The sequence below is a fragment of the Panthera pardus genome, unplaced genomic scaffold (assembly GCF_024362965.1).
Source record: "Panthera pardus isolate Hobbes unplaced genomic scaffold, ASM2436296v1 HiC_scaffold_2, whole genome shotgun sequence".
Classification (NCBI taxonomy): Eukaryota; Metazoa; Chordata; class Mammalia; order Carnivora; family Felidae; genus Panthera; species Panthera pardus.
In genome coordinates, this window is record NW_026526765.1 from 51229438 (window position 1) to 51364277 (window position 134840).

Here is a 134840-nt window from a genome sequence, read left to right on the forward strand (position 1 = left end):
ACTCTCACAGGGGCCACAGGGCAGGTGTGTCAGACGGTGGGTAGGAGTAGGTGTGGCACTTCCAGGAAAGGGCCGTGGACCTAGGCTCCAAGGCTGGCAGACAAAGGAGGGACACACCAGGGCTTAGCCAGGAAGGTGTTTTGGCATTGCCATGGCTCTGCTGTTAATTGGCCGTGGAGGCATCCTTCTGGGCCTGTTTACCTAGTGGCACAAAGGGGGACCAGAAGGACCAATGAGGGCTGAGGAGAAATCAGAGAGTATGAGATGGCCAAGGGGCCATGGGAGGGGCAAGAGGGACTAGAAGGGGCTGGGATGTCCTGGTTTGCACAGTGATGCCCTGGAAAAACTGCGAGGGGCTTTGGCTGGCTGGGAAATGTGGTCAGAAGGGTCATTCTGACCTCCTGGTGGGTGCCTGGAGCCCAGCCCAGGATTCTGAGGCAGCATTTGGGTCATCTCTGCCTGATTTTGCGTCTGTCTAGGGCATGGGAGTGGAGGACTGGGGTCGGCTTGCCTCCTGGCTAGATAATCCCTAACCCAGAGCACAGAACGGACCCTTTTCCATTCTCCTCTCCCCTTGGCAGTGTTCCTCACCTTGACTTCTTACCCCATATTTTTCTGTATGACAATTCACTTATTTTTGCTACAATAGAAACTTTACATCACTTCTATATATGGAAAGCCAACATCATTTGTCGTGAACAGATGAAAACTATCAAAAAAGCCAAAGCTGAACAACAGTGAGATCCTGTTGCCAGCCCAAAGCCCTGAACCTATGGCCTCCCTCTGTGAAGAGAGATATGTAGCAGACACAACAGCATCAAGTGGGCAATGTTTTCCTTGACTAATCAGAATTACTGCAAGGCTACTAAAAAGAGAACATACTCACTATGAGAGCCGATTATCTAAATTATCTAGAATGTGCAAGTCCCAGATATGGGGCATTAGAAATAAGGTTTGCTCAAAGCCTTACACAGGGTCCGGCACACAGCAGGTGCTTCATAAGTGTCACCTGACACGTGGCCCTTCCAGTTCGTGTAATGTACAACCTTTCACTGTCATGGGCCATCCTCAGTCTAGACAGATGGCATGGCCCAGCTTACTGGCAGCTCCCTCCTGCCTCCTCCCACATTCTGCCCTGAAACTTGTTTATCTTCCCAAGAACAGCATTCAGCCTCCCCCACCCCCCACCAAGCCAGGACCCCTTGCATTCCATCGTTTTGCCAAGACTTATTGCTAATTAAGTGAACTAGGTAAGCATTAAATTAAACTAGCAGTGTTGCTGTTTCCCCTCCAGACTGAATAATTACTCATAATGAGCTTGGATAATAAGTCTCTAAATAACAGACAGTTAGCCATAATTAGGCTGAAAATTGAGAGATTGAGAGAAAGCGAGAGGAGGAGGAAGGGAGATGAGAGAGGATAGAAGAGAAAAGAAGAGAGGGGGCAGGGGGAGAGGGAGGCAGGGAGAGGGAGGAGGAGGAGGAGGGAGAGGAGAGAGAGTGAGTTTGTCTTTAGATTGGTAACTGATTCAAGGACAAATTCAAATTCTTAGCAGGAGAGAAATTCTTAAGCCAGTGTCATTATAGATTCACAGACTTGGAATAGCAGGACCTCAGAGCCCAACTAGTTTAAGCTCTGTATTTCACAGATAGGGAAACAGAGACTCAGAGAGGGGAAGCCATTTGCCCAAGGTCACACAGCAGAGAGTGAGTCTCTGAGGAGAATGTGGGGTTGGGCGTTGCCAGCTGATGGAGGCTATGGCTTCTCAGGCCAGCTTTGGAGGGTAAACGGAGTGAGGTGTGCTGGAGCAAAGCATCCATTTTGCTGGCATCTCAGCAAGGAGGCTTCCTCAGCCAGTAGAAGGGACATTGGTTAAGAGCTTTAGCGCTGGAGACACGTTGCCAGGGTTTGAATCTCTCCTCTACCACTTAGAAGCTGTGTCACCTTGGGCTAAGTTCATCCATTCCTCTGAATCTGTTTCCTCACCTGAAAATGGGGATAATAATGTACTTAGCTCATACAGCTGACATGCTACAAGCATTTGCTACAAGCAAATATTAGCTGCTGCCACCGTGACCACCTTCACCTCCATCATCACCACTGTCATTCTCAACCAGTGTGATGAAAGGGCTAGCTGCCTCCTTCACTAACTCAAGGCACGTGGGCAAGCTGCTGGATTTATGTGTCTTATCTTGTCCATGTGTAAAATAGGCCCCTAAGACCTCCCCTTCCTTCACAGGGGAGTTGCAAGGATAAAGTGTAAAAACCCATGTTCATTGGCTTCCAGAAAGAGAAGCCTCTATCATTTTCCTGCACTGGTTGAGATGCTATAGTTTGAGATGCTGTTTGAGGCCCCTCCACAGGCCTCAGTTCTGCTGCCCTTTACCCCAGGCATGACTTTCATCCTGACCCTTGGGAGTCATTTCTTTCACTCTGCCAGGGCAATTGTCTCCCTCCACCAAACTCATCTGGTGGAACAGGAACTTTCAAAAGCATCTTTAAATTTGTATTTATTTCTGAGAGAGAGAGCCAGTGAGTGAGCGGGGAAGGAACACAGAGAGAGAGAGACACAGAATCCGAAGCAGGCTCCAGGCTCTGAACTGTCAACACACAGCCTGATGCGGGGCTCGAACTCACAAACCGTGAGATCATGACTTGAGCTGAAGTCGGACGCTTAACCGATTCAGCCACCTAGGCGCCCCTCGAGAGAAGTTTTTAAGACCACCACTAGGTGGCGCTCCACCACCCAGCTGCTGCCCTGAGATCACCAAAGTGTGAGTGTATGTTGCCGGTTGGGGCAAGGGGTGGGCAGTGAGATCCTGAGTGATTGGGCTTTTGTGGCCGTGTGTATGTGTCATCTAGGGGTGACATGGCGTTGGAGGTCACATGGGCTCCTCAAGCATTTCTAAATGTGAAACCCATTTCTACCACTCACCCATATTGAGACCTTGAGCCTTCCTCAGCCCCAGTATCGTCATCTGGAAAATGGTGATAATAATATTAGCTCTGGGTGATGCTGTGAGGACAAAAAAAGAATAGGGGGAGTAAGAGAGCATGAGTAAAGTGTCAAGTACAGGCCTTGGAACATAGTAAGTGTTCACCAAACAGCTATTAAGGGACTCTCTTGGTGGTTCTACTGGGAGAATGGGCACACACAGGGTCAGAGCACTTACAGCGGGGAGAAGCGTGCAAACCTGGCTGTGCATGAGCATCTCCTGAGGGTCCTGGTGAGAGGATAGCGCAGGCTGCACCCCAGACCTGGAGAACCGTCACTGTGAAGTGCTCCCCAGCCAGGCATAACTTTGGAGACTGACTACTCCAGTCCCAATCCTCCTTTTGCAGAAGGCATGACCTCCTGTGTATCCTGTCCCTTGTATCCCGGGCAAGGGCAGCAGCCTGAAACACTGGTCAGAACTGGCCCAGTTCTTCCTTAGAAGTTAGAGCTTGGTTGGAAGAAGTGAAGCTCAGAGACTCACCTGCATCCCCAAAGAAGGGAGAGGCCGACTTATTCACATTCTTTCTCACAGAACTCACTGTTGAATAACGATACCATATATTCCATGTTTTGTTATCATAAATCTGAAGTGTAGTCCAAGCTGATACCCTTCCCACCTTATAAATGAGGAGACAGAAGTCAGAGTGGAGAGGTGGCTTTTTCCAAGGTCATCTAGCTAAGAGCAGACAAACTCAGACCTCCTGGCCTAATGTTCTGGTCTATATACCAGAAGTAGCATGCTTCCAGCCCAAGAACTACTCTAACTTACGATGTGTTTTATTGGTCTTCTGTTGTGTTAATAATTTTTTTAATTTAATTTTTAAATTAAATGAAAAGTTAATAGGTTTCCTAGAGGTTCCTGAAGGTTCCGCAATGTGGAGCTTACACCCTTGAAAGGCAATAATTGACCAGAACGGAGTAGGAGCCATATCCTCTAGGGAGACACTGGTTTCAACACAGTACTGACCACATCACACCCTCTCAATCACCCAGCTGGATTCACTATGTTACCTGCCTGGTCCTGGCAGGCATCTGGACTTGAGACTCCTGCAAAATGCTATGGCCTTTCTGCTGAAATTCAAGTCACAAAAGTCTTCCCTGAGGAACAAAAAATGAGGTGAATGAGGGCTGTTAGATTCTTTCCTAGGCACTTAGGGCCAGGGATTGCCAGAGCCAGCCCAGAGACAGGTTAGGTTCCTCCCCGGGGGATGCTCTGGGAAAGCCCCAAGCCTGCTCCCACCTTCACAGATGGGGTTCAGGGAACTCCTCCCAAATCAGAGCCTGCTGGGGACAGACAGATGGAGCCATAAATCACATTACTCATGGTAGATGTGCAAGAAGCTGTTTCTATATCTCTGTTTGGTGGTGAGCACACTCTGAGAAGGCCTGCCACCCAGTACATCAGGAGCATGGACGCCTGGCAACTCTTATGAATCCATATCCATTATTCTGTCATGTCTTCCCCACCAGGTGAGTGAGATGGCCCGCTGGGACAGTCATGCTACCTTTCACTCATCCAAAACCCTTGACTGAGGTACTACAAGGCAGCAGGGCAGATTCAGACTGCCTGGGTTTGAATTGTGTCTCCTTCCTTCCCCACTGCTGTCCTCAGCAAATAACCTGTGTCCCCATCCTCTGATCTGTAAAATATAGCCAATAACAGTTCCTACCTTGTAGGGTTACTAAGATGGTTACCAAAAATATGAGCAAACGCCTTAGTATAGCACTTTATACATACATAGTAAATGCTCAATAAATGTCAGCTGCTATGATTACCACCACCACTACCAGGTGATAATATTCTTTATATTCTACTGGGGGGAAAGTAGCTTAGGGCACAGCCATCAAACCAAGTTCACAAACTAAAAAGATCATTTCAAATGGCTTGAACAGCTATGGAGAAAAGGAAGAGTAATGAGTGACTAGGGTTGTTACAGAGACCTCTTTGGGAGATGACACAGGAGTTGAGGTTTCTTAACCTTGTACTGTTGTTGTTTGGGACTCGACAGTTCTTAATGTGGAGGCTTTCCTGGGCTGTGGGATGTTGAGCAGCATCCCTGCCCTCTATCCACTGGCCCCCAGCCACCACAGTGGGGACAACCAAATATGTCTCCAGGCATTGCCAAATGTCCTCTAGGGGGCAAAAGTGAGCTCTGCTGAGAATCACTGATCTAAAGGATTAAGGGAGAAGAGTATTCACATGACAGAACAGATGGCTTTGGAGAGATGGACTCTAAACCCAGAGGGCAGTGGAACCTTGACTCCAACCCTAATCCAGGCACTGGTGATGTTAAACCTGAAGGGAAGCCGGTTCTCCTAGGAAAATGGATCTGCATGTCCAAATCTTTCACACAGAAATACTGCATAAAACACAGACAACTAAATATGGAACAAAGTCTAGGTCTGGAACTCAGATGGTGCAGAAATTCAGCCGGGGATGCGGTTTCCTTACTCTCTTTTGGGCCCACAATCCAGGGTCTGCACATTCAGTCCTTTATTGGAACTTCAAAGAAAACCTGCATCTGAATCCCTGGGAAGCCAGCTAAAAACGCAGATTCTCAGGCCCCACTCCTCTTGGAGACTTCAGGTCATTCTGCAGCTTGCTCACGTTTGAAAATCTCTGGACTGAACTAGATGTCAGCCCTGGCAGGGTCTTTAAAGCCACCTCTATGCTTTTCTTTTTGTTTGTTTTTATTTTGAGAGCGAGATAGTACAAGTGGGGGAGGGGGAGAGAGAGAGAGAGAGAGAGAGAGAGAAAAGAGAATCCTAGGCAGGCTCCTCACTGTCAGCGCAAAGCCCAGTGTGGGGCTTGAACTCACGAACCGTGAGATCATGATCTGAGTCGAAATCAAGAGTCAGATGCTCAACCGACTGAGCCACCCAGGCACCTCAATCATCTCTGTGTTTTTCAAGCTTTCCGAACTACTGCCCAGCATGGGAACTTAGGAAATCTAACACAGAACACCCATGTGTGGGAGAGGTACAAGCGGATCCCTCTGGTTGAAGAAAGGCAGGGGCCCAGGGCCTCTGTGGCTCAGTTTCCCTCTAGTGCTCGAAAACCACCCATCAACTCAACCATCTCTATGGTAACAGGTGGAGAACCTGAAGCCTAAAGACAGAGGCACAGTAAAGTGGGTATTCTTGGTAAACCCAGAATTTGCCTTATTGTCGAGTCCCCGACACCTAGACTAGCTTCCTGCCTTGCCTGACTTGATCATGGCAGATGGAGAGTACTGCCCCCCGCCCAGCCCTGCCTGCCCACACACACGGTTCCCAAACACCTCCTGGGGCTGGACGTCAGCTTCATGCCCTGGGCAGCTCTCCCCACACCTCCCCTTCCTAACTAAAGGCATCCGTGCTTAGTGAGAACCACTCAGCTTCACACGGACACCAGATCTCCAGGATGGCTCTCCTGCAGGAACCTGGGTGGGTAGAGGGCAGGGCTCTCTTCCTGTCAGAAAAGAGTCTGACACTCTCCATAATTGCAGATATATAGTCCATCCATTCTATGATACACATATTTTTACGTGTTAACGTTCCTGAAATAAGAGTACACTATTTAATCAGCAGTATCTTAAACACTATGTCATGGCTTAGTTGGTGAGTTTTTCTTGAATTCTCTCACTGGTGCATAAAATAATGGTACATCTTAAAGTAGACCTTGTGTTTGGCTTTGACATGCTTTATGTTGCTTAATCCTCATGAGAACCCTGTGAGGCAAGTGTTCTCACCCCCATTTTAACAGGTGAGAAGACTAAGGCTCAGAACAGTTGAGTCAACTCCCTCCGGACAGCTAGTAAGTGGTTGTGGTGAATTTTACGTGGTAGCTTGGCTAGGCTATGGTGTGTGGCAGTTCAGACACTAATCTAGATGTTGCTGGGAAGGCATTTTGTAGATGTGATTAACATTTAACAATCAGCAGGCCTTAAGTAAAGGAGACTCCTCTCCACGTGGGTGGGCCTCATCCAGCCAGGTGAAGGCTGTTAAGAGCAAAAAACAGGTTTCCTGGAGAAGGAATTCTGCTTCAGAGACTGTAACAGAAATCCTGAGTTTCTGGCTTGCCCTACAGATTTTGGACTCAACTGAAACATCCACTCTTACCCGAATTTCCAGCCTGCTGGCCTGCCCTACAAATTCCTAACTTGTCAGCCCCCACTGTGTGAGCCAATTCCTTAAAATAAATCTCTCTGGGGTGCCTGGGTAGCTCAGTCGGATATACATCCAAATCTTGATTTCGGCTCAGGTCATGATCTCGCAGTTTGAGGGTTTGAACCCCGTGTTGAGCTCTGTGCTGACAGTATGGAGCCTGCTTGGGACTCTTTCTCGTTTGCTCTCTCTCTGCCATTTCCCGGCTCATGCACGCACGTGCCCGTTCTCTCTCAAAAATAAATAAACATTAAAACATAGCAAATAAATAAATCTCTCAGATATGATGGGCTGTTTCTCTGGGGAACCCTGACTACTAGCGGTAGGGCAGGGGTGTTAAGCTCTACTCCGGGTGTCCCCAGAGAGGCCCAGCTCCACCGGAGCCAGTCTTGTAGAGCCCACCCCCCCACAGCCTCTCGGCGGGAGCGGAGACACCGACAGGGCTGGCTGAGAGTCGAAGGCCAGGAAAAGAACGGAGACCAGGAGCAGGTGATCTGTTTATTGCAAGACGCCTTCTTCTGCGTGCTGGGCTGGTTGTGAGGCTCTACTGGGGGGTCCTTCACAAGCCCCAGTCCCAGGCCAGACAGACACAACAACTTGGAATCCAAACCAGTCTCACATAAATAGAAGGAGGTTGGCAAAGGAAAAAGAGAAAAGCAACAAACAAACGCGTAGTCTTCCCACACTCATGTGACACAGCAGCACCGGTGCCTTATTCGCGTTACCTCTTCTTATTCTGCTTCCACACCGAAGCCTTCATCTGCTCTGAAAATCACCTTCGGATCCAATTCAGCAGCACATGGCCGCCTTCCTGATAGTCCCCGAGCCAGTCTCCTGCACCGACGGGCAAATAAGCCAAGAAAACCAAAATGGGTTCTTCTTAAAACAAACAAAAAAAATGTCTCCGTTGTTCTTTACACCTCCCAGTTCTGATGGGTGAACAGTGTATCCCCCCGACTCGGAACAAACCAAAAAAATACAACTAGCACAAGCCATGAGTCAGAATAAAAACATATTGCACATGGTTATGAGAGTCTTCCTGAGGGCCCTCTTGCTGTAGGTGCCCAAACACTGGCTTTCGATCCAACCAATTGCTTGCCTGTATTTATGATATACACCCCTGTCCATGCCCTGCTCCCTGACTCCAGCTGGCACGAAGCAAACATTCCACATTATTAGCCTTCCCTATTAGCCAAACTCACACACCGTAAGCACCTGGTGGAGTGGGGTTAGGGTCGTTGGTTGTAAACCTCTGTCTACCTTTCAACCACCTTCTCCTCTGGGTGGCTGTCAAAGTTCTACAGGTGAACACAGCATCCAAGATGTGGAATCTTCTTGAACTGAGAGCCTGGGGAGTTGCTCTCCCCAACCACCTGCTTGTTGTTACAAACTGGGTCCGAACCTACAGCCCTTGCATGGGACAGGCAGTGTGGCGATCAACATTTTTTCTCTCCTAAGGAATTTTCAAGTATCGTAAAATCCCTGATACACTATGTAAACAAGATATCTTACTGAACAGAAAGCTAGGTCACTTCAGGAAGCAGCAGCATGTGAGATATCTAAAAGGCCTAATAAGGTTTTAGGTCCGACAACAAAGGCAAGACAGCCGCCCGCCATGCCTCAGAAGGTCGACGCTTAGGCATACACACACACACAGCTCTTCTGTATGGAGGCAGGGAAAGAGCACCCAATGCGGCACCTGCTGGGGTCCTGAGGATACATCATGCAGTCCCCTTCTTTTTCAGTGTAGCTGCCACTGGCGAGAAGTAAAGAAGTCTTTGATGCTAAAAACCAAACATGCTCATGGACTGGCAGTCTGCATTCAGTTTCCAGTCTCCTGGCCTCTCACCAAGTCTTTCTCAATTCAGGGGCTCCCTCCTCCAGAGGGTGGTGGCCGAGCCATCCCCCTGCACCCCAGCTACATATGTGGAAGACGCTTTCCAGAGGAATGCTCTCGGGGGAGGTTGTCATGGACTGTTTTGCTGGGGGTCAGCTTTATTTAAAAAGAACATGAACCCTCTCTGTTCAAGGGTAACAATGAGGCTCTGTGGGGATGGCCTCCCCACTGCCTCACTCCGCTGAGCTCCCCTCACCTGTGTCCTCGTCCTCTGCCCAGGTGGGTCTCCAAGGGCTCCCTGTGTGGCCCAAAGGTGCCCTATCTGTCGAAACAGCCCGTGGGGAACGCGTGGCTTCCGCTGAAGTAGCTGCTTCCATAGGTGGCGGTGAGGCAGTGCCTGGGCTCAGCTGCAATGGCCATCTGCATGCTGAGGGGCGTGGGGAGGGACACAGGACACACGTCCAGGGGCTGGAGGGTGGGGTACAGGGCATGGAGGGAAGAGCTAGAGCCCCCTGAGAGCAGGCTCCCAGAGCGATGAGCCTGCAGCGAGTCCCGATAGGCCAAGCATAGGTCCTGCACGGGGGTCTGAAATGGCGCCAGGGCTGGTGTCGTCGGCTGGCTCAGGGTGGGGTAGGTGGGCGGCTGGAACAGCACCTGGGTGGTGGCAGGGGGTGTGCCAGGCACCATTGCCAAGGCCTGGCTCTTGACCGCAACAGCATCCTTGAAGACATTGTCATAAGCTCTGAAAGGAAAGGACCCGGGTAAGACTTGAGGTCCGAGGCCACAGCAGCAGACACCTGAGTGTGCCCCTCCCTCCCTTGCTAAGTGGGATTCGAGATCTGTGTGCTGTGAGCTCAGGGTGGTACCCAGCCCACACCCACTGCCTGTAGCACTGCCTCCCCTGTCCTCTGACTAAACTCAGGCCTCACACCTACACCCGGATCTGCCTCCTACAGAAAACCCCTTCTGACCCCAGACTCTAGCCTAGCTGTCCCCCAAAGCCTCTGTACTGCCCTATCTCGGCGATCAACCCCCCAGATGATAACTTCTGTATTACCACCTAGTCCTTGGTGTCGAGCACGAGCTCCAGGGGGAGGGGGCCCTCTGCTCTTGCTCATCACTGCATCCCCGGCATCTGGCACAGGGCCTGGCACTTAGATGAGCACCTCTGCCTTCAAGGCACCTGCAAACAGATCCCAAGCAAGCTGCCCCTGGGGTCTAAGTTTCACCTTCTGGAAAGGGAACCAACAGGTTTATTTCCATAAAAAAAAAAAAAAAGCTTCCCATAAAGCTTTTTGAAATAACAAATCTATTAGAGGCTCAGGTAAGACAGGAGCAAAGGGAGGCTGCAGATCTGAGAAGGGGATCATCCCAGAGCCACAACCATGGTGAAGAGGCAGGGCTGGTGGCCAAGAATCTGGGGGCACCTATCTGCACTCAGACCAGACCATATGCTCTGTTTCTGGGCACCTTCTACAAGCAAAGATTTTAAAACAAGGCCCAGAGAGCAGGGCAGACAGTTCACACAGGGATGAGACAAAGGCAGCTACTAGCACAGTTTCCCATATCAGGAGGCTGAGAGGCAGCTCTCCAGCGGCCTGGCCCCATGGTCAGTAGGGCCAGCATCCAGAAGATGCTGTCATATGCTGGGGGGAAGAGGGATGGGCAGCAGCCAGGCTGGGGTTCTCTGTCCTATCTCCTCCTTGTGGTCACCAGTGAACACCTGCACCTTCAATATCAGTTTCATGGTGTTGGGTCTGTGCTGTCTCTTTGTACCCTCTCTGATACACTGAACATGTCCTCACCAAGCTTCCCAGGGACCCTTGCGAGGAGGCCATGGCCTCTTATATAGCTGGCTAAGAGGTCAGCTTTGTGGCCACATCTGATCAAAGTAGCTGATTATAAGTCTCTCAGTGTTATCACCCATAAGACTGACTGGCACACGGGGATTCAGAGCAAACAGCCCAGACACTCAGAAGGGTGTGTCCATCACCTTCTCTTCTCCCCACCTCCTTGACCTTAAAATCACAAATTCAAAGCTACCCAAAATAGGAAGGACCAACTCTGCAAACCTCATTCTATCAGGAGTCACAATGGCCCACTTCCTGTGAGACACTAGCTCGGGGAACTGCCCTAACCCTCTGACTTTGAGAGATCGCCTGAGGTGGGTCTCCAGAGCAAGTGCCTCGATTATTTTGGAAACAAAGAAAGATCAGGGATGGAACTTACACCAGCAGGATTTCAATGCATGTGCTGAGATGTTCCAGAGAGTAATTTGAGATCCTCTGTAGGTCTCTGGTCCAGTAGGGGGAAAGCTGAAGGCAAATCCTGGAGGCCCCAACGCAGGCTGCGGCCACCACAGAAGGCTGGAATTTGTAGAAAATATGATCTGAAAGAGAATCACAGAAGTCGGCTTCATAGAACCTCACTCTGGAGTCCCAGTGGCCCTCCTTCCTGCCTTGTGCTTCCTGAGAACTGGCAGACAAGTAATTAGGTTCAAGGCTGTTCATTGCTGCATACACACACAAGATGAAAAATTAGAAAGAGTATGAAGTTCCATTCCTGAATCTTAAACACCTTGGCTCTCGGTCTGGGATTTCTGGTGTCAGCCTAGAGTAATGATTTTTCAAAATTTCGCCCTAACTTCTGGGGGGCTGCGAGGGGCTTGCTGATGGGCTACAAAGAGAACCACAAAACATGTGTCTCTTATTTGGCTGTTAGTGGCGAATGACACAGCATTTCAAAAGCTTCTGTTTTGGGGCATGACTACAGGCTACTTATTGATGGTAACAAAGCCTGGCTTACAGTGAGCACCCAATAAAAATTTGTTGAATGAATAAATGGTCACAAATATTTGATATACATAACTAAAACCAGCACCTGACTTAGTTTATGGAGGAATCTTCCCCCACCCTCAGCTTTTCTGACATATGATTGGCAAATAAAAAAACTATGCACATTTAAGGCGTACAACATGATCTTTTGGTATATGTATATGCTGTGAAATGAATCTTAATGTCCTACTAAGATATCTGGCAACCTGGCAAAGTCAGGCACTACTTATGTGCAAAGGCAAACTGTTCAAATTTCCACTCTTTGTGTGAATGACACTGGTTATTTGTGCATTATCATTCTGTCTTACATTGTTTATGATTTTTGATGACTTCCACATTTGCCTGTGAAAGTCTGAGTCAAGGCAGGTGGCATTACAGTTACAGGCACAGTTACAGAGTCAGACGCCTCAGATTCAAATCTTAGCAATGACCTTGGGTAAGTTACTTCACCTCTTGAGCATCAGTTGAGGAAACGGATTGGTAAAACAGGAATAACAGAAGTGATTTTCATGTGGAGTCATTGTGAAATTCAATGACATAATATACACAAAGCACTAAAATAAGGTGCCTGTCAATGGTACATGCTCAATTAATGCCTGATATTGTAATTGTTTATATTGGTTTTTTAAATTTTTTTTTTAATGTTTTTATTTTATTTTTGAGAGAGAGAGACACACGGTGAGAGCAGGGGAGGGGCAGAGATGGAGACAGAACCTGAAACAGGCTCCAGACTCTGAGCTGTCAGTGCAGAACCCGACATGGGGCTTGAACTCACAGACTGCAAGACCATGCCCTGAGCCAAAGTCAGGCGCCCAACCAAGTGAGCCACCCAGGTGCCCCTGTAACTGTTTACATTGTTACTTGGGACCATTTTGGTTTGTGGTGGGTTATTCGGTATTGTATCAACAGTATTTCTGACCTGGTATTTTACCTAGTACCTAGATATTAAGACAATGGGAAGACTGGGATTCACATGAGGTCCCCAAACAGGGTAACTTTATTGCTGAACTTTATTACTAAAACATACCCCCTCCCTCACCCTATCTGTACGACGACTGCTCTTCCAAAATGACCTACTTGCAAATCTGTCCCATTTGGATCACTTGGAATGTTCCAGGTTACTGTAAGAAAAACTACCAGGTGATCAGTAAGTTTGTAGGGTGCCGGCTGCCTGTATGTATATCAGCTGCTTTATTTCTCCTTTACATGGTGTTCACAGTACTTTGGGAGAATCCTAGCTCCTTCTCTGTGTATCCCCTGAGAAGTGGGAGTGATCTGGGTGGATGGGCCCCCGGTCAGCAAGGACTCCCTGGGTGGACACGCCTCTCAGATCCCGGCCTCTCTGTGGGTGGGGAAGGGGCTAACGGGTCCCGACGTCGGGCCGCACCTTGCAGGGTAACCTCTAGGAAGTAGTGGGCATACTCCTTGAGGCACTCTTTGGTCTTGCGGGGGCAGGTGGCGGGCCAGCTGTGGCAGTGCCGGTCCTTCTGGCTGACGGAGGCCGAGAGGTAGTAGTCCAGAAAGTGGGCGGGCGTGGGCAGGCAGAGGTTCCAGCTGAAGGCTTCCAGGAGCAGCAGCTCTGTGCTGAGCAGCTCCTTCTTGGTGAGGGTGAAGTTCTGGCCGTTCAGGACCCTCGTACTGTTTATCTGCTCCAGCTTGGGCACGTGGTCTTCCCTGTCCTCGAACTTACCTGCAGGAGAAGCAGATGTTACTGGAAGACAGCACTTGCCTGCACCCAGGAAGCAAAGGCCCACCTCACGGTGCCTGGACAGTGCTGACACAGAGCACAGAGAGCCAAAAGGCCCCACTGCCAAGCGACTAAAAGCACACATTTTGGATCTGCCAACCCTGCGCTTAAATCCCCAAGTCATCACGTCCAGCTGTGTGATTGTGCACAGGTGATTGTGCACAGAGGCCTTTCTATGCCTCAGTTCCCTCATCTATAAAATGGAACCTAAGGGTTTTGTCAGATACAACGAGAAAATGTACACCACATGTTCAGACCAGCACGTGGAACAAAGAAGGCACTCCACGGCAGTTAGAAACAGCAGTGAGGGCCTGGAGGATGAAGGAGCCCTCTCTCCACTCCTGCCTGGTCCTCACTAACACAATGTCAGGACTGGTCACGGGGTCAGACAGCCACAGTCAGAATGACCTTGCAAATTTGATCCTGTCCCCCCACATGTAGAAAAGCCCCTCAATGGCTCTCCACTGTCCTCAGTACTGGGTTCAAACCCTGTCAATAGCTTTTCAGCTTGGATTCCCTCAGAAACAGTTTGCTTAGGAGGTGAGCCTAGGAAAGACTGGTAAGTGGGAGAAGACAGGAAAGGGAGGAAAGCCAGAAAGGGAACATGATCTTGAAGTTATCCGTACCCCTGTGTTCACTGCAGCATTAATTACAATAGCCAAGACTGAGAAACAACCTGAGTATCCACTGATGGACAGAGAAAACGCAGTATTTATATACAATAGAATAATATTCAGCCATGCAAAGAAGGAAATCCTGCCATTTGCGACAACATGGATAAACCTTGAGGGCATTATGCTAAGTGAAATAAATCAGGCAGAGAAAGACAAATACTGCATGGTCTCACTTACATGCAGAATCTGAAAAAGCCAAACTCAAAGGTACAAAGAACTGACTGGTGACTACCAGAGGCAGGGATGGTGGAAACTTGTGAAGGGGGTCAAAAGGTACAAACTTCCAGCTATAAATTGGCCCTGGGGATGTAAGGTACAGTATGGTGACTAGTTAACAATGCTGTACTGTGTATTTGACAGCTGCTAAGAGAGATCTTAAAAGTTCTTATCATTAGAAAAACATTTGTAACTGTGTGAGATGATGGATGTCAACTAAACTTACATGCATACAATAGGTACATATATCAAATCATTTTTATACACTTGAAAACTAATATGACATTATGTGTCAATTATATCTTAATGCAACTGGGGTGGGGGTAACACTATGGACTTCTGAGGTGAGGCTTTAAAGAGGTCATGCAACTCCCACCTTCTTCCTCCCTTGGAGTGCCATGCTGAGACCATCATGTAAGGAAGCAAGCCTAGCCTGCTGGAGGTGGAGAGGCCACAAGAACAGAGGAACCCAGGTGATAGCCAGCGCCAACTCTCAGACATGAGAACGAGACCATCCAGGACCTTCTGGCCCAGCCCTTCCAGCGCTGTTTGAATGAGCATAGGTGAAACCAGCAGAGGAAAAAACCCCATGCAACCCACATTGCTGTTTTTTTTGTTTTGTTTTTTAGTGTTTATTTATTTATTTTTAAGAGAGAAAGAGGAGGGAGGAGCAGAGAGACAGAGGGTGAGAGAGAATCCCAAGCAGGCTTCGGGCTCTGAGCTGGAGCCCCTCCGACGTGGGGCTCGAACTCACAAACCAGGAGATCATGCCCTAAGCTGAAGGCTGGTTGCTTATCCGACTGGGCCACTCAGGCTTCCCACATATCACTGTTGTTTAAATCACCAAGTTTAGGGATGATTTGTTTGGCAGGAATAGATAACTGGGATATACTCCTATCCGTGGGCAGTGGCAAAAAGATGTGAAACCCCACAAACAGGCACGTCACACGGCTCAGAAGGTTCCTCTGAAGGAACAATGAGTAAATACCGGAAGATCCTGGAAATAAATGCCATGAAATAAAGCCACATGGAGTTAGATACAAACAAAAATTAAACACGAGTCTTGAGTTATCCTCAAGGGTCAAGGGAACTGAGGTATTTACAGAACAATCCCCAGCGGTCACCAGTGGTGGAGAGCTCCAGTGGCAGCTCCCACTGGGGAAAGCTCTGCAGGTGGGGCGGCTGCAGGCCCCCCAGCCTAAACCCACCTCTGCAGAAACCACGCACACCTGGCTGAGGCCTCTGTCACTGCACTCTCCGAAAGCCCCGTGCCCCCCTTCCTCATGAGCCTTCATCTACCCAGCCTGGATCACCCTTCCCCTTTCCCTGTTCACTCTGCCAACCTCTCCCCACCCTTCACCCTTGAAAGCCTTCCCCGACCACTGTCCTTGTTCTGGCCAAGCCCCACATCACATGGTGATCCCTGAGGCCTGGCTTTGGTGTGGTCGCCCGTAGCCTCTGAGCCCAGCCTAAGCAGGGGCAGAACACTGCTGAGTGAGTGTTGGAAGAGGCGGTGGGGTGGCCCAGCTGAGCTCAGAGAGCATGCAACAAAGGGTCCGCACACCTGTGCACAACTGTGAGTACCCTGTGACCCAGTTCTCACCACACTTTCATGCTTCTTAGGAGAGATGAGGAAGTAGCCGCTTTAGGCTGCCTTACAGCAGATACAACACATTTCTCAGGAAGGCTTCAAAAAATGTCACCAAGAGGGGCACCTGGGTAGCTCAGTCGGTTAAGTGTCTGACTTTGGCTCAGGTCACGATCTCACAGTTTGGGAGCTGGAGCCCCGTGTCAGGCTCTGTACTGACAGCTCAGAGCCTGGAGACGGCTTCAGAGTCTGTTTCTCCCTCTCTCCGCCCCTCCCCCACTCATGCTCTGTCTCTCTCTCTCAACAAACAAACAAAAAAAATGTCAAAAAAAGTGTCACCAAGAAACGAAACATTGGACTCTGGGAAGCCAGTGTCTCTATTTTCTCTGCAAGCTTTAAAAGAGTCCACTAAGTGGGCAAAGTTGGTGTGACGTGAGGCTCTGGTCTTTGATGGGCAGGAACTGAGCAAGTAGAAATATACAAAGCAGCAAAGAGTGGAGACTGATGGCTGACCGGCTCCTATGCAGCTTACAGCCACCCCAGAGCCTCGGCTGCCAGAGCCCTTATCCAGCAGGGCCTAAGCCTGGCATAGCACCGCCTCCACAGCTCACACCTTCCCTGGTCTTGCACACCTGGGCAACTCAGGCAGGACAGGCAAGATCAATGCTGTCCAAGGCGGGAGAGCCTCCTGTATGGCTGGAAATCCTGGGGTGCGGCTGGCTGACCAGGCCTCTCCAGCCCCCACACCCTCCCTAAATGCAGGACCTCTCCTCCGCCTGGGAGTGCTCATCCCTTCACTCACCTTCCTGTGTGTCCTTCAGCACTCAGTTCAGAGGCCACTGGCTGTCATTAAGGCACTTCTCATGCTCAGATTGCTTAATATCAAGTATTGATAAATGGCTAGCACCTGACCAATAGGTCATTAATGGGCCTAAGCCCATGAGGACAGGAACCGTGTCTGACCCATTTGCAGCTGTGCCCCCAGGTCCCAGCACGGTGCCTGACACAGAGTAGCTGCCCAATGAATATTCGTTCAAAGAATGAATGGTATTCTCTCTCGTTTTGTTTTGTTTTTTGAGCAGGGAGGGGGGGGCGAAGTGGAAAAGAGAGAGAGAGAGAGAGAGAGAGAGAGAGAGAGAGAGAATCTTTTTCTTTAAGTTTATTTATTTTGAGAGAGTGAGAGAGGGGCAGAGAGAGAGGGGGAGAGACAGAGTTGCAGGCAGGCTCGGTGCTGTCAGTGCAGAGCCCATTGTGGGGCTTGAACCCCACGAATCTGAGATCATGACCCAAGCCAAAACCAAGAGTAGGATGCTTAACTGACTGAGCCACCCAGGCGCCCTGTGAGGGGGGAAGAGAGGGAGGGAGGGAAGGCTCCACATTCAGCACAGAGCCCGAGGTGGGACTAGATCTCATGACAATGAGATCATGACCTGGGCTGAAATCAAGAGTCAGACTCTTAACCAATTGACCCACCTAGGTGCCCAGGTACTCTGTTGATAGTTGAATTTAGGGCCATTTAAATTGTTCTCAGATTATCTGTATTCCCTAATTTTTTCTCCCATGATCATCTATTCTTTGTACAACTTAAAAAGAAAAAATTTTCTTGCACAATTGTCCAGTTTTACCTGAACCTTATGCCGAACTAAGCCAACACTGTTAGCAGGCACTCAGTAGATTCAAGTAGATACAAGTGCTCTTTTCTTCCCCAGGGCAGAAGGTGGCAAGGTGAAGGTCACAGCCCGGCAAAAACATGCATCATACTCAGGGTGGCATTAACACTCTTCCACACCATTTCTGGCAGCCAGCAATCTATTCTAACTGGCAGATGTGCTCAGTGAGATTAGTTTCCTCCCTGCCCTCAGGGCTTTTCAAACCTTTCAGAGCTCTGCCTTTTTCCCAGCCACCAGGCCCAAGAGGATTAGCCTCAAATGGAAGGAGCTATGGATTACTGAAGAAATCTGAATTCACCTGCTCCCCAGGCTGGAGAAGCTTCTTGGGGACCCACCACACTGTGGGCCAGGGCCAGGCAGAGTGGGGTCTGAATCCTCAGAGTTGGCGCTGGACCTAAGAGCACCAAGCTCCACAGGCCGTTTGTTTCCTGTTTAGGAATATGCCCCCCATGGAGATGAAATGGCCACGCAGAATGGGAAGCGCTTCAGTAGTACCCAACACACACACATGGGCAGCCTTCGTGCTGGGTTGGGCACTGGATCCTCCCAGGCAGGTTGCGTTCAGATCCCCAGAAGCTCAGAGAACTTAGCTCCACACATCTAGGAGCGACCTTACAGTCCCTGCTCTTAATTGCTGGCCAGCAGACCCCAGCTTAGCAACTATTCCCAAGCACAATACATTTCACAGCCAGAAAAGATTTTATGAGTTTCCTGGTGTTGCACGTGCCTGGCAGACATTTCCTCCCCTCCTCCCATGACTGTGAGCAGGCCAGCCTTTTGTCCCCATTGCTGCAACCAAGCACCGCCACTCAGCTGCCTGCTCCTTATCGACAAGCTGCACTGACGACAGATGCCTGGAAGTCTTCAGGCAGGTCCCCTGGGAGGTGTGGGGGACAGAAGTCGGAATCTTTCCAAGTCACACCAGAGCCACAGATTCTCTTCAACTCCTTTAATGTACTTTTTGTTTGGAAATTTTTCAAATACACAGAAAAGATTAAATAATGAACACAGAGGACCCTTCAGCCAGATTCACCAACTGCTGACTTACAGCCACATTTATTCCGTGTGTGTGTGTGTGTGTGTGTGTGTGTGTGTGTGTGTATAAATACTGAGTTTGCTGGACTATTTCTTTTTAAAAAACATTTTTTTAATGTTTGTTTATTTGTGAAACAGAGAGAGACCGAGCATGAACGGGGGAGGGGCAGAGAGAGAGGGAGACACAGAATCTGAAGCAGGCTTCAGGCTCTGAGCTGTCAGCACAGAGCCCGATGCGGGACTCAAACTCACGGACTGTGAGATCATGACCTGAACTGAAGTCGGAAGCTCAACTGACTGAGCCACCCAGGCACCCCTTGCTGGACCATTTTTAATGAAGTTGCAGACGTGACAAGCCAGCCCTGGACAGTGTACAGCCCTGAAGTCATTTTCCTACATAATCATAATGCTATTACCAATTCTAAGAACATCAGGATTAATGCAGTAACATTCTTTTCTTTAAAAAAAAAATTATGATGTTTATTTTGAGAGAGAGAGAGGGAGAGAGACAGAGAGAGAGAGAGAGGGAGGGGCAGAGAGAGAGGGAGACACAGAATCCAAAGCAAGGCTCCAGGCTCTGAGCTGTCAGCACAGAGCCTGACGCGGGTCTCAAACCCATGAGTGTGAGATCATGACCTGAGTCAAAGTCGGATGCTCAACTGACTGAGCCACCCAGGCGCCCCACTTTCCTTTTTTTTAAAAAAAAATTTTTTTAATGTTTATTTAGTTTTGAGACAGAGAAAGACAGAACATGAATGGGGGAGGGTCAGAGAGAGAGGAAGACACAGACTCTGAAGCAGGCTCCAGGCTCTGAGCTGTCAGCACAGAGCCCGACGCGGGGCTCGAACTCATGGACCATGAGATCATGACCTGAGCCGAAGTCAGATGCTTAACCGACTGAGCCACCCAGGCACCCTCTTTTTTTTTTCTTTTTTTTTTTTTTTAAGTAAGCTCCACAGCCAGCATGGAGCTTGAACTCACGACCCTGAGCAATCAAGGGTTGCATGCTCCACTGACTGAGCCAGCCAGGTGCCCCGGCAATAACATTTTCTAATATTCAATCTACATTTGACTTCCCCTAAGGTGCCCAAAATGTCTTTTATTATAACCTTTGTTTTTTTTGGATCCAGGTTCAACAAAGCTCACACATGGTGTCCCCTTATATCTTTGAGTCCTATTCTTTGTTTTTCATGACACTGACTCTAGATAAACCCAGGCCAGTTTTCTTCTAAAATGTCCTATATTTTGGGAGCACCTGGCTGGCTCAGTTGGTAGGGCATGCAATTCTTGATCTCAGGGTCATGAGTTCAAGCCCCACATTGGGCCTAGAGACTACTTAAAAAAAAAGTCCCATATTCTGGACTGTTTCCTCATGATAAAACAGTTTGGGCAAGGAAACTACAGAGGTGATGTTTTGTCCTTCTTACCGGATCACATCAGGAGTTATATAACGTCAGTTTGTCCCGGCAATAGCGATGCTACGTTTGATCGCTTGGTTAAGGAGGTGACACCAGATCTCTCCATTTTAAAGGTACCATTTTCCTGTGAAATTAATAAGTAATCTGTGAGGTGACGCCTTCAGACTCTCTGAATATCCTGTTTCCCAACAACCTTTATTTTTTAAGTTTATTTATTTAGAGAGAGACAGAGACAGCGTAAGCAGGGGAGGGGCAGAGAGAGAGGGAGAAGAGAGAGAATCCCACGCAGACTCCACACTGTCAGCACAGAGCCCAATGGGGGCTCGAACCCACGAAACTGTGAGATCATGACCTCAGCCCAAACCGAGAGTCGGACGCTTAACCCACGAGCCACCCAGGCATCCCCCCACCAAACTTTAACTGAATGATTTGGCGTCCAGGAAGAATTCTTTCCTGAATAAGTAAGTAATTACACTGGGGTTGAAAAAGAATTTTTAACAATTCTATCATTCTATCTACATTTTTCTTTTTGGATGTTTACATTGTTCCAAATTTGACCAGTGGGAGCCCTATCATCATACTTATAAGATTAAAAAAAAATCCTAAAACTACTGAAGTGCTCAGCCTGCGTCTGCAGCCAGGCACAGGCACATGAACCCTTAGTGTAGGTGGCAGTGGTGAACCTGCAAATAATGCCCTACAAGACCCTTTGCACACCCGGCTGACCGAGTCCTCTTGCTACTCTGATGCACAGACAACCGGGAGAGCCCCAGCCATTCCTGGCATGTCACACAATTACTGGACTGACCACCACAAGTCCAGCCAAGTGGCCTGACTCAACCAAAGTGGCAAGACACTGTCAGTCCAGCAAGCCTCAGGAGGGACTCTCACAGACTGGCTTTTCTTTCCTTTTCTTTTTTTTAATAGCATTTTTGTTTGTTGTGGTAAAATGCACATAACATAAAATGCACCATTTTAACCATACAGTTCAGTGGCATTCAGTACATTCACATTGTTGTGCAACCAATCACTAGAACTCTTCTCATCTTGCAACACGGAAACTGTACACCCATGAAACCCAGTAACTCACTGTCCCTGTGCCCCCTCCTCTGGTAACCACCATTCTATTTTCTGTCTCTATGAACAGACTACTCTAAAGACTGGCTTTTCTTCTTATACCTATGGTCCTAGCATTCAAGCCTTCACCAGACCAAACAGGATTCCTGACTTTTCTGAATTAGGGCTGAGAGAAACAGTACCTTTAACTGCTTAAAAAAATGTTTTATTTTAGGGCCACCTGGGTGGCTCAGTTGGTTAAACGTCTGACTCTTGATTTCGGCTCAGGTCATGATCTCACGGTTTGAGAGTTTGAGTCCTGCATTGGGCTCCGTGCTGACCACACAGAACCTGCTTGGGATCCTCTGTCCCTCCCCCAATTCACACTCTTCCTCCCTCTCAAAAATAAATAAATAAACTTTAAAAAGGTTTTATTTTGGAAAAATTAAAATACCAAAAAAAAAAAGAGATGTTCTAACGAACCCCTAAGAATACATCACCCATCTCCAACAATCATCAACATTTATACTGCCTTCAGAAAAATTCCTAAACAAAACGGTGCAGAGTAGGATTCTATAAAAAGTCAGTGCCACCCTATCTGTGATGTCCAGGCCCAGGGCTGCTCACACACTACTATACAGTCTGCTTCACGTACTGCTTGCTGTGAACTCCCCCATAGACAGCCCTTCATGCCCAGCAAGACACCTCTTTACACACTCATCCGGGGTTACCTGCTGCCCATTCAGGAGCTACACTGAGGCTCAGGGATGAGGCCACAGTTTCCTGGCTAAAGAAAACCAGGTTTTAAAGCAAGAGCTGGATCCTCTTCTTCCCTAAAGAAATGCAACGCTTTTAAAAACAGGCAAAGCTACTGTTCCCCAAGAAGGGCCATTCCCCTATTTTAAAGTTTTCCCCTCTCTTTTCATCTGAGAAAGAGAAAAAATGTGAATAGGAACTGAGGCCCCATGGCTGCCCCACAACCCTCAGGAGCCCTCTGTCCTACTCTGTCAGGTGCTGATGGTAAAGGGAGGTGAGGGAGGCAGGTCAGGGGATAAAGGGCCACTCCACTGGCTTCCCAGCCTTGCCTGGCCCTCCGGGTAGGCCTGGTATCTTCGGAGGTGACTGTGGGAAGGACCAGGCAGTAGATAGAGATGGCTGGAGCCAAAGAGGAAACAGGAAGCTGTGGTGGAGAGCTTTCTCCCAGTACCCAGGGGAAGAAGTATGGGCCCATTTGTTCCCAGGCAGGACCAGGCTGAATGGAGACTTTTCTGATGCTAATTCTTTCTTCCTCAGATTCTCCTTCCTTGGGGGAGAGAAGTGGCTATCAGGAGAGACATATATTTAACGTGAGCTGAGAATATTTAATGAGGGCTGAGAATGTTGTGACCCAGGGGAGCCCAGATTCTGGGGGAGGTCCTGACTGGAAACAGGTTGAGAACGCCCTCTCCAATATCATGTGTGATTTCGGGCCATCACTTAGAAACCCATACCTCAAAGAGTAGTAGGGAGACTCAGGAGATAGCACAAGTAACGTGACTGGCACAGATCCTAGGACAAAGAAAGCACTCCATAAACAACAGCAGCTGCTGTTCTATGATTTATGGAACATGGTACTTATTCTTTGCACCCCAGACCCAGGATCTTCTTCTCAGGTCCTGTTAGGTAAGTACGGATGAACCAAAGTTGGTAGCTAGTGCTGCAAGACATTTTCTTACAGGCCCCGAAAAAGGGGTAGAAATAAGCTCAAGAAAAGGCTCCCCAACCCCAACTCAATGCCCCTGGCCAGGCTATGCTGGACTCTAGAGTGGCTCCAGCCTCCTTCCCCTGGACTGCGACCTTGAACTCCACCCTGGTGCTGCAGGTTCCAAGGTTCACATAGAGGGAAGCAAAGGGGACCACGGGGTCCACAGCCTTTCCCAGATGGGTCCTCTCCACAGGCGTGGGACTTTCCCAGGTCACCGAGCTAGTCAGCAAGAGACAGAACATGCATGAACCAGGACATGCATTCTGGGTGCACAGGGATTCTGCTGCCAGGTGCCACCACAGTCCAGCAGGCACCAAGAAACACAGGCAGCACCCAGGGAGGGGAGGCCTCCGTGTCATGGACTCAGCACATTCTGGTAACACGCCGGGAGGCTGGGAGCGTTTCCCACTTGGAATCAAGCTCAGAAGGATTGAGTGAGCTGCTCCAATCACCCAGCTGGTAGGGGACAAATCAGAATTGGAAATTCAGCAATCTGTTCCATGAGGTCAGGGGTCACGTGTGTCTTGCAGAACATCACAGAACCCCTTTACGTGGCACAGCATCTGGCACAAGGTGAATAAAGAACTGCTTTTTATTTTAAATGATGAATAAATGGCACCACAGTCCAGAGCATCTCAGAGTCATGAGGATCCCTACAATCCCACAGAGTCTCCATAACAAGTACATCTGTCTGGGTGCAGGGATTCCCACAGATGTGGGTGTGAGGCCAGTTGTGCCCGCTCCCCACCTCACAGTCCCGTTCTCCACACACACTCTTGTCTTCAACCTCCTTTATGCTTATGCTAGTTTAGCAGTTTAATCTCAGAGCCTTTCTGCTACAGATCAGTACAACCAACAGGACCTACTTTTTCCTCCCAATGAGAGGACTGAAGTTGAAGAGTGTATCTCTAACGGGACACTTTCTGTAATAAAGGACCACCCTCTTCCCATCCACCTAAACGAGCTTTTTCATTAAAAAATTCTTTGGCTTGGGGAGACTGGGTGTCTCAGGCATTTAAGTGCCTGACTCTTGATCTTGGCTTAGGTCATGATCTCACAGTTCGTGAGTTCAAGCCCTGCACTGGGCTCCGTGCTGACAGCGTGGAGCCTGCTTGGCATTCTCTCTCTCTCTCTCTCTCTCTCTCTCTCTCTCTCTCTTTCTCTCTCTCTCTCTCCCCCTGCCCCTCTCCTTCTCTCTCTCAAAATAAATAAATAAACAGATAAACTTCAAAAAATTCTTTGGCTTTTTGTATTTTACTGGAGGCCAGAAGGGGGGCTTCTTCCTTGTCTCCCTAGAGCACACTGCTCATACGTCCAGCAGGCAAATGTCTTCCTGAGGAACCATGGGAGACAGATTTTGAGTGATGTGACAGAGAAGCCAGGAAGCCACTCTGAGGACAGCACCCTCTGAAAGGCTGTTTTACTTTTTTTTTTTTTTTTTTTTTTTTTACAGAGGGCAGGGGGCACTCTGATGAACCACCCGTGGTTCTAGAGAGGCCCGGCAATGCACTGGCTGTGAGGGCTGGGCAAGCCGATGGGGCAAAGGTGGCTTGAAGGCTCAGCGTGTTGGAATGGTGCCCAGTGCTCCCCCCAAACAGTGGATCTTGCTCTTGTGAACTTCTGTTGACTCAGGGCCAACCGTGCAACTGCAGTCATAGGGACCATGACAGGTTAGTTTCTGGATAGAATCTGATACGGTGGAGACAAAAAGTCAGGGACAGAGTACAAAAACCCTGCAGCTAAAGGCAGTGCTTGGGCTCTTTGGGGGAGTGGGAAGCTGTGCAGACCTCTGGGAGTGCCCTTCCCACTCTGCCCTTACCCTGCTGCAGGGATCTGGAGATTAGGAAATGTCCTGGAGAAAAAGCCTCTGATCTTAGCCAAACCGGGCAAAGGGGCCAGCTGGGTAGACCTGGCGTGCAGGTGGACCTGGGATCTGCCCTGGGTGAGTTTCACCCTTCCTTAGGACACAAAGAAAGGTCCTTACAATGGCTTACAGCCCCAGGGAGACGGTGTGAGTGGAAGCAACGTCTACAGTCCCGGTCGCTGAAGAAGACTCCACAAACTCGTACTTCCTCTGTGCTGAGTACAGTGAAGCACAGATCAGATCCCCGTCCACAAGATGCCTTACGGTGCCTCCCTCCTCCCCAGGCCTGTCTCTTTTCTCCCCTAAAAGCAGGCTGTTCCATCCATGGCTGTATCTCCAGTCTCTGGCACAGAGTAGGGCTCAATAAAATGTTGAGGGAAACAAATGAATGAATGAAAGCACACGTCTGACTGGCTGAGTCAATTGCTCAGTCCAACTTTGGAAACAGAGACTAGAGGTGAGGCTGCGGGTGGTTGCTGTCTTCAAGAGGAAACTGTAAAAATGCCTCTCAGGTCAGGGTGGCATTTAGCCAGCTGGGTCACACACTGGCTTCCCTTCTGGCTGTGAGAACTTCCTTGTCTCAGGACAGAGCAACTGGTACAATGACTTCACACGGTGGCAGCAGATCCTGGGTTCCTTTGTGCTCCTCTCTACAAACAATTTCACTATCTAGGGGCACCTGGGTGGCTCAGTCTGTTGAGTGTCCGACTTTAGCTCAGGTCATCATCTCGTGGTTCGTGTCGGGCTCTGTGCTGACAGCTCAGAGCCCAGAGCCTGCTTTAGATTCTGTGTCTCCCTCTCTCAAAAATAAATAAACATTAAAAAAAAAAAAAGTATTAAAAAAAAAAAAGAAACGAAACAATTTCACTGTCTAAAAGCAGGGGCTGTGGGGTGGGGGCCCTTTGTCAGGTACATGGCTGGCAGCTGGGGCCAGGACTGAGCACGTGCTTCATGTGGAGGAACAGAGTTCTCTCCACGAATGGAGGTCACTGCTCTGCAGAATGCTCACTCCCAGCTCACCGGGGGTTGCTGTGGGCCAGGCCCGACGGGGCTGTGGCTGCACGAAGAGCAGACAGCACGCCTTTCTGGGCTGGAGTATCACTGGCATGGCGATCAGGGGTCCTGGCTGGACCTCTGCTGCAGCACAGAGGAGGAGGAGGAGGAGGAAAGGCAACTCTGGCCACTTCCCTCAAGGTTAGAAGGTGAGCTGCTTCCAGACCCGAGACATATCCCTGAGGACTGAGGTGTTCACCCAGGCTGGCTAACATGTGGCTCTGCAGGCTCAGGAAAGAGAGCCAGGAGTTTCCTAGCAACCTCGCTGCCTGCTAGCCGGTCTCCCAGCTGCAGAGGCAGAAGGAAGAAATCCAGCTGTAGGACAAAGGCCGCTGTTGTGTGGTGGCTGAGAGCAAGGACTCAGGGAGACGGCTACCTGGGTCCCCATCCACGTACCCTTGGGCAACTCACCTTAGTGGGCCTCAGCCCTCCTCTGTCAAGTGGAGAAAATAATACTGCCTATTTTATAAGACTGTTGTGAGGGCCAAATGAGGAAATCCATACAAAGAATCAGTGGTCTGGCATATAAACAACATACTAACCATTCCTTGATCACTGGGGCCAGGGTCTGCCCTCTACCCCCAAGTTTTGATTACAGAAAAAAAAAAAATGTGATTTTGCAAGTAATTTTTGTTTTATTCTTTGTATTTTTCTCTATTTTCTAATTTTCTACAAGGAACAAATATCACTCTCCCGCTTGGAAAAAAAAAAAACAGTTTAAAATTCTCAGAAGACACCATTGATGGGACCCTAGAAGTCAGAACTGGCAGAGTAACTTCCAGAGAAGGTTCCAGAACATGGGTCTGTCCTAATCCAAGACTATCTCAGTATGACTGTGCTTTACAAGTGCCCACAAATCACACTTTCCTAGAAGAGTTCCAGGAACCACAACATGTCAAGTGACAAAGAAGACACTTTTCCTGTCTAGACACTGAAATGCTTATAATTAAATCAAAGACTCAGGAGGCAGGGAGAGGCAACAGATACTCCTTTAAGACAATCTCAAAAATCCGGGCAGGGGCACCTGGGTGGTTTAGTCTGTTGGGTGTCCAGCTCTTGGTTTCGGCTTAGGTCATGATCTCACGGTTTGTGAGATCAAGTCCTGCATCAGGCTCTGCACTGACAGTGGGGCCTGCTTGGGATTCTCTCTCTGTCTCTGTCTCTCTCTCTGTCTCTCTGTCTCTCTTTCTCTCTCTCTCTCTTCCCCCACTCATGCTCTCTCTCCTCTCTTTTAAAATAAATAAATATTAAAAGTTTATTTATTTTTGAGAGAGAGACAGAGCGCAAGCGGGGGTTGGGGGGCAAAAAGAGAGAAAAAGACAGAATCTGAAGCAGGCTCCAGGCTCTGAGCTGTCGGCACAGAGCTGGACGCAGGGCACGAACCCACGAACCATGAGATCGTGACCTGAGCCAAAGTCGGACACTTAACCAACTGAGCCACCCAGGTGCCCCTAAAATAAATAAATAAACTTAAGAGAAGGGGAGGGGAGGGGAGGGGAGGGGAGAGGAGAGGAGAGGAGAGGAGAGGAGAGGAGAGGAGAGGAGAGGAGAGGAGAGAAAAAAGAAAAGATCCAGGCAAACACACCTAACATAAAAATAATCTCTAATCTCACCACCCAGGGGTATAACGGCTGGCCTGTTTCTTTGGGTCTGAAAGTGGTTTTAAAGCCAACCAAAGTTGCCCTGCCTGTAGTGTCACCACTCATGCTGACTAGGTGGTGGGTGCTCAGTGAAGGGCAGGCTGCTGTGACTCGAGGAGTGAAATGTCTCCACCACGGACAGCCTGAGTCTCTGAGGTGAGACAAGGAAGAGATACAATCTAGAAAAGTCTCCAGTGGCTCTCCCAGGGGGCAAGAGGACTAACGAATTAGGACTCTAAAGTTCTTCTTCTTCAGCATTAACAGAAGAATGCATATAACACAATCCTGACTGTAACAAGGGAGAAGGTACTGGTAAGACACAGTATTCACTACAGAGAGGGTTCAAGGTTAAAGTAAATAAAAAGAAAAGAAAGATAAATGCCTAGCTCTCAGCAGCCAGGCTGCAGATAAGTGTGAAGAGCAGACAGGGTGCTTGACGTCAATGTCTTGGGTCATCTTCCCGCTAAGATGTGGGCCAGGCTATTCTCCTGAAAGTAAGGACATTTAGATTTTCTTAGAAGGGTCACTGGCTCGTTCCTGGCATGTCTCCAGAGACCTGCTGGGTCTCTGGCTTGAAGGCTGCTTCTTTAGGAGATGCCTCCAGATCATAAGCAACATAAGGATGGGGATTAGATTTGTTTTGTGCCCCCAACTATCTCCCAGGCTCAGTGCATAGGAGGTAAAGGTGTGTGGAATGACTTATCTTCAGTGACAGGGACTATAGATATTCCTTCTGTTTGCCACTGCCTCCGTGGGTATATAGCTTCCGGTATACAGCAGAGGTCCAATAAATGTTTTGTTTTGTTTTGTTTTGTTTAAATGACTTACCTGTGTGGGGTCATGGGCTCCTGAACATTGCATCTTCAATTAACCCATGCATCTTAAGACTTCCCTCTTACTCTCCCCAGCCACAGAAAAACCCTACTTGGATCCCAGAACCCCAGGCCCTGGAAAAACAGGCCTGAGCACTAAACTTGCTAAGGCAAACTGTACAATTTCTGAGTTTCCGGCCCAGCCAGTTTCCTGACCAACATGTCACACAAAATCCTTCCCCTGAAAATAGCTCTAAGCCTGCCAGTCTGCAGAGATGGGAACAGGAAATGGAAAATCACCATGTCCTCACTCACAGCACTGCAACATCAGGGCCCCGAGTCCGGATGTATTTGGTGTGGCCCTCGGGTGACAGACCACTTTTTCCAGTCCAGCCCATGCTGTGGGGCCACCACCAAGATGCTACTGATTAGAAGAGGCACCATTGATGTTGCACAGCCTTTGGAGGAAATAATAAACGACTGTCAATATTAAGTGCACACATCAAATGTAAGACGAGTCTTCATTTTCTGAAATGGGAAACCATGGCAGGAAGGGAATGTAGGATTCCTCCTAGCCACTCCCCCGTGAATTACCTCCTGCATGGGGGCAGCCATATTTCCTTGCAGATTTGGGTTTAATCCTGTAAATGAATCTCCTGCTTTACTTTGTCTAAAGTACACCCGTGAAAAAGGCCACCTGGAAAAACGGCCCCCTTTGCATCCACTGCCCACGATTAGTACCCTAGGGGCATTTCGACTATTCCCAGCTTGGGGAGAGCTGGTGTGTTTAACTTCTCCCCCAGCAGGAAGGTACTGCCTTCCTTCATCCCCTCCACCAGGAGGGATTAAGACTGCTTTCAAGTCTGCAACAGGGAGACCCCATCCCACCGCCCCCCTGCCCTGCTCTCAAAGAAACTGCTTCTCAGAAGCAGCAGTTGCTAATCAAAGCAGGGGGAGGAAAGGGGAAGGATGCAGGGGTGACTGAGGGGGGAGTGAAGGTGCTTTACTGGGACAGAGATGGGCCACTCCTAGAATTTCCTGAGGCCCAGAGAGCACAAGCCCTTGGTAGGCAATGGTTTTCACTGGTACCTTCGCTAAGAGATGAGACTATTCATTTCTGGCTTGAGGAGTCTTTTTTTTTTTGGCTTGAGGAGTCTTAAAAGCAATTGGTCTGGGGAACTCATTTCTCATCTGGGCATCCTGGACAGGGCAAGGCAGCAGGAGGGATGCAAAGGTACTTCCTGCTAGGAGCACAGAAGGAAAGCCATAAGTAGACACTGGTGGGGGGTCGGCATGGGGGAGGGACACTGCTCCTCCACTGATGGTTTCTTGAGGTAGAGAAGTGTGGTTCCTAAGGCTCCCACAAATTAAGTTCAATTTAAGAAAAGGGATCTTGTCATTCACGAGGCAATTTAGTGCTTCCTATCAAAATCTTACATGCACACAACACACACACCTTTGTCCCAAGCATTTCCATCTCTGGGCATTTTTCTCACACTTCCTTGTACAAAGATACAGGGAAAAGGATAGTTGTCATACTGTTGACAGTAGTGAAAAAACCAGATGGCAATCTAAATGGCCACCGACAGTGGAGTAATCAAACAGACGTCAGTGTTTATGATATAGAGAACTCTGCAGTCAAGGAAGAGTAAGGTAAACCCAGACAGACTGACAGGAAAGATGTTCTTGACGTGCTACGAAGAAAGCACTCTTGGTATTAACAATTGTGTACATACACAATTGATTCTGGTTATTTGCAGAAGCTGTGTTCCATAAAGTCACTGGGAAAGGCGGAACTAGTGAACCCAGAACCAGGCTCCTAGGGAAGTACAGAGTTAGGTTCCTGTGAGCCACTGGTCATGTTTTCATCAATCGATCAACACAGAACCTGGTTCTGTGTATTTCTGTTCAATATACTGTTGATTCATTATCACCAAACCCACAGCCTGCAGCACTGTAACTCACGCCTGAACAAGCCTCATCTAGCACACAGGTTTTTTGTGAACGGCACATCATGGCCTTGCACTCAAGAATGCGAGACAGCACTTCAGCACTATGCTTCTTGGGGGCCGTATTAAGCAGTAAAACCACCAACAAGCAGAAAAATGAGAAAATGTGGCACTAAACACACTGAGAAAAGGACCCTTGTTTTTAAGCACGAGAGCTGAATCAAGAAGGCAGAGCGTTGTCTTTGTTCCTCAGCTGGGAACGTGCACACTGGGTGCCTCTGCACATGTCCACGAATGACCGCCAAAGTTCTGTGAGTATGGATTTTGAGATTACAAATAAATTTTAGTGAGGAGCACCTGGGTGGCTCAGTCGGTTAAGCACCTGACTCTCAACTTCGGCTCAGGTCATGATCTCACGGTTTGTGAGTCTGAGCCCCACAACACTCTGTGCTGAGAGTGCTTGGGATTCATTCTCTCTCTCTCTCTCTCTCTCTCTCTCTCTCTCTCTCTCTCTCTCTCCCTCCTTCCCTCCCTCCCTCCCTCCCTCCCTCCCTCCCTCCCCCTCTCCCTCTGCCCCTCCCCTGCTCTCTCTCTCTCAAAATAAATAAAAAAACCCACAAATTTTAGTCAATTCACAAGTATGGAATCTCTGAATTATGAGGAATTACAGTAGATCAATTTTGGAAAAAGACATAAAAAAACTACTCCCAGAAGGTATTTTTGGTGAGTGGGATAAGCAGCAGATTTTTTACTTTATTCTGTGAATCTCACTGTCCAAATGAGTATACTATTTCTAATTTTGGGGTCACCTGGGTGGCTCAGTTGGTTGAGCATCTGACTTCAGCTCAGGTCATGTTCTCACAGTTCATGAGTTTTGAGCCCTGAGTTAGGCTCTGTGCTGACAGCCTGGAGTCTGGAACCTGCTTTGGATTCTGTGTCTCCCTCTCTCTACCCCTCCCCTGCTCACACTGTGTGTGTGTGTGTGTGTGTGTGTGTGTGTGTGTGTGTGTGTCTCAAAAATATAGAAACATTTAAAAAAATTAAAACAAAATTTGCAGTGGGAAGGTGAGCCTTTCTGTAGGTACCTGCATCACAGCATGACAGATTCACTGTGAACTAAAGGATACTCTGCCCCCACATTTGATGCTTCCCTCTTCTGGGGAGGAGGAGGGCTGAAATGAAGGCTAGCAGAGGACTCAGCCTCACCTACAAAAGCCTGAAAGTCAGAACTTTACCCCAAGAAACAAACCTGTCACCCTTAACTTTTCCCACTTCACATACCAGAAGCAGTCAGTGAGGGGCAGGATGGGGCTCACGATCCAGAAGAGAAAGTACGATGGAATGGGGGAAAGGGAGGGAATCTTGCAATTCTGTTTACTGGGCAGTTTATATGGGTGTAATCTAGGATTCCTTTTACCACCTTGTCAATAAAAATAGATTTATTTTCCCAATTATGAAAACACATAAATATGTTTGGGTCTGGAAGTATACACACCAAACTGTGGCAAAAGGCCTATGGGTTTGGGGAAAACATTTTTTTTTTCTTTTTTCTTTTAGAGAGAGCGAGAGAGAGTGTGAGCACACACACACAAGGGGGACAGGGGCAGAGAGAGGGAGAGACAGAATCCTAAGCAGGCTCCATGTTTGGCATGGAGCTCGATGCAGGGCTCAATCCCACACCTCTGGGATCATGACCTGAGATGAAATCAAGAGTTGGACACTCAACTGATTAAGCCACCCAGACATCCCGGAAATGAATTTTTATACTACTGTATCTTTTGGATTTTTTAATAATAAAAATGTATCTCATACCTTTTTGATTGTAATAACAATGTCTCACATTTAAGGCCATGCTGCCCTACCAAAAAGGCCACCCTGGTCATGCCTCCTGCCTTTTTGGTTTTCTTCCCCACCCTCTCTCCTTCTCAGGTTGCTTCATGCCCTGGCCAAGCACTCAACACCCAGTCATCTCGGAGCAGCAGTAGCTAGGCAAAAGCAAAACTCTGGGTTTCCTTAAAAAGTTCAACACTGAAGAGCCAATTCTAATCAGCAATTCCACTCTTAGGTTTATGCCTAAAAGAACTGAAAATAGGTGTTCAAACAAAACTGGTACTGAATGTTCATAGCAGCACTAATAATAATAGCCAAAAGGTGGAAACAACCCAAATGTCCATCAACAGATAAATGGATAAACAAATTGTGGTATGCCCATACAACAGTGTTATTCAGCCATGATGAGGAATGAAGGACTGATGTGCGCTACAACTTGGATGAACCCTGAAAACATTAAGTGAAAGAAAGCAGACAAAAGGTCAAGTACTGTAGGATTCCTTTCACATGAAATGTCCAGAACAGGCAAATCCGTACAGATAGAACACAGATTAATGGCTGCCAGCGGCTGTGAGTGGGAAGGAATGGGAAGTGGCCACTTAATGGATACAAGTGTTCCTTTCAGGGGGGATGAAAATGTTCTGGAACTAGAGAGAGGCAACAGTTGCACAGCAGTGTTAATGGATGTACTAAACGCCATGAAACTGTATGGTTCACAATGGCTAAAATGGTAAATTTCATGTTGTGATATGAATTTTACCGCATTTAAAAAACAAACAAAACTCCTGAGCTGTGTGATCATAGGCAAGTTACTCAGCCTCTCTGAGCTTACGGAATGGGCAGATGACAGCACAACCACATAGGCTGGTTGGGAGGATTCCACGAGACATGGGTGTTAAGTGCTTGACACACGGCTGGGTGTGGAGAAAGGGGCTAGTAAGTAATAAAGCTGCGGCCACCAGGATGACAGTTACGGCAAGCCGACAAAGCCCATTCACCTGGAAGTTGTGGGGCCTCCATGCTGCCAAATTATCCTTTTAATTAAACAGCCATAACAACAACAAAAAGAGGGGCTGGGAAGCTGTAAAAGATGAAAGATTAAAGAAGACAGTGGCTCTACTCTATTTACAGGATACTTACATCTAGATTATATTTATGGTAGGATTCTATGCCGTGTAGGTTACGTGAACAGTTAACTCAATCATAGGAAGACCAAGTCCACCATGGAACAACCTATAAGCTCTTGCTTTTCCACCTCCTTCCATGGGTCTGACCCTTGACCTCCACTGGTCTGACCAAGATATGGACCCTTGACTGACCCTTGATTTATGGGGGCAGAGGGCCTGTAGGTAGGTGAGAAGGTTCCATCTGTGCAAAGGCCCTTATCTGGAAACAGCTCTAAAAACTGAAAAACTGACAGGTGGGTGCAAGAAATGTTACTCTTCTTATCTAGGAATTGTCTGGTACAGAATTAGCAGAACTCAAAACTTCCTGAGGCAAGGTGACCACCCCCCCCCCCCTTGTGGCTAATAGTCAGCCTGGGGAGAGGGGAGGGAGCAATGAATAGGATTTCAGGCTGTCATGGAAACTTTTCTTTCCTTGGGCCTCTGAGCATATGGCAGGTGTCCTGAAAAATCCGTTCCTGCTGCCCCAGGCTGGCTGCTGCCCTCAGACATGTGGGTGGGGGTGTCTGCCTCTCTGTCTGAAAGGCCCTCTTCCCTCTGCCATGACGGCGGCAGCACAAAGGCGTCTCCAGTGTGCGCCTTACGTCCCAGCTCCCCAGACAGACGCTGGGGGACAGCCTCCATGGCCTCATGGAAATCTAAGTCCCCTGCCCCCATGGGGCCTCGATGCAGCCCATAGATCACAGACAGCAGCAGGCCAAAGGCCATGGCGCGGACTTCTCCTAGGCCGCCTGAAATGTGATGCCCGTTCTGCCCTCGGCCGACAGGGATATCTTGCAAGCCCTGCATCTCTTCCCAAGACGGAAGAGAGCTACATGTTGTTTTGGGACTTTGAGGTAGCAAGCAGACTGGATTCCCACCCAGCAAGACTGACTTCTCTGTAGAACACAGGAAATCCAGCTGGCCCAAGGTAGAGCAAATCAAATTGGAAGACTGTACACCCAAAACAGCCAAAGGGATTAGAATAACAGGTGGAAAGTGCCATGGTGGAAAACAATACAGAATATTTAAGACTCTATAGCTGTGCTTCTGGAACCAGGTGATCGTGGCCACAGGGGTTCAGGGCAGCATGCCGAGGACAGAGCCATAGGAGAAAATGGGTACCATCCTCTTGTGGCATCGGTGGGACTCAAGGATTGGAGAGGGGACGATATAATAAAACAGGATGATAACATATTGTAGAGGGGAATGTAAACTCTGACTGAATTGTAAGAAGAAAATACTAGATGTCAAGGAAATGTCATGATTGTAGCTAGCCACTTTGGGGCACGTCACTCCTTTCCATTAAGGGCACCTTGGAGAGGTGTGAAAGCCCAGCTCGGAAGGAACCTCTAGCTTCATTCATTTCCTTTATTCCACAAATATTTTTGTCCGGTCTTATGATGTACTAGGTTCGTTTCCCTCCCCAAAACTTACTGTTTAGTAGCGGGGGTGGGTGTTAATTAAGAGTGCATGATGCCATGGAAATATGTATTTGCTGAGTGTGTGGGGGAAGGCTTTCTCAAGGATGTGGGGTCTGAGTGACATTTAATTGGGTCCAGACAGGTGGGGTGGGGAAGCTTTCTAGGCAGAGGAGACAGCATGGGCAAAGTTCTGTGACAGGAGGGGGCCTAGCTGGAATTCAGTGCCTGAAGAGGGGAAATGTATGAGGTCAGACAGACAGGACCTTGATAGACAATCCCTATCCTCAGACTGTTGGTAAACCAGGGGGCGATTTTAAGCAGCAGGATGGCATGAGAGAACTGTGTTTTAAGCACATGACCTGAGCAGCATAGTCAGGCGGTAGTCCCTACTGAGGCAGACAGACAGACAGCTATGCTGTGTTTTTTGTTGGGCCTCAATGGAAGATTGAGGCCTGGTGTCCAGGCCTGGTGACAACACAATGGGTCTTGGTTGGCCCCAATCAAGCAGTCACATTTCTACATACCTCTAAGAACAGTGGTTGTTAGGGTTTCCCCTAACATACATTCCCCTAATAGCACATTCAGAGGCCCTATGCCCCTGGTGACACTGCCTTAAGAGTACAGGTTCTGGCACCACGCAGTTCTGGGCTCAAACTGTGTCTGCTATATACTAGCTAGATGACCCAAGGCAAGCTTCTTAATCTCTCTATGTCTCGGTAAGATGGGGGTACTATAAGTATCTGTCTCTCTGTCTCCTTGGGTCATGGTGTGGATGCATTAAAATCAACATGCTAAAATCCTTATCACTTAGCCTGGAACACTACAGACGCTAAAGAAAGTGTTGATTATTATGACTATAGTTTGCATTTGGCAAAGGATGGACACAGAAGATGTGCAAAGACCTCAGAAATGTAAAATGACTCAGGAGCACCCAGGCTCTAAGGAGGGGGGCGGGTGGGTGGGAAGCAGCAGTTTCCACATACTTGCGAGCAGGAGGCAGGACACCGCCACGGCATACAGCTGCTTGGAGGTGGTGATGTTGTAGCGGTCCAGGAAGTGGTCCAGCAGGTAGACAGCCAGGTGCCGGGCCGCGGGGCACAGCTGACAGTGGCTGCTCAGCAGGGTCAGGATGTCCACAAAGAACCGGCGGCTCTTCAACAGTGGGGAGTGGGCTCGGAAGGCAGGCAGCTTCAGCTCCTGGAGGACAGGAGGGACAGAAGGGGGGTCAGGGCTGCCTCCTGAGAGCCTCGGATGCCCCAGGAAAGCGAGACACGGGGGCCTGCCTGCTGGCTGGTGAGGGGCAGTGACTCCCTCCAGACCCTTCAAGTCCCAGGATGGCAGCCCCTCTATTCCAGAAACTCCTGGACCATCTCCCATCTGCCCTCAGTGAGCACAGGCTTGTGAAGTGTCAAGGATATGATGACAGAGGCACATGAAGGAGATAATCGGCACCAAAGACATCAGTCATTCCCTGGGGAAAGGATTAGTATTTGAGATATATAAGCCATAAAAGAATATAGGCCTGGAGGTCAGAGACCCGCATCCCAATTCCAGTTGCACTACTCAACCAAGTCATGCTAGCACGGTCACCTGCCTTCACCTTTGCCTCTTCCTCAACAGCTGAGGGGAGGATTAAATAGAAAATGAATGTAAACACCCAGCACACAGTGACCTCTCAGGGACCCCAGCCTAATTGCCTCTCTGGGTGGGATTGTGAGAGATGAATTTTAAAAAATATTTAATATATGGGGCATCTGAGTGGCTCAGTTGGTTAAGCACCTGACCTCAGTTGGTTAAGCATCTCGGATCAGGTCATGATCTCACGGCTCGTGAGTTCGAGCCCCACATCGGGCTCTGTGATGGTAGTACAGAGCCTGCTTGGGATTCTCTCCTTCTCTCTCTGCCCCTCCCCTGCACTCTCTCTTTCTTTCTTTAAAAAAAAAAAAACCAAAACATTTAAAAAATATTTAATACACAAAAAGCTGTTAAAATAATAGTACAAAGAACTCCTGAAATACCCTTCACCCAGGCTCCTCAGTTTTCATTTTACATTTTCTCTCTCTGCATGCACATACATTTTTTTTCTAAAAGTAAATTCTAAACATATTTCCCTCCACCCAAGGAGGCAACTTTTACTTTGTAATTTGTACACTGCCATGTTATCCAAATTTATTTCTCCAACATAAGCCAGCAAGAGAAATATCAAGCCAACCAAGATTTTTAATGACAGGAAAAATTTTCTTATATATCTACTATATTTGCAATTTAACCAAAGTAGGCCAGATATGATTTATTTAGGAAATGCCATAGCTATATTTTGTCAAGTAGAGAAACTAAAGAGAAGCAAAATTGAGGGACAGTGGGAAAGGGGGAACTGGCAGAAAAGGAACTGTGAGAGCTTACTAAAGGCAGGTTCCCTGTGGGTGAGATTAAAACAGACTGGAGCCCTTTGTCTGTATCATGCCACTTTCTCAGCCACTTTCTCAGTGTGACTCTACTGAGATAGCAACAGCTCTGGGACAAGAGATATCTGTTCATTCATTCATTCATTTATTCATTCAAAATATATTAATTCATTCATTTAACTTGGTAAGTATTGAGTGCCTTCTATACATCAGACATTATTCTAGGCACTGGGGATATAACCTAGAATAAGATAGACATACATCTAAATGGAAGATTAAAACCATCAAACTCTTACAAAAGGAGCAAATCTTCATCACTTAGGCAATGGTTTCTTTGATGTGACTAGAAGCAACAGAACTAGAAGCAAGATCATCTAAGTTGGACTTCAAAATGTAAAACCTTCATGCTTCAAAAGACAACATCAAGAAAGTGAAAAGACAACCCACAGAACGGGAGAAAATGTTTGGAAATCATGTATCAATAAGAGGCTGTATCCAGAATAAAGAATTCCCACAACTCAACAATAAAAAGACAACGCAGTTCAAAATGGGCAAAGGACTGAATAGATATTTCTGCAAAGAAGACATGGAAATGGCCAATAAGCACATGAAAACATGCACAACACTCAATCATTAGGGAAATGCAAATCAAAAACCACAGTGAGATACCACCTCACACCCATTACAATTGCTACTAGAAAAACAAAATCAGAAAATAAACACGTGTTGGTGAGGATGTGACAAACTGGAACTCTCATCCACTGGTGGTGGGAAGGTAAAATGGTGCAGCCACTGTGGAGAACACTCTGGCAGTTCTTCAAAACGTGAAGCACAGAGGAAGCACGTGACCCAGCAATTCCAATCCTTGCTGTATGCCCAAGAGAAATGAAAACATGGACACACAAAAACTTGTATAGGAGTGTTTCTAACAGCTTTATTCATAACAAGATAGGGAAACTGAATGGACCCCATGAAAGACTACTTTTTTGTTGCCTCTATTCTTGCTAGGACCTATACCTCCACTCTACACACACTTTATGGTACAGATAATGTATGTCCTCCTTATAAAGGGCATGGAGTTAATGATTTCTTTGGAGTCATTCAGCGCAGCAGATAACATCTAAGAAGTGATGAGGTGGGTCCTCGTGAACCATTTTCCAAGACCACTGACTCACCAAGACCATTGGCTTCAGGGCATAAGTGACTGATGGAGGACACCTAAACACTTCTCTTTGTTGCTGGATGCCTGAGAAGACACGTGCATTGACCATAATCCTCAATGAAAACCCCAGACCCCAAGCAAACATGAGACTCACACCTCTTTCCTTTCTGAGTCGCCCACTCTGTCTGTATCTGCTTTACGTCCTCAATAAATGCTGCTCTCACTTCCTCTCGGCTTGTGCTTAATTTCTATCCTGTGAGAAGCCAAAGACCCTCTTGGCTGGTCCTGCGGGATTTCCTCTGCGTCCTCGGACGCAGCCAACCTGCATCACTAACAGTCTCCAAATGGAAACAACCCAAATGTGCATCAACTGATGAATGGAAAAACAAAATGTATCCATACACCACGCAATATTACTTGGCCATAAAAAGGAAAGAATATGAACGACCCTTGAAAACATTATGCTAAGTGAAAAAAAGCTAGTCATAAAAGACCACATATTGTATGATCCCATTTATATGGTATGTCCAGTATAGGCAAATCCATACAAACATAAAGTACGTTAGTAGTTGCTGGGAGTTAGGGATGGGTGGACGTTAATGGGCGGGGGGGGGGGGGGGGGGGGGGGGGGGGGTGACTGCTAATGGTTTCTTTTTGGGATCATGAAAACATTCTGAAATTAGATAGTGTTGATGGTTGCACAATGCTTAATATGCTAAAGGCAACTGAATTGTATACTTTCAAAGGGTGAATTTTATATGAATTATATCTCAATAAAGCCATCTTTTTACCATTCTCATGGAGTTTCTAGACCAGTAAGAGATGGGAACCAAATAATAAGGCAATTACACAATTCCAAACGGTGATCAACACTACAAAGGAGGGGTGCCTGGGTGGCTCAGTTGGTTAAGCATCTGATTCTTTGTTTTTTTGTTTTTTTAATGTTTATTTATTTTTGAGACAGAGAGAGACAGAGCATGGAACGGGGGAGGGGCAGAGAGAGAGGGAGACACAGAATCGGAAGCAGGCTCCAGGCTCTGAGCCATCAGCCCAGAGCCCGATGCGGGGCTCGAACTCACAGACTGCGAGATCGTGACCTGAGCTGAAGTTGGACACTTAACCAACTGAGCCACCCAGGCGCCCCTTAAGCATCGGATTCCTGATGTCAGCTCAGGTCTTGATCTCAGGGTCATGAGTTCAAGCCCCTCATTGGGCTCGGTACTGAGTGTGGAGCCTCCTTAAAAAACAAAAACAAAGACGAAACACTACAAAGGAAAACCCTGAGCAGTGAACGCCCCCATCTTCTCAAAGGCAGAAAGGCCTTCCCTGTGAAAGTGAAGCCTGCGTTGAGATTTCATGCTGGGATCTCTCCTCTTCTGGCTTGTTCCCCCACAGAGCTCTGAGCCCAGGACATCTCTCTTGCTAACCCCAGGGCTCTGCTCATGGAAGGTGCTCCAAGGTGAATACTCTCTCTTCCTCATGTTTACACATAAACTGGAGTTTGACAAAGTCCTGAAACCCCAGGCTTTACTTAACCTGCAAGGGATCTGAGACCACAAGACTTTTAATGTACCTTTTTCTCAACCTGTCTTTTTTTTTTTTTTTTAAAGTAATCTCTACACCCAACATGGGGCTCGAATTCATGACCTCGAGATGAAGAGTTGCAAGCTCCACCAACTGAGCCAGGCGGGCACCCCAGTTTTTTTCATTTAAATCAGAGACAATCTTTTATTGTCAGTTTAACTTTTTTAAAGAAAAGATTTGACTTGTGTATTATTCATCTTCATTGTCTGATGAATTTATGGGCCACTGTAGGATTTCAAACTCCTTGAGGGCAGGGTCTGGGTCTGCTCTGGCTCATCCCTGTTTTCTCAGCACCCTGGGGTGTCCGAACATCATCAGGTACCTAATACTAGCTGTGGAAGGAATAAAGGCAGGGAGGGGGAGAGCTGGGGAGGAAAGAGGAATGAATTGCAGTGGTGAGTGGAGAATGCCCTCAGCCCATCAGTAGGGAGCAGCAGTGGGGGCTTCAAGGAGGAGAGATCCATCCAGCCAGGATTTGGAAGGATGTTTAGGAAGTGACTGTTGAAGATACAGGAAGGGAGGAAGCTCAGCAGGAAAAACTGCATTGGCAAAGCTACACAGGTGTCCCATCCAGGGAATCGGGGCACTTGAACAGCCAGACAGGTAGGGTGTGCCCAGACAAGCAGGTGAGGACGGCAGGCAGTCCCACCTTGTGTGCCCTGCTAAGACATCTAGCCTGCTCCGCGGGCAACAGAGAGCCCCTGAAGGGCTTAGAGCAGGGCATAAACACTGGTAGGGTGGCTACCCATGAAGATCTCTCAGCCAGGCTCCTCCAGGGCTATGTCCAGACACCTGGTAGCAGCAGCCAATGCGGGGCTGCAGTTGCAAAAGCAGCCTCCTCCTCTGGCAGCCCCCACAAGCCTGCAGGCTACTTGGGTATTTCCTCTAAACAGCCGGCTCTGAGGCTCTTGACAAGACGCAACCACAGTCACAGATCCTTGGTGTTCCGTAGGCAGCAGCTGCCGGAAATGAGACAAGTGACCTTTGGCCCAGACTGCACTGCCCCCATCAAGGCAGTTCAGAGTCCCAAAACACAACAGGTCAGATATGCAGAGTCCTGACTTCCCTGCCTGCTCAATTCGGTCAAACTTAACTCCTGCACTTTCTCCTGTGTCAACTGGGAGAAGAGAGCTCCCTCTGTATACTTTCCTGAGGAAAGGGTCCGCTGGCGTGAGCAGATTCCCAAAGGAAGTCATCCATGCATAAAACAGAAAGTTATGAAGACGGCACCTGGGTGGCTCATTGGGAGGGTTGAGCTTTCGACTTTGGCTCAGGTCATGATCTCGCGGCTCGTGAGTTCGAGCCCTGCATTGGGCTCTGTGCTGACAGCTCAGAGCCTGGAGCCTGCTCAGATTCTGTGTCTCCCTCTCTCTCTCTGCCCCTCCCCCACTCACGCTCTGTCACTGTCTCTCGAAAATGAATAAACGTTAAAAAAAGATTAAAAAAAAAAAGAAAAAGTTATGTTCCTTTGGAACAGGCAACAGTACGGGTCAAGAAGGATTTGGCAAATAGGGGTTCCCAGAAGTGGCCGAGTGTCAAAAGTGGGCAGGATTCTGAAAGTAGAACAGCCATCTGCGATGCTCTTCACCCCCATTTCTGCTCATTCCTCAGATATTGGTTTAAATGTCCCTTCCTAAGTTTTCTCTGACTCCTCATCATTCAAAATCAAGCCACCCTTGTTCTCTTAGCATGCTATTCTTCACGGCCAAGTATGTACTTATTTACATGTGTCTTCCTGCTAAACTCTAGCTCCGGAGGGTGGAGGTCAAGTCCACTTTGCCTATACCATTTGCCCAGTGCCCAGAGGGAGGTGCTCAAAAACTATCTGCAGGAGTAAAAAGGAATGGATAGTCATGAAAAGGCAAGGAGGAGGGGCGCCTGGGTGGCTCGACTGGTTAAGTTAAGCGTCTGACTCCAGCTCAGGTCATGATCTCATCGGTTCCGGAGTTTGAGCCCCACATTGGACTCTGTGGAGCCTGCCTGGGATTCTCGCTCTCTCCTCCTCTCTGCCCTCCCCTATTAATGCTCTCTCTCTCTCAAAATAAACAAAACTTAAAAAAAAAATTTTTTTTAAAGGCAAGAAAGAAACTTAAATGCACATTATTCAGAGGAAGAATCCAATCTGAAAAGGCTAAATACTATATGATTCCAACTGTATGACATTCTGGAAAAGGCAAAACTATGGAGAGGGTTAAAAGATCAGTGGTTGCCAGGGGATGGGTGGAGGAGGGAGAGAACAGGCCAAGCACAGAGGATTTTCTAGGGCAATGAAACTACTCCGTATATTATAATGATGGATACACATCATTATACATTTGTCCAAACCCACAGAATGTACAACACCAAGGCTGAACTCTAATGTAAACCAAAGACTTTAAGTGACAGGGGCACCTGGGTGGCTCAGTCAGTTAAGCACCTCTTGATTTCAGCTCAGGTCATGATCTCATAGTTTGTGGGTTCAAGCCTGGCATCAGGCTCTTCACTGGCAGTGCGGAGCCTGCTTGAGATTCTCTCTGCCCCTCCCTCTCTCTCTCAAAAAGAAACATTAAAAACAAAAGACTTTAAGTGACACTTATGTGTCATGAGGTTCACAGACTGTAACAAATGTACCCCTCTGGTGGGGCATGTGGCTATGGGGGAGGCTGTGCATGTATGCGGGGGTAGCTGGTACATGGAACATCTCCGTACCTTCTGTTCAATATTGCTGTGAACCTCACACTGTTTTAAGAACATAGTCTTTAAAAAACAGAATGAATAGTGTAACGTACCACGGTGCATCAAATACACTCCTCTCCCCACATATTGTGTGGGGCACAGATAGTTAAGTCAGGCAGTTCTGGGGTGGAATCTCAGGTCCACCCCAGTTATTAACCTTGGGCATGTGAATTCAGAACCCCAGTGCCCTCATTTGGGCCCTCATCAGCCCAGCTGATTCCTTCTGTAACCCAATTAAGGGGGAAAAGGCCTTCATTACAAGGGCTTTGCTCTAAGGAGCCACATTCCTCCCCAGGGACTTTTGAAAAATGGGGCACATTTGAAAAATGGGGGTCACACTGCCCTAACTGTAAAATATTTGGCACTTGACAGCAATCAGTAAGCATTAGTGGCCTTTCCCTCAAGCTGGGCAATCAAACTTCAGATAAACTGAGCTTATCTGCCTCTGTCAAAGGCTCTCTGGACTCTCAGAGGAACTGTTGGATGGAATGCTTTGGTGGGTGGAGGGAAGCTTTCTACTTGACGGTTTATAGCTGGGCCTGGGGGCCTCTGCAGAGAAGGAAACCTACCCATCCCCTTGTCCTCCACAGAACCCTGAAGTCAAATGGAATGAGGAGTCAGCCTCAGCTTCTGGTGCTGAGAAGGGTGATTCCTTGGCAAATGAACAACAATGTGGGACGCCAGCATGCCTACCCTGTTTAGTTTGAGAGCCCAGCTGATTCCTTCTGTAACCCAATTAAGGGGGAAAAGGCCTTCATTACAAGGGCTTTGCTCTAAGGATCCACATTCCTCCCCAAGCACTTTTGACCTAAGTCAGCTTAAAGGCCACAGCAGCCCGGGTGCATGAAGCCACCCCTCTTGGTGAGGGGCCTGGATTCCAGAAACAAAAGAGCAGCCTGCGAGGGGCGGCCTGTAAAGCCCTCCCGGATTAGGCAGGCACTTGGCAGGCACTCAGCAGCCAGTGTGGGCGGAAAGGGGCAGGAAGGGCAGGAACGGGGCCAGGCAGAGTGACCTTCCTCTCGGCAGGGCAGGGGCAACATCTCTGTGGCCAGCAGAAAGGCTGGGAGGAGGGCACAGAAAAGGAGGGGTAGCAGGACAGGCAGAGGCTTCCAGAAACTCTCCCTCACAAGCTGCTGGCCCTTTATCACCTGAGCCAGACAAGAGAGCATGAGTTCCTCAGCCATAACCAGAGATGAGCAGGCTGGGGCACAGGGACAAGCGGCCGTGACGGAGTTCAGGTGCAGGGAGTGCAATCCACCTTACCAAAAAACACTTCTGTTATCAAAGTTTATTTTGGTTTTTATTATTTATTATTATTATTATCTTTAATGTTTGTTTATTTTTGAGAGAGAGACAGAGCACGAGCAGGGGAGGGGCAAGAGTTAGAGACTTAAGACACAGAACCCGAAGAAGGGTCCAAGCTCCAGGCTCCAGGCTTCAGGCTCCGAGCTGTCAGCACAGAGCCTGACGCAGGGCTGGAACCCACTGACCGCGAGATCTTGACCTGAGCCTCGAGATCTTGACCTGAGCCGAAGTCAGACGCCTAACTTCCTGAGCCACCCAGGCGCCCCTATTTTGGTTTTTAAAAGTAATAACAATGGAGGGGCAGGTGGGTGGCTCAGTTGGTTAAGTGTCAGACTCTTGGTTTTGGCTCAGGTCATGATCTCACAGTTCAAGAGTTCAAGTCCCATGTCGGGCTCTGTACTGACAGTGCAGAGCCTGCTCCTGAGATTCTCTCTCTTCCTCCTTCTCTGCCCCTCCCCCACTCACACTCTTGCGCTCTCTCAAAATAAATAAGCTTTAAAAAAACAGTAACAATGGGGGCGCCTGGGTGGCTCGGTCGGTTAAGCGTCCGACTTCGGCTCAGGTCATGATCTCGCGGTCGTGAGTTCAAGCCCCGCGTTGGGCTCTGTGCTGACTGCTCAGAGCCTGGAGCCTGTTTCAGATTCTGTGTCTCCCTCTCTCTCTGCTCCTCCCCTGTTCATGCTCTGTCTCTCTCTGTCTCAAAAATAAATAAACGTTAAAAAAAAAAATTAAAAAAAAAAACGAACAATGGACAAGAAGAAACTATTAGATATACAACAAAATGTTAACAGCAGTATCTTGGAGGGCTGAGATCTTGTGTGATTTTTATTTTCATGCTTTCAACACTGTGGATTTTTTAAAAAAGAAACATTCAAAGTAAAAAAAAAAAAAAAAACCAAACTCACAGAGAACAGATTGGTGGTTGCCAGTGGCAAGGAGGAGGTGGGCGAAATGGGTGAATGGAGTGAAAAGGTACAAACTTATAACTGTAAAGTAAATAAGTCCTGGGGATATAATGTACAGCATGGTGAAGACAGTAATATCGTATTCTGCATTTGAAAGTTCTAAGAGATAAATCTTAAAAGTTCTCATCATGAGAAAAAAATGTAACTACGTGAAGTGACAAATGCTAACTATACTTATTGTGGTGATCATTTCCCAAAATGTACAAATATTGAATCCTTATGTTGTACACCTGAAACTAATATAATGTTATGCCCATAAAAAAAGAGTGCTTCAGGGATGAAAAGTACAGCATGGGAATACAGTCAATATACTGTAATAGCATTGTATGGTGACAGATGATAATAATACTTATGGTGAGCACAGCTTAATGTATAAAATTGTCAAATTACCATGCTGTACATCTGAAACTAGTAACATCGTATGTCAACTACACTTTAATAAAAATAAATTGAAAAGTAATATTCAAAAAAAGACTGAAATTTTAAAAACATTCAATGTATAGACATTTTATTACTTCAATACTGTGTTTCCAGTCTGAAAAGAAACAGAGGGAGGGACTAGATACCCACTGTATTAAGGCCCAGCTCAAAATGTATCCCCAAGGATTCCCTGGTAACGTCACGTCACGTCTTTGAGAAAGTCATCCCTTTAATAATAACATGCCCCATGTCAGCACTGTGCTAAATATCCCACTTCGTCCTCACAAGATGCAAGGCCCCACCCAGGTCCAACCCAGAAGTAGTGACCTTTTTTTCTTTTTCCGTTTTACTAATTATAAATGACATATTCACTGACAACTTTTCTAAAGTAGAAAAAAATAACAAATATCACTTATGATCTCTCATGAAAAGTCCTAGTAAGTTTTACATGGATTCCTTTTTTTAATGTTTATTTATTTATTTTTGAGAGAGAGTGCACATGCACACAAGCGGGGGATGGGATAAAGAGAGAGGAAGACAAAGAATCCCAAGCAGGCTCTGCCCTATTAGCTCAAAGCCTGATACGGGGCTTGAACTCACAAACTGTGAGATCATGACCTGAACTGAAATCAAGAGTCAGATACTTAACTGACTGAGCCACGCCTTTACACAGATTCTTCAGATGTTTTCCTCTGTGCAAACTGCTACAAAACGGAGTCATAATCTACAAGTATGCCCAACTCCCCCTTCAAGACAGCATCAGAAACCATATTTTCAATGGCTGCCTAGCATTTTGTCATCATAAGGTTGTGTCATGATTCCACCAGATCCCCATTCTGGCATTTGGGCCATTTCTCATCCTTGTGGTCTCTGTTCTGGTCACTCACCAGACAGGCCTTCCCCGACTGCCCTCCCATAGCAGCCTGTGTGTTCCTACACTGAGCAGTGACTGTCCAATAAAGGGTTTATTAACTGGACTTCTCCTTCCACCCCGCAGAATGTGATCTCTGTGAGGGAGGGAGTCATTTTTCTCTCCAGGTCTGGGCTGTACCCCTGGTACCTGGCACACAGTAAGGGCTAAAAAATATCTGCTGAATGAATGAACGAATGTTTGAATAAATGAATGGAGTGTTCATGATGCACACAGGTGCCACCTCAGCCAACACCAGCTGCGGGAAAGCTTCTCCCTGCCTGTGGCCATCCCTGCCCCGCCCCAGTCTCCCTTAGCCAGCCCTGCATCCTTCCCTGGGGAAACCAATGCGGGGGACACTGCCCCCTGAGTGGGAAATTCCACCATGATGTGGGACAGTTCTGTGACCAGAGGCACCATTCTAGAGGAAAGGAAGGTGGTACATGTCCAGAAAGGCTTGCGTCCTTTAGGAACCACTCTCCTTGCTGACCAAGAGCTCTGTCTGGGGGTTCCAAGGCAGAAAGAGGATTATTGAGAGGAACAGCTTTCCGAGAAAGGCTGAAGACAAGTGACTCACAACACCTACAAAGCCCAAACTGGAATACACAGAGTGGCGGCAGGGCTGTGTGGACAGGCTTCTGAAGATTCCATGCACGTGTCTGCTCCTCCAGTGCTCTCCCCTTTCTCACAGAGGCACTGACCTTGTCAGAGGTAGCAAACACTCTACACCTGGGCTGGTCTCAGATGTGCCTGGAAAACAGGTGAGGCCAGGCTGAATTGCAGTTCAACAGGCCCCAAGCCCACAGCCAGGACTGCTGGGCAGGGACCCTGGCTTGTCACTGCTGAAGGACAGATGGGGGAGAAAATTCAGCTTGTGCTCTTCACACACAGGCTATGCCGGCATTTTGAGGCTAACCTCAGAGGAGTTTGAAGGTCATGTGCACCGTAAAAGTTCAGCTGGTCACCCTTGTTTTCTCATATGAAGGGAGGAAGGGAGGTCTACATTTTGTAGACTTGGTGTCTTGTACTGTGTTGTTTTCTAACTGCCTTATGGTTTTACTTCTCATCATTCACCTATTCTTCCTTCAGATCTCAGCTTAAAAGTCACTTCTGAAAACAGTGCTTCCTGGTCATATGCCTTTCAGATATTCCCCAAGCACCTAGAACTTTTCCCCACCTATCCATCCATCCATCCATCCATCCATCCATCCATCCATCCACTTTGAGTGTCTTTCTTCACTCCTCGACGATAAACATCATGAGAAAAGGGATGGGTTTGTCTTGTTCAGCTCTGTGACTCCAATACTTGACACAGAAGAAACACTCAATAATAAACAAAACGTCCAAACTTGGAGAATGGCACATACTTGAAATGAAAAGGGAAGTAAAAATGGTTTGCTCGGGATCTTAGAGGTTGAATAAAACTATCATAATGTGCAAATCAAAATACTCCCCAAGACCAGGAGGTGTAAGAACCTGGGGATGCTGAATTCTAGGGGAAAGAGAAAACTGTCCTTGCCTTGGGGTGCCTCAGTCTACCAATAGCAGCAGGGGTTGAACACAGAGGAAAAAGGTGGTGTTTTATAAGGGACTGGGAACTTCAAGAATTCTAAATTACATACTCTACTCTCAGTCATTTCAAAGGCAATGTTTCCCAGTGTGTGTTCCATGACACACCAGGCCCAATTTTTATACTCCCTGAAGAACAGGGATCTGTGGGCCATACTATATACTGCATACTACTTTGTTCCTTCCTAAAAAGGAATCAGATACTAGCTCACTGGAATCCCTGAAACATTTGTTCAGGAAAAAAAACTCACATAGTTTTAGGAAACTCTAGGTTAAATCTGTTTATCCACAGATGACTATCACCACTATCCCTTTTTAGGGGGGTTGGGGGCAGAGGAACAACATCCCAGAGAGCTTGTTCCAGGAGATGGTGATTTAGGGTGCTGGCAGCTGGGCGCTGGTGTGCTGGGGACATTAAATTCCAATGCATCTGCAAGGTGAGACTCCAGAGAAAATCCCTGGCTCAACTCCCAACAAATTGATGATGCTAAGTCGAAAGGTTTACTGAAAAGCTCTCTGAGATGAAAAGCCACAGTTTTCACCTGTTGAATTGCCCTGGTAAGAATTTCCACACAGCCATGGTGTTCAGAGCCTAGGAGAGGCACAAGACGACAGAGATGCCAGCTCACCGTGGCAGCCAAGAGCCGGGTGCCCTGCCTTGTGGGGTCTACGGACGGGCTCCAAATTAAATCCCCTCAACTGCCCTGTCTCATATATATATATTACATATGTGTATATATGTGTACAATACACATATACACATTTATATATATATATATATATATATATACATACATATATGTATATATATACACACACATTTTAATATATTACATATGTATTCACAATTTTGGCAATTCCCAGTCCTCTCTAAACACAGACTTGGTTCCTCCCTGGAAACCACCTACTGCTATGTAGACTGAGGCACCTGTCTACTGTCACTGTCACACCAAGGCAAAGACAGAATTCAGCATCCCCAGGTTCTTATACCTCCTCTCTGGTCTGGTCTTCATGAGTATCTGGAATCACTCATTATGATGAACAGCTTTATACAACCTTCCATTTTATATACATGCATATATATATATATATATGGTTATGCATATATATATATATATATATATATATATATATATATATATATGGTTTTAAAACTCTGTGTATTTCCTTTGCTAGATACCATGTTCCATGCATTGTCCTCTCACCTCCAACAAGCCCACATGGTGGGGATTATCAGCATCCCAGTATTCAGGACAAGGACAGCTCAGAGAAGCTACATAACTTGCTTAAGGTCCCCCAGTTTGTAAGTGATGGATCTGAATCTGGGCTTTCTGATTCCATGCTCATAACACTGCTTTGCAGACTCTATGGGATAGTTTAGGTTTGTGTTTTCCTTCCAAAATAATGTTATATTTAACAGGTTATAAAATATTTTATTACTGTAGGAATTTTAGAAAACACATATATGAATACAAAGAAAATTAAATTCACCAGCAATCCCACCACCAAGAGACAAGTGTGAGCATGTGCACGTGTTGGTAGACACGCCTCCAGTCTAGCTTCTCTGCACACACATGCCCCCACTTCTCCCTCACACTGTACTATGGCCCTACTGACAGCTGTAACTCAACCTGGGCTCTCCATCGCAGCACTCAGCCTGTTGAGCTGGGCACAGTCAGTGGCACCACCAGGACTGGCTGATGCCCAGAAAAATGAGGCACAGAAGTGCAATGGCCAAAGCCGCCCTGTGGGTTAGTGGCAAATCCTGGACTTGGACATCAGAGGGACTGGCTGGGCCTGGGGTGTGGTGCTGCTTTGAGTGTGACAACCACTTTGTAAGTGGCCCAAGGTGCAGAGCAGGGGCAAGTTGCTCTCCCACACCAGCCGCTGAAGGAAAACCACACTGGTCTCCTTTGTGCTTCCCTCCATGCTCATCCTCAGTGCTGCCAACTGCTGCCTCCCTAGGGAGGCTGGGCCTCCAGGCACTGGGCCAGCTGGTTGGGAAACAGCTCGAGGGATGGTGTCTGCCTGAGAACAAAGAGTAGCAAGACATGAAGAAACATCATGTGTAACCAAGGTGACCAACAGGAAGCGGAGACTTACAAATTGAAAGGGAAAAAGAAAGGGGAGGTGGGTAAGTTGGCTCTTCAGAGGCCTCAGAAGTAAACACCTCTGACCCCAGAGGCCCTGCACAGTTCAAGGATCACCCTCCTTCCCCTCTCTGCCCCAATTGCTTCATAAAGCCCAAGAAGGTATTTTCGGTAAAGAACCAACATCGCTGCGAGAACACTATTTCGACACCCTCAAGAGGGTGGCTTGCAGCACATAAAGCCAACAATGCCAGTGACATCCCCTCCTGCTGACCTCTGGCCTGTCTTCCAGCAGAGAGAAAGGTCATCTCCAGCCACCACATCTCTCACTGGCCCCCTGAACTCAGAAAAGGGCCAGCTCCGGACACGCCTCTTTGTTCCCAGGAGCCACAGCCACTGGCGTCCAGAGCATACTCTGTGACAGGTCTGGCTATAGCTACTGGCATCCAACTGCGGCCAAAGGCATGTGTGTCTGCCTCTCTATGGTCCTGCCCCAGAGACCTCCCAACACCCCCAAAGACAACACTCATGGTCTTTTTATAAACTGTCCCCCATATTCTTCATTTCGGCAACTTCCTGATTTGACCACATCCTTCACACCTTACCTTCTCAATGGGGGGTGCCCCTCATTCTCCCACATGCTCTGTTATGTAGGGACAGGGGTCATGATGCACCCCCTTCCATGGTGGTTCTCTGTAACAGGTCCAACCCCTGGATCTCTCCCCCTTCCCTCCTGGGTCACCATTCCTAAGCTGTGGCTCCAACATCTCTTCACTCGACTCTTCCCATTCCCAATTTCCAGATTCCTTCTGAGGGATTTTCCTGGGAACCTCGACCCTACCATGCAGCCTGAAACAGGTCAGTAAGGTAACCACTACCACAACCACTACCTCCATTCCCCTGCTGATATGCAGTCCAGGGTTTCTACAACTATGGTCATTTGATCCCAGACATTGGAATCTTCTGAGAATTCCCTGAAAAATGGAGGCTTCCCCCTGTCCTGAGTTGGATAATGTCTCCCCAAAACCCCTACCTACCCAGAACCTCAGAATGTGACTTTTGGAAACAGGGCCTTCACAGATGAGACCAACTTACAATAAAGTTGTAATGGATTAGGGTGGGCCCTAAACCAATGACTGGTATCCTTATAAGAACAGAAAAGAGAGACATCCAGACATACAGGGGAAAGACTAGGCAAAAGCAGATACAGGAGGAAGACGAGGTCAAGATGGAGACAGAGAATGCATGAATGCAGCAATAAGCCAAGGAGCACTCCAAAAGTGTGAGAGAGTAAAGTTGTACTGTTTTAAGCCACCTAGTCTGAGGCAGCCCTAGCTGTCTGCTGCATTCCCCATTTCCTGACTTACTGTATCTGACTTCCTGGAGACACAGCTGGGCATCCATCTGTGCTTTACGTGCACGTCATCCGAGCCTGATGCTTCATTATATGCTCCATAAAGGTAAAGAATTTTGTTTTGTTCACCACTTATATTCCCAGCAGTTGGCAGTGCTTAGCATGTGGTCAGCTGCTAAAAATAGGTGTTGAATGCAAGAATGAACATGCACTGATGTTCAGGAACTACTAGTGCCGTGGTCAGTGGTCAGGACAATTAACTCGTCTTTTTTTTTTTTTTTTTTTTTTGAGAGAGAGAGAGAGAGAGAGCCAAAGCAGGGGACAGGGACAGAGGGAGAGAGAAACAGAATCTTAAGCAGACCCCATGCTCAGCACTGAACCCAACGTGGAACTCAAACTTGAACCGTGAGATCACGACCTGAGCCAAAATCAAGAGCCACCCAGGGGTCCCTCCTTGTCTTTTCTTTCTTAAGCAACATTAATAATCAATGAGATAATATGAATCAAGGATTTAACACTATCTGGCTTATTGTAGGCACCCAATAAACATCAACTTGGTGGGTAGTGGGAGTCTTTAAAGAGGACACAGAAACTAGCATATGCTAGGAGTTTTCTAAGAATGATGTTCACTGTGACAAAGGCCCATCATGCTCAGCAATGGAAAAACGTAAGAAACTTGAAACCCTTCTCCCCTTTGTTAACTGGTCCTTTGACTCTATTTCCTCAAACTCTCAAATCTCTCCACTTCCTGCCCTGGTTCAGATGCGATTTCTCTGGACCACCACCAACACTGGAGACACAGGTCTCCAAGGCCAAGGCCATTTCCCAGTGATCCAGCACTCCCTCCTCATACCACTGTGCGTGCTCGCAGGATACATGTACACATCTGGGAGACCCACATCCCCAGAGCCAATGCTCCCGGCCCCTCTCCTGCCCCTCCCCACTCACTAGACCGCCCTTTGCAAGTCACTGTGTGACCATCACTCACTGCCCTGTGCCCTGAGAGATGAACTTCCTCCACGCCTCTCTCTGCCTAGCGAGCTTCTGCTTATCCTTTGAACACAGTCCAAACAGCACCTCCTCTTTGAAGCTTTTCACGTGTCTCTAAGCAACGGGATGTCACCATCTGTACAGTGGTTCACAGTGTGAGCTTTGGAGCCAGGTTGCCTGCCTTCAAATCCTGGCTCCGCCATCTTCGTAGCTGCATGGCTTTAGGTAAGTCATTTAACTCTCTAAATTCTCCTGAGTCTCACCTGTAAAATGAGGATAATTACAGTACCTTCTGGGGGGGCTGCCTGAGGACTTTGATAATGGAAGGAAATGTGTATCAAGCAAGCGTCCATTAATGTACATTAATGTGGACTGTCGTTACTGATGTTGAGGCCCCCAGGGTGTGGTTGAGTCCACAGCCTCTCCTGGCAGAGCCTCCCATAGGTCTACAGGTTATACGTGGGGCTCAGTAAATGCTGACTGAAGGGGCTGTCTGCCAGTAGGGCCATGGAGATGGTCCAAGGAAATAAGCCAGTATTCTGCCATCCCCACTCATGGTCTAGAAAGGTTGCCTGTGGCCCTGGGCTTCCTCCTTTCTCACCAGAATGCTGAAATCCCTTCCTCCCAAAGCAGGCTTCCAGGGAGGTTCCTGACAACTGGGAAGATATCCCTAGTGGTCTGACAACACTTCTCCCACAAACCACTTCATGGCCAATCTCAAAAGTAACCATACAAAATAAGCCCTGAAGTATTAAGGGATAACGCCTGCAACTTGCTTCCAGAAAAAAAAAAAAAAAAAGTATTAAGATGGAAGAAGAGAATGATAAGGCAAATGTGTGAAATGTTCACAATTGTGAACCGTGTTGGCAACTCTCCTGTATGTTTGATATTATTTCAAAACAGAAAATGAACACAAAAGGAGAGACTAACGAGATCTATCAACTCAGAACCAACAGCCTTGTCCCACTAACCCCCGCCTTCTCACGTCCCTCGAGGGGAAGTTCGTGTTACCCCATCATTGACTTCAAGGCTGGCTGCAATTCTTTTGCCCGTCCTAAGTCACACTCTGCACAGCAGATCGCACGGTCTCAAAGCCCCAGCTCTCCCACTTAATAGGGAAGTCCTGGCTGAGCATTTAAGCTCTCAGAGGCCATTTCTCTACCAGCAGGGTGGAGTTACTGGGAGCCATGCTACCTGCCCCAAAAGCCTGTTTCAACAGCGAAATCCAGGAAGGCAGTGTGTGGGCTGTAGGACACAGACTCCAGATAAGGTGTCTGTGATGTGCAGCAGTCACTCTGCTCAGAACTGAAGAGACACGGCCCTGGCCTGCCCTCGCGGGCCTGCTGTCTAGGGGGGAGGCTGGTTCTAAATCAGATAATCCCATTAATAAGTGTAGAATTACAAATCATGCTGAGTGCTGAAGCAATAATGCACGGTGGTCTGAGAATGTAACAAGGGTCCCAGGCCCGACCTTGTCTGGAGGGGAGTAAAGAAAGGCTTCTCTGAGGAAGCGATGTTTGAGCTGACAGCTAGCTAGACAAAAAGTAGGTTACAGCACACTAAAATCCCACAAGAGTAGGGAAGTATATAAACCAAATTGTTAACAGAGAACTCAAGTTAAATGACACCATTAGTAAGGAACAGGCCAAATCAAGGTAGGGGACATTTATCAGAACAAATGACCTGGTTTCTCCAAAAATCAAGGTCATGGGGAAAAATGCTTTTAAGGGAGGGGGGTGCAGGGAAGGGAGGCTATCAGACAATTAAAAACTTAAAGAGTAATTTAAAAAAAAATTTTAAGTTTATTTATTTATTTTGAGAGAGAGAGAGAGCAAGCAAGGGAGGGGCAGAGAGAGAGAGAGAGAGAGAGAGAGAATATCCCAAGAAGACTCTGCACTGTTAGTACAGAGCCTGATATAGGACTCAAACCCATGAACCACGAGATCATGACCTGAACCAAAACCAGGAGCTGAATGCTCAACCAACTGAGCCACCCAGGCACCCCTTAAAGAGTAATTTTTAAGAAATGTAATACATGGACCTTATCAGGATGATGATTTGAATAAACCAACTATAAAAGCCATTTTTGAGACAAGTGGGGAAGCTTAATATGGACTGGGCAATAATAGATATTAATGAATTGTTAATTTTGTTAGGTGTGATAGTGGCATAGTTGTTACATTTAATTTTCAATGTTTATTTTTGAGAGAGAGAGAGAGAGAGAGAGAGAGAGAGAGCGCGCGAGAGAGAGGGCTCGAGTCAGGGAGGGGCAAAGAGAGAAGGAGACACAGAATCCAAAGCAGGTTCCAGGCTCTGAGCTGTCAGCACTGAGACTGATGCAGGGCTTGAACCCACAACCCGTGAGATCATGACCTCAGCCAAAGTTGGACACTTAACCGACTGAGCCACCAAGGCATCCCCAAAGTTGTTACTTTAAAAAAAAAAGCCTGTTAGCAGATATTTATATGTAAAATCACATGTTGTCTGGGGAACAGATGAAACAGGTACTAAGCTAAGTGGAAAGTACATGGGGATTCATTTTACTATTCTCCCTACTTTTGTGTATCTTTAAAAATTTCTATCATAAAAGTTAAGAAAAAAACAGAGGTACACTCCAAAGAATTAGACATGCTCTGAGCTGTCTGGGATTTTTGCAATGATCAGAAAAATCAACTGTCATCAAGCACAAACCTGTCTTCCACAATGTCACATCTAATGACTCCACAAATTTTAGTGTGTTAGACCAACCACAGTGAAACCAATTCCCTTCTGATGGGCATTTAGGTTCTTTCCAACTTTTCCATACAGCAATTGAATCTAGTTCCTGATGCTTCTCTTCTAATGACCATCCCTTCCCATTCTTGTTCCCTCAACCCACCCACCCACCCAAGTCACTGGATGATCATTTCTGGAATAAGTAGCTCGTGGTACCAGTGTGGATGTCTCTATCATAAAGGATGTCCAGGCTCTGGCACTACCTGCTCCAGTGACCTCTAAGGGAGCCAATGCCTCTGGACAATTCAAATTTGGCCTCAGAAGGAGTCAGTTCTCAAGTAAGTGCCACTTGGAGGTAGGAGGCAGCACACACTGAGGGGGCTAAGAGGGAGCACTAGGAGTTTTCTGGCCAGGGCGGAAGGCACTTCAACAGCCCTTACCCAGCCCAAGATGGGTCCCAGGCTGGTTCCCTGCTGCAGATGGGGCCCCTCAGGTCTGGGAAGGTATCAGAGTTCCCTCCTTATTCTCCTCCAGTGCTTTTCCCACTCTGGGTTCCCATTCCTTTCAAACACAGCCAGGAGACACCATTTTGACCTAACCAAATGGCATTGATTTTTTTCAAAACAGTAATACCTAGGTTTAGCAAAGCTGCTGGGAAGCAGGCACTCTCCCACACCACTGGTGGAAGTGCAAACAGGTGCAACCTTTCAGGAATTAACCGGTGATATGCAAAGTTCTCAAAATTATACCCTGTGACCAACAATTTCATTTTAGGAATTTATTCCCATGACCATACTCACAGACAGACTTGGATCAGTACCGCAGTGCTATTTATTTATTTATTTATTTATTTATTTATTTATTTATTAAAAAAATTTTTTTAAACATTCATTTATTTTTGAGAGAGAGAGACAGACACACAGAGCATGAGCAGGGGAGTGGCAGAGAGAGAGGAAGACACAGAATCCAAAGCAGGCTCCAGGCTCTGAGCTGTCAGCACAGAGCCCGACGTGGGGCTCAAACTCACAAACCATGAGATCATGACCTGAGCCAAAGTCGGATACTTAACCAACTGAGCCACCCAGGCACCCCCCACAGCGCTATTGAAAATCAAATGGTACATGAGAGGGGCTCCTGGGAAGCTCAGTCAGTTGAGCGTCTGACTTCTGCTCAGGTCATGATGTCACAGTTTGTGAGTTCAAGCCCCGTGTCCAGCTCTGTGCCGACAGCTCAGAGCCAGGAGTCTGCTTCAGATGCTGTGTCTCCCTCTATCTCTCTGCCCCTCCCCCGCTCGCGCTTTCTCTCTCTCAAAAATAAATAAATATGAAAAAATTTTTTAAAAATCAAATGGTACACGAGAAATGCCTCAAAGGACAAGGGAGAAATGGATGAAAGAGCTGTGTTGTATAAATAAACAAATGGAATATTACTTAGCAAGAAAAAGGAATAAACTCCTAATAGCTATAACATGGATGCATCTCAAACATATTACGCTACGGAGAAAAAGGCAGACAGAAAAGAGTACGTATGTATAACTCTATGTATATCAAACTCTAGGAAAGACAAATACAATCCAGAGAGACAAACAGTAGATGGCTTGCCTAGGGCTGGGAGCAGGATGGAGTGAGTGACTGAGAAGGGGCACAGAGGAGCTTTCCAGGTCAATGGCAATGTTGTACATCTTTTCTTCTTAAGATTCTGTTTTTAAGTTTATTGGGGCAACTGGGTGGCTTGGTCGGTTAAGTGACTCTTGATTTCGGCTCAGGTCATGATCTCATGGTTCGTGGGTTCAAGCCCCACATCAGGCTCTGTGTTGCTGGTATGGAGCCTGCTTAGGATTCTCTCTCTCTCCTCTCTCTCTGGCCCTCCCCTGCTTGTGCATGTGCTCGCTTGCTCTCTCTCCCTCTCAAAATAAGTAAATAAACGTAAAAAAAAAAAAATTTTTTTTTTTTACGTTTATTTGTTTATTTAAGCATTCTCTCTATATCCAATGGGGGGGGGGGGGGCTCGAACTGATGACCCAGAGGTCAAGAGCCACGTGCTCCACCAACTGAGCCAGCTAGGTGCTCTGGCAATGTTCTGTATCTTAGTTACATGAATGCACACATTTATCAAAACTCACTATACACTGTAAACTGCACACTTAAGATCTGTACATTGTACCATAGGTATAGCTATCTGGGTGGCTCAGTCAGTTGAGTGTCCAGCTTCGGGTCAGGTCATGGTCTTACGGTCTGTGAGTTCGAGCCTCGCATGGGGCTCTGTGCTGACAGCTCAGAGCCTGGAGCCTGCTCCCGATTCTGTGTCTCCTCTCTCTGCCCCTTCCCAGCTTGCACGCTGTCTCTCAAAAATAAATAAACATTAAAAAATTTTAAAAAAAGATCTGTACATTGTACTCTAGATTATAACTCAGTTTTAGGAAATGAATAAGCATTCCACCTAAATATCCAACAAGAAGATGAGCCAATCAAATCCTGGTGTATCCACACAGGAAAACGTGATGCATGATACTGTAGAAAAGTAGTTAATGATGTAGAAAGCTATTTGGTATATACAGTGAAGGAAAAAATTAAGTTATAGAACCATAATATATATTTAGATAGAAAATGACCAAAAAGAAATAGTCCGTCCATTCATTCAATAAAAACGTATTGAGCATCTACTATATACCTTCATAATTACCATGAACAGAAAAGCCAAAAAAAAAAAAAAAAAAATCCCTTCTGGTCACAGAGCTTCTGTTCATTGGTTTCACAGAAAATATTTAAATTATTAAAATATACACATTAAAAAATCAAATGGTACAGCACAGTATAAAGTACACTACTTGTGTTCGAACACACAAACATACACCATATTTGTGTTTGTTTACACATGGAACAACTTTGGAAGGATGCACAAGAAGCTGGAATTGGTGGCACCTTTGAGAGAAAAACTCACAGAATGAGACAGGGTGAAGAAAGCCTATTTACTACCTACCCTTTCATATAGTTGGATTTTTTTTTTACCATGTTCTCATATTACCTATTCTAAATAAGCACAATTGCCTGTTTCTAATTTTTTTTTTTTTTTTTTTTTGCTGGTGTCCAATAGCCAGGATTTCGGTGAAGAATGATACAGAAATGCATGAAATGAACAGAGTGTTTTGAGGCAAGGTATTTTCCATTTTTACTAAAAAAAAAAAAAAGCAAAAACAAAATAAAACTGTATCATGATAACATGCACACAAAGGAACAGAAGAACCTAAACCAAAATATCAACAGAAATGACTTCCAAATGGTGAGACTAACTTTCTTTGCTTGTATTTATTTTTGCAGTTTCCTAAGCAAACAAGCAAAACAAAAACGAAAACAAAAAATCAAAAACAACCCACCCCAGTCTGTGTGTGTGTTTAATAACTTTTAAAAAAACAAAAAGAGAGAAAACAGCAGACCCAGTGTCACCTCTTTCTGCCAGGTGCTCAGATACTCCAGACAATCGTTGGCTGTACTCCCTTTACCCAAGGGGCAGTGTGGTTTAGAAAGACAAAGAAGAAGTCAAGGGCAAGGGCACAGGGCCAGCTCAAGGCCTTAAATGTCCTCTCCTTACTTAGCATACGCTTCCCCAGCCAACCAGGGTGCCTGCCAACCCCCTTCTCCACCTCAAAATCAAGGCCCCAAAGGCCCATACCCATGTATTTTCTCCTGGGACACCTGGGAGGCAGGTGGGGCAGGGATCACACTATCCTGAGGCGCAGATGAAAGGAAGCCTGCAAGATAACTTGCATCTTCCACAGATAAGGTACACAGAGACCAAGTCTCAGGTGAGCACTGTGGGCACACTGAGCACTTCTGTTGTCTAAGACCAGAGGGGCTCATGAGAAAACACCCAGTTCTGATTCACCTTTGTCCCCAAGCTTCCTGTAGAACACAAGTAGGGATACTGGAGTCTGGGTGTCTTAAAGCTGGATGCCACCATGAATGACATCTCATCCAGCCCCCCAACCTCATTTCTCACTCCATCTTCTGTCTTCTGCATACAACCCCAGGGGTAGCCCAGATCACCCTTACAAGTGGGACTGTAGCAAACCCCTCCTTATACTAAAAGCCTCACCCTTCCCTCCAGAAAGGGGCCCTGAGGGCCAGCTGCTTAGGGTCTCCCTTGAAGACCACAACCATAAGGCAGCCTTGTCAGTAGGCAAGGGCTTCTCAAAACCAGCCATTTGGGGTCTGAGAGGCTTGAATGACACATTTCTGGAACTGAGCTGGGCAGACACGTTCTGTCACCAGTGTCTAGAACATTTTCTTATTGATAGATCTGGTTTTATCTCATGATTTGGGAAGAAATGTCCCTTGAGTGTGCAGAAACCCAAAAGGAGGGCAAGAGAATAGAAAAGCCAATTATGGGGTGACCTAGTCAAATTGTGGAGCATGGGCTTGGGTCAACACTTTTTATAAAGAGTCAAATGTTCAACCGTGCAGTGGAGAAATTTGAGGAATTTAGGGAGAAGAGCGAGAAGGAAAAATATTGATGTTGGAAGTGCAAAATAAAAGGATGTGAAAGCTTTAGAAGCCATTAGAAAACAATGTGGCTTTAATCCAGGGGTGGCAGACCGAGCTGGGGTGAGATTCTGTCGTGTCCAGCTGTCAGAGTTCAGGCAAGAGAAGACGGCCCGGAGGGGTCCGTACTCTGCTCTGGCAGGTCAGAACACCATCATGTCCACCCCAGGGAGAGGCAACAGCAAAGGCCAAATCACTTCAAGGTGAGAAGCACCATACACAAGTGAGGTGCCAGAGCCAAATAAGGAAGGCCCTGGCCTGGCAATCAGCCCTTCCAATGCCCAAAGCAAGGCCAGAGCCCATGGCTGCTGGCTTCTCAGGGTGGCTTAAAGAAAATCCAACTTACAGAGTCATTGTAACACCGCCTAAAGCCAGAGCCTACAATGCCACGGATGGAAGAGCCTTGACTCCCCTGCCTTGTATTTCCAATCTTTGTTAAAATGGACGTTTTTGCAAATGAATCTACGGTCAAGCTCTGATACAATGATCTATTCGCTCTCAACAGAGTTACTCATACCCTCTGAGTCTTGTAGTTTCCCATCTGTAAAACAGGGTCAATCCCAGCACTAGGGCAGATATGAGAAGTGAGATAATACATGGAGGACATGCTTGGCACACTGCCGGCATCAGGAAGTGCTCAATAAACAGTAGCCGCTAACATTATCGTCGCTAAATGTCACTTTTGTTGGTGGTGTTTAGGAAGATCTTTGTATAAATTCAATCACAAATCAGTAAAAATGTCCTTGATCAGTCTACCGGTTCACGAAATGTGGTCTCACACAGCTCAAGCTCTCTAAGTGTGGAAGGAAGCAAGCTTCAGGAAGCAGCTGATTGCTCTGTAGATCTGGAGCAGGGCAAGGAGACCCCCAAGGTGCCACATGACCCCAATCCTAGGAGGAGGTGAACAGGATGAAGGAGGGAACCTCTAGCATGCAGGCTCCCAGGAGCCCCGGAAGATAAAGCTACCAGGTCAAAACAAGTAGGGCTTGTCGACATGGTTTTGAGAGGGTGGGATCTTAAATTTTAAACTTATTTTAAAGCTAATTTTAAACTTAAGGTAGATTCACCTTTTGGGGGGGAGAGGGGAAGGAAGCTCTCAGCTTTAATCTGAATATTCATGAGGGCATATACCTGGTCACCAGAAAACATCACCAACAGTCTCACTGTCCCCACTGGCGACAGTGATCATCTGTGATCATGTTCTCCTTCCCTCATGTTCAATGAAGAAGTTCAAGGGCACAGGTGTTACAAGTAAGAAACCTGATTCCCCTGTACTGGCTGGCAGCCCTTCACCCCAACAGAAAGTAGCTGGAGAAAGGGGTTCCAGGTTTGCTCTAGAAGAAGCAATGGGGCAGGAAAGATGATGAAGGGAGCAATTTAAGTCTGAGCATGGGATAAAGGTGGCCTGAGAGGGAGACACTTCTCTAGAGCGATCTGGATGGAAGGAGGGTTCCATGGCTGCTTAGATTTTGCCGAGGGCACCTAGCTTCTGGGTCCCAGGTACGTGACTTTTGGCAAACTGAGGCCTCTCTCAGCCTCAACCCCATCACCATCCAATGGCCCAAAGGGATAATGATCCTTGTCTTAATCAGGACTACCTGTCACACTTGTGAAGCGTTCACAAGGTGGTCACAAACCCCAAGCCTTACTCTGCATACACGCTATGTGAAAGGGACTATCAGTTTCACATTCAGCTTCCACTCAGCAATCGGTAAGTGTGAGGGCACAATTCCTGTCATGTACCTACCACAGTTCTTAGGTCCTCTCATCACTCCTAACATTCCTATCAAATTCACCCCCCAGGCTACAGAAAAGGAAACTAAAGAAGATTCATTCTTTTCACCACTCCACTCACATCAGGGAGGCTCCATTCTAGACACGGACACCTGGCACTGAACAAGACAGGCACAGGACTATTCTTGCAGAGCGTACATTCTAGTGTAGGGGAAAAGGTAATAAACAGGCAATAATTCCAGATGCTGGTAAATACTATAAAGGAAACAAAATAGGATGCTTTGATAGACACAGAGGAATAGTATTAGAGAAAGGCAGACTTCAAATAGAGGGAACAGCCAGTGCAAAGGCCCTGAGACACAAAATGAGCTTGACTTATTAAAGGAAGAGAAAGGAGGCCAATGTGGGGAGGCCAATGTAGGAGACAAGAGATGAGAGCAGGTGGGGCCCAACTATTTCAGATATTACAGGTACAGGTAAGAACTGGGAATTTTACTGAGAGCAGTGGGATGACAGCGGAGGTCTTTAAGCAGGGAACTGACACGATCTAAGTTCTGGTGGTGGTGGGAAGATGGACGGTGGAAGCCAGGTTCAAAGAAGTTTAGAGAGGTCATACAAGCAGCTCGGGGTTTCACCGCCATAACTAGTGTGCATCTGACACCACAGTTCCTTTCCACAGTGTCACATTTTACACACTATAGTGTAATGCTATTCTGGAATGGCACATCTGACAAAGTGGGGCTTCCACTAGCTCGGTGATCAAGACTTGCTTCCTGCATCAGTCAACTGAGCATAACCACGCCCGGGTCAATGATGACAGTTCAACGGCACACACACAAACACACTTTGTGTTTATCTGGAAACATTTGACAAACAACAGTGTGTACTGTGTGCCAGACACTCACAAAATTGTTCTACAGTGTTAGAAATGTAGTACTAGAATAGATGTTGACTAAAAAATTACTCTGGGAAAAATGAAAGGCCAGCCCTCATTCCTTAAGAAAGAAATTCCTTAAGAAAGGTGAGGCTGGTATGGCTGCCGGGGTCCCCTTAGCTCTCGCTTTTCTCTGCAAACTCTCCATAAAACCAAATTGTCTCAAGAAGCATCTGGGGCGTCTGGGTGGCTCAGTCGATTAAGCGTCCAACTCTTGGTTTCGGCTCAGGTCATGATCTTAAGGTTTGTAAGTTTGAGCACCGCTTCAGGCTGTCATCCGCTGTCAGTACAGAGCCCGCTTTGGATCCTCTGTCCCCCTCTCTCTCTGCCCCTCCCCTGCTCACATACACGCTCTCTCAAAAAATAAACATTAAAAAAGAAAAAGCATCTGCTTCTTTGAACAGAGAGTGGAAATAAAGGAGGAAAATAGTTAATATGGGGGGGGGGCATTTACATTATAAACCAAAGTAACCTGGGATTGCCCTGATAAGACCAGCTTCAAGGTCGCAGAGGACCCTAGGCATCAATCCCTGAGTTTTCCATTTCTATCCTGTAAAGCCTCGACAAAGCTCTTCTCCCTCTGAGGCAGGCAGCCCAACAGGAAACTAAGAGCGATATGGCTTGGGTGAGGCACAATTAATGGGGGACCGCCTGCCCCTGATCCTCTGAGTGGCTGGAGGGGTGTTCAGAACACTCATATAAAAGACTGGGGATTCTCAGGTGACTGAGCTGGTTGAGTTTATACTGCTTTCAGAAATCCTTCCTGCTAGAAAGGGACAAATTATACCAGTCATTGCTCGCAAGCTATGAGGAGAACTGATAACCACTCAAGCCTATGATCAACAAGGAAACCCAATTTCCATGGCAGTTCTTACTAGTTCATTTAGCCACTACCTCCAGAAAAGGACCAGGACTATACTGCCTGGCCTACCAACCCACTATCTCTGCCTTCTAACACTTTAAGACCTAGATTTCTTCTCCAGATGCTCAGAATGTGTGGCACCTTGGCCATTCTGCTCCAGGGAGAAGACCAAAAAAGCTACAGCCTGGGTAACCAACACAAGACAGAGACAGACTAACAGGTACAGGCAAAAGAAAAAAATATTAATTTGGCTGGAAGACAGCCAGTCCCTAATGAGGGGGCAAAAAAAACAACAACCCTGAATATCTGGTGACTTTGTAAGGAGAACTCCACAGACACTGGATGCAAATGCACTACCTGTCTGTGTAGGGACCCAGGTACCCCACTAGGAAGACCTCTCCTTCCCTATATTGGGTTGAATTGTATCCACCCCCTTCCCACCAAATTCATGTCCACCTAGGAAACAGGGTCTTTTCAGATGTAATCAGTTAAATTAAAATACTGTATTAAAGGAGACCTTATTCCAATGACTGGTGTCCTTATAAGGAGAAAAAACAAACATAGAACGCTGTGTGACAACCAGCTCAGAGTTTGGAACGAGGCATCTACAAGCCAAGAAAGGCCAAGGATCAGAATGACTCTGCCAACACTTTGATTTTGGACTTGTAGCCTCCAGAATTGTGAGAGAACACATTCCTATTGTTTTAAGTCCTCTCCTCAAGGCAACCCTAAAGAACCAATATACTCCTCTATTTCACACCTGTTTCCCAAACCACCCTTCTCAGTCTCAGCCCAAATGCAGAAGGCAAGACACACAGGCCCTTGCCTCAGTGGCCATCAGCACTTCCTTTGAGGTGAGGGGAGGGCAGGGATCCCATTTCAGCAGCCCCCAGAGGCAAACTGGCAGGGGAGTGTTTGTTTTCTCCTCACAGGCTCCCAGTTTTGTTGCCTATCATTTAGACTGGTTTTTCTTAAAGTTTACTCAGTTCCATCCTAGAGATTTGTGGGGTTTTGTTTTTGTTTTTGAGGGAGACATAACTTCTATATACCTTACACTTTCGCTTACCTAACATTTCTTTCTACTGAGTCACAACTTTTACTATCTTAAAAGGAACTGTTAGGTCGTTACAATCAATGGGAAATCAGCATCATTTATCCTATGCAGAACTTGCTGGATTTTCATTTTTTAAATTTCACATTAAAATGAATACACAATAATTGTTTCTTTTAAAGGTACCACTTAAAATAATCTCTTGTGGCAATATTATGGGAAATATAGCTTTAAGGACTACAGTCGCGATCTCTTGAGTTCCTAACCAGTAAACCAGTTAAAGCTCTCCAATCTCCAGTTTCTCCCCCACAATTTTCCGGGAGAAGGCTAAGGGCAGGAAGAAAGCAAGGCCATCAGGAGATCCAGTACCTACAAGGGACGACCGGAGGACATCGAATGGAGACCCAAAGGCACTTTAAATACCCAGCCACACAACCGCGGCAGGGAGGAACTGACCTTCTCGCGCAGGGTGCAGTGGACGTCTGAGGCGACGCGCCCTTCCCACCACGGCTCATCCATCATCGGGTATGCAGCACAGAGATCCGACGCTACCGGGCTCTCAGGGCGCACCCTGCGTGGACACGGGCAACTTGAGCAGCTGCAGCACGCCTCCCCGGCTCGGACCCGCGGCATCCCTATTCTCGCTCGTCCCCGGCCAGGGCCCGAATGGGCGCCCCTTCCTACCCCGCTGAGAGGAGCCGGTGGTCGCCTCCGGTCCCAGCCAAGGGTGCGGTGCCCCCTTGCCCTCTGCTCTAGGGAGCCGGGGCCACCTGGAACTCTGCAACAACTTGCAGAATTTTTATCTTCCTTTTTGCAAAAGTTGCGCAGAAAGTTGCCGACTCCGCTAGCTCACCCAAGGCTGGAGCTCCGGCAGCGGCCACCGGCTCGCCGTCCCCAACTCCTCCCCCGCCGCCCAGCCTTTGTCCTGCTCCCACATCCTGCCCTCGAGCCGGGGCGAAACTCACGCATCCCTCTTCGGGCGTGGGGGGCTGCGGGTGCCAGGCCCCTCTCAGGGCCAAGCCGGCGGTGCCCTCGGTTGTCTGCACGCGGCTGGGCGCGCGCGCGCGGGGCGCCCCACGCTCTCGACGTTCGCCTCCGCAGCCCCGCTCGCCCTCGTCGCCGCCGCGCCCCTGCTTGCGCTCGGGTCCCGCCGCGGCTCGCAGCCTCCCGGCCGCCGGGGGCCTCCCTCCCTCGCTGGGGGAATTGGGGGCCGGGCCACGCGCATGCGCCGGCGGCCCGCACCCCGTGGGGCGGGGGGCTGGGAATTGGAGTCTTTCTTTCGCCGGCGCTGGCTCCGCTTCCTGCCCGCCCGCCTCCCCCGCTAGGGTGGAAAGCTTCCTCTCACCTTCGCGGAGGCTCTGGGTGGCCTCCTGGGCTCCTCGCCGGCTTCCGCGGGGAGCTCAGGGACCGCAGCGCCACCTGCGCGCACCACGCGTGAAGAGCGCGGGCAGGATGCCCCCAGAAAGTTCTGTCTCCCGCGTGCGCTGCTGTGGCCAATTTTACGTCGGTTCCACCTGTTTTTTCTTTCTTAATTCTTCTTCTTCTTCTTTTTTTTTAAAACTCGTCTCGAGATGGGGAGGTAGATTTCTAAACGGACAATTCCCACGAATGCTCCAGAAAAGCCGCTCTTGGTTACCCACGAGTCCTGAATTCAAAAGGAGGCTCAGTGAATCAACTGGTATTTATTGTGTTCCTGCAGAGTGTAGATCTGCGTCTTGGAGTGGTGGAAAACCAACGGTACCGTGGATGGAAAGCATTGTCTTTTTAATTTAGCTGATTGTTTTCGGAAAGGCACTCCCTTTAATCAGCTGATCTATTGGCACCACAGTGGGCTGTCCTCTTGGCTGATGGTTTTTTTGTGATACTTTTTGAGATTCGCAGACTTGTTTCAAACCCACCTACAAACTGGATAATTTTTGCCAAGTTCCTCACGTGTTCTAAGACGGGGAACCCTCTTGTGTAAAATGGGAATAAAAATTGCACCAGCCTGTTGAAGATACTGTATTATTAAAGAAGATAATTCGTGTGAAGTGATAATTGCCATGTCAGGTATAAAAAGAACACTCAATAAATAGCCACCACTAAAGCGCCTTTAGTTTCTGACTGGTTTCCTGAAAGCACATACCCACCCGGAAAAAAATTTTAAAGTCAGCTTTGACAAGCTTCAACTGGAGCTTAAAGAACAATTTTAATGTAAAATATATATAGTGTATAATACGTATATTATACAGTATATATACTCTTGTAAAAGTGTGAAATACCTAGGAATAAAGTTACTGAGAAATAAAGGCTTTTAATGAAGACATTATAAAAGTTGAAACATAATAAGAAAGTCTTGAAGAAATAGAAGGTGAAAATACCAACTTTACCCAAATTTAGTCCTTTAATAAAATTCTAATGATTGTAGGTAGATGAGGCTGGAAAAGATAACATGTAACACTTTCTGTAACATTCAAATGGAAGAATATCCATGAGAAAATCTAAGAATTTTAAATTTTAAAAATGGAGGAGATAGACCTATATTACCAAATCTTAAAACATATTGCTAACCTGGGGTGCCTGGCTGGCTCAGTCGGAAGACCATGCAACTCTTGATCTTGGGTTCATGAGTTCGAGCCCCACGTCGAGTGTAAAGATTAATTTAAAAAAAAAAACAATAAAACATAAATTTAAAAAAACATATTGCTAAGGTATAATTATAATAGTGTGGTGTCAATACAAGAGTGGATTGATAACCATCAGTGGAATAGCTGAAGTCTAGAAACGTATACAACATACTTAAAACCCAATCTTAGGATAAATGTGGCATTTCGCTTTTGTGTGGAAAAGGATAAATTCTTCAATAAATTAGGCTGAGGAAATTAGTTAATTTGGGGGTAAAAGTAAAACTAGAGATTTATTTCAATCATCATTCAAATTAATATAAGAACCTGTCAAATGACAAAACTAAAATAGTGATGCCTGGGTAGCTCAGTCAGTTGAGCGTCTGACTTCAGCTCAGGTCATGATCTCACTGTTCCTGAGTCTGAGCCCCCACATTGGACTTAACCACTTCAGATCCTCTGTCTGCCCCACCCTCTCTGCCCTTCCCCCACTCATGCATGCATGTTCTCTCAAAAATGAATAAACATTTATAATAAATGAATAAACATATATATACATGTACTATATAATATATATATACATATATATTATATACATACATACCTGCCAAATGACAAACCAAAACAATTTAGTAACAAGTCTGATGTCCTTTATTCAAGGGAACACAGTCCATGGATTGGGAGAGTGCAGTGTCTCACCAGCAGTGGAGACCTCTTCCAGAGGGATTTTGGGCAAGAACAAGTTTTATAGAATGTTACAAGAGGTAATGCAGAAGCAAGGCATGACTCATTAAGAGGTTAGAGATTTCCTTATAAGGCTAGCAGGTCCTATTTCCTAAGGTAAGGTAAACTAGCTAAAGCTAACTTGGAGATGTGTGATTGGTGTATATTAGGTTTCCTTGCCAGGTGTTTCCAGAAAAGTGCAGAATGACTTAGGTTTAGATTTGTGATGTGGCACAGACTACTAGGGTGGCCTCTGTTTTAGGGGTCCCTATCTATAAATTAGCTTTATCAAGCCCAAAGAACTACAAACAACAACAAAATACAAGACAATTAAGAGAAAATATAGGTGCATTATTTCAGAAGAGAAAGCCCAGATATAAAGCACAGGAAGAAAGCCAAGGATGAGTATATATATTCGAGTAAATATGCAAGAGTTAGTTAGATATATCAGATGTCACAAAAAAGGCAAATGACAGATTGGAGAAAATGTTTTTAACAAATGTGACAAAAGGTAGATCTTACTATCTGAACCTCTCATAAATGATTACCACATGAAACATATCAAAATTCAGAATTTCATGTATGCCATGAAAGAAGGAATTCAAAAGGATTAGTATCATTTTTAAAATGTTCATACTGGGGCGCCTGGGTGGCTCAGATGGTTAAGCATCCCACTTCGGCTCAGGTCAAGATCTCGCAGTTTACAGGTTCAAGACCTGTGTTGGGCTCTGTGCTGACAGCTCAGAGCCTGGAGCCTGCTTCGGATTCTGTGTCTCCTCTCTCTGCCCCTCCCCCACTTGTGCTCTATCTCTCTCTCTCTCAAAATAAATAAATAAATGTGAAAGAAAAATTTTTAATGTTCATACTCCCTACAAACACATTAAAAATTTTTTTAGAAACTTTGTGATACATCTTTGTTGAGGATTTTTAAAAACACAGCAGGCAAAAATTTAAAAATAAAATAAAATAAAATAAAATAAAATAGGGGCACCTGGGTGGCTCAGTTGGTTGAGCATCCAACTTTGGCTCAGGTCATAATCTCACAGTTTGTGGGTTCGAGCCCCACGTCGGGCTCTGTGCCGACAGCTCAGAGCCTGGAGCCTGCTTCAGATTCTGTGTCTTCCTCCCTCGGCACCTCCCCCACTTGTGCTCTGTCTCTGTCTCTCAAAAATAAATAAACATGAAAAAATTAAAAAAAAAATTACAGCAGGCGAGGGGTGCCTGGGTAGCTCAGTAGGTAAAGCATCTGACTCTTGATTTGGGTTCAGGTCATGATCTCATGGTTTGTGGAATCGGGCCCCAAGTCAAGCTCTGTGCTGACCGTGTAGAACCTGCTTGGGATTCTCTCCCTCTCCCTCTCTCTCTCTGTTCCTCCCCCACTCATGCTCTTTCTCAAAATAAATAAAAATTAAAAAAATCTATACATAACATGCAAGTGCTTGCTTTGGCAGCACATATACTAAAATAGGAACAATGCAGAGAAGATTATTGTGGCCCTGTGTAAAGATGACACGTAAAAATATAACATGCAAGGTTGACAAATATATGTTTGGGACAAATATATGTTTGGTGTTGTTGGGAATATAATCCTATCTTACTAAAAGATGGTCTTACTAAAATTTTTTAATATATCATTTGATCTAATTATTCCACTTCTGAAATTTCATTTTATTTTATTTTTTAATTAAAAAAATTTTTTTAACATTTATTTATTTTTGAGAGACAGAGCACGAGTGGGGGAGGGACAGAGAGAGAGGGAGACACAGAATCTGAAGCAGGTTCCAGGCTCTGAGCTGTCAGCAGAGGCCAACGTGGGGCCTGAACCCACGAACTGTGAGATCAAGACCTGAGCCAAAGTCGATGCTTAACCAGCTGAGCCACCCAGGCTCCCCTTTAATTATTTTTAAGTTTATTTATTTATTTTGAGAGAGAGACAGAGCGTGAGCGGGGAGGGGCAGAGAGAGAGGGAGACAGAGAACCCCTAGCAGGCTCCGAGCTGTCAGCACAGAGCCTAAAGTGGGGTTCGAACTCATGAACTGTGAGATAATGACCAAGAGTCAGATGCTCAACTGACTGAGCCACTCAGGCACCCTTCTGGAAATTTATTTAAAAAAAAAAAAAGCAGATGAGTGTAAAGATTTCTTTACAGGTGGTTTTATCACAATGCTTTTTTTACTGTAGTGAACTATTAGAACAGGTACTGGTTAAATAATAAATCATGATTAGAACAGGACTGGTTAAATACACATGCAAAAGAAACTGAAGAATATTTATAAAAGTATTAACTATGCAAAATCAGTGGTAGGATTATGGAAAATTTTATTTTACTTTTTATTCTAAGATATCTGTATTTCTAAGTTTTCTACAAGAAACATGCATTACTCTTATAATCAGAAAAAAAGTAAATGTTATTAAAATAGAATCACATGATAAAATTACTAGAGTGGCCTTCCATTGAATAACAACTCACAGGGGTGCCTGGGTGACTCAGTCAGTTAAGCATCCGACTTCGGCTCAGATCATGACCTTGCTTGCAGTTCGTGAGTTTGAGCCCTGCGTCAGGCTCTGTGCTGACAGCTCAGAGCCTGGAGCCTGCTTCAGATTCTCTGCCTCCATCTCTCTCTGTTCCTCCTCTGCTCTCACTCTGTCACTCTCTCTGTCTCAAAAATAAATAAGGTTTACAAAAAAAATGACTCTCAGTATTGTTTTGCTTTTTGTTGTTGCTGTTCTTTATTTTTTTAAGTTTACTTGTTTATTTATTTTGAGGGGGGGAGGAGCAGAGAGAGGGAGGGAGAGAGAATTCCAAGCAAACTCCACACTGTTAGACACCCCAATGTGGGGTTGGATCTCAAGAAAAGTGAGACCATGACCTGAGCCAAAAGCAAGAATTGAACACTCAACCGACTGAGCCACCCAGGTGTCCCTGTTCTTTATTTTTCATAGCAGTATTATAATATTTCTATGCAGGGTACACGAAGGGCCTTTATTATTCACTAATTTGGAGTCTCTCTTTTCCTAAACTTCAGCTCTCAGTTGTTAGCAGTTCTTTTTTTTGTAATTAATTTATTTATTTGAGAGAGAGAGAGAGAGAGAGCATACATGCATGCATGTGCAGGAGGGCAGAGAGAGAGGGAGAGAGAGGATCTCCAGCAAGTTCCACATTGTCAGTGCAGAGCCTGACGAAGGACTCAAACCGTGAGGTCATGACCTGAGCCAAAATCAAGATCAGACACTTAACTGACTGAACCACCCAGGCACCCCTCAGTTATCAGGAGTTCTGACAAGTGAGAGAGAGAGGGAGGCAGAAAGTTGGCTTTTCGCCAGGAGTGATTTTCAAAAGATTGTAAAAACCATTCATAGTCTGCAGTCCTTTGTGTATCATTTCAAAGACTCTTGTTTTCCTAGTATCTCTGAAGAATAAAAATACATTGCACTGATGGTTTTGGTGGTGCATCGCTGTCCGCAGGTAGAAATGATGTCAGTGCCCTTAGCCTCTTCTGGGGCCAGGAGGGGAACCGTGCAACTGAGTTCCCTTTCCCACCCCCTACACCCCACCCATGCCAAGAAGTATTCATTTGTTCACTCCTTCATTCATTCATTCAAAACCAAACTTTTATCAAGTGCTTACTATGAACCACTGAACCCCCTCCTACCCCGAATTTCTGAAGCTCACAGGCTGGAAACCAAAGATTAGGGCAAGAGCATCCTATCTACTGATAACTGGCCCATATATAAAATAAGGGCAAAAAAACTTCTCTGACCTTTCCAATCTTCCTCAGAGGACAAATCAATCTAATATCATCACATGCTCAGTTTAACCTCCCTTTCTCTCTCTCTTTTTGTTTTCATATGATACAAGGTGTCATTTTACAAATATATACTATGGTGAAATGTATGTGTTCTCCCCCTGGTCCCAGGCCTCATTCTCCTCCCCAAGTATAACCGGTGCCTTATGTTTCCTTCCAGAAGTGATCTGTACATTTAATAACATAGACATTTATACCTTTTTCCTCTCACATGGGTGGTAGCATATGGTATACATCCCTCTGCACCTTGTTATTTCCTTTTGGTTTCATGGCCGTGGCTGTGGAGCTGCACAGTTATCCCATGTCCCAGGGAATGGATCCACCGTGAGATATGTAGCTGGTCTTCTTCTGCTGGACATTTAGGTTGTTTCCAACCTTTGCTGCCATAAATACCCTGCCCTGCAGTGGCGGAGGAGTCAGTGATGTAAATTTTTCAAGCACTCTGTTTTTCATGAGGTATATACTTTGAGTGGTGTTTCCATTGGGTTTTAATGGTTTGCATTGCTTCATTTAGGACCCAAATCATGAAGGCTGGCTCTGTTTATGGGAACAGAAGGAAGCCATCTGGGCCATAAACCTTGAGACATAAGCTTTGTTTACCACTTTGGTCTTTAACCAGAAACCAAGCCAACGCCTTCAAACTGTTTCTAGCTGGGTGCTCTACATAGTCAGAAGGACGTTGGCCAAATCCTTCATGATCCTTAACTAGAAATTCTTGAGATACAACTCTACAGATTAGGTCTCAGAAGCAGGCAGGAAGAATAAAAAGGCAGCATTTCGCAAACAGAACTCAAAACCTAGGACATTTGTAAAGCTGGCCCATATCACTGTTTTTAATTAAAAAAGAAAGGTAGGAGATCAAAAAGTAAAAAATAGATCTCCCTCTCAATGGAGGTCCGTTCATGGGTGTGTGATCTATGCAGTTGCACAGGCCTGTGATCAGAATGGCCTTGTGCTTGGTTTAACGCTCTACCATCACCACTTGAAATGCTTAAGAATTTTATCTTTGAAGCTGTGTTTGTAAATGAAGTCTGAGGAGACAGCGGAACATGCGCATGAGCCAGCAAGACTGTCTGCTGTTCCTTGCCGCCCTTCGCATCTGATGTTATCCATGTCCCAGGCGCACAGAATTCCAGTGGACCTAAGAGCCATGGGAGTTCCTGGAGACAACCCCGAGGGGCCATGCTTTTCTCTTGAACTAGAACTTGGTTTGAACACAGAAAGAAGGTATATCCATTTCCTAGGGCTGCTGTAACAAAGTGCACAAACTGGGTGGCTTAAAACAACAAATTTATTCTCTCTAGTTCTAGAGACAAGAAGTGTGAAATCAAGGTGTCTGCATGGCCAAGCTCCCTCTGAGACACTGGGTAGAATCCTTTCTTCTTCCTTGCCTCTTCCTAGCTTCTGGAGGTGGCCATCGATCCGTGGTGTCCCTTGCCCTGTAGCTGCATAACTGCACTCTCAGCCTCCACCTTCACAGTTTTCTTGAAAGGACACTGGTCAGTGATACAGGATCGAGGGCCCACCCGACTCCAGTATGGTCTCATCTTAACTACATCTGGAATGACCCTATTTCCAAATAAGGGCACATTCTGTCATATTGGGTGTTGGAGGGTCACGATTCAACCTATAACAGAAGGCAATGGCATTTTAAGAAACATGAATGACTAAGGATCCCTCTCAAATCCTTACTGGTGTTGCTTCCTTATATTAGGCAACCACATTTCTTGACACCAAAGAAAAGGAAGGGATGGGGCAACCCATTGTCCTTTTCCTTTCTGCCCTTCCTTACTCATCAACCAGCCAAAGGTAGAGTATTGATAAGATGTGCATGTATCAAGAAGTTCATTGCAGCATTACTCACAACAGCCAAGACACGGAAACAACCTGAGTGTTTTCGGATGGATGAATGGATAAAGAAATTGTAATAATATGGGGGCGCCTGGGTGGCTCAGCTGGGTAAGTGTCTGACTATTGATTTTGGCTGAGGTCATGATCTCATGGTTAGTGAGTTCAAGTCCTGCATCGGGCTCTGTCCTGATAGGGCAGAGCCTGAATGAGATCCTGTCTTCCCTGGATCTCTGCCCCTCCCCCACTTGCTCTCTATCTCTCTCTCTCAAAATAAATAAAAATAAACTTTAAAAAATGTTTAAAAAGAAAGAAATCATAGTGTGTGAATACATACACACGCTGGAATATTATTGAGGCTTAAAAAAGGAGATCCTGCTGTATGCAACAACATGGATAAACTTGGAGGGCATTATGCAAAGCAAAATAAGCCAGTTACAGAAGGACAAATAAAGACATGGTATCATTTATGTGTGGAATCTAAAAAAATCCAATTCAGAGAAGCAGAGAGTAGAACAGGGTCAGGGAGGTGGGGAAAATGGGAAGATGTTGGTCAAAGGGTACAAAGTTGCAGTTAGGTGGGATGGATAAATTCTAGAGCTCTAAAGTACTGCTCTGTGATTATAGTCAGTAGTACTATAGTGTGTACTAAAACTTTGGGAAGAGTATAGATCTCAGGTGCTGTCACCACTAAAAAAACAAAAAAGGTAACTCTGCGAGGAGATGAATATGTTAAGTAGTTTGACTACTGTCTTCGTATCACGGTATATGTAAATATTAAAACATCATGTTGTGCACCTGAAATATATACAATTTTTATTAAAACATGAAAACAAAACAACAACAACAAAAAACAAAGAACAGAAACAAACAAAAAGAAGTGAAATAAAGGGCTGCCTCAGTGGCTCAGTCGGTTGAGCGCCCAACTCTTGGTTTCGGCTCAGGCTCGTGGGTTCTCACAGTTCGTGGGTTTGAGCCCCACATCTGGCTCTGTGCTGGCAGTGCAGAGCCTGCTTGGGATTCTCCCTCTCTCTCTGCCCCTCCACTGCTTGCACTGTCTCTGTCTCTCTCAAAATAAATAATTAAAAAAAAAACCTTAAAAAAAAAGAAAAAGAAGTGAAGTAAGAGCAGTTAACTACCTGCGGCATTTCTACTGTTAGTGTATGAACTAAATACATATCCACATAGGAACCATGAAACGTGAATTGTATAATTTCAGGGATCCTACATATGAGTTAATACTCTTATTATTCCATTGAAAAGTGACACTGCAGGGCACTTGGGTGGCTCAGTCAGTTAGTTAAGTGTCCTACTTTTGATCTTGACTCGGGTCGTGATCTCAGGGTCTGTGAGATCAAGTCCTGAGTTGGGGGTCTGTGCTGACAGCACGGACACTGCTTGGGATTCTGTCTCCCTCTCTCTCTCTCCTTCCCCTGCTTGCACCTGTGCTCTCTCTCTCTCAAAATAAATAAACTTAAAAAAAAATGTTTAAGGGGAGCCTGGGTGGCTCAGTCAGTTAAGCATCCGACTTGGTTCAGGTCGTGATCTCATGATTTGTGAGTTCAAACCCCACATCTGGTGAGCTCTAGCCCCACTTTGGGCTCCACACTGCAGAGCCTGGTTGGGGTTCTTTCTCTCTCCCTCTCTCTCACTCTTTCTCTCTGCCCCTCATGGAATTCTCTATCCCTCCCTATCTCTCTGCCCCTTGCTCACTCGTGCCCTCTTTCTCTCAAAAAAAAAAAAAAAATGTGTTTTAAAAAAAGAAAAGTGACATCGCACAATATAAAGATGAACAGTAAAACTCATGTTAATATTTAAAATATTTATTTATTTAGAAAATTAAATAGCAGCTCAGAAAACCCATGACAAGTTGAGAGATGGACGAAGAAAAGAAAAGCCTTTATATTTTACCGCTTTTAACAGCACATTTCTCTGCTTTTTGAACAGGGGACCCCTCATTTTCATTTTGCATGGGGCCCTGCAAATTGTATAGCTGGCCCAGTTCCCACCTCTGTCCCCTCTGAAGTCGAACTCAGAGGAAACCTACTGCTATGGTCTGAATGTTTGTGTCTCCCTCAAATTCGTACATTGAAACCCTAACACCCAACAGTGATGGCATCAGGAGGTGAGGGGTTTTGGGGGTGATTAGGTCATGTTGGTGGAGCCCCCATGAGTGGGATTTGTGCTTTATGAGAGAGACCCAAGGGAGATCCCTAGCCCCTTCCACTGTGTGAAGACACAGCGAGAAGGAGTTGGCCGTGACCCAGGAAGAGGGCCCCCAACAGAACGTGACCACGTTGATGCCATCTTTATGTTTGGGTTCCCAGCCTCCAGAACTTGTGAGAAATATATTCCTGTTGCTTATCAGTGGCTCAGTCTGTGGTATTTTGTTATAGCACCCCAAATGGACTAAGACACCCATTTATGTTTCCTCCCCAAGATATTCTGTGCCATATCACTCTTAATCTGAACTCACCCCTCTCCCTCCACGGGCAACACGTGGGGGAAAGTTTTCCCTCTTTCTCCCCAACATTACTATTTACCCTCACACAGTGTGGGCTACTTGAGGACAGCAAGCACAGTGCCTGATTTCAAGGAGGTGCTCAATACAGGTTTGCTGATTTAATTTATAAATGAGGGGCGTATGGATAGCAGCACGAACAGGGCCTGAAGGAATCACCTGACTCAGGCTTCATTTGGTAAGGAGTTACTGTCCCCATTTTTCATACGAGACCGAGAGAGCTGTGTGACCGTGGACATGTATGCTCTTTGAGCCTTACTGTTCCTATTAGTAAAAAGGAGGAACTATTCTTTCCCTAAAACTGCTGTGACGTGGGGCGCCTGGTGGCTCAGTCGGTTAAGAGTTCGACTCTTGGTTTTGGCTCAGGTCATGTTCTCACGGTTCGAGATCCAGCCCCGTGTTGTGCTTTGCGCTCACAGCTTGGAGCCTGCTTGGGATTCATTCTCTCTCCCTCTCGCTCTCTGCCCCTCCCCCACTGTCTCTCTCTCAAAATAAATAATATAAACTTAAAAAAAAGATGTTGTGACTGAAAAGAAGAAACATTCGGGGAAGTACAAACTACTCGCTAATGTTTCCCCTTCAGAATAACAACCAACAGGCTAGAACCTTCCTAGAATAACAACCAACAGGCTAGAACATTCCTAGGGTGTTGCTCTTTAGAGCCTGAAGCAAGCACTGTGTAAACTCACTGTGGGGACTTGGCGAGCAGCCTTCTTTCCGTGGGCCTCAGTTTCTTCTATCAAAGGAGGAGATGGAATGAAATCGTGGGGGGCGCACAGACCCAGGGACATAATGAGATCCAGAAGACAACGTTTAAGCGAGACAAGCTTGCTGAGGTGAAGAAAAGCCTCACAGCTCTCCTGGTCTACACCCCACCCCCAGCTCCAGTCCCACCCCCACTTTGAAAGAGATAGGGATAGGGAAGTATTTCTCTCTTTGAGGGTCAAAGGCCCAGGTGCCAGGGAGGTACAGGGGAGCAGGATAGAGTGGTAGGCCAGCTGTGAAGCAACAGCCTGTGGCACATCCAGAACAAGAAGCCCTTTCAACACCCTCTGATGGTCCCAGCTTCAGAATTTGGGCCTATTATTGCTAGATTGTTAGATTTTTCAAAAGAAGGAAGAAACTGAGATATTGCTTAATTTTAAAACACTGGCTTAAAAAAAAAAAAATGCCCCGTGGCCACACCCAGCATCAGCCCTAGTTTGTGGACTCTGGGATAGGTGCGTGGTAAGGAGCCTCCCAGACTGACTAGGAGTCTGTGGGGAACAATGGAGCAAGACCCTAAGAACAAGTCAGTCTCCAGGAGGAAATAAAAGCAGCCATTGACTTCAAAGCCCCTGAGCCTGCCAGACCCCCCTCCTCCGACAGACAATGAACAGGAAGGAAACTGAGACCGGGACAGTAAAAAGCAGCCAGACAAGCTTGTTGGGGCCTGCAGGTGGGGCCTTCAAGATGGGAAGGTCCTGACTGCCAGCAGCGGGATGCCAGCAGGTCACCTTCTGTGAGGTGCTCCTGAAGCTTCCAGGTGTGCAGAGACCTGAGCTGAAGGGCCAAGAATTAGGGTAGCAGCCGCCGTCTGGGGGCCCTGAGGCTAGAGGGTGGGAGAGGGGGCTGGGCAATCTTCTATTTAGAAATGTTTTTGATCACACAAGTATCACTCTCCTCCTAAGCGTGATTAAAATATAATTAAGATCCTGGGGCACCTGGGTGGCTCAGTCTGTTGAGCGTCCGACTTCGGCTCAGGTCATGATCTCCCAGTCTGTGAGTTCGAGCCCTGCATTGGGCTCTGTGCTGATGGCTCAGAGCCTGGAGCCTGCTTCTGATTCTGTGTCTCCCTCTCTCTCTGCCCCTTCCCTGCTCATGCTCTGTCTCCCTCTGTCTCAAAAATAAATAAAAACATTAAGAAAAAAAAAATTAAAAAAAAAAAAAAGATCCTGAACAATGCCACCCTCCTACCAGAACCAGGCAGCCATGTGATATCAACGTAGTGGCATTCTTCATGTGGTGGGGGGCACATAGACAATGGGGGTCAAGGAAAACCAGATCAGAGGCTCCAGGTAGCAGTGCTGGAGGAGGTAAGAAGGGGCCAGATTCTGAACATATTTCGAAGTTAAGGCTACTAGGAGGCCCTGCTAAGGGACCAGATGTGGGATGTGAAAGAGGGACATCAGGAAGACCTCCAAGATTTTCGTTCTGAACCCCTGAAGACCGAAAGTGCTCATTTACTCACACAAAGATCTGAATCTTCTCACCAGGGATGTTTCTGATGTATTGCCCTCCCCCCACCCTAGCTCCACCTCCTGCCGGCTGGGTTAAGGCTGGCTTCAGGCTGGCTTCTGAGTGACACCGCCTCAGACTTGGATCTTGGCCTTGCTTCTTTACAGTTGCTGCTCTCAGCCAGTTAATCCCAATTCCTTATTGGCAAAACGGGGATAATAACAGCACCTCCTTTACAGAGTTACATGAATATCAAATGATACGATGTCTGGTGAGTACAGGGCACTGAATGGGTGTGAGGCAAAATTCCCATATCGTCATTAAGTTGTAATCATATGTATACATAGTTTTGTGACCTGCTCCTGTGCCCCAGGTTACCTTGTTAGCATTTCTCATGAGATACCTTAAAAATATCTTTCAGGGGTGCCTGGGTGGCTCAGTTGGTTAAGAGTCCGAATTTGGCTCAGGTCATGATCTCACAGTTTGTGAGTTTGAGCCCTGCATCCGGCTCTCTGCTGTTAGTGAGGGGCTTACTTGGGATCCTCTGTCCCTCTCTCTCTGCCCCTCCTCACTCACACTCTCCCTCTCTCTTTCCCTATCAAAAATAAATAAATATTTAAAAAAGACATCTTTCAAAAATATTTGTATTGGCTACATGATATGTTATCATACAGATAAATATTTATTTAACCAGTTTTTTATTGTTGGATATTTTAAATTATGACTAACAGCTATTGGTAACTTTTGCACTGCTTCTGTTTTTTCTCTGTGTATTATAAACAACACTGAGGTAAAAATCCTAAAAACAGGGGCACCTGGGTGGCTCAGTCAGTGAAGCATCTGACTCTTGATCTCAGCTCAGGTCTTGATCTCAGGGTTGTGAGTTCAAGCCCCACAGTCGGCTCCATGCTGGGTGGGAAGCCTACTTAAAAATTTTTTCTAAAAACATACTTTGTTTATACTTCTCCAATTGTATCTTGAGGATATATTCCTAGAGGTGAAATTGCTGTGATAAAGAGTATGAACAGTTTTATGGCTTCTGAAATAGATAATAAATTAACCTCCAGGAAGAGTCTACCAAAACACATTCCTGCCAATACAATGTTAAAAAGTGACTGTTTCCCTGGCCCTTCCCCAAAACTGAGTCACCATTAATCAAACAAAACAAGGAAAGAAGAATATATTAGATTTTCCCCCAAATTGATTACGAAATGGAATACATTGTTTTAGTTCACATCTCTCTGCTCTCCAATGAGAGTGGAATTTAAAAATGTGATTATCAGTCATTTGTATTTTTTTAAGTTTTTAAAAAAATTTTTTTAATGTTTATTTTTATTTTTCAGAGAGACAGAGCACGAGCCAGGGAGGGGCAGACAGAGAGAGGGAGACACAGAATCTGAGCTGCTCACAGCCCAATGCAGGGCTGGAACCCATGAACTGTGAGATCATGACCCGAGCTGAAGTCAGACATTCAACCAACGGAGCCACCTAAGTGCCTCTGTCATTTGTGTTTTTTCTGCAAACTGTCCTTTATCCCTCTTTCTGTTGGCATACTCAAGTTTTGCTAAAGGAAGAGCTGGCTGTGTATTAAAACTAACAAGAATTGGTCTATTGAATTTGTTGCAAATATTCTTCCTGCTGTCTTTAAATTTTATACTGGGTTTTTATAACTTACAGGACATATACAGTCAGACCTCTTTTCCCTTCCTGAGAGATACGCTTCCAAAACCTTTTGGCATACCTGCTCAAATGCACCTGGGTTCCCAGCTTGATGGCCAACCTCTCCCCTAGCTTGATTCATGACCATCAGCAGGTGACATCTCTCAGGTCATAGCTTCCCTGCCTGTCAATGGGGGGTAGATGTGGTTAGACCTCTGAGCTCCCTTCCAGCTCTGGCATTCTATGATTCTAGGTTTAGAGCTAGAAATTTGGTTGTGAGCTCAGAGCTCATTGCAAGAAACCTTTACTGCTTATTATGACACTCTCTGTCTTAGCTTGGGCTGCTCTAACACCATTACCATAGGCTTGGTGACTCAGACAACAGACATTTATTTTTCACAGTTCTTGAGGCTGGAAGTCTGAGGCCAAGGTACCAGCATGGTTGGGTTCTTGAGGAGGGTCCTCTTCCTGGTTTTTAGACAGCCGTTTTCTTTTTATATCCTCACGTGGCGGAAAGAGAAAGCTCTGGTTCTTTCATCCTCTTATAAGAGCACCAGTTCCACCATGGGGCTCTATCTCTATGACATCATTCATAGACCCAGTTACTTCCCCAAGGCCCCACATCCAAAAGGCATCACGTTGGGGACTGGGACTTTAACATATCAATGGGGCGGTGGGGGGGAGGAAGCAGATACAAACATTCAGCCTACAGCAGTGTCTTAATTGGTCTTCCATTTTTGATCCCTTCAGGCTCCAATCTTTTTTTTTAATTAATTAATTTAATTTACATCCAAGTTAGTTAGCTTATAGTGCAACAATGATTTCAGGAGTAGATTCCTTAATGCTCCTTACCCATTTAGCCCATCCCCCCTTCCACAACCCCTCCAGTAGGCCTCTGTTTATTCTCCATATTTAAGAGTCTCTTGTGTTTTGTTCCCCTCCCTGTTTTTATATTATTTTTGCTTCCCTTCCCTTATTTCATCTGTTTTGTATCTTAAAGCCCTCATATGAGTGAACTCATATGATATTTGTCTTTCTCTGACTGACTAATTTCGCTCAGCATGATGCCCTCTAGTTCCATCCACGAAGTTGCAAATGGCAAGATCTCATTCTTTTTAATTGCCGAGTAACACTCCATTGTGTATATATACCACAACTTCTTTATCCATTCATCCATCGATGGACATTTGGGCTCTTTCCATACTTTGGCTATTGTTTATAGTGCTGCTATAAACATGGGGGTGCATGTGCCCCTTCGAAACAGCAAGCCTTTAGCCCTTGGATAAATACCTAGTAGTGCAATTGCTGGGTAGTAGGGTATTTCTATTTTTAATTTTTTGAGGAACCTCCTTACTGTTTTCCAGAGTGGCTGCACCAGTTTTCATTCTCACCAGCAGTGCAAAAGAGATCCTCTCTCTCTGCATCCTCGTCACCATCTGTTGTTGCCTGAGTTGTTCATGTTAGCCATTCTGACAGGTGTGAGGTGGTATCTCATTGTGGTTTTGATTTGTATTTCCCTGATGATGAGTGATGTTGAGCATTTTTTTCATGTTTCAGTTGGCCATCTGGATGTCTTCTTTGGAGAAGCATTTATTCATGTCTTTTGCCCATTTCTTCACTGGACTATTTGTTTTATGGGTGTTGATTTTGATAAGTTCTTTATAGATTTTGGATACTAACCCTTTATCTGATATGTCGTTTGCAAATATCTTCTCCTATTTTGTTGGTTGCCTTTTAGTTTTGCTGATTGTTTCCTTTGCTGTGCAGAAGCTTTTTATTTTGGAGAGGTCCCAATAGTTCATTTTTGCTTTTGTTTCCCTTGCCTCTGGAGACGTGTTGAGTAAGAAGTTGCTGCAGCCAAGGTCAAAGAGGTTTTTGCCTGCTTTCTCCTCGAGGATTTTGATGGCTTCCTGTCTTACATTTAGGTCTTTCATCCATTTTGAGTTTATTTTTGTGTATAGTGTAAGAAAGTGGTCCTGGTTCATTCTTCTGCATGTCACTGTCCAATTTTCCCAGCAACACTTGCTGAAGAGACTGTCTTTATTCCATTGGATATTCTTTCCTGCTTTGTCAAAGATTAGTTGGCCATACATTTGTGGGTCCATTTCTGGGTTCCTTGTTCTGTTCCCTTGATCTGAGTGTCTGTTTTTGTGTTCAGTCTCCAATCTTAAATGGGCACTGGTGACGTCAACCTTCCCAGAAGGCTGTTGTGAACGCTACTCAAGGTCTATAGACTGGACCCCCACCTCCTTGGCAGTTCTTGATCTCTCCCCTGCTCTCCAGCCTTGTTGCCTACTGCTCTCTGTCAAAACAAATATTTGTGGTGCTCCAAATATTTTTGCTCATACCATTGCCTTTGCTGGGAATGCTCCCACAGTATAAATTTTACATGGAAAAATATTACCTAACTTTTAAACCCTGGTTAAGCACCACCTCCTCCTTCAAGTCTTAGCAACCATTTCCCGACCCAAAGGAAATTTTCTCTCTTTTGAGTCACAGTATTTTTCACGTGCCACATGTGCTATGATTGTTGATATTAGGTCTTATTTCCTGAACAGAAGTACACAAACTTCTGAGGCAATATGGCAAGCCACTAAATTAGTGAGTGCAAACTGTCAGTCTATATGATATTTTTAGAATTGGGAAATGTCACGTAAATTCCCAATTCCATTTCTCTTGAAAAATCAGAAGATTTGAATTACAGTCCTACAAGGCAGGGTTCAGGAAACTATGGCCCAAGGACCAAATCTGGCCTGTCGCTTGTTTTTGTAAATAAAGTTTTATTGGAACACAGCCACACCCATTTGTTTATATATTCCCTGCGGCTATTTTTGTGCCACAATGGCAGAGGTAGGTAGCTGCCACAGAGATTATATGGCTCACAAAGCCTATTTACTATTGGATCTTTTACACAAAAGGTTTGCTGAGCCCTACTGTAAAGCACCAAATGTGGGCCACCATAGAGGCTCCCTTTAAATGGAGCACACATCTCCAGTTCCTGCCAGGAAACCCCCCCACCCACTCGTAGATCAAACCTGGCCAGTTGCAAGTATTTCTCTTACCCTCCAAGGCCTTTCAATCATTTGCATTTTTCATTCTTATTAATCCTCTAAATCACACCCTCACACAACATGAAAGCCATTATGCCATATAAGCAAGGCAATCTGTAAAACATACCTAATAACATTATACTGCCAATATGAAATTTGATGATCAAGACTAAGAATAATCTTCAGTAACTGGAGATGAAGTAACTACTGATGAAGTAAGTTCTTGCAGTTCAAACCTTAGGGTCTAAAGTCAGATTTGCCTGGGTTGAGATTCCAACTGTAACACAGGTAAACTGAGTGACCCCAGTATACAAGACTGCCCTTTACTTTTCTCACCTAAAAATGCGGATAATGGGGTACATGGCTGGGGCCTAGAACTTACTTTAAATATACACATACAGGGGCACCTGGATGGCTCAGTTGGTTAAGCATTCAGTTTCAGCTCAGGTCATGATCTTACAGTTGGTGAGTTCAAGCCCCGTGTCAGGCTCTGTGCTGACAGCTCAGAGCCTGGAGACTACTTCAGATTCTGTGTCTCCCTCTCTCTCTCTGCCCCTCCCCAACCTGTGCTCTGTCTCTCTCTCTCTCTCTCTCTCTCAAAAATAAATACACATTAAAAAAATTAAAAAAAATACATACATACATAAGAATCCTGTCTTAAAAAAAAAAAAAAGGGATGGGCGCCTCGCTGGCTCAGTCTGTAGAGCATGTGACTGTTGATATCAGGGTTGTGAGTTCAAGCCCCATGTTGGGCATAGAGCTTACTTAAAAAAAAAAAAAAATTAAAAACATTCAGATAACAATAGTAACTACCCCTGGATTGAAGAAAGGATGAATTAAATTCCTTCAACTAGTATTTACAAATACTGACTGTCTGGCACTGTGCTGGGCTCTTGGGATACAAGAGTGAACAGAAAGGATAGTCTCCCCTCACTAAGGGCTTACCCTCTAGAAAGGGACATGGGTCAGGCAGCAGATACCAGAGCCCAGCAGATACCTCTGCATTTAGCCATAGCTGTGTTGGGAAGTGCTGACTGGCCTCTGGCTGCCAGACCCTTCTCCAAAGCAGCCAGGCAGCCAGAATTAGCTTGGCCCTTAGGTAAACCCAACCTGGAAGTCAGGGAATTAATGCCCCAAATGCAGCCCTCAGCCAATGGGGAATGGGAGCCAGTGGATAAAGGTTTCCACCTCCCACTCTCGTGTTTCAGCAGAACAACTCTGTGAGGTGTTCTACAAGCTTCCCAGAGGTGTCTCCCCCACAGTAGTAAGGCTAACACTCTTAGCTGACTTTGCATCTTCCTGTCTCTTCCCACATCCCTGTGCTCGCTTCAGCAGCATATACACTCAACCTGCACCCTCACCCCCACTCTGGCAATGTCTTCCAAATAACCAACCCACAGTCAAATCCTTGTCTCACTCTGCTTTAAGGGAAACTCAAAGTAGAATGGACATTAAAAAAGAAGAAGAAAGAAAAAATACAAGAAGGTAGTGAGAGCCATGCAGAGAATTAAAATAGACATGAACAAAGTAAGTAATCAGAGGCATGGAAAGCCTCAGCTAAGACCTGGGGACAAGAAGAATTCAGCCATGCATGGTCTAGGGGAAAGAATAATCTGGAATGGAGGGAACAGCTGGTGCAGAGGCCTGAAGCAGGAGTGTGGTTGGCATGATAAAGAAGAGGAAGGAGAGTGAACTAGGAATTTAGCGGGTGAGGAAATGAGTGGAGAGGAGGCCAGATGGTGAGGGACATCATAATCCAGGAACATCATTCTAAATGCCATGGAGAGGTCATGGGAAGGTTTTAAGCAAAGGAGTGACATGGATTGATCTGCAGTTTTGTGAGTGTAGGTTGGTGGGGAGGGAGTAAAAACGGGACGCCCAGCCATGACGGTGGCTCGGACTAGTGTAGTAATAATGGGAATAGAGAGAAACAGAAGATTTGGGATATGTTTTACAAAGAACAATGGCAAACACAAATAGGGCCTACTGTTTGTCCCATGTTCTTCTAGCAACCCTCTATATATTAACTAAATGTTCACAAAATCCTAGGAAGATGGGTGTTATTCTTAGTCCCATTTTATAGATAGGAAAACTGAGGCACAGAAAGATTGAGTGATTTGCCTAAGGTCACGGGGCAGGAGATTTGAACTGAGACCATCTGGTTCCACAGGCATACTCTGCCTCACTAGTGCCTACTGAGGGATCGGATGTGGGGAGGAGGAAGCCTGAAGGGAAGCAGGCCCCCAGAGTTGCAGACGTTCTGTTAGAACTGTTGGTCCCCCCAGCCCCCAGGCCTCCACTGCTGGTGAAGAAGGGGCCACTGACATCGCTGGGCTCCAGGCAAGAGCCCATCCGTACCTGTCCCTACCATTCACAGCCTCACCACTGCCATCACAATCTGCCTCACGACCATGTTGGGGATTTGAGCTCTCTTCAGCCCAGGCCTTTCCTCCCTCCCCCAGACTCAGATCCTCCTGGCAGTGCCCCCTCACTTTCTCCCCATGGCCCACAGGGACCCCACCCAGCCATGGGCAAAGCCCCCCATATCATCAGACTCCTTAGTGTCCCCTTCACCTTTTGGCTGTCATTCCTGGGCTGGACATTCAAATCACTTCTAGCGCTTGGAAACACACCAGAGTCCAGGCACCCCACTGGACTAATTAAATTAAAATCTCTGACAGTGGGGTGCAGGCAGTAGTATGGTATCCTGGTTCCCCAGTTACTTATTTATTATTATTACTTTTATTATTTTATAAAAAAATTTTAATGTTTATTTGTTTTTGAAAGAGAGAGACAGAGCACAAGCAGGGGAGGGGAAGGGAGAGGGAGACACAGAATCCGAAACAGGCTCCAGGCTCTGAGCTGTCAGCAGAGCCGGACATGGGGCTGAACCCACAAACCGTGAGATCATGACCTGAGTCGAAGTCAGACGCTTAACCGACTGAGCCACCCAGGCGCCCCTCCAGTTTTTTAGTTTGAATGTTTATTTATTTTTGAGACAAAGAGAGCGGTGGTGGGGCAGAGAGGGAGGGACAGAGGATCTGAAGCTGGCTTTGCACTGTCAGTGTGGAGCCCAGTGCGGGGCTCGAACCCAGGAACCGTGAGATCATGACCTGAGCCAAAGTTGGATGCTTCACCGACTGAACATCCCAGGCGCCCTTCCCCAGCTGTTTCCAATTTGTGCCTCCAGAACCAGGACCCAGACCCCGGTTCTGCCAAGCGCTCAGCTTCCCCAGCCGCTGTCTCTCTCAAGTGGTGGTGCTGCCATTCCTGCCTCTGCTCCATGGGCCTGGAGGTGGGGGGCTCCTCCTTGCTCCCCTTTGTCACTGCCAGACCTTTCTCCACCATCGTTCCTGTAAAACCTTCTGGCTTTGAACCTCCTGTCATGGGAGCGCAGCTCTTGTCACCTCTCCCATTCAGTCACCTCCCGGCCAGCAGGTCACCACCTCATTGCTTGAGGATTTTAGCTCCTGGCTACCCGTCATGCTCTCTGACCAGGTCCTGTTTTAAGTCTTGCTGTTTTCAATTCCCAACAGACACATGTACTTTCCAACATTCTCATTCCATGGCCTTCTGTCTTCCAATCACCTTGCCTTGGCCACCCCATGCTAGGGTCTGGCTCCATCTATAATTTGAGCTTCTAGTTCACTCCCTCTAGGACTCAGCCCCCAGTGATCCTTGAAGGCCGGGATCCTGCCCCCTCTCCACTGACTCATGTCCTCTCTTCCCACATTGTCCACCTTTGGCCCCAAGCTCAATCTGTCAAACCACTCCATTGGATCTACCCTTAACCCCATTGCCTTTCTTATGATTCGTAGCATCCGCTTGGCTAAACTTCAACCCCGGTTAAACCCACCTGTCTGTTCCGTGCCAGCTCCAGTGCAGCTGAGCGTGACTGGACAAGAAAATAGCCGTGCTCGTGGCCTTCAGTGAAGCCACCATCATTAAGCACAAGTGAGCGCTCCATTCTGCCAGGTTAGCCCACTGTACTATCGGCTGGTGGTTCTCAAAGGTGGTTCCTGGACGGACAGCATCAGAAATGCAGTTGTCAGGCCCCACCCCCCACCTACTGAATCAGAAACCTGGGAAGGGAGGGGGGCAGGGCAGCAGTCTGCATTAGTAGTCGTCCAGCCTGATGTGCGTGCTCAGATTTAAGAGCCAATGCTCTAGTCTGTCTCCTCTCCCACCCTCCTCTTCTGCCTGCAAAGGCGTGATATGTTCTCTCCCACCTCACGTGCAGTTTGCTTCCTTACTCAGTAAGAACCGGAAGAAATCAGAGGAACTTCCACAACATACCTGTGCCCCTCTTACTGCACGCAGGTCCTCACACCCTGCCTGCTCTCTCTTAGGAAGGATGTACTGGCTGTCGGGGCTCCTGAGGCCATGGCCCAATGACTGCCCTGGTTCAAGCCACCACCAAATCTTGGCTGGATTTTGGCAAAAGTTTCTTAACGAGTCTCCTTATATCAGTCCTTGCCCCACCACTTTGTCCTCCATACAGCAGCCAGAATCTTCTCATCGAAATGCAATTCACATCTCTCCTTTGTCCCAAACCCTTCAGTGGCTCCCCATCTCTCTCAGAGTAGAGGCCAAGTTCTACCTATACCTACAGGGCTCTACATGATCTGCCCACCCCTCTGTTTCCCCCTTTGACCTCATCTCCTGCCATGATGCCCCCTCCCTCCACCTGCTACCACCACACTGGACTCCCTGTTTTCCTCAGATATTCTGCATATCCTCCCACCTCAGGGCCTTTGCACTTGCTGTTCTTTTTGCTACCAGATATCTGGTCAGCTTTCCATATCCTTCAAGTCAATACCCAATGTCACCCTCTCAGGGAGCCTTTCTTGGCCATCTATTATAGTTTTAATTCCCAGTTACTGACACTTCAATCTCTCTCCAGTGCTTTATTTTTTCTCCTAATATTTAGCACTAATAGAGTATATATTTGACTTTTCAATCTTGTTTACTCTGTCTCTGAGGACAGGACATTTTACTCTTTTGTGCCCAGCTGAATGTTTGGCATAGAAAGAGACTAAGACCACCAGTCTTTTTGACTATTTGCTTCCTGTTTTCTCTTTACCTAAAATTTGGCTCCTTTCTGAGAATGTTCTCCCATTATCCTTAGGTTGGGTTTGTTTTCTGTTCCATTCCCCTTGTACCAAGGGTCCTGAAGGGGAAGTGGTGGGTGACCTCCTGCGCCTCATTGCCACACCCAAACCATTCTCTCTCCTTCCTCCATAAACCCCCACTGCTTAGAAATTCATATCCTCAGACTAGACCATCTGGTCACAATGTCCTGTGGCCCCAGGGCATTTCCCCTCATTCCTTGAGAACTTGAGGCCTTGTCTCACTGTCACTATCCCTACCACTGCCTCATCATAATTCTTGCTGATTTTTATTATCCTAAGTCATTTTCCAAGACCCAGGACTCTCAGGTCCTGAGGTCTTCTTCAATGATGTTGCCTTCCACACTAACTCAGCCCAGACACAGACTTTGTTATTACTAATAGCTTTAACCCATCCATTTCAGGCATTACATGCTATAACCATCCACCAATCTTTCCAACCCACCCCTCTGGCCCCTCAAGTCCAACAACCATTTCATCTCACTACACCCTCCATCCATTGATCTCCACCTTTTCACTGTCCCATGCACCTGCTATCAGGCCCATACTTGCTTCTGCCCACAGCAGATTCCACAGCTTACCAGTGAAATTTTAAGCTTAACTTAAAAGTTAACTCCTCAGCTACCTTTTCTCATTTTACGACTTCTACATGGCAAAATTCCAGCCTTCTGGAGAATGTAACAGTCATTTGCTCTACTCCTAAGCAACTAGGTGCTGCAATAAAAAACACAGAACCATGCTGGAGACCTCACTTTACTTTTTTATTTTTACTTTTATTTTTTTGAGGGGGAGAGGCAAAGGGAGAAGAAGAGAGAATCTTAAGCAGGCTCCATGCACAGTGCAGGGCCCAACCTGGGGCTTGATCTTATGGCCACGAGATCATGACCTGAGCCCAAATCAAGAGTCGGATGTTTAACTGATTGAGTCACCAAGGTGCCTCTGAAGGCCTCATTTTGAATTATTAATAATAGCTACATGCATTTTGTTCCCTATGGGAAGGTACCATTATAAGTGCTCTCCGCAGAAGAAGTCATTTGATCCTCATGAGGATTATTATCATCATCTGCATTTTCAGGATGAGAAAACTGAGGCATGGAGAGGTCCAGGGACTGGCCCAGGATCACACAGCTAAGTGGGAGAATTCTAATGGAACCCTGGGCAGTTCAGCTCCAGACTCCACATCAGAACCTCTACGCCAGCGCTCAGGGCTGCTAACGCCCAGCAGGTACAGCACATTTCCCCGTAGGCCTGGCCTTCTCAGGCCAGACAGGGCATCAGATCGACCTCAGACAAACCGGGAGGGCTTGTTAAACACAGATGGCTGGCCCCATTCCCCGGGGTTCTGAATCCCTGATAAGAAGGGGTGGGCCTGGTCATTTGCATTTCTAACAGTGCCCAGGTCAGGCTGTTGTGCTGGTGTGAAGGCCCCGGTGAGGACCCTGGCCACTGTTTCACACCTTTGCTCAACCTCCAACACCTTGTCCCCATCTTCACTCTTGACTGATACCCTGGCCTCCAACCTCCCTGAGAAGACAGAAGCCTTCAGAAGAGGATTTGCACAAGTCCCCCATCATTCTTCCTCACCTTCCTGCTGCCTTCCCTCCTGTTATCACAGACCAACTGTCTCTCTGCCAGGTTGCCCCCATCAGTATAGAAACATGCTGCAACATTCCCTTAGGCAAAAATGACTTCAAATCTCCCTCTTTGCTACCTCACCTCACTACTTTCAACAAACATTCAACAGAACTTCTCAAAACAGTTTTCCACCAGCATCTCTTCTCATTTTTTAATACTTTATTTTGATAAAATACACATAACAGAGAAATTGCCCCTTTTAAACATGTATGTATGTATGTATGTATGTATGTATGTATGTATGTATGTATTTTTGAGAAAGACAGAGAGAGTGTGTGTGCAAATCCCACACAGCAGGTGGAGCCTGACTCAGGGCTCAATCTCATGAACCGTGAGATCATGACCTGAGCTGAAATCAAGAGTCGGCCACTTAAATTAGTTGGACAAAGCCACCCAGAATATGCCCTTTAAAAGATTGTTAGTGTATGATCCAGGGGTGTTAATCACATCCACACTGCTGGGCAACCATCATCACTGTTTCCAATTTTTTTCCTATGTATAGGAAATCCCAAAGTCACAAGAAAGCTACTGGAGCTAATGAACAGATTCAGAAAAGGTCCAGCCTCCTGTTGTCTCTTGAATCTTCCCCAGCCACGTTTTACCTCTATTTCTCCTCCTAAATGGCTCTTTCCAAAATTTCCTCTGAGCTCCATTTTGCTAAAGCCAACAGTCAACACTTGGTCCTCATCCTACCTTTCCTGCTGTATCGTGACATGGTTGATCATTTCTTCCTTTTTGCAACAGTATCTTCACTTGGTGCTGTGGACTGAATATTTGTATCCCCCTCAAATTCATGTGTTGAAACCTAATCCCCAATGTGATGGTATTTGGAGGTGGGGCCTTTGGAATGTGATTAGGTCATGAGCATGGGGCCTTCATGAACTTTAGACTGTTGCCCTTCTGAAAGAGACCTCAGGGAGCTCCTTGTCCCTTCTACCATGTGAGGACACAGCAGAAAGATGTCTGTCTATGAACCAAGAAGTGGGCTCTCACCAGATACCAAGTCTTCTGGCACCTTGATCTTGGAGTTTCCGGCTTCCAGAACTACGAGATATGCATTTCTATTGTTTATGACACAATCAATGTATGATACTTGGCCATAGTTGTCCAAATGGACTAAGATACTTGGCTTCCCACACCATAGTCCCTTGGTTCTCTCCTGCCTCTGTGGGAGACAGGCAATATGGCCACAAGTCAAAGAATGCCACCAGCCACAGAGGCTGGAAGAGGCAAAGACCAGGTCCTCCCAGAGCCTTCAGAGAGAACATGGTTCTGTTGACACTTAGCATTCAGACTTCTGAGTTCCAGAACTGTGAGAGAACCAATTTCTGTTCTTTTGAGTCACCAAGATTGTGGTAATTTGTACAGCAGCCCTAGGAAACTAATAGGACATCTAACAGACAACTCCAAACTGATGTGTCCAGAACAAGGTCTTCGGTTACTTCCTTCCCTGAGCCCTTACCCTCTGAACCTGCTCCTCCCACTGCCATTTCAGGAAAGGACAATTCCCAGCCTCATAGTTGCTCAGGCCAAACTCTTTACTTTCTGTCACACCCCATGTCCAAATCATCAGCAAACCCTGTTGGCTCTGCCTTCAAAGATAGCACCAATCAGGTCACTTCTGACCTCCTTCCTTGCAACCACCTGGGGCCAAGCCAAGATCATCTCTTGCTCAGGTTTTTGCAACCATCTTCCGTCTCCCTGATTTTGTCCTTGCTCCTTACAGTCTAGTCTCAAAACAGTAGCTGGAGTGATGCTGTAAAAATCTAAGTTGGACTTTGCCACTCCTTTGCTCAGAACCGTCCAAATGTCCTCCAGCTCACTCAACATAAAAGCCAAGTCCTTACAAGGTCTTACAAGGGCCTACATGATCTGGGTCCCTGTAACCTCTCTGTCACTCCCCCCGCTACTCTCCCCCTACCTCATCACTCAGCTCCTTGGACAAACCATTTGCTTGCCACTTCAGGAACTTTTCACCGAGAATGCTGGGAGTCTAGGAGGGAAGCTGATAGAATTTCCAGGGTACATTTTGTGCCGTTAGAGATTTGAAGACATGAATTTAAGGTGAGACCAAATTGGGGTGCCTGGGTGGCTCAGTAGATGAACTTCAGGAGATGACTTCAGCCTAGGTCATGATCTCATGCTTTGTGAGTTGGAGCCCCTCATCAGGCTCTGCACTGGTGGTGTGGAGCCTGCCTGGGATTCTCTCTATTTATCCCTCTCTCTCTGCCCCTTCCTCACTTGCACTTCCTCACTCTCAAAATAAATAAATAAATACACTTTAAAAAATATTTAAAAAAATAAAGTGAGACCAATTAAAAAAATAATAATAATAAAGTGAGGCCAATTGGTACAGTTTGTTCTCTTCAACATTCAATTGGGAATAAGTGAATGGAGAAAGAAGAGGTTTGGGTGTGGCCAGATCAAAGTTTTTCTAGGGAAGAATAATAGGAAGAGAAGATAAGGACATTAAGGTCGTTTGTGTAAGGGAGTGATTATAATGTTGGACCATGAAATCTACACTGGATAGGAAGGAATTACATTAGATAATGCAGAGGAAACACTAGGGGTCCTGGCACATTGTAAGGGCTCAGTAAGCAAGAGCTAGTCTTTTTTTTTTTTTTTTTTTTTAAGTAGGCTTCATAACCAGCATGGAGCCCAACGCAGGGCTTGAACCTTGAGCTCAAGACCCGAGATCAAGAGTCAGACACTTAATTGACTGAGCCACTCAGGCATCCCAGCAAGAGCTAGTATTAGCACAAGGATTCATCCTAAGTATACTAAAACCTGAAAAATACCTGGCAAAATTAACTACAGTACTATACTCTGCCCAAGTACTTGTGATTAAGCCTCAGTCCCACAAATAAGAGATGGCTTTGAAGATAGAACAATAAAATCCAAGACAAAGATAATAATTAACAAATATATATGTATTTTAGGTATAAACAAATAAAAAGTATATTTTTGAGTTCACCACTGCCAGAGCGAAAAGTCGTAATTGCTTTCAACACTAAGAATTTATAAGAAGCAGCATGCCAAAAGCACATCCAAACACATCCTTCACGTTAAATACATAAAGCCTTGCTTACCCTGAAATGGTTCGGCCTGATGCTATGGTGGTTTTCTCTTTGATGTATGCCTCATCTTACAAATCGTTACTGACTTGCTTTCAGCGAGACATTAATGCTGACACAGAGAGTGCTTTTCATCTGTTACCCATATCTGCCAAGTGCAAGCTGTGGTTGACTAATTGGAAACACACAACTAAATGGAATAATGTTATCAATGTGCTCTGGGTGCCCAAGGCCACGGCCCATTTTCCTTCAAGTTTCACTATTATTCAAAAATATGGCTAAGAATACATTTTATTTCTATGTTCACAATAGACAGAGATGTTAATAAGTAGAATGTCAAAGTCACATGTATTTTAAAGGTTAAAGCATATCAGCAAAATTCAGGAGCTGGGCCATGGAGCAAAAAAATCAACAGATGGTAGTTGTGGTAGGAGGCTCCATCTGCCAAACCGAGGTCCCGCTAATTTAGGATTAAGATGAACTCTCTTTGTCAACACTGTGATAGAGGGAATGGTCTCAACCTTTTTTTTTTTTTTAAGATTTTATTTTTAAGTAATCTCTACACCCAATGTGGGGCTCGAACTTACTACCCCGAGATCAAGAGTCTCATGCTCCACTGACTGAGCCAGCCAGGTGCCTCTGATCCCAAGATTTTTGAGCTAAGCACGCAGGTGGATGGGGTTGCCAGTTGCTAAAATAAGGGAGCTGGGCCAGAAGCAATAGTTGTGTGTTCAAGTCTTTGATTTTATACTTCTAAATGTAGAAGCCTCAACTTTATTATCTGCAGAATGGGTGTGATAATTGAATTTTTCTCAATTCTATCATTCATTTCATTTTTTAATGTTTATTTATTTAGAAAGAGGGAGTGTGTGTGGGCATGAACACAGGGATGGGTGGTGGGGAGGGGCAAAGAAAGAGGGAGAGAGAGAATCGCAAGCAGGCTCCACACTGTCAGCACAGAGCCAGAAGCAGGGCTGGATCCCATAAACCATGAGATCATGACCTGAGCGGAGATCAAGAGTGGCTCGCTCAACTGACTGAGCCACCCAGGCATCCCTGTCCCCCAAATAAAAGCTTTAAATAAAGTGGAAACAAGAAGTTGTATACGAGGCATTAAGGAGTGACTGGACCCTGGGGTCGAGATGGGGTGGGGAGGAGGGGCAGCTGCAGCCTGCCAATGTCCCACTGCCCAGGCCAATGTGCTGCTAGGATTTCATGTAGCCTTCCACAGAATCAAAGCCTGGCAGCACAGCTAGAAAAAGGAGAGGGAAAACATCTCTTCCCTGCTCCACAGGGTTATTTATCTATAATTTGGTGTAACTAGGTTCAAGGATGGCATTTCTCTGGAGCTGGTTCCTACCCCACTCCCTTTCTTTTGTGGATCACTAGGAAACCTACTTGAGAACACTGCCAGATTTGGCCCGCCCAATCAGCACTCTGCTGGAGGACCTGGGACCTGCATTTATTTGTTTACATGTCCATCATTTATGTAACACCTTTGTTAAAAATGTTGCAGGTGGCTCTCCATCACTAAGTGAAAGCCAGTGTCAGGTCAGTGGTCCATGATGTCATACGTGATCTGCTGCACCGTTATTTCCCTGACCCTCTGCTCCTGTCACAGTGGCTTCTTGGCCATCATACCGTGAATGCTGCTGTCTCAGGTCTTTGTACTTATTGTTCCCTCCTCCCTAACTGTTCCCCTTCCCCCCCCACAACACCCTTAGATATTCGCATATCATCTTCGAAAAGGTCATTACTCAAGTGTCACCTTTGCAATAACACCTTTTCTGAACACCTTGCCAAAATCACAACCCACCCCCAACCAGCTTCCTATTTCCTCCTCCACTTTACTTTCTCTCCATAGTAGGTAGGGACAACCAACATACTATTTTACCTATTTACCTGATTTATTGCCTATCTCTCTATTAGAACATAAATTCCACAAAGGCAGCAATCTTTATTGTGTTTGTTGCTTTACCTGCTGTGTCTACAACAGAGCCTGGAACATATAGGTGCTTAGTAAGTATTTATTTAAATAACTAATCTTTCCATGTTTAGCATCTCCCTCTTCTTCAAGGTAGGACTACTGGGCCAAAGGGATGAATTTTTTTCTTTATAGTTCTTCACCTCAGTTGTTGTGTGTATCAATGGTGTGTTTCTTTTTATCTTTGAGTAGTATTCCATGGTATGAGTATATCATGATTTGTTCAACCATTCACTCATTGTAGGACATCTGGGCTGTTTCCATTTGGGGGCTATTATGAATGAAGTTGTCATAAATAATTGTGTACGGGTTTTTGTGTGAACACAAGTCTTCATTTCTCTGGGACAAATGCCTATGAGCACAATTGCTGGCTTGTATGGTAGTTGTATATTTACTTTTTTTTTTTTTTTTTTTTTTTTAAGAAAGAGAACATGAGCAGGGGACAGGGGCAGAGAGAGAAGGAGAGAGAATCTTAAGCAGGCTCCACACACTCAGCACAGAGCCTGACATTGGGCTTGATCCCACCACCATGGGATCATGACCTGAGCCAAAATCAAGAGTTGGATGCTTAACCCACTGAGCCACCCAGGCACTCCTAGACAAGATACTTCTGAAGCATCCAAAATACTACTTGTCACAGTGTTGTGCACAGTTCCAGACTCAAGCTGTCTGGGTTTTTGTGTTGGTTCCAGCACTTATCAGCTGTTCCTTGTGACTTCGTTTTGTATCATTTCTTCATCTTTAAGAATGAGTCCAAAGATAGTCCAGTCAGCAATATATAGTGTTGTGAGGATTGAGGGAGACAGCCATAAAAAGTACCCAACAAAGTATTTGTCTGGCTCAGAGTAAACTTCAGCAAAATGCTCAAGATTGTTTTCTGCTGTGATCTCATGGTTTTGAGATTGAGCCCTGAAACGGGCTCTGCATTGGGTGTGGAGCCTGCTTGAGAGTCTCTGTCTCCCTCTGCCCCACCACTGTGAGTGTGTGTTTGCTCTCTTTCTCTCTCTCAGAACAAAACAAAAAAAAGTATTGGATGCTTAACCGACTGAGCCCCCCAGGAGCCCCATATATTTACTTTTCAAAAGACACTGCCAAGCTGTTTTCTAGAGGGACTGCCATTTTACATCTCTACCAACAATGTAAGAGTGATCCAGTTTTTCCGCATCTTTGCCAGAATTTGGTTATCATCACTGTTTTTAATTTTAGCCATTTTGATGCCTAGTGATACTGTAGGTTTAATTTGTACCTTCTCTAATAGCTAATGATCTTGAACATCTTGTTTTTGTGTGTTTAGTTGCCATTTCTTTATCTTCGCTGAAATGTCTCTTAATGTCCTCTGCCCATGGTCTAATTGGATTGCTTGCTTTTTAGTATTGAGTTTTAAGAGTTTCTTCAATATAGAGTACTAGTCCTTTGTCGTAATTGTGCTTTGCAATACTGTCTCCCACTCTATAGGTTGTTTTCCTATCCTCTTAATGGGGTATTTCACAGAGTAAAAGTTTTTAGTGTTTAGTTTTCAATTTTTCCTTATATAGGTCAGTTTGGAGTCAAGTCTAAGGATTCTCTGACCAGCCATATCCTAAAGATTTTCTCCTAAGCTTTTCTCTAAAAGTTTGAAAGTTTAAAGTTTTACACTTAAATCTGTGATCAGGTTTGTGTTAATTTTTGTATAATGTAGAGTCTGCATTTTAACAAGCTCCTCATTGAGAACTGCTGGGGAGAAATTTGTAAGATTTCAATAGTGATGTGAAGGTAAATGTTTCACAACAGGCTCCAGATGGGGAGGGGAAATTTCTGTGGTACAAATACAGCCTTCATAGCTGACTTCAAGCTACCAGTACTATGCCACTGAGCACAGAGTCAGGAAGAGCTGCTCAGAAGCACACTAATATGTAGTATTTCCAAACTTACAACAGATACAGGTAATAATAAAATGTAGTAGGAAGTATTTATTACCTTTGTTTTGTTTTGTTTGTTTTAGTGTAATTTATTTAATTTTATATCAAGACTTTGGAAAGTTCTAAGAGTTTATCCTACTTGTAAGCTAACAAATTGTCAGTTTCATGGATGCCAGCAAAATACATGAGACTCCCAGGTCAGAAACAAAGGACTTTATTACTCACAGCAGCTGCAGTAATCAGTAATCAGCATTATCTTGCACTAGTTCCCTGAGCCCCGATTCCCATGGGGGGATGCAAAGTGGGCCAGCTGCTACTTACGCTTACTGTGCGTTGAACATGGGAGAGGAAGCCTGAGCTTAGGGACTTGAATCTCTTATGATAACTTATCATCTTTTGTAATGCTCAGAGGTAAACATCATTTTTATTATTCTGAATGATAAGCAAACCTGCCCTTTCTTCTGGAGGTAAATGCTAAACAACTCTGAAAAGACCACCCGGAATGAAGAGTCAATGCCTCCACTTGCAATACCAGCTAAAATGAGAGAGAACCATGAAGAATTGGCTCCCAATGGTTTACATAATTTAATTTTAATAATGGCTGTGTTTACCAGCTCACAAAATTCCTGAAAATTTAACAATAGGCCCTCAGAAGCCAGTACTATATTTGGCCCCAGCACACAAATGTGTTTTGAGGAAGAAAAAAGGAAAGGGAAGAAAGGACAGATTCCCTCTGGGTTGATTTTACCAGCTAGGAGCCCAGAAGGCTGGAAATGAGGCCTCATCACTGGAGGAAGCTGTTTTCATATTTTGTTTCGTTTTGTTTTCCAGAATGGTTATGATTATCATGGAAATTATAATAATGGTAATTAAAGTAAAAATAGCAACTATTCTTTATTGGCTGTTAAGTTTAGGTCATAGATTTTGGGGTTTTATCTCATTTAATCTTCATGATGGCCCTATGGAGTAAGAATGATCACTTATTGTCATTTAATAAATGAAAAAAACAAAACTCCCAGGGGTGAAGGAAAAATACTGGGCTGGGACTGACCTTTTCTGGCAAACTCTAGTTCTGAGGAGTTGCAAATTCACAGTCCTAAAAGCAGCTTTTCCACTCAGAACTCACTTCAACTGGCATTATTTGCATTGCCCCTGCCTTCTCGCTGCCCGTCATAGAAGCAGCGCTCTGGGGTGTAATGGTGGCAGGGCCAAGAGTGCAGATTTCTGGTGTTTATTTGCCAGTGAGGTCCGGTGTAACCTTGGGCAGATTGATTCGTCTCTGCACCTCTGTTTCCTGATCTGTCAAATGGGCTATTGATACTGTTCTGCCAATCTTGCACAATTATCCTGAAAATCAAAGATGCATCCAAATTGGCTGCGCTTGGAGCTTAGGCTTCATGACTTTGTACCAGCCATAAAATCTCTGGTCCCCTAAATTTTTTATTTATATTGTGAGGGGGGCACATGTGGCTGCTATGAGGCTGTCAGATTCTAAGTCTATAAATGAGATAATAGTTCCAGGAGGGCCTGGAAAAGCCAGAAAGCAGCTCTCAAACGTGAGGTAGTGGTTTTATTTTCCACTGCCCCACTGCTTTTATTTTTAAGTTCATTTATTTATTTTGAGGAGGGGTAGGAGCAGAGAGAGAGGCAGGGAGAGTACCCCAATCCCAAGTAGGCTCCATGTCGCCACGGGCTCAATCTCATGACCATGAGATCACGACCTGAGACCACGACCTGAGATCGTGACCATGAGATCACAAAGAGTTGGATGCTTAACTGACCAAGCCACCTGGGTGCCCCATGTCTTACCTGTTTTCAGCTTCCTGTGGTTGTGCAGCCTCTGAGCTCAGAGAGAGTCATGTGAGCATTTGTGATTTGAATCTTCAGACTGCCAGTGATGTAGTTCATGTGGGGCTGGCCTCCTTAGGGGCAGATGAAATCTTACCCCAGATGTTAGGGAGGAAGCATCTGGGAGGAGCATGGATGGGGGGAGGTGAGGGGGGTGGGAGTGGGGAGTGTGTGTGGGCTCAGGCATGAGCTGCCTCTGGGCCCCTCAACTCAGGGTCTGCTCAGAGCTCTGCCAAGTGGTCAGGCCTGGGTGCTGGGCCCAGAGTTGCCAAGGGAATAGCTGGAGGAGGCATTCTAAGCCCAAGGACCAGCAAATGCAGGGCCTAGATGGGGGAATAAATTTGGCAGGTTCAAGTGGTAGCAAACCAGCCTGGCTGGAGAGACACAGGGGAAGAGGTCATAACCTGCTCTAGGCAGCCACACTTACAAGAAGCCAAGGAGCCTCCAGGGGGCCAGGTGAGGGATGTTCTCCAGTTCTTTTCACCACCCAGCTCTCAGGCATGGTCTGGGAGGCATTGGCCTTGGGAGGGATCCTCCTATCTTCCAAGGTCGCAGATACTCTCAAAGGAGTGGATCAGTCCCCCGTAATGGGGCCAATAGCCAGCAACATCCAGCTCTGGCTGTGCTCCGAGAGCTCTTCCTCCTCTCCAGTTGTCTGCAGGATGGGGCTGGGCCAGAGGGAAGGTGGCTGGCAGGACTCAAGATGCAGCCTTGAAGACTTGGCTCTTGGTGCCTACCCATTAGAGCCAATGCTGCGTTACCTAGGTCCCTTGGCCTCTATTTGTCAGTTCCAGAAACCCATTCACCTTGGGAGAAAGGCTTCTGGCAGCACAACTGGTATATCATAAAATCGCAGAATATCCAAACTGGAAGGGAACTCGGAGGTCACTGAGCAGAGCCGGAGAGATGGCTGTAAGTTACAACAGACTCCCAAGTGTCTTCCCAGGCTGTAGGCAGTGGGGCTCAACCAAGCCACACAATCTGTAAACCCATCTGGGGAGTTCACAAGAATTCCCAATTCCCAGGCTTCACTCCAGATTGATTGTAACAGAATCTCTCTGGGAAGAGGATTCACATTTTTAACGCCCCACCCAGGTGATTCCAATGTGCAACCAAGGTTGGGGACCAGGGCTGTGGTCACTTGATGCCTTCTGGTGCTGCAGTCATTATAAGTGGGGTCTCTGTGGTCAGACAGACTTGGATTTGAGCCCCTGCTCTGCAACTTGTTCCACTGAGTGACCACAACCAACTTTCTGTGCCTCTATTTCCTCATCTGTAAAAAGTGCATCATAGTAACACACCTATCTGATGTGCTGTTCTCAAGGCCAAATGTATTAATCCATGAAAAGCACATGGCACAGTGCTTCATTCCTTGTAAAAGGCCAACAAATGTGTTCATTGTCATTACTTTCCCAAAGTCAAGCATTCCATTAGAAAGCTCTTCTTTAGGTTAACTTCAAATGTTATTCTTATGGCTGCAAGAGTGATCTCAAGCAAGTTCTCAAACCCAAGTTTGCTTCTATCACCCGCCCACTTAAAATCATTCTGTGGTTTTCCGTTATTCTCGGGGTCAAGACAGAAGTCTTCAGTTTGACCCACCAGTCTTCAAGATCTGGGCTCTTCCAGTCATCTCCTCCTCTTACACCTTTCCCCCGCCCCATGGCCTGAGGGAGGGGACTTTTTTGATTGCCTCCAGCTGCCAGGTTTTGTCACACCAAGTGTCTTTGCATGTGATCCTCTGCCCTGGAATGCCTCTCCTCTTGGCTGCCCACGGCTAATTCACCCTGTAGCTCTCATCTTTGTCTTCTTTCTACCAGTTCAAGTTCTCCCTGACCTCTCTTATCAGAACAAATCCTCACTGCCATTGTCATGGGACCATGTCACAACTGACATTTCACATTTATTTGGTGGTCATTTGTCCAACATCTATCATCTGTGCTAGACTCTAAGCTCCAAGAAGACAGAGACCATATCTGTGTTTTGCTCATCCTAGTATTTCCAATGCCTAACTCAGTGCTTGGCACAGAGCTGAGGGTCAATAATTATATGTTGAATAAATAAACTGGCCAAAAACAGTCACAAGATGAAGTGCAATAGTTGTTTAAGTCTGCCTTCTAGAGCTTCTCAAAGCACCCTTGACCCCAGGCCCCTTTGCAGAGGTGGGCAGACACTGTCAGGACTCCTGTTCCCCTCTCCTCTCTATTACTCATAAAAGGTGGCTATTCCAGACACTCCACACCCTGCCCTGGGCAAGTTCTGGTTGTACAGTGCCTGAAGGGGACAACAACTAGGGGATGGGGAGCCTTTCAAGAGTGATTCGCCCATACAGTTCTACCAAGTGATGGGGCAGTGAGAAGTGGTTCCAGATTTAATGCCCTCCTTAGCCTTTCACCTCCAGGGCGCTTGGTCTCCATGTAATTAAGCTCATACATTAAATGAGTTTTATTTGATAGGAGAGCCCCAAGTGGAATATGGACTTTTTATACGAGGAGGCCATTTTGGATAACTGTCAGCCTCAACTTGAAGATCAAAGACCACATGGGATAGGGCATGAATAGGTAAAATAGCCTTGCTAATTTACAAGGGCATCAGTGAAAATAAATCCCAGAGATAATTCTTCCTTCTTGTTTTTAATCAGGGCCAATCTGAGGGAAAAAATTATGAAGTAGATGAAGAATGGCTTTAAAAAAGCGATTTGGCCAGAGCCGTCTTTGTGTTTTTTCTGAGAAATTTTTTTCTAAGCTCTGTCTCTGAAGCCGGGAGAGTGGGAGGGATGAGGCCAGAAATTTCTCCAAGGTTCTTAGGAACCAGGGAGCATAGCATTGCCCTCAGGCACTGTGGTTGAAGAGTTAGACCTTCCAACTCATCCTCAGAGCTTTATATTCTTTGTCCATCTGGGCCTAAGGACAGCTGTGGGAGTGGCACCAAGAAAGGGGATAATGAAAAATGAACACCCCCCATTAAAGAGCAGAATTGGAGCCTTCCTGTTTTAGTTTTTCCCTCAGCCAGGGGTCAGGGATTGGCAAAACTGGCTGTGCCATAGGGCCAGCTAACTGGCCTGTTAACAGGCCAGACAACTCCTCCCCTCCCTGGGCCCTGCAGGCCCCACTAAGGAAACTGCAAGGAGGCTGGAGGAGGTACAGCTGTCTCAGCCCCTCCCATGCCCCCACCTGCCCTGGTGGGTTCTGACTCCCCAGGTCTGACTCCCTGCCTGACCAGGGGACCACTGGTGCCTTGACCTGGCAAGTCCTCAGGAGATGTCTGCTGAATCCATTGTAGACTCGATCCTTCTTTGTAGGAGGGCAGTGTCTGGGGCCCAGCCCCCTCACCACTCACCAGATCAGGGCACTTCTCATTCCCTGGCTCTCCTTCTCCCAGGGGACACACAGGTGGCAGGGAGGGCCCACACATGGATCTGCTGGTGGCCAGTATCACTGAAAGCACACCCTCTGGATTCAGATGCCCTTGTAGTCCCGGCCTTGCATTTACCAGCTAGGCGACCTTGGCACTGACCTAACCTTTCTAAGGGCTCAAAATTCTCCATCTGTAAAGTGGGGATGATGATCCTCATAGCTGCTCACTGGGATGTTGAGAAGCTGAAAAGATACAATACATGGAAAAAGCCAGCCTAAGGCTAATGTGAGAGAAAGTGACTTGTCTTCCAGCTCAGGAAACCTAGTACCAGCAGTTGGTTGAAACTCTTCAGTGGAAGAAGACTGAAAATGGAAGTTCAGCCTTTCAGAACATGCTGGCCTGATTCATCCAGCTGTTTTAATTTATGTTTCATGAACTCTTCTCCTTAGCTCTGCTTCAGAGACAGAAACATAGATGTTCAGTGCCAAAATGGATTCTGAGACCATCTGATCCAACCCTTCCTTGTACAGATGGTAAAACTGAGGCCACCAGATGGGAAATGACTTGGCCAAAGCCACTCAAGAAATCAAGGAGGAGCTAAGACTGGAACCCAGATCTCTTGTTTCCCAGACAACTGCTGTATTCCTGCACTATCCCTGCTATCTCTGCAATTTTGAGCATATGTGAAATCCTTTAACTGAAAGTGTTAGGAAGGCACGCGGCTCTTGTGTTTTATTCCTTTTCTTTTCCCCAGTGGAAGGTCATGGCTGCATAATACCAATGGCCAGAATCTCTCTTTTTTCCCTTTGGCTCTGAATCTAGAAAATAGCCTAGAGAAAGACGAGAGAGGCTCTTCAAGCCTCTAAGCCTCAGGACTGGAGGTTTGTGTGGTAGACGTTCTCCCCCTAGTGGAATGAGCGAAGATGACAGGCCGGAAGTGGAAGAAAAGAGAGTTTCCCCTTCCAGGGCCTGGCTGTCAGGCATCTGATGCTGCCAGGGTCTGTGGCCTCCCTCACCTCACTGTAATCACAGCACCGTCAGATCCCAGGTTTACTTAAAATTCTGATATTTTGTTCATTGTAGAGGGTTTTTTTTGCATAAATTTTGATTTATTAAAATATTACCTTAAAATACTATTCGTATTTGTTACTGAGGTTTTTGGCACCCCCTTAAATTTTGTGTCTGAGGTAAGTGTCTCATTTGCCACCCGCCCCTAGCCATAGTCCTAATTTGGATGTCAGCCCTGGGAGACCCCGCAGACACATGACATGCAACCAGCCTCACTTGTCAGAGGAGCCGTGAGGTCCAGCCAGGGCCAAGGCTGGCTCGTCAGGGCGGCGTGGGCCTGGTGCTCTTTGCACCATGATAATCAGAGCTGCAGATCGTCCAGGCTTTCTCCAAAGGAGATGGTGACAAAGACTCTTTCTTGGCTCAAACACCACTCACACTACTCGGAGCCCTCTTCTTGACTAGGCCTGTCAAGCTCAGCCTATAAAGACTTGAACGAACATTAACACAGTTTCTAATAGCTCAGGGTCAGGTCCCTAGGATGACCCTAAGCCCCCCTTAAAGTGGCTGATTGAGAAAACTCTAGGAAGCCAAAGGAATGTGCTATTTATTCTAGCCAACATGTGAAGATGGCACCCTGTGTCTCCCAGTCTCTGTTGGAGGGTAGGAACCCAATTTCAATAAACACCACTTAGCAGACCCAGGTGGGTGTCACATGGACCAGCTCCCTTCCTCTATTTTGTAGTTTTCCACTTCCCTGGTCCCACAGAGCCCCCCATCCCTATTCCCTCCATCCCCCTTTAAAACACTTAGTCACCTCTGTACAAATCCAAGTTGGGTTCAGTTCACGTGGGACACTTTTCCCTATTGTAAGATTATATTACTGATTAAAATCTATCTTTACCACTTTAACTAGTAGCAGCTTTCTTTATCTTTAACAGTGGCTGCCTTTCAAAGTGTGCCTCTTATGAGAAAAGAACTGGGGTTCAAGGGCAATTTTATTGTATTAAGATGCACCGGGTTCTAGGTCTTCATCAATGCCTACAAACGTGAAGGTGTAAAGACAGGTCCTGTTTGCTGAGGCTCACAGCGAGCAGCCAGAGGCAGGAGGAGAGGCTGCTACCCCAGCGTGCCTGGGAAGGCCACCTACTTGGAATGCCTTCCTCACTTGGGCCTCCATCCTGCATCATCTGCCTAAGGACTTCAAGCGGCCCCCCACAGAGGCAGCCACCTCAGAAGTGGGAGTGGATAAGCCAGCCCTCACCCTCACCATCAGCAGGCTGCCAGCAACTCTCTCAACCGTGTCACCTGCTCCTGTCCCACATGCCACAAACCATGTGATAGGTGCTCCTATCACACCATTTCCAGCAGCCCCTGGACCACATCTAAGGAAGGTCTCTGCCTCTATCTGCCCCACCCCCCACAAAGAATGCTAAGATCCCCCCTTACCGTCCCCCCCTCCCCATCTCCACGGCCCTCCCTGGGGATTTCCCTGGCAAGGTGCCAATGGGACATGGGTTAGGTCAGGCCCAGAAGGGGCAACCACAGGGCTTTGGGATCCTGCCCATCTTGCTCAGGCCAGATTTATTACTTAGACTATAAAGGGTTAAGTCAACTGCCTTCAAATGACTAAATCCCTGGGGGAAGGAAGAAGAAGTGGCTAAAGATGCTCCTAAAAAGTTTTTTTTTTTTTTTTTTTAAATAAAGGAAAAGAAAAAAGAACTCTTCACAGACAAAGATAACCTTCCACCTTCCTTCCTACGGGGGTGATGGGCAGGACCACAACCCATACACTAATCCACTCGGGCCCCAAGTCCCTTCCTGGGTTTCTTAAACCCATCCCAATCCCCTACTTTTTGTGGCCCAGAGAGAATGGAGCTATTTTAAGTAATCCTCATTTTATTTAAGGAGGAGCCACCCATTTCCAGGACCACCCCAGGCAGCCCTGCTGGTCCCACCTTTCCAGCTAGAGGTCAGTCAGAGCAACCTGCCAGCTCCATCAGAAACTTCTCTTCAGCAAATCACCTGTAGGGCTCTCTCAGCACCAGCCACTTCATATTGTAGCTTTTTCTGTCCCTCAGATCCCTGTACTTTGGAAACCCCTGAAGAGGGGGCAAGATTCACTTACACGTTACTCCTTCCTGCCATCTTCTCAGGCACACTTGCCTATCCTGGTGTATCCGCCTGATTGAGAAGTGAGCCTGTAGGTGATTTGTAACTAACAATAAAGTGCTTAAGTGTGAGACTGGCTTACTCATGCATTGAGCAGATTCAAGGTTATCCCCATATTAATGTCAGCTCACTCTTGGATTTCCATGAGATTTCCTGAGCAGAGTGAACTCTTTGCCATGGCCTGTGAGATTCTGTATCATATCCAGCCTCACACCTCATGCCTCCTGTCTCCTTTCTCACTTCACTCATCTCTCTGGCCTTCAGTCAGTCCCTGAGATATTTTCAACTCTTTCCTGATGCAAAGTCTTTGCACCAAAGCTCCTTCTTCCAGGAGGCCCCTTCCCCCAGACCTTTGTCTTGCTCTGTCTTCTGCTTCTGGACTCAGCTTAAAAATAACTTCTTCCTGGGGTGCCTGGGTGGCTCAGTCAGTTAAGCATCTGACTCTTGGTTTTGGCTCAGGTCATGATCTCACGGTTCGTGAGATTAAGCCCCGCGTTGGGCTCTGCACTAACAGCGTGGAGACTGCTTGGGATTCTCTCTCTCTTCTTATTCTTCTCTCTCTCTCTCAAACTAAATAAGTAAACTTGAAAACAAATAACTTCTTCCTGGTGCTGACTGGGAGGGCACTTAAGAGAGCCTTGGGGAGTGGAAGAGGGGGAAATATTCTGTTCGTGACTTACATGGAAGTTACAAGCTGTGTGCATGTGTAAAAACTCATTGAGCTGTCCACTTAAGATTTATAGACCTTATGTAAGTAAACCTAAAAAAGTAAAATCTAAAAACAGTTTCAACTTCTTCCTTGTCTCATTACTATAGTAGTAATTCCTGTTACTCTTGACCATGGCATGTGTGTCTCTATCCTGGAACAATAATTATATTCTTTGATTGCTTATTTGTAAGTTGTATCTCCTACTAGAATGTAAGCCTCACAACGACAGAGCCTCTGTCTATCTTGTTCACAGAGGCACCTTCCAGAGCATAGCATGGTGCCTGTCACACAGTGGACACTAAAAAAATTTAGTGAATGGAGAGGTGGGAGGATGAATAAAAAAGCTTGGATTTAATGATGGAGGAAACAATGGGCAGAAGAGGAATGTCCGAGGCTGGGAGGTCCCACTCCCACTCAGAAGAGAGTTGAGGGGTCTTATTCTGGAAGTCCACGATCTGGTTACCTCCCTGGAGACCCAACACCTGCCTGTCTATACCTCATTGGGGTTGTCCTGGTCAGCATAGATGAGGAAGCCTGTGAAGAGGCTATCGGTCCAGTAAGGGTCGTAGAAAAGCCCATTCTGCTCTGAGTAGAAGATCTGCAGCCAGACCTCATCACCCTGCTTCAGAGCCAGGATGGTGGAGCCCGAGGCCACATCATGGTTGCCCGTGTTGGCATCGAAGGTCCGGATGCGGTACTGGCCATTGTGCACCAGGCCAATGGCCAGGTGCTTGTTGGCCAGGGTGATATCGTAGGTGAAGTAGTAGATCCCCGGCACGCCACAGACGAACTTGCCACTGGATGCGTTGTAGTGGCCGCCCTCGTTCATCAGGATCTTGTCAAACTTGATGGGCAGCCTCTCCCTTGGGTAGCTCTTGGTCACTGCTACTGAGAAGGCAGACTTGGCGTGGCCACTGCCGCAGCTGCAGGGGCCTGGGAGGCCCGGCTCCCCCTTCCTGCCCTTAGGCCCCTTCTTTCCTGGTGTGCCGTGCTTCCCCGGGGCACCACTGACCCCCTTGGGGCCGCGAGGACCGGCCCGCCCAATGGCCCCGGCTTTGCCCTTTGGTCCTGGCTTTCCCCGGTTACCTGTCCGGCCAGGTGGACCTGGAAGACAGAGCAGCTGGTGTTATGGAGGGGCCTTCACAGAACTAGGCAGAGGCTGTGGGCCTTGGCTTTCCATCCTTGGAGCAGGAGCCTTTGGGTAATGGAAAGAGCAAGAAGGCTTTGGAGTCACATAGAAATGGATGCAAATCCTACTGGTATAACCTGGGGCACTTCTCCCAGTCTTATCTGGAAAATGGGAATGGTGATACTTACCCTCCAGAACCACTGTGGATCAGGGCAAAAAAGAATAACTTATAACAGTTCACCCCTTTCCTTCTCCTTGCCTTCTAGGGAAGAGTCTGGTTTGCCTGCCAGACCAGTCCTTCAATGGGCTGTGTTGGTAATGGGTTGACAAAAGAATTGGAAGAAGCCTCTTGACTTCAACATATCAATCTTAGTAAGAGCCCTGCCTAGTACACAAGGTCCCTGTCCATAGTGCAAGAGTTTAAGTGCAGCACTGCTTATAATAGCAAAACTAGGGACAACTAAATGCCTGTCCAAAGAGAAATGATTCATGGGGCACCTGGGTGGCTCAGTTGGTTGAGCATCCGACTTTGGCTCAGGTCATGATCTCACAGTTCATGAGTTTGAGCCCCACATCAGGTTCTCTGCTGTCAGCACAGAGCTTGCTTCAGATCTTCAGTCCCTGTCTCTCTGCCCTTCCCCAGCTTGTAAGTGCTCTCTCTCTTCCCCCAAAATAAATAAACATTCAAAGAGAAATGATTCCAAAATTATGGTCTACCCATACTGTGCAATTCTATACAGGAGTTTTAAAAAAGTGAGGCGATTTATGTGTACTATTTGAAAACTTCTCTAAAGTACACTGTTGAGAGGAAAAAGCAGGTGACTGAAACTTTTTTGTTGAAAGGAAACCACAACACGAACTAGTTCTACAACCATTTAAGTGCATAGGAGAGTTGCTGGCCCATAGTAAGTAAACACTCACAGAATATAGTTGGCATATCCTGAAGAACATTCCCCAAGTAATGTTTCCCTGTAGAATGACCCTTGGTTTTTTATACCCAGATTTCATAACATGTGCAGTTCTCTCAATACAGTATTTTTGGCTAATGATTATACAGGAAACATGTCTATTTATGTCCCCTAAATTCAATACATCATTTTAAACAAAACAAAAGTGGGTAAAGATTTGAGTCATATCTAAATACAATTGTATAATTGGTATAATTGGTAGACTGGCAGAATTGGGTGTAGGTGTTTGAAAAGTTTGCTGAATGTTAATCGAGGGCCTGCTTCTGAAGTTTGCTGGTGCCAGAAGTAATCCTAGTATTATTGTACGCAGGTGACTGTTTGTAACCACCAAATGAACTGGGTGATCAAAAAGCAATGCTGTAGGCATTTTTCATTCTAAAAAGGCACTTTGCTTCTTATATGCATATATGTAGGCATTTCACTGTGTCTTAAACTTTTGAGTTAACATGTAATGCATTTAAATTTTTCCTATTTTAAGTAATTGGGAAATAGATTCCCAAAGAGCATTTTCTCACTGAAATTTCTCATTTAATTTTCAGGAGCAGATTGCTTAATGTTAAGGGCCTGGCAATGAATGCCTGGTATTACTATGCACATATATAAATTATGTAGAAAAAGGCCAGGAAGGATATACATCTAACCAATTAATAGTAATTACCTCTGGAAAGTGAGGAGAAGATGAGAAGGGTAGGAATTAAGGAGCTCTCTTGCTTTATTTGTATTGTTTGAATATATTACAATAAGAATTTATTTGTGTATTACTTGTAATTAAAAAAATTTTACATGGGAAAAAAGTCAGATTATAAAACTGTCCCATGAAAAAATAAAAATAAGCAAAACTTATTGCTTTAATAGTGGGAGAAAGGTGAGGAGGAATAAAGACTGAGTCATTTTGAATTGGAGATTTTGGGGTGAGACAAATAGATAAGAAAGCTTATCAGGAAGTTCTACAGTGTGTTATGTGGTGTACCTCCTTCTTGATACCTTTTCAAGAAACTTCAAGAAAAGCTGGTTTTACTTTTTAAGACCTTTTTGGAGATGGATTTGTATGTGTATGTCAGGGAGAGGTGGTTGGATGATATCCTGTACTTGTCCCAGAGTGGCCCAGCTTTGCAGGTCAGGACTCTCTGTCTCTTAACACCACCTTCCTTGGTGTGTTGCCTTAATTCTCAGCAGAGACTCTCTGCATGGGCAGGAGAGATGGCCAAGCCTATATCCTCATGGCTCTTGATCAAGGAGAAAAAGTCAATAGCAGAGATACCCTCTCACCTCTGGGACCTGTAAGATGAATGTCAGGGAAAACTCTGTCTGGCCCTGCTTGGAGCACCAGTCCAGACTGAAGCTACCACTGGGGTATCCCATGGAATGGGATACCATGACATGAGTGCTTGACACACTGTGATACCTCCCCAAGTCAAAGCCATTACCATTATTTATGTAGTTATTCTGTGGGGAAGGAGGTGCTTTGGAGGAGTTAATTTAGTATGGTAGGAGAAGGTCTAGATTTGGAGTCAGGTACCAGCCTATTATATGATCTCAGCACATCAGTTAAGGGGAGATGACCATTTATTGTACATCTACTTGATGCTGATGCCTCACACGTCATATTTTATCATCATCAGACCCCTATGGGGTAGGTGCTGTTATCATCTCTATTTTAGAGATGAAGCAGCTGAGGAATGAAGAAAGGTTAACTAATTCACCAAAACAGGTCCCCAAGTTTGTTTCCAGAGTTCAGGTCTCGCAGCCATGACGTGCTGTTCTCAACTTAATCACCCTTGACCCTCAGTTTCCTCATCTGTAACATGGGGATGGTAAGAATACCTCCTTCATAGCATGGTATGGACAATCAGTGGAGCAGCATACTCAAAAGTGCTTTGTCAACGTTAAAATGCCATACAAATAAAAGTTATTATGATTCCCCTACTGCTTAAAACATACATTTAGGGATGTTGCTGACATTAAAAGTTCTGAGACAAAGAATGTCAAGGCTGAAAGGGCCTGTAGAGACTGTCCAGTCTGCTGGCTGCCTGGCATCTCCTCCTTCATGACTTCGTGTGGTCCCAGCAAGGCTGTCAACCACAGTGACCAACTCACCACCCACTCACACACACCAGGGGTGGGCACATGACCCAGTCCTGGCAGATCGTAGTACCTCACCTCCACGGCCAAAAGGATTGGTGGTCCAGGATACCTATATGATTTAGAAGGATTAGTCATGCTGAGATTTGCTCTGTGGATCAAACCATGAAGAGTTAGACTCGAGCCCATTGGTAGCCATTTCAAAACTTCCAGCCTTTGTGAAAACAAAACCCACACACACAGATAAGCAGAGCCTTGACAACAGCTTTGAGCTCCCAGACCCAGCCATTGTTGAAGCTTGGCTCCTGAACTTCCTGGTTGCATGAGCCAATAAATTCCATTCAAGGCTATGAATTGAGTTCTGTCACTTGCAGCCAAAGGTGTTCTGAATCATATATCAGGAGACTTGTTTAAAGCAACTCAGCAAGTCAATGGTGCAGCTGGCGAAGGAACACAAGATCTGATACCTACTGTTCCTTTCAGGAGAATACACTGCTCTGTTTTTTAAAAAGACATTAATTTGGTTTATAATGAAATGGGATTCATACCGGTTTTCATAACTAAACTCCCTCTGTGCCAGAGGATGTCAACCCCAGGCAGGAATAGGAGAGACAGGCACTGGGCCTCTTACCTTCCTCTCCGCTGTCCCCCCGGTCCCCATCCTGGCCATCCTGGCCATCTTTTCCAGGAAAGCCCATTCTTCCCACCATTCCTGAGGGCCCTGGGGCTCCCGGGGGGCCAGGCGGGCCTTGGGGGCCAGGCAGGCTGCAGACAAGTTGAGGGGAGCCCTTTTGGAAGTCCCTGCGGGCGAAGGCACCAAGCAGCGGGTCAGCTGCACAAGGGAGGGCACAGGCCAAGAATACCCAAGGGATCATGGTGGTCACCTGTGGAAGGCAAAAGAGCTGTGAGCTGATTGGTGGTCAGTCAGAAAGGAAACCAGAGGAGGAGGGGAGGCAGCCGGAAGAGACTCTCTCCTCCATCATATACAAGTGGCTGGACAGTGTTCTCATGTCTTGAGGACATATTTGGATGAACCGAGTCACGGACGCAGAATACACTTTGGAGAAGTCTTGGGGGTGGGGCACTCATCATCGCACTGCTGTCCTTCGGTGTAGCTGAAACAGAGGCAGGACCTAACAGCCCAGTCAGGCCGATTGGGAGGAGCAGTGGGCGGAAAGAAACAAGCTAGGATTTCATTCGAATCCGTGGCACAAGTAGAAATACTTTGAATTGTAGGTGATGATTTGCAACTATGCTGCTTCTCCAGGGGGACTCAGAGTAGCACATGGCCGGGTGGGCACTGAGGCTCTGGTTCTGAGTCAAGGTGCCCCAGACCCAAGCAGCACAGCAGGCGATGGTAGCAGCCTCTCTTCTAAGTGCTTCCTGTGCACCAGGCATGGGCTAAGTGCTTTCTGTACGTTACTTACCTCAGAGCATCCTTGCCAGAGAGACACAGGTGAGGCAGTGGATGCCCAGAAATTTTAACAACAAGCCTAACTCCTGCAATTAGCAGGTGACAGGGCTGGGGTTTGAGCCAGACGGGCCAGATTCAGAGTGTGTGCCACTCCGCTGCAGGCTATAATGCATACTTTTTTTTTTTTTTTTTTTTTTTTTTTTTTTAAGAATTAAATGAAGGGACACCTGGGTGGCTCAGTCAGTTAAACGTCCAACTTTGACTCAGGTCATGATCTCGTGGTTTGTGAGTTCGAGCTCCACCTCGGGCTCTGTGCTGACAGCTCAGAGCCTGGAGCCTGCTTCGGATTCTGTGTCTCCCTCTTTCTCTACCCCTTCCCAGCCTGTGCTTTGTCTGTCTCTCTCCCAAAAATAAACATTAAAAAAATTTAAAAAAGTGAAATAATACACTTACATTGTTTGTGAAGTCAAATAATATTGTAAGTCACACACAGCATAAAACTGTGATCTCCAGTCCTACCTATCCTTAACCTCACACCCTACCCCAAATCCTTTCAGCTATTTCTTCTTGTGTATATGGTTTTGTGTTTTTTTTTTTAACGTTTTTATTTATTTTTGAGACAGAGAGAGACAGAGCATGAATGGGGGAGGGTCAGAGAGAGGGAGACACAGAATTGAAACAGGCTCCAGGCTCTGAGCTGTCAGCACAGGGGCCCGATGCGGGGCTCGAACTCACGGACCGCGAGATCATGACCTGAGCCGAAGTCGGCGCTCAACCGACTGAGCCACCCAGGCGCCCCTATATGGTTTTTGATTAACCAAAAAAAGTTTTTATTTTTATTTAAAGACCATTTTAAATTTTTAAATGTTTATTTATTTTGAGAGAGCGAGCAAGCGGGCACGAGCAGGGGAGAGGCAGAGAGAAGAGGGAGAAAGAGAGATTCCAAGCAAGCTCTGTGCTGCCAGCCCCCAATGTGGGGCTCGAAATCACGAACCTGAGCCAAAATTAAGAACCGGTTGCTTAAGTGACTGAGCCACCCAGGCGCCCCCCCAAAAGTTTTTAATTAAGTAGGCAGCACGCCCAACATGGGGCTTGAACTCACAACCCTGAGATCAAGAGTCACATGCTCTATCGACTGAGCCAGTCAGGTGCCCCTTTTTTATCAATTTTAGACATTATCTTCTGAATTTCATTTATAATAGATGAAGAATATGCCCCCTTCCAACACCCTAGCCCCTATTTCTTCTCCCACACGTAGTTAAAATATAATTTGTGATAAAGTCAAAATTTACACTCTGGATTATTATGAGTATTGTTTATTGCTAAGCTAAGCACTGTACTATAATTATATGTCCTTTCTTGTACATTTTTTCCTTACTGGAGATATTAACTTAATTTTTTCCTTGGCTTAGTTCCCTAAGTCACTATTTTCCACACTATCAAATATATCAGATAATTTGTTCCATTTATTTTCCTGATGATAGAAGTCCCGGAGCCCCCCATCCTCCTGTTTGGATCCCCACACACGCTAACCAGTTGCCATCCTAGCTTCTTCTTTATGATCATTGTGGCGATCGTCTTTGCCTCTCTCCTGGGTTATATCTCCTGTTTTAGGAATCCTAGGTCTTTCTCTCTTTGTTTAATTAAAAACAATTTTTAAAAAATCCCTCAGTTTGGTGGCACCCATCCTGTAAGAGCTTCCTGGAAAAGTGGTATGGGAAGTCATCTTTAAAGAAATGTTGCAAGTCTCAATGTATTTTGATTTTACACTGTGTCCTCAAGGCTGGTGGCTGCAGTAGCATGATCACCAGAAGCCAGAGTGTTATATGCTCGGAAATGATGCACTCCCAGCCCCACACGTAAAGACGCAGATGCTTTGGTCCAGAGCAGGAATAAGCAACTTGACCAAGATCTCTCAATAAATTGGCTCGGTCACTTTGCAATCAACAGCCTCTCTCTCAAGAACGAACTTTCCAGGCATGATTTCTTCCCTTGGGGATGAGCTCCAAAGTGTAGCTTGCTTTGTCACCTTAGGCAAGACCTCTTCCCTCTCTGGGTCTGTTTTCCCACCTGAGCAATAAGGGGTTTGAACTAGGTCAGTGGTTCCCACACTTCTGCATGGGTCAGACTCACCTGGAGGGCTTGTTTAAACCTGGCTTGCTGAGCCTCGCCCCCAGGGTTTATGATTCAGTAGGTCTGGGCTGGGGCTGGAGGATTTGCATTATAAATGAGTACCTGAGTGATGCTGCTGCTGGTAGTTCAGGGACCCACTTTGAGAATCACTAGACTAGATGGTCTCTCAGGTCTCTTCACCTCTGGTGCTGAGCCTTTCAGACTTCAACCTGCCCTCTTGCAGATATGTAACCCTTACTGGCTCCACTGTGACTGCACTGCTTTGGGCTACCTAACCAGAGCCTTCAAACAACAGGTGCTGTGGTGCTGGCAGGCCCCCTCTCCTCCTGGGCCCTCAACCTCCCTTTCCTTCCAACCTTGCTTTGCCCCGGTCCTAGGAGCCTGTCCAGACTTCAGGCTGCCTCTGAAAACAGGCTGACTCTACCTCTCCTCCTGGCCCCTCCAGAATCCTTAACCCTGGGGACAGATGAAGGGGAGAGAAAACCAGGCCTCTTCTGCCAGGGAGAGGAGGGGAGACCACAGTGCTGTACTGCCCCAGATGCAGGGGCTGTTCTAGTTCCAGCCAAGGCTCACCTTGTTTGGACCTCAGATGGTTTCTCTAGATAGGTGTCATAATGGTGCCCTGGCCAGGTAGAGGTGATTTAGTACTAGATGCTGTTTTCAATAACATTATGTCATATAATAACAAAATTATTGTCTTTAAAATTTCTTTAATCCTGATTAAGTCAAGAAAATTATTTCAGTCTGGTAAATTATTTCAGTATCTTTAATGCCTCCCTAGCCCTTTCCAGTAACCCTTTTTAATCAAGAGCACTGTTATCTGTGGCATTGCGCACCTGTTCTTAAAGACTCTCGAGCAGGCCCTCCCCACCTCCTCCAAATATGCACAGAGACCTTGGAAAGCCCCAGACAGGAGCACAGCACCAAGGACCCTGGGGAAGGGCATCTGCTGGAATGGAGGGAAGTCCTGAGGCCCCACATGAAGAAGGAGAACTGGACTGGGGCATAGGTGAGCTCTGGGCAACTTGTCTCCAAGAAGGGGGAAAAGCAAGACTTAGAAAGCGAGTGTAAGAGAGTGTTACAATCGAAACTTCCACCTGGGCACCAGGACTCATGAGAGGCTGTCTGCTAAATGGAGTGGTCAGGCCAAAGCAAAGAATTGACAAAGGAACAGTGTGAGCCCACTCCATGATTCCTGGCGCTCTTGGCAGATCAAGGATTTTAAAATATGACCTGTGTCCCTGGGAGGGGGAGGGAGAGTGGCTGTGCCTCTGAGGGCTGTGTGAGAAAGCTGGAAGGTGAGAGACAGGCTGGGCAAAAGGGGAAAGAGAGCATGGGAAGGGGGCCAATTGCCTTCTCGCCTCCCCAGGAGATGGAAGGCAGTAGACATTCCCCAGTGGGAGCCAGCCTGGGCCAGAGGGGTCTGGACAGAAAGTGAGGGGTCCCAGCAGTGATAACCATGCAGGGCAGACACCGGAAAGCCAGAGGCCAAGGGCGAGGCCTGGACTTGCCAACAAACAGAATGTGCGTGCCCGCTTCAGGGCTGTTACGGTCAGAGTCCAATATGGCAACCCCAGGGAGCCGGCAAAAGGCACCCCCGAAAGAGGCAGCTTCAATGTCTGCCAAGCCCAGAGAGGCAGAGCAGTTCAGTCCCTGTGCCTGCCAAGAAGCATGAAGAGTCTTCCTGCTTCCTGTCCCCTTATCTCTCCTTCCTTCAGCCTGGAAAGGGGTGAGCTGAGAAAGGGAGCGGATGGCCCTGCCAGCTTCACATCTTTGCTGAGCAACAAGAGGAAGTGTCACCTTTGAATAAAGATCGAAGAGGGGCGCCTGGGTGGCTCAGTTGGTTGAGCGTCCGACTTCGGCTCAGGTCACGATCTTGCAGTCCGTGAGTTCGAGCCCCGCGTCAGGCCCTGTGCTGACAGCTCGGAGCCTGGAGCCTGCTTCTGATTCTGTGTCTCCCTCTCTCTCTGCCCCTCCCCTGCTCATGCTCTGTCTCTCTCACTCTCAAAAATGAATAAATGTTTAAAAAATTAAAAAAAAAAAAAAAGATCGAAGATTGGATTTGATGGGAGTGGATTGCCAGGGCTTCCCTGGCTTCATCACAAAGGGGCAGAGGAGACAAAAATCAAGTTACAGTTTGATGTGCCTCTGGTGTCACATGTACTCAACATGGTTGGCCTAAATGACAGTAGAGGAGGTTGGCAGACCCGGTGAACACGGTGGAAGTGTCATATGCATGATGTACTTTCAGAGAACCGTGTCCCCAATGCTCCCAGGCCCCAGGTATCTCCATCTCCTCTCCTGGTCTGCTTGATGAGAGTCTTGGAAAACTGTCATTGTTACTTGTGAGCTATGACACATCTGGGCGCCCACAAGAGAAACTCAATTCTCAAAGCAGGTTTGTAATGGTTTGGAAAAGTTGCAACGGCAAACATTTTGGACCAGGGAGAGGGAGGAAGTAAGTGGGTGGGAGTGAGTCTCCCAGGCAGATGAGAGTCGTGCAAACAGCTAGATGAAGAAAGGCAGGAAGGAGAGACAGCTAGATGAGAGAGGAAGGAGAGAGAGTAAGCATCTGTTTCAGTTTGCAGCCCCCTTTTCTCTTCTGATGATCACTCTCAGCCATACAAGCCCAGAAAGAGGGAGCAGGGTCTGCTGTCCCGCCTACCTCTGCCTCTTTGGACAACAGGGGATCTCGCTTGATGACAGCTGGCCCAGAGCAGGCCCCAGTGGCTGGGTGGAGCAGCAGGGCTCTGGAACAGGCAGGGAGGAAGGGATTTCTCAGAGCTGGAGGCTGGTGGTTCCCAAAGTCTGAGCCAGGAACTATTTTGGAAATGAAGGCGGGGAGACTAGATTCTGGAGGGAGAGGAGAGACTCTTTGCCTCTAGCGCACCTCCAAGAAAAACAAGGCTCCAAAAACTCCTGCTCCCAGACAATGCCCTCACCCTCCTGAGTCTGGCCCCCATGCCTACTCTCCACACTATGGTGGTAAGCAAACCTGGGGGCTAGATGCTTGGAGGGGAGCCAGAGCCCCCAAAGAATCCAGATAGGTTACCTCTTCCAAGCTCTTTTAAATAAATTTAGAAACTTGAGGAGGGCCCCAACGGACCAACCCCTTTAGTTACAGACAGGGAAACTGAGGCAGAGGTAAACTGACTTTATTAGACACCTACAATGTTCCAGGCACTATGTGAGGCTCTTTGCATGAATTATTTTATTTGGCATTTATAATAAATTCTATGAGGGTGATAAACTTATTGTCCCATTTTTCAGAGGAAGAAGCAGAGGCTTCGAGAAGTGATATGATTTACCCGAAGTCACACAATTGGAGCAATGGGGACTACGTTCAAACCCATGTCTGAGGGATTCTGAAGACTACACTTCATCTATTATACCTCTCTCCCTTCCCCCTGCTATTTTTGTGTTTTATATAAGAGGAAACTGAAACTCAGAGAGGCTAATTTGCTCATATTTACACAACTAGTTCATGGCAGAAGTTATATTTGAACTTGGGTTTGGCTGACCCTAATGCCCAAATGCTTTCCATTATGTCAGCATTTCTTAGATTTTCCTCCTAAATATTCCGAATCACAGAGGAGACCTTGAAGCATTTGCCAAAGCCACACATAGCAATGGAGAGATTTCTTTCATATCAGTTTACACACACACACACACACACACACACACACACACACACCTGTAAACACACACATATACACATACACCTGTGTATATATAATACATGACTGAAAACGTAGAAGTGATGCTTTCTCTCCTCAGGATACTTGAGGAAATCGATGCTTGGGAAAAACCTCCTGTCCTTTGAGAGGCCCACACATGGCTTAGTCAAGGTGATGGGGTGGGGGTTGGGGGGTCCTTGGCCCTGACGTCAACAAGTCCCTTTGGAGTGTTAATAGGGTGTTCCCATGAGCTGAACCAAAAAACCAGCACAAAGCACAGCCCCAGCCCCAGCGGCTCACTCCTTGCTTAATCCCAGCAGGAGCCTCCTCGCTGGTCTCTTGCTTCCCTCCACGCCCCGCCCCCCCAAACGTACTCACCATGTGAAGCCAGAAGGACTGTTCAAAACCATAACTCAGCCACATCACTTCCTGGAGGGTCTTACTCCAGTTGTTGCCGGCTGCAAATAGCAAACATTGGAAACCCTGACGTGGCCCACAAGGCCCTAAATGACCTGGCCCTCGCTGTCACCGCCCCAGTCCCAGCTCCCCCTGCCTGTCCTGCTCCCCCTTGCCTAGCCACCCCACCTCCTTCAGACCAAGCTCTGTTCTGCCAGCCTAGGAGCCGCACCCTGTTGGCTCCCTGGCTCTTTATTCCTCGTGTTTCAGCTTAAATGTCACTTCCTCCAAGGCCTTCCCTGACATGCCCTCTCAGACAGCTCTCCCTCTGGACTTCAGCTCGTGTGTGTCTTTCTAGCCCTTACAACAATGCATGTGTATTCATTGTGTTTGCTTGCTAACCTGCTTATTGGGCCTGTTTTCTCTCTTAGTAAAGTGGAAACCCCATGGGAACAGGGACCCCAGCTGGTCCTTCTATATCCCCAGGTCTTCCAACTTCCTTGCACACAGGGAGTGTTGGAGAAATCTTTTCCTGATTAATGAGTGAGACCCACACTCTACCCTCAAGAAAATCCACAGCGAGGAGAAGACAAGGCGATGGACTAAATCCAAAAGGAGTCCTTGGATTCAAAAAAGTTTTCTCCCTTTCTCAGTTTTTCCAACCCAAACCAGATCTAATTCTAATCCCTTGTTCCTCCTGACCTCCTAGAGCACAGGGGGCCCCCACCCTCACTCTGGGGAGAGACCTTGCAGAACATTTTACACACAGCAGGTATTCCATAAGTATCTGTTCAATTGATCAGAGAGAAAAAAAGTATTGGTTCTTCCTCACCTTTTTAAAAGCTATCTTAGTTCCTAAATTCTCCTTTCTGGTGGGAGCTGAGTAAGAAGGCTGCATGACAGTCTTCCTGTCGTAGAAAAAAAAGATACATTAGTAGGTCAACCTCCCAGAATGAAATCATGAGGTACTAAACTTGGATGAAGTTCTTCAGTCTGGTTTTAATTTGCTCAGTCCCTGGGCTTCTCATGTCTCAGTTAAGTCACCAAAGATTCAGATACACATGTTCTAGGAAAACACTAGGAGCTAATGTAGGGGGATGAGCCTTCCTCCTTTTTTCTGCCCTTGGCCCCCAGGACATCAGCCCTTGGTTCACTCCCAAGGGCCCTCAGCCCAGACTGTGCCGAGAAAAGGGCCACAATTGGGGACATCAGTGTCCTGCTGACCACACCGGAGTGGGACACTGTCCTGGGCATTTAGCGAGGCTGCTGAATTCTGAGTCATCTTGCCTGGGAGACAGGAAGATACATATTATGCTTAAATAAATCTGGCCTGTTGGTTATCAGGTTTTGACACACTGACAGGTAGTGGTAGTAATACACTCTGCAATTAAGGGCAAAGGGAAACCAGGGGCAACTGGGTGGCTCAGTCGGTTAAGTTTCTAAGTTTGGCTCAGGTCATTATTTCATGGTTCGTAGGTTCCAGCCCCGTATCAGACTCTCTGTTCTCAGCAAAGAGCGAGCTGTGGATCATCTCTCTCTGTCTTTGTCTCTGCCTGTCTCTCTCTCTCTCTCTCTCTCTGAATAAATATACATTAAAAAACAAGCCATGGGAAACCCACCCACTTAGTTCTTCAACTATCTAATGGAAGTGATAATATATCCAACTCCTGGAGTTTTATAGGAACAATGAGGTGCCGTACTCAAATCTTTGAGCCCAGTATGCGGACCCTAACTGTTCAGCAGTTGGAGAGAACTTTGCCCCAACCTTAACTTCCTCCCTGTGAGCTCTGCCCCAACCCTAACCTCCTCCCTGTGAGCTCTGCCCCAAACCTAACCTCCTCCCTGTGAGCTCTGCCCCAAACCTAACCTCCTCCCTGTGAAGTCCACAGACAGTTGCCTGCCTCATCCTTCAAGGTTCAGTTGTACTACTGTCTCCTCAGAGAGACCTGCCTGGTCACGGAACGAAAGTATCTCACCCACCTCTGGTTTGCTTTTCCTTCAAAAGCACGTGGATCAAGTTGTGATTATATTGGTTTCTCGACCCACTAACTGTGTCTTCCCGCTGGTGTGGAAGGTCCAGGAAAGCAAGGCCCTGCTTGTCTTGCTCTTTATTATGTTACCGGAGCCCAGCACTGTGCCTGCCCTGCACATAGGACATGCTCAGCCCAGAGTTGTTCCACAGCCTGAACAAAACACTCCTAATCAAGGGCAACAGGATCACAACTGTCATTTGCTTTGTGCAGATGACAAAGCCACACTTGGCCAATGAAGGAAATAGGGAGAGATGACCGGTTTTGGATTGGAAGATGTGGGTCCTAGCCCTAGTCTTGTAACTTACTGGTTATGTGACTATAGGAAGTCATGTCCTTGTATTTGAGCTTCCATTTCCTCACCTATAAAATGGAGGTAGTAACACTCACACTGTCTACCTTACAGCGCTGTTCTGAGAATCAAACAAGATAGCGAATGTTGAAAGCAAACATGATACCAAAGTTAGAGCCTGAAGTTGTAATTGCCACCGCCTGTCTCTGAACTAAGAGCAAGCAGATCCGACCTCCCACTAGGAGCCCCTGGAGTGTTTGGGGGAGTTCTGGGCGGGGGAGGGTATGTGAATCCCACCCAGCTAGCAATTCTCCTAGACTCTGGGGTTAAAAGGGAAGGGCTGGTGGCTGCAATGGGGTGGGGCTTGCTTCAGGCTGAAGCTCCCTGAAACTTCCCTTTGATGGGAGTGAGAATTCTATAATGAAAAACACCCCATGCCCTCTCTGAATTCCAGGAAGCAAATTGCAAACAGCCCTCTCCAGCTTCTCCAAAAAGTTGACAGACGGCCTGGAGGAGAGGGGCTGGCAGCAGCTCTGCACACTGCTCACGGAAAAGGCCCCTTTCCTGGGATTTGGAAGCACTCCAGCAGCCAGAGCCTAACACAGAAGGTTAAAAGGTATGGGGTCCACTTGCCAAGAAGCCCCAGAAACTATTTTATCTGCTGTTTTCTTCCTCCTCCACTCCCCGCTTCTGGCTCAGTGTAGAAAAAGAGATCCGAGGACAAAGCGCTACCTAATGAGATCCCAGGGGCCAGGATCTCGCAGGGCTTGCCCTGCCAAAGGCACACGGGAAGTCAGCCTGGCGACCACTGTGCTCACACCAGAGGTAGATCTTCTGCTATACACACCCAAACCCTTGCAAACCAACCAACATGGCATGTGATGTGACGTGGGGGGCAAGGGGCCCGCCCGTGGCCCTGGGCCCCCGGCTGCTTCACATTGGGCCGCAGCTGCCTGTGCAATGAGGGCACAAAGCCATCAACTTTGGAGCTGCCCACAGTTGTTTTCTGCCATGGAGACCAAGGACTCCAGTGAGCTAGAAGAATGCAGCTGATGTGCCAGATGTGAGGGGAGGGAAGGAGGCCTGAGGGTGTTCCGAGCCCTGTATCCAGCTTGTCCTGAGGGCCAGCCTTCAAGTGGCAGGCCGGAGTGCCGGGGAGCGTGTTTGAGCAGCGCTATCCGGTAGGAATATGATGTGCGGCCACCGTTCAGAATGGGTCTCATTGCCATGTTCAAAAGGTAAAAAGCAGCAGTGAAATTAATTTTAATATTTTATGTAACCTAACATCTCAAATATCATCTCAACATGTAATCAGTGTAAAAATTATTAATGAGGCATTTCACATTTGTAAACTAGCACACAGTGTTGGAGTCCCAGTGTGTATTTTACACTTGCAGCACATCTGAATTCAGACTGGCCACATTTCAGGTGCTCACCTGCCACGTGGTGGCTACTGTATCAGCTCAATACACAGCAGCTTGAGTTGAGATCCCATGAACCAGCTGTGGGACCTGTTACAAATTACTTCTTCTATCTCTCTCAGCCTCCTCCTCTCCAAAATGGGGACAATAATAATAGTACCTACCTTAGAAGGTTGTTATGAGGTTAGAATGTTCCTAGAACAACGCTTGGCATGTGATAAGGGATACAAGAGCATTAGCTATTATTGTTATTTCTTCTCCTTCTGAAGATCAAACAAGATAATGGATATTGAAAATAAAGCATGACTCAAAAATTAAGACCTTGTTTAAAATTGTAATTGTCACCAACTGCAACTGAACTCATGAAGAAAAACAGTCCTGACCTCTGAGTCCTGTGGCATTTCAGGCGGAGCCCCTGCCTTCTTCTATTTCTCCATTTTCATTTAAGGTGGTTTGTGTTGTGTTTCTGTCAGTTGCCACCAAAAGAGAGGAGGCTTGACCTTTGCTCCTGCCCTGGCATTGCGTCCTGAGGGAGGGATGGGGCTGTCTGCCTTGGCCCCATATCACTGAGCTACCTGGTGTGTTCATGCTCCGTAATACAAAGAGGTGAATCGATGGGATAGTGCTCAGCTCATCAAGTGACAGGAGGCCAAATGGGGTGTCATGAGCTTGGTACCATGGCTTGGCACATGGATGCTCAGTAAATGGTGTCACTTACTCTTATCGCCTACGAGGCCAGACACTGAGGTTCCGGAGATGAAAAGATGTGACTGTCACTCTCATAGGGCACATGGTCTGGTTATACTGAGGGTCCAGCCTGGCACACCCGTGTGATCATTTGGAAAGCAAGCCTTGAACCTCCTTTGTCTTTAAAACAAGCTATCTCTCCAAAGGGCATCCAGAACCATGCAGAAGGCAAGGGAAGGAAATTTGGGGGTTAGATGATCCCTTGGAATAGTATAGAAGGCACCACACTTGAAGACCCAGGAGCTGAGGGAGAGGAACAAATTCTGAACTCTGAAGGGCTAGGGAGAAAAGGCCAAGTTGTCCTTGACTTCTCTGGGCTTTCTGTCTCCATGGAGTTAGTCCCAGTCAGGCCCTGACAGGTATTCACAGTAACTCTAAAGACCTGACACGGGGCTGGCCTTCAAGAAGCACAGAGCTGGTCTGGTGCTTAGGAGTCATGTTATAGATGTTTGACCTTTGTTTTTTAACCCCTCTGGGCCTCAGTTTCCTTATGTGTAAAATGGAAAAAAAACATACTGCATGGTCTTGTTTAAACCATTTGAATTTGAAAAAGCATGATAGAAAAATATTTATTGTTTCATTTTATGTGTAAAATCTGAAATAATTCAAAATCCCCAAATTAAAAGTTTGTCAAGAACCCTGGAAGGCAGTGTGAATTGTAAATTGTAAACCGTGCTTATGCCAGAGCCACATGACAGCATTATTCTAATAGGTAAACAGAAATATCTGCATTTTGAGTTACACAAGTTTGAATTGTTTGAGGTCTTTAGGCATGTCTCCCTGAGTTATTAGATCTCTCATACCTCTCTGGTAGAATAATTGTGAACATCAAATGAGATAATGCAGTAACCAGGCAACAGTAAGCACTCCTTAATGGTAGTATTATTCTGATACAATGATAATAAGTGAAAACAATGTGAGAAACGATATAACGATATTATGGGAGGCTAACTGAGCAGACCTGGGTCTTCTGCTTCCTCCTCTGTAAAGTGTGAGAATGGGGAGTTGAATGATTGGGAACTTTGGGGTAAACAGCTGGAAGGCAGTCATAACAGCTGATATGATTTTACAACAAAGCACAAATGCAAAGGTCCAGGATTTCTGTATGTGTGACCTACTTTAAAGTTTATTTATTTATTTTAAGAGGGAGGGAGAGCAAGAGTGAGAGCGAGAGAGCACAGGCACACAAGTGGAGGAGGGGCAGAGAGAGACACACACAGAATCCGAAGGAGGCTCCAGGGTCTGAGCTGTCAGCACAGAGCTCCACTCAGGGCTCAAACCCACGAACCTTGAGATCATGACCTGAGCTGAAGTCGGATACTTAACCCACTGAGCCACCCAGCTGCCCCTATGCGTAACCTACTTTAAACAGGATTATAAACTTCGAATTTACTCATTCAGCAAACAGCTCTTAATTAACACTGCAGTGTGCACTGACCTCTGGTTGAAAGGCATTAAAAAGCTAGGGAGGAATGTGGCACCTGGGTGGCTCAGTCTGTTGAGTGGCTCAGGTTATGGTTTCGGCTCAGGTCATGATCCCAGGGCCTGCTTGGGTTTCTCTCTCTTTCTCTCTCTGTCCCTCCCCACCCCCTCTCAAAATGGATAAATAAAGCTTAAAAAAGTAAAAATAAAAAAGCTAGGGAGGATGGCCGGCCCTGCCACTGAGGGAACGATAATCTAGACCTGAGGCTTATCAGTGGCGTTAGGTAAACCACTGACTGCTGCTTTTTTGGTTTTGTTTTTCATTTGAAATTGTTGTCAATGTAAACCGTGGGAGGTCTTATCTTAAAATCAAGATTTTTGGGCAAGGGCATCAGAATTTGGCTGGAGCCTGGTGCCTGCAAGGGAATGCTCTCTCACCGGCACGAGCTGCCCTGCCTTCTGCCTGAGCACCAGATCTACACCTGTGGCAAGAAATACCGGCAGCTGGCCTGCACTTCCCCGAACTGCATATCGTGCCCAGCACCAAGAACCCACCCCAGCTGTTCTGCAAACTCACCCTGCAGCACATCAACAAGTCCCTGGAGCACCCGTTCAGGCCTACCCAGTGCCAGCGGTACCAGAGAACTGTGCGAAGAGTGCCAGGAGCAGCACATGGAATGTGTGCCTGTCTGCCTGCCTCTTGCACAAAAGGAAAAGGAGGGAGACCAGATGCATAGCTCCGGGCCACCCCGTCCGAGAGAAGCCTTCTGGGAACCCATGTCCAGCGATCATGGAACAGCTGTGAGCGACAGCGAGGACAGCACGACACATCTGCACCTGCCTGAGTTGTTCACCAGAAAGGACCTGGGAGGGACTGAGCATGGGGACAGCACCGATGACTTTTTGCCAGAGGAGGAGGGTGAGAAGCCAAGGAATCCAGGGGAGAAGAGCCCTGGGGCCAGAGAAGAGATGGAAGTAGACAGGGACAGGGTTCTCAAGCACTGGGAGAAGAGCTCAATGGAAGCTCAATGGGCTCACGGAAGTTCAAAAGTCATCACCATAAACTTGGGGCACCTGGGGTGGCTCGGTTGGTTGAGCCTCCCCAACATTGGCTCAGGTCACGATCTCATAGTTCATGAGTTTGAGCCCCACATCAGGCTCTGTGCTGTCAGCGTGGAGCCTGCTTCGGATCTTCTGTCCCCCTCTCTCTCTGCCTCCCCCACTTGTTCTCTCTCTCTCTCTCTCTGTCTCTCTGTCTCTCTCAAAAATAATTAAACATTAAAAAAATATTTAAAAAGTCATCACCATAAACCTAAGAGCTTCAGCACTTTTAAACAGGTTAATGAAAGGTTGTTGGAGAAAGCAAAAAATAAAAAATAAATCAAGATTTCCAGGTGTTCTTGAGAATCTGGATTATTTCCTTGAAAAACATTTGGCAGGGCACCAATTGACTGCCCTTTGAGATGAAGTGTTACGGGCTGAAATGTGTTCCCCCAAATTCATATGTTGAAGTCCTAGCCCCCAGAACCTCAGAATGGGGCTATATATTTGGGGATTGGGCCTTTAAAGAGGTAAAGGAAAATAAAGTCCTACGGATGGGCCCTAATCCACTATGACTGGCATCCTTATAAGGAGATTAGGACACAGCACACAGAGGTCTGACCTTGTGAGGGACAGAGAGAAGGTGGCCATCTGCGAGTCAAGGGGAGAGGCCTCAGAAGGAACCAGACTGGCCCTCACCTTGATCGTGGACTTCTAGCCTCTGGAACTCTGAGAATAACTTTCTGTTAAGTCACCTGTCTGTGGTATTGTGATGGCCGCCCTAGCAGACCACTACATAGGACCTACATTCTGTGCCCACAGTCCTTGCCACTCCCAAACGACATGCATTCTGCTTACTTCGGTGTCACCCGCGGCCCCTACTGGCATCTGAGCTGGCAACCTGTGGCCTAGAGGAAAAGGGTGTTCTCCATGTATGTTATGTGTTCTGATTTCAAAGCTTTGATGTTCCTTTTTTCCTTTTACTGTCTTTACACTTCAGGAAGGCTAATACTGTCATCCTCACTGGCAGAAGAGAAAACAGGGTTCAGAAAAGTGAAGTCATTTTTTCCCAGTTAAAGCTGGGAGGGGACCCAAGCCTGCTGACTCAGGGACCAGAGCTCATGTCCCTCTACCATGCGCTGGGCACAGGACCCATAAGTATAAAGCCTTAACTAACAGGGCAGCTATGTGTGTGTATGTGTGTGTGTGCGCACATGCACGTGTGTGTTAATAGAGGTAAGCCATTCACAGCAATGCACAAATCCAAGGAGGATTATTTCCTTGGAAAAAGACTTGGCATAGAATTCCTTTCGAAAGTAAACCTAGAATAGAATTTGAGCCGAAATCTGCTTTATGCAGGAGTTCATCTCACAGAGGCAAACCCGGCTGGCAAGCCTCTGATGGGGGGAAGGGTGAGGGAAGCCGTGAGCGTGTACATGGACTATCAGCCTATGCTGAACATTCGGGAGCAGACAGCACTAGAGCCTGGTACTGTAGGAAGGAAGGTTCAGTCCCCTATGTCCAATCAACGGATGAGGAGGAGCAAGATAGGGAAGAAGAGGGATTTGCTGAGAAAGCAGTCACTTCCTGGGGGAACCTGCTGACTATTTGATGGAGGCAGAATAGTTTCAGAGATGACCCCAGACTTGTGGAAGAGACCTCAATTTACTCGTACAACGACACACTGTGATGCCTTTATGAGAACAAAGTAAGTCCAGACGTGCAGATGGAAAGACGGCCAACATACACAAAGTGAAAAAGGCAAGTTGCAGCATGGAATGTAAAGGATGATTCTCCTTGAGCTAAAAAAAAAAAAAAAAAAAAAAAAAAAAGGGACACACACACACACACACACAGAATTTGTGAAAGGACACAGCTTCTTGATAAACAGGTTACCTCTCAGAATTAGGAGCAGGTGTGTGGGCTTTTACTTTTCACTCCCCCCCCTTTGTTGTACTGTCTGAATTATGATGAGCATTATTAGTTTTATGTCATTTAAAACAAAATGTAACCCTAACATTTAAGGATCAGAAGGTAGGCAAGTTTGGTGTCCCTGCTAGGAGATGGGGAGAAGTCAGACATTTGGGAAGAAGCAAACTCAGTGGCACACTTGATGCGTCAGAATGAAGGGTAGTAGTGATGTTCTAAGAGGTGTGGGGGGTCTAAGGAGTTAGCAGTTGAAAGTGGACTTAATGGACACAATTACCAGATAACAGAGTAAATCAGGAAAGAACTGTGCAGACGGGGGAGGGGGCAGAAGGGGGTGGGGAGAGGAGAGGACAGACTTTGAACAATGCTAACTGAGAATCAGCCATGGGCTGACATATGCAGGATTTGTTGCTATTGCTGCTGGTTGGGTGGGGGTAGGAACAGGTCTGGGTAGGATCAACAAGGTCTCTGGGAGATGGCGGGTCTAAGATGGGGAAATTTTGAAGGGTTCAGGTAGGAGAGTCTTGTGGTCAAAGAGTAGAGGACACTGAAATTGTGCAAAGGCTTTGTGGTGCTGGGGGAGAGAAGCGGACTGGGAGACCACTGGGGGCCATTGCAGTCCTTCAGCTGAGAGATACAGTCCTGGAACAGGACGGCGTCAGTGGGTTGGAGAAATAAGAACACAGTAAGACAAGTAGTTTGGGGGAAGAGGGAGGGTGAAGAGAGTTGTAAAGAATTGGGTGCAAACCTCAGCTTGCCATTTAGTACCTTTTGAACTCAGTTTGCCCATCTACATACATATTTAATTAATATAAATGAGATCACGCACTCCATAAATAACAACTATGATGGTTAGCTTGGGGCATTGGACTCAGACTTACCAGGGTTCAATCCCCTTTACCACCAGTTACTAGCTGTGCAGTCTTGAGTAAGTCATTAACGTCCCTGAGCCTGGTTCCTCTTTTGCAGCTGGGGATAACCTGTCGTCATGGAAATGAAACAGCACACCAGAGGGCTGGCAGAGCCTGGCACAAAATAGGCGCTCAATCAATGGTAGAGGTATTACTATCAACAGGTAAGCCATTGAGCACAGAGCCTGGCATACAGTAAGCGCTCAGCACATGTTAATTCATGTTATACTTCATAAGGCAGAGGTCAGGAACTGGGAATCCCGGGGCTGCCCGGCCTGCAAAGAGGGGACGTTTGCAGCTCTCCACCTCCCTCCCGCGGACACACTCCCCATGACCCCTCTCCAGCACCGGATCCTTCCCCTCCCACCAGCGCTTTCCGACCCCGCGGGAGGGCGTCGGAGGTGCGGGCGCGGGTAGCTCGGGTAGCTCGCCGATACTCACCCTAGCAGTCTCGGCCACGTCCAGGGGCTTCCGGAGCCACGAAGCTATCGGCGCTGCTCCGCGTCCCCGCCTCCAGCCGCAGCAGCTCGGCCAGCGCCCGCCCCAGGCATACTTTTCCCATCCCGTCATGGGCGGGAGCATTTGGTTCCCGGTCACGTGGGCCAGCCCGCAGCTCGGAGCTCTCCTTCTGGCAGCCGCATCGGTTTGGAAAAAATTTCAGCGCTGGTGACAACTTGAGTGTGTCAATGCATGTCTGTGTGTAGAACTTGTCAGTGTATTTGAAGGTTTACATGCACGAGAGTGATAGCTACTCAGGCGATTGCAAGGGTGTGGGTACTTGTGCCTGTGTCTCAAAAGACATCTGTGTTGCTTTCACGTGAGCATTCATCTGGCTGTGGATCAGAGGATGCTTGTGGGCGTGACAGCTTATAGCAGCGTAAATTCCTCGGTGTACCGAAGGGAGTGTACCTAGTTGAGAGTGATTATGAATCGTGTGTGCATGTTTAGTTGTATGTGTGTGCATTCATAAGCGCATGTGTCCAAACGTGCATCAGGGCTCCTGTATGTGCGTTTATAAGCACATGTCCAAGATTGCAGCTCCGTGTATAACTGAAGTGTACTTCATTTGCTGGGTGTACACATCAGTGGCTGGATATCTGTGTGTTGGGTACATGTTTAAATGTGTGTATGAGTGTGCACAACCACATATCAGTGTGTATGTGCATGATTTTCTGTGTGGCACCTGTTTGTGCAGTGGCTCACTTTGTATATGTACACATGCCTTGGTGTAGATTTGTCCAGATGTGAGTGTGCATGTACATAATAGTGCCCCTGTGTTCCAGCCCTCATCTCCCTCCTCTTAGAAGCAAAGGCTCACTGGCTCCACAAACTCTCTGGCCTGGAGTCAAATTGCCGAGTGTCTCAGAATAGACAGAGTGATCTGTTTAGGTTGCAAGCAGATACCGGAGGAAAGAAAAATCATAGAGGTCTGGCTTTAACTTTTTCCTGTTCTTTCCACTGTTCTTTTCTACAAGCTACCACTATTTCACTCAGCTGTCAGAGCATCTGGTTAGCAGATGATACATGACCCACATTCAGAATTTTAATGCAGGTATGCATTTGACCTCTGCGGATTCCACCACCTAAGTCAAGTCAGTACTTGATGGATGGTGTTTTATTTTCTGAAAAGTAGAGAGTAATGATTATATTATTGTATTCTCTTTCCCCCCGAAGTTGGAACACTCACCCATAAAGGTGTTTGATAAGCCTCTGAACTATGTAGAGAATTATTACTAACATTACATAAATATTGTCTGAGGATGAAAGTTAGTGGGCTCAACAGATATTCATTCAACAAACAGTTGATAATATCGGTTATGTGTTATGAGTTAGGTGCTGGAGATGTGGAGATAAACCAAATAGGTTTGGTGCCTGTCCTCATGGAACTTAGAGTCTAGTAGGGGTGACACAAGTGGCTACAAGTGAAATGAGTGTTACAGAAAAGGAAAACACTGAATATAAACCTGGGTGTTCAGAGGAAGGCCTGGGTTGAGCCCTGAGGGAGAACTGAGACTTGTCTGGGAGTAGGGGAAGTATGAGGTCTAAACAAAGGAAAGATGACCTATGAAATAGTGTGTTGATTCATAGATGGCTGGAGAGGGGACCTCTGTTCACCACTCCCTCTAGGTACCTTGGTTTGTTTCTACATATTTCAGGAATCAGAAAAGGTAAGGAAACCCTCCTTTGAATGATGCATGGATGCCATTCTCAACCTAAAAGACTCTAGGGTAGAGTAGGAATCTCCATGTGTTACCCATGGGGTTCCACTGCCACAGAGGTTGAAATTCCTGACACGCTCTTGTCGGTAAGGAAATGGTTAGAGAGAAGCACAGGAAGAGGCAGTGGTGCCACACTCAGTACCAGGGAAGCACTTAATGGATGTTTCCTGGCGGAGTGAATGGGAGCGGATGTTCTTCCAACTTATGGAGGAGACCTGAAACCTAGGAGCCTAGTGGTGATGACTTCATGTGGCAGGAAATCCAAAAAGTTCATGAAATGGTTGTTCCAGGAGCTGCAGGAGCTGCCTGAAGCTGAAATGGCGCTCAGAACTTCCTCCTCTAGCCTGTTTCTGCCTTTAATTCAGTTGGCAAACATTTGTTACCTATTATGAGTGTGGGGACAAAGAAGTGAACTTCTGGTCTAGGGAAAATGAATCAACACAAATTGGTCTAAGAGGCATAATGCAACAAGCGCTGCAGGAAACATACAGTGTACAAAAATGAGGATTTTCCTGTTTGTTTGGTTCAGTTCAATTCATTCCATAACACTATTCATGTTTGGAGAACATGCTCAGCATATTGAGAAGATGAGTGACCTTGTGACATTTATGGCCATAGAGTGCTTACAAACCAGCAGGGGCAGCCATGTGCCAGGTGGGAGATTGGCTTGTTCCACATCTGTCCAAACCTTTCTTGGTGTGTCTTCCTATACTACAGAGGCTGGAAAGCTAAAAACTCACTTCCCAATGTTTCTACTGCTGGGGTTCCCATTGTAATTTATGTTTAGCCAGTCCTGTGCACTTGTGTAAACCTGAATTCAAAATTGAGTTAAGAAAAACAATTGAGTCTGGGGGAAAGGAGGCATCAGTCTGAGAGGGATCCATTGTGCTGGTGGTGAGCTAGCATATGTATTATGGCCCTGGAGTGTGGGCAGTAACTCCTGGTCCCAGATTACACCCCAAACTGTGTATTCCTGTAGCTAGAGACTGGGCCGGCGACTCCCTGAATGCCAGCTTCCAGATTGTGGTAGGAATAGTAGCTTCCTTGGGGGGTCAGTACTGTGTAGTGTTCTGGGAATCATTCTCGGAGCACCAGGCCAGAACTTGCTCTGCAAGGATTCTGAATTTACTTGATTCTCTTTATTCATGTGTGTTTTCTTAAAATAGCTACAGTTGTGTGCCTTCACAAGAGCCCTGATACGTCATGCTGTGAACCACAGGTGCTGAGAGTGTCAGAGAAGGCACATGAGTGCCCCCTCTCCCCCTTCTCTCTCTGCCCCTCCTCCACTTTTTCTCTCCTCTCAAAATAAATAAATAAACATTAAAAAAAAGAGTTATGAAGGAAAAGAAGAGGGAACCATGAACCATGGGAGAGAACAGTGGTGTAGAGTCCCGTGAGAGAATTTACTTCACTGGGGGGTCTGGGAAGATCTCATGAATAGGTGACATCTAAGCTGACTTATGAAGGATGAAAACGAGCCACCCATGCAAAGGTGGCAAAGGAGGAGTGAGAGAGGCACAGGGCAGAAGGACCTGTATGTAAGAGCTACACTAGCTGTTCCCAACACCTTTATAATACTTCCCTGTGCAATGGTCATAGGATAAATCCTCAACCCGTCAGCCTTTCTGTAGCCTCACTAACTGGAAGCCTCTGTGGTTTGACATCTTCCTAGACACTTCTATTTTTCCTGTGTCAGGATCTCTCAATCTCTGCACTACTTACATCTGAGGCTCAGTAAGTCTTCACTGTGGGGGACTATCCTGTGCATTGTAGGATGTTTAGCAGGATCTTTGTCTTCTACTCTACAGATGATAGCAGCAATCCTTCCACCTCCAGTTGTGACAGCCAAAAATATCTCCAGACATTGCCAAATATCCCAAGGTGGGTAAAATCGCCCTCCATTGAGAACTACTGCCCTATGGGTAGCTCTGCTTTGGTCAGAGTCATCTTTTTGCAGACTCCCAACTACTCCTTCAAGTTTTATGTGTCTGTACCTCCATTTATGCAATTCCCTCTAACTAGCACCCCTCTTCTGTCTCTCCACAACCTTACCCATATGTCTACTAGAGATTCATGGCTTTTACCTGCCCATTATTCCTCTGTCCATTGGGGAATTCTATTTGGGTGATTCTCATATGTATTGGGCAGTAGAGAAAAAGTGGTCCATCTTAGTACTCTCCCTGCCCTCTAGCTGCAGGGGCAGGGGCATGTGGACCAGGTACCCCTTCCTTTTGTGCCCAGTTAAAAGTCCAAATGGTGGGCATGAGACTCAGGCAGAGATAATCAGTCTTTCCATGTGATTTCTATAAAGGAGTACTGCTTTTCTTTTTAATTGTTAATTGTAAGGATACAGCCCTGGGCTGCACTAGCCATTTTTTCTGCCATTTGGAGGGAGCCTGCTTGAAGGAGGAGTCAATGACATCAATATACAAATAGAAGCAGATGTAAGAACTGAAAGATGGGAGGAGTGCTCTGACTACATTATTGAAAACGTTTGTGCAGATATTGTGCTACAACATTCACATTCTCACATTCTCTTTCCTTAAGCTGGTGTGAATTGTTCCTGTCACTTACCATGGGAAGACTCCTACAGCACTATCCTTCAGTGCCTACTTCAAATCTCTTCTCTTTCTTAATTTTTTTAAATGTTATTTTTGAGAGAGACAGAACACAAGTGGGGGAGGTGCAGAGAGAGAGGGAGACACAGAATCTGAAGCAGGCTCCAGGGTCTGAGCTGTCAGCACAGAGCCCAACACGGGGCTCAAACTCACAAACCCCAAGATCATGACCTGAGCCAAAGTTGGATGCCCAACCAACTGAGCCACCCAGGCATCCCCAAATCTCTTCTCTTTCATGAAGGGCCTCTCAACACAGAACAGTCTGAAGAAAATGCTTTCTTTGAGTTCCTAACTAGTGGTTAGCTGGAGACAGCAGCCAATTCTGTGCTTCCCTTTCCAATTCTGAGTTAAGTGACGTATCTTAAGTTTGTAACTGTCATAATGGGAATAATTACAAGACAGAAATCAGCAAAAGCTAGAAATCAAGACTCTCTTCCTTCAACCCAGCCTGCAGCCTGATTACCAGCACACCACTGTCTAAATGTCTTCTCAACAGTACCACCTATTTGGACATTAATCACGTACAGATTTGTGAAATCTCTTGCCTTTTCAATATGGCGAACTTGGGAGAACAAGTGCCCCTGAGCTACACTGCATCTGAATCTTCAAAGGAGGGAAGGTCCTGAGGAATAATTTGGTCTTTGGTTTTCATTTCATTTCATGTCTTCATGCAGACAAAGAGGGCAGAGTCCTTCAGTGACTTGTGGTAGTGAGTTGTGGAATCAAGACAAAGAAAGTCCACAATCTTTTGACTTCCATCCATGATTAAAATGTAGGCATTCCTGGCCTTTCTTTTTGCCTTTTCTTCCACCCTTTCCTTTCTCCAATTTTGGTACAAAAGAGGGTTAAAAATGATTAATGAATCATTCCAAATAGCTAATGGCCAAGACCCAGATTGTCAATGTTTACTTTCAACAAGGGGCTTTGGGGCTGTGGAGTTCTCCAGGATGAGATAATTCCAGATGGGGTCTTGCTAATGTGGCAGCACTGGGGAGACAGCTGCTGAAAGAGAGAACTTGCTGCCATTCCACAGAAAGATCGTGAAGTTGGAGTGAGTGTTGGCTGCCCTGGGTACTATGTCACTTAGAATCAGACAAGATGATAGCTGAACTGCAAGGAAAGTTTGTAGATCTGTAAAAATTGAAAATACAGTTTATTTTTGACACAGCTGTTTTATTTCCACAACTCATCCTGGAAGTGTGCATGAAGTTATTCATTGCAACTGTGTTTGAACTAATAAAAGACTTAAACAATCTAAATGGCTAGCCATAAGGAACTAATTAAATAAGCTAATTAAATAATTAATCATTATGCATACGTACCTAGAGGCAGAACTCTATGTACTACTATGGAATTATCTGCAAGGTACGTTGTTTAGGGGGAAAAACAAGGAGCAGAACAGTGTGTATAGTTTGCTATCATCCAAGTTAAAAGAAAAAAAGGTGAGGAAAATGCACACAAACACACAAGGATGTATAAGCATAATCTGTCTCAAGAAAGATAGACAAAACATTGTGACCCAAGAAGTTGTCTCTGGGGAGGGGAACTGGAAAACACTGTTAAGAGGAAGAGTTATTTTTCACAGTATGGGAAAATTTGGCTTTTTTTTTTTTTTAATAAATGTAAGGTGGGTCCCAATCTTTTTTCTTCCCCCAAAGTTTATTTATTTATTTGGGGAGAGAGAGAGAGTGGGGGAGGGGCAGAGAGAGAGGGAGAGAGAGAGTCCCAAGCAGATTCTGCACTGTCAGCGTGGAGCCAGATGCAGGGCTCAAACTCATGAACCGTGAGATCATGACCTGAGCTGAAACCAAGAGTTGGACACTTAGCCGAATGAGCCACCCAGGCACTCCTCGAATAATTTGACTTAAAAAATTTTTTTTTAATGTTTATTTATTTTTGAGAGAGAGACAGAGTGTGAGCAAGGGAGAGGCAGAGAGAGAGGGAGACACAGAATCCAAAGCAGGCTCCAGGCTCTGAGCTCTCAGCACAGAGCCCAATGTGGGGCTCGAACCCATGAACCATGAGATCATGACCTGAGCCAAAGTTGGACGCTTAACCAACTGAGCCACCCAGGCGCCCGGGAATAATTTGACTTTTTTTTTTTTTTTAATTTTTTTTTTCAACTTTTTAAATTTATTTTTGGGACAGAGAGAGACAGAGCATGAACGGGGGAGGGTCAGAGAGAGAGGGAGACACAGAATTGGAAACAGGCTCCAGGCTCCGAGCCATCAGCCCAGAGCCTGACGCGGGGCTCGAACTCACGGACCGCGAGATCGTGACCTGGCTGAAGTCGGACGCTTAACCTACTGCGCCACCCAGGCGCCCCATAATTTGACTTTTAAACCATGGGAATTTAGTATTTATTGTATACCCTTCCCCTCAATAAAATTAAAAAAAAAAATACAGAATATACTGTGTTGCAGTTCTTGGAAATTCTTCCTTTGCTCTGATAGATGAGTTGGATCTGGGGATGTGGCAGAGAGTTGAGAGAGTTAATAATAGTGACCTCCCCAACAATTATATAATTTCTGTTAATAAAAAAACATTTCACAGAGTATTCTGTTCTATTCTTCCAAGTTTGGGACTAGTATTTCTCCCATCATACAGCTGAAGGAACGGAGGCACAGAAGCAGCCCATCTTTCCAAGGTTACACAGTGAGCGGGGGCCAGAGGTGCGATGAGAGCGCAGCCCTTGTCCAGCCCTAAGTTCTTCTACTGGGGCCACAGTCAGCGGGACAAGGGCTTCCACAAAGTCTTCGCAGGAAGACTTCAATCAGTCTTTGCAGGAAGGAAAAAAACCAGAGAATTCAGAGAGGCTCCTTTGGCCTAAGGTTTCAGGAGAGTTAAAGCCCCGGGCCTGCAAGAGTCCCAGCACAAATGAAGTCAGACCAAAATAGATACCACTTATGTTCAACAGGAAATGACCCAGAAAAGATCCAACCACTTTCCAGATGTAACTCGAGGGACTTCAGTTGGAGAGACATTTTGGAGTCTAATGCAAAAAGCTCTTGATGACGTTTTTCAAGTCAGTGTGGGGAACAGAAATGAACAGACATTTGATTTCAGGGACATGCCCTGCTAGGAAAGTCTAAGGATTTGCAGAATCAAGCTCTGAGAGAGAGCAGCATGGGAATGAGTAAAGAAACCAAGGCCTTGCCACGTTTTGCCTGCATAA

General features: G+C 46.5%; 3 protein-coding genes, 1 long non-coding RNA gene and 1 other non-coding gene across 14 annotated transcripts; 3 read left to right on the plus strand and 2 right to left on the minus strand.

Annotated features, from left to right (window-relative positions):
- Nucleotides 1-7626: 7626 nt before the first annotated feature.
- On the minus strand, nt 7627-65944 carry CCNJL (cyclin J like). 2 transcript variants are annotated; one of them, XM_019433761.2, is made up of 6 exons: nt 65344-65944; nt 64455-64569; nt 35679-35892; nt 13200-13502; nt 11208-11367; nt 7627-9720 (listed from the first exon to the last, which is right to left on the minus strand). In XM_019433761.2, exons 2-6 carry the CDS (start codon nt 64518-64520, stop codon nt 9297-9299), a joined length of 1167 nt encoding a protein of 388 aa, XP_019289306.1. In that variant the 5' UTR covers nt 64521-64569; nt 65344-65944; the 3' UTR covers nt 7627-9296. The 2 variants fall into 2 exon arrangements, with proteins under 2 accessions (XP_019289306.1, XP_019289305.1); XM_019433760.2 differs by lacking the exon at nt 65344-65944 and adding an exon at nt 64964-65300.
- A 2815-nt stretch (nt 65945-68759) lies between these two features.
- Nucleotides 68760-68871, plus strand: LOC128778441 (U6 spliceosomal RNA). Its single transcript, XR_008424029.1, has one exon. It is a non-coding gene; the product is annotated as a U6 spliceosomal RNA (small nuclear RNA).
- Nucleotides 68872-77871: 9000 nt separating this feature from the next.
- LOC128778259 (uncharacterized) lies at nt 77872-79332 on the plus strand. The gene is made up of 2 exons (XR_008423735.1): nt 77872-77987; nt 79060-79332. It is a non-coding gene; the product is annotated as an uncharacterized LOC128778259 (long non-coding RNA).
- Nucleotides 79333-105568: 26236 nt separating this feature from the next.
- On the minus strand, nt 105569-127882 carry C1QTNF2 (C1q and TNF related 2). 9 transcript variants are annotated; one of them, XM_019433748.2, is made up of 6 exons: nt 127270-127398; nt 126799-126942; nt 117868-117943; nt 117018-117097; nt 110047-110299; nt 105569-106340 (listed from the first exon to the last, which is right to left on the minus strand). In XM_019433748.2, the coding sequence occupies exons 4-6, from the start codon at nt 117060-117062 to the stop codon at nt 105727-105729; spliced, it is 912 nt and encodes a 303-aa protein (XP_019289293.1). In that variant the 5' UTR covers nt 117063-117097; nt 117868-117943; nt 126799-126942; nt 127270-127398; the 3' UTR covers nt 105569-105726. The 9 variants fall into 9 exon arrangements, 8 of the variants coding, with proteins under 8 accessions (XP_019289293.1, XP_019289295.1, XP_019289296.1 ...); XM_019433750.2 differs by having other exon boundaries at nt 126799-126897; nt 127270-127388; XM_019433751.2 differs by lacking the exon at nt 117868-117943.
- LOC128778260 (surfeit locus protein 2-like) lies at nt 123309-124553 on the plus strand. Its single transcript, XM_053907065.1, is given in 3 exon segments — nt 123309-123470; nt 123473-123596; nt 123598-124553. Coding segments are annotated over 3 exon segments (846 nt in total). The 5' UTR covers nt 123309-123373; the 3' UTR covers nt 124223-124553.
- Nucleotides 127883-134840: the final 6958 nt, after the last annotated feature.

What these genes read in the sequence shown, in the direction of transcription:
- CCNJL (XM_019433761.2), bottom strand. Translation starts at nt 64,520, where the DNA reads ATGATGGATGAGCCGTGGTGGGAAGGGCGCGTCGCCTCAGACGTCCAC. An exon ending in ACTGCACCCTGCGCGAGAAG is followed by an intron (nt 35,893 to 64,454) that starts GTCAGTTCCTCC and finishes CCTGTCCTCCAG; the next exon opens with GAGCTGAAGCTGCCTGCCTT. An exon ending in GTCCTGCCTCCTGCTCGCAA is followed by an intron (nt 13,503 to 35,678) that starts GTATGTGGAAAC and finishes CTTCTCCTGCAG; the next exon opens with GTAAGTTCGAGGACAGGGAA.
- C1QTNF2 (XM_019433751.2), bottom strand. Translation starts at nt 117,062, where the DNA reads ATGTGGCTGAGTTATGGTTTTGAACAGTCCTTCTGGCTTCACATG. An exon ending in AGTCCTTCTGGCTTCACATG is followed by an intron (nt 110,300 to 117,017) that starts GTGAGTACGTTT and finishes TGCCTTCCACAG; the next exon opens with GTGACCACCATGATCCCTTG. An exon ending in GGGGGACAGCGGAGAGGAAG is followed by an intron (nt 106,341 to 110,046) that starts GTAAGAGGCCCA and finishes TCTGTCTTCCAG; the next exon opens with GTCCACCTGGCCGGACAGGT.